General features: G+C 48.7%; 2 protein-coding genes and 1 non-coding gene across 4 annotated transcripts; all 3 read right to left on the reverse strand.

Annotated features, from left to right (window-relative positions):
- Positions 1-1,238: 1,238 nt before the first annotated feature.
- On the reverse strand, positions 1,239-14,989 carry GCSH (glycine cleavage system protein H). Of its 2 annotated transcripts, none has more exons than XM_523434.8 (5): positions 14,692-14,989; positions 9,147-9,226; positions 6,136-6,199; positions 3,379-3,510; positions 1,239-1,879 (listed from the first exon to the last, which is right to left on the reverse strand). In XM_523434.8, the coding sequence occupies exons 1-5, from the start codon at positions 14,837-14,839 to the stop codon at positions 1,782-1,784; spliced, it is 522 nt and encodes a 173-aa protein (XP_523434.1). In that variant the 5' UTR covers positions 14,840-14,989; the 3' UTR covers positions 1,239-1,781. The 2 variants fall into 2 exon arrangements, with proteins under 2 accessions (XP_523434.1, XP_054524463.1); XM_054668488.2 differs by having other exon boundaries at positions 1,239-1,897; positions 14,692-14,944.
- Positions 14,990-19,447: 4,458 nt separating this feature from the next.
- On the reverse strand, positions 19,448-120,648 carry LOC454266 (polycystin-1-like protein 2). Its single transcript, XM_054668490.2, is given in 38 exon segments — positions 19,448-19,840; positions 27,218-27,349; positions 27,852-27,953; positions 30,842-31,052; positions 35,928-36,088; positions 40,136-40,263; positions 42,200-42,333; positions 46,332-46,659; positions 49,019-49,204; positions 52,118-52,255; positions 55,985-56,081; positions 58,051-58,260; positions 59,844-60,067; positions 65,844-66,060; positions 66,686-66,903; positions 68,234-68,433; positions 70,312-70,458; positions 72,525-72,703; positions 72,801-72,902; positions 75,469-75,699; positions 78,219-78,412; positions 79,276-79,498; positions 82,191-82,322; positions 83,238-83,364; positions 84,443-84,567; positions 86,525-86,707; positions 89,524-89,655; positions 93,302-93,496; positions 94,187-94,332; positions 96,369-96,545; positions 98,207-98,348; positions 99,724-99,844; positions 103,732-103,939; positions 107,059-107,176; positions 108,846-108,895; positions 112,786-112,863; positions 116,520-116,927; positions 120,365-120,648. Coding segments are annotated over 38 exon segments (6,519 nt in total). The 5' UTR covers positions 120,618-120,648; the 3' UTR covers positions 19,448-19,678.
- On the reverse strand, positions 25,084-25,190 carry LOC112206000 (U6 spliceosomal RNA). The gene has a single exon (XR_002940126.1). It is a non-coding gene; the product is annotated as a U6 spliceosomal RNA (small nuclear RNA).
- Positions 120,649-142,671: the final 22,023 nt, after the last annotated feature.

The following is a 142,671-nucleotide window of genomic DNA, read 5'->3' on the forward strand; positions in this document are numbered from 1 at the left end:
CCTTTCATACCTGTGAAATGATGGTAGTAATCAATGTGTCTAGAGAACTTTCAAAACTAAAGGGTAAATCTATGTAATTATTACTCATCCCCATCTATTTTCAAAGCAGACAGATCAATTAACCTGACTGACAGTTACACAATATAGACAATCATCCAGGATACCTTGGATACTTTTTTTTTTTTGAGACACGTTCTCACTGTCACCCAGGCTGGAGTACAGTGGTGTGATCTTGGTTCACTGCAGCCTTGACCTCCCAGACTCAAAGTGATTCTACCTGCCTCCCAAATAGCTGGGACCACAGGCACATGCCACCATGCCAGGCTAATTTTTATATTTGTGTAGAGACGGGGTTTCACCATGTTGCCCAGGCTGGTCTCAAACTCCTGGGCTCAAGAGATCTAGCCACCTTAGCCTCCCAAAGTGGTAGGATTACAGGTGTGGGCCACCACGCCTGGCCAATACTTAAGATTTAAGGGTACAAAGATATAGTTCAGCAGTGATATGGCTACTGGCAGAGGCTTGGAATGAACAGTTTCTTCAGCTGAGGAGCAGGAAAGATTTGTATGTTATTTACCTACCTACTTTCGCCAAGTCCTTATATTTGCTGTTTATTCACCACCAGAAGGTGGTACTATATGAATACTTCTCTTTTCCTCTAGTAACTGAGAAAATGATACAGGAGTTTATCTCCTCTTGCTCTGTGTGTATGTATATATATATTTGCATGTGCATATAGACCCCCCACCCCAATATTATCAGCATATTACAGTTGGTTAGCGTATGCTGTATATTAGCTACTTGGAAATAACTTTTGGCACTCTAAATATGCTTAAGCTGCAAAGAATACTATCAGAGTCCATTATGTGAGCTCATAAAGCTTCAATCTTTGTCCACTTTTATTCCTATGACTTAAGTGGAAACCTGAACGTGGTTTAACTTAAAAACACCATGTGCTATACTGATCAAAACTTCCACCTTCCTCTGTCTTTCCTCTTCTTTCTTCAGACCTCGCATGATAGAAAATCAAAGTTGGTGATTTATTTTTTATTATGTTAAAGGTGACAGATCTTGGCTTAAGAAAAACCAGATTTGTGACTAAAGAAAACATTTTCTTGGAGCTTTTCATTGTTCTGGCTTAAATTTCCTTTTAAAAAGTAACTTTCCATAAGTTAAAGTTAGCATTTTCACAAATACTAGCAGAGTCACTAAATGAAATATTAACATCAAAACAAACATGATTAACGAAGAAGTATTTTATTATTTTGCTGCAAAGCTGTTGCTTCACTGTATAAAAATAGCACCAGCAAATGCAGTGTATCGCAAAATTAAGATAGTGGTGTTCCTCATCTGACACTGTACAAGCAACAAAACCTCTTCACTTCCAGTTATTTCCAATGGAAAGATCATTAAGTATTTCATCCCAAATCCAGGTATGGATACATGCAAGTTACAATATATAAGGCTTAAGAATAACAATGTTATCTTTGAATTATGTAATTTTTATAACTAGTTTTTACCATGGATAATTTCATGAATTCTGAACACTAGAGCCTAGTCTAAAAATTATAGGATATTGTGAAAAAGACGCATATTATATTTATCTATAATCATTAGAAAGTTAAAGGGCATTTTCTTTCATTAGCAGTGTTAATAGTAGTTTTTTTTTCCCCCATCAGTAATACTAAAAGTTGCTATTCTAAGTCTTGTATCCACCACTAATTTAAGACAACTCCGGTGGCTTGCGTTATTTCATACTAGTTTACTTAGGAGTTCCATTTTCACTCCTCAATAGATTTTATGTATTTCTCATACGCTTCTTCACTCATAAGTTCATCTAGTTCTGAAGGGTTACTCAGTGTCATCTTGATCAGCCAACCTGCAACCAAAAGACAACCTTATATTCACATTAACTTTTTAAAAAGTCAAATTCATCCAAAACGTAAAATAAATTTCTGAGCGCCTCAATCTTGTATTCTTTACAAAAACCATACATTATTTGTTCATAGAACTTTAAATTTTAGCCTTAAGAATTAAAATACTTGTATATAACAAATGAAAATAATTATGGCTAGAATAGATTCCACCATAATAAATTAAGAACTCTTAGGTTGTAATAAGCATCAGAAAATGACATTTCAATCTTTAAGGGCTGGGCACGGTGGCTCATGCCTGTAATCCCAGCACTTTGGGAAGCGAAGGCAGGCAAATCACTTGAGGCTGGGAGCTCTAGACCAGCCTGGCCAACATAGTGGAACCCCATCTCTACCAAAACCACAAAAATTAGCTGGGCGTGGTGGCGGTTGCCCGCAATCCCAGCTACTGGGAAGCTGAGGCAGAAGAAGTGCTTGAACCCGAGAAGGGGAGGTTGCAGTGCGCCGAGATCACGCCACTGCACTCCAGCCTGGGCGACAGAGGGAGACTCTGTCTCAAAAAAATAATAAAAATAAGTCCTTAAATATATGATCCAAATACACAAGACCAGGTATGTCTTTAACAAATGGAACACTAACTACTGAGGTTAACGGGATTAGAAAGCAGTAGTAATTAGAAGGGCTACGTGACAGACAAAAGAGAACTACAACCTAATCCTAGCTTTGCCATTTATCAGCCATGAGACCCTGACAGATAAATCCTTTGGAGCCTCTATTCATCTACAAAATAGAGAAAATTACTGTTAGCTTACCTGATTAGATTATAAGGATGAAAATGTGAGAAAACCAAAAATTAATGCAAAATATATATTTTTTTACCTCCCATATCACACAATATGAGTGGCTGCTTTATGTCTGAAAAAGTAAATACTTTGCAGATGTTTACACCAAAACCAAAGAATCTACAACTGATATCAAAAACCTGCAAAATAAGGTAATGCTTTTATCATCAGAGGTTTTTTTTTCTTTTTTTGAGAAGGTCTCGCTCTGTCACTCAGGCTGGAGTGGAGTGGTGCGATCTTGGCTCACTATAGACTGCAGCCTTGACCTCCCAAGGTTCAAGCAATTCTCCCACCTCAGCCTCCCTAGTAACTGAGACTACAAGCACATTCCACCACAGCCAGCTAATTTTTGTATTTCTATAGAGACAGAGTTTCACCATGTTGCCCAGGCTGGTCTCCAACTCCTGGACTAAAGCAATCCACCCACCTTGGCCTCCCAAAGTGCTGGGATCACAGGCGCAAGCCACTGCTCCTAGCCAGAAATCTTAAACATAATTTTATGTATTCAACTAACCTCTGTTTTTCTTTTAAAGCAGAACATCTCTATTTAGTACCAAGAAGTAGAAAAAGATGAAGTCACAATCAGCTAAACTTGCTTTAAATTCTAGATAAAATATTTACTGTAGTAGTAATTCTTTGAGAAATTTCTAGCAACAGCTTACCATCTTCATAACAAGATTTGTTTACAAGTCCTGGATTTTCTGCAAGAGCTTCATTAATTTCAGTTACTTCTCCTGATAAAGGAGAATAGAGTTCACTAGCAGCTTTCACACTTTCCAAAGCACCAAACTCATCTAAGTGGAAAAAAAATTAAAGAAAACATGAAATGTTAAAAGTCAGTTACTTGAAAACATAAAATATGAAAAAGTAGATTCCTGTCATATAGCTATGATTTTAAAATTCCAAATTTCTTTTTTTTTTTTTGAGATGGAGTCTCGCTCTGTTGCCCAGGCTGGAGTGCAGTGGCGCAATCTCACCTCACTGCAAGCTCCACCTCCCAAGGGTTCACGCCATTCTCCTGCCTCAGCCTCCCGAGTAGCTGGGACTACAGGCGCCCGCCCACCACCACGCCCGTCTAATTTTTTGTATTTGTAGTAGAGACGGGGTTTCACCGTGTTAGCTAGGATGGTCTCAATCTCCTGATGTCGTGATCCGCCCGCCTCAGCCTCCCAAAGTGCTGGGATTATAGGCGTAAGCCACTGCTCCTGGCTCTTTTTTTTTTTTTTTTTTGAGACGGAGTCTCGCTCTGTCGCCAGGCTACAGTACAATGGCGTGTTCTAGGCTCACTACCACCTCTGCCTCCCGGGTTCAAGCCATTCTCCTGCCTCAGCCTCCCAAGTAGCTAGGATTACAGGTGCATGCCACCACACCCAGCTAATTTTTGTATTTTTAGTAGAGACAGCGTTTCACTGTGTTGGCCAGGCTGGTCTTGAACTCCTGACCTCGTGATCAACCCGCCTCAGCCTCCCAAAGTGATGGGATTATAACCGTGAGCCACCGTGCCTGGCCTAAATTTCTTTAATTAAAAATAAAACCATAAGTTTTGTCAGGCTATAATAACCACGAGAAGGGTATATATTGTCTCAATAAAGTGGACCTATCTGTGTGTCCTGGACACAGTGAATAACAAATGGTGATGTGCCTGAATGCCAGATGTGTGTAGGTTCAGTAAAACTCCATGTTCTTGCAACTTAGCTGTGGCTCAGAAAAAAACAAAACGAAAACTTTAGAATGTTCCAGTGACAGTGAAGTACCTTGTATCAGATAACAATTATAAGCTCTGGGCCGGGCGTGGTGGCTCATGCCTGTAATTCCAGCACTTTGGAAGACCAAGGCAGGAAGATCACCTGAGGTCAGTAGTTTGAAACCAGCCTAGCCAACATGGTCTCTACTAAAATACAAAAAAATTAGCCGGGTGTGGTCGTGGGCGCCTATAATCCCAGCTACTTGGGAGACTGAGGCAGGAGAATCGCTTGAACCCGGGAGGTGGAGGTTGCAGTGAGCCGAGACCATGCCATTGCACTCCAGCCTTGGTGACAGCGTGAGACTCCGTCTCAGAAACAAAAAAACACAATTATAAACTCTGAACTACTGGCCAGGAACGGTGGCTCACGCCTGTAATCCCAACACTTTGGGAAGCCAAGGCAGGTAGATCACTTGAGGTCAGGAGTTCAAGACCAGCCTGGCCAACATGGTGAAACCCTGCCTCTACCAAAAACTCAAAATAAATTAATTAATTAATTTAAAAAATTAGCCTGGTGTGGTGGTGCATGCCTGTAGTCCCGGCTACTTTGGTGGCTGTAAAAGGAGAATTGCTTGAACCTAGGGGGCGGAGGTTGCAGTGAGCCAATATCGCGCCATCGCATTCCAGCCTGGCCAACAGAGCAAGACTCCGTCTCAAAAAAATAAGAAGAAGAAAAAAAAAGAACAATTTTAAAAAGGCTGAAAAGTTAACAGTCCTAGGGACCCTATAGGACAATATCAAGTGATATGACGAACACGTCTCAAATCAGAGAAGGAAAAAGGAATGAAGTGGGAAGAGAAAGAAATCATGACTAAAATAAGAAGTCTCCAAATTTAATCGAAAAAAAATTCAATCTACAGATTCAAGAAGCTTGGTAAATCCCAAAAGCAGCCAAACGTAACACACACTGTGTGATTCCTTTCATATAAAGAATAGGCAAAATAAACCTATGGTGTAGAAACGAGAGAAGAGGTCATCTATTTGACTGGGAAGGTTTTGTACACTTCTGGTCCATGCATTTCACTGTATGTAGATTTTACATCAAGTTAAAAAACTACCTTTAGCAGAATGTCTTAAAAGGGTATTCATTAGTTTAAGGATATTATCTAACATATCGATATTAATAGACTTTCTTTCTCTTTTTTTTTTTTTTAAATGGAGTCTTGCTCTGTTGCCCAGGCTGGAGTACAGTGATGGGATCTCGGCTCACTGCAACCTCCGCCTCCCAAGTTCCAGCAATTCTCCTGTCTCAGCCTCTGAGTAGCAATTACTTTTGCACCAACCTAATACTTGGGTCAAAAGCACTCTAACGGGCTGGGCACGGTGGCTCACACTTGTAATCTCAGCATTTTGGGAGGCCAAGGCGGGGGGATCACTTGAGGTCAGGAGTTCGAGACCAGCCTGGCCAACATGGGGAAACTCTGTCTCTACAATACAAAAATTAGCTGGGCGTGGTGGCACGTGCCTGAGACACAAGAATCGCTTGAACTCAGGAGGCAGAGGTTACAGTGGGCCAAGATGGTGCCACTGCACTCCAGCCTGGGTGACAAAGCAAGACTGTCTCAAAAAAAAAAAAAAAAAAAGCACTCCAATTAATCCAGGGTACAAACAAATTACTATTCAATGTAAACAAAATTCATGGCATGGATCATTCTAAGATCCTAAGAACACTTACCTTGTTTGTTCAATTTTGTCCCAACTTCAGGCAGACTACAGTAAACAACATCTCCCAACGCTTCCTAAATAAAACAAGACAAAACCAAAAATCTCTAAGAAGTTATAACTAAACCCTCCAGTAAACAGAACAAGCCAAACACTGAATCCCCTATAATGAAGATTTAGTATATATTTTATACTGGAGGGGCTACATTCTTGAGTTTTCCTTAAAATCCTTTAAACATGTAAAAACTACTCTCAGTCAGGTGTGGTAATTCACGCCTGTAATCCCAGCACTTTGAAAGGCCCAAAGTGGGTGTTATCACATGAGGTCAGAAGTTCGAGACCAGCCTGGTTGACATGGTGAAACCCAGTCTCTAATAAAAATACAAAAATTAGCTGGGTGTGGTGGCAGGCACTTGCAATCCCAGCTACTCAGGAGGCTGAGGCAGGAGAATCACTTAAATCTGGGAGGCAGAGGTTGCAGTGAGTTGAGATTGCACCTGTATACTCCAGCCTTGGCGACAGAGCAAGACTCCATGTCAAGAATAAAAATAAATGGCTGGGTGCGGTGGCTCATGCCTGTAATCCCAGCTCTTAGGGAGGCAGAGGTGGGAGGATAGCTTGAGCCCAGGAGTTTGAGACCTGCCTTGGCAATATAGCAAGACCCTGTTCTCCAAAACTAAGTAAAATAAAATGATTTTTAAAAACTATTCTCAACTCAGGAGCTGCAAGAGACCAGCTGCCAGCCAGATCTGGCTCACAGGCTTTAGCAACCTAACACAAGCCTCCTGCCCCACACAAGACTGCTAGCTCTTTGTTTTATTTGGTTTTGAGACAGAGTTTCTCTCTTGTTGCCCAGGCTGGAGTGCAGTGGCCTGATCTCGGCTCACTGCAACCTCCGCCTCCCAGGTTCAAGCAATTCTCCTGCCTCAGCCTCCCAAGTAGCTGGGATTACAGGTGCCCACCACCATGCTTGGTTAATTTTTTAAATTTTTTTGCTAGAGATGCAGTTTCACCATGTTGTCCAGCTGGTCTTGAACTTTTGACCTCAGATAATCGACTTGCCTCGGCCTTCCAAAGTGCTAGGATTACAGGTGTGAGCCACTGCGCCCAGCAAACACTGCTAGCTCTTCTGGGCATGAACATATTTGGTGTTCTTCCACCTCCGTAGTTTTATGTACACCATTGCCCCCAAAGCATTTGCTGGAATCCTGCTCACTGATTCTACAAATCACAGTCCTCACACCTTGTACTCCCTGAAGTCCTTGACTCCAGAAAGAAGTGGTCTCTCCATCAGGTCAGTGAATTACAACCCCACCGTTCCGATGCCATCATGTAATGTTTGCAAGTCATTCTCATGTAGGTAATTCCCCTCACAAATAAACTCTAGGAGGTAAGGACGACATCTTACACAACATCTCAAAAACTATCCAACACTGGGCCTCATAGTAGGTATACAGAGATGCCAAGGAAGATATAATTGTCAGTGATTATCAACACACAAGAATCTTACGTGTCTGAGGAATTTTGTACAGTCACGTGCCGCCTAATGGCGTTTTGGTCAACAACAGACCACATACATGACAGTGGTCCCATGAAATTATAATATAGTTAGTATCACTTGTCCAAAATGCTTGGGAGCAGAAGTGTTTTGGATTTCAGATTTTGGAATACTCGCATTATACTTAATACATGAGCACTCCTCAGCCAAGATTCTGGAATCCAAAACGTTCCAATGAGCATTTTCTTTAAGAGTCACGTTGGTGCTCAAAAAGTTTCAGATTTTTGGAGTATTTCAGGGATTAGAGATGCTCAACCTATGCCATATTTTTACTGTACCTTTTCTGTGTTTTGATAGGCAATTGTGTTACGATTGCCTACAGTATTCAGTACAGTAACATGCTGTACAGGTTTGTAGCCCAGGAGCAAAGGCTGTACCATACAGCCAAGGTGTGTAATAGGCTGTACCATCTAGGTGTGTGTAAGGGCACCCTAGGAGGCTCACACAAGGACGCAATCCCCGAGGAGGCAGTTATCAGAGAACATAGCTCCATCATTAAGTGACACATGACTACATTCCCATCAGTTAACATCCCCCCTTCCCCACCTCACCCAATACATACATCCAGTTGAAAATCACTGAACACGCTAGTATTTGGCTTCTCATTTTCTCTTAAACAGTATCGCCATACGGAATTGAGGGGAATTTACAGAAAAAAGATGGGCTAAATAAAAGCTTTCCCTTTGTGTCATCTGTGCCTATTGAGGTTTTCTTTCTTCCCGTCCTCCTGGTCACGTGTGTATCACTGGACCCACAAAATGCTGGTAACACCCTGCTCTTCTTTTTCCTCTTTCCTTAATTGCCCAGTGCAAAACACACACATTTCCTTCTTGAATAGGACATGTTTCCTACTTTCAGTGTTAAGCTTGCAACATCTCTTAAAACACCACATAATGCCCTAACTAAATTATGTTTTACTTAATTCAACTCTGGTTGGTTTTCTTACTTTCTTTCTTTTTTTTTTTTTTTTTGGAGATGGAGTCTCACTCTGTCACCCAGGCTAGAGTGCAGTGGTGCAATCTCGGCTCACTGCAACTTCTGCCTCCCAGGTTCAAGTGATTCTTCTGTCTCAGCCTCCTGACGAGCTGGGATTACAGATGTGCACCACCAAGACCAGCTAATTTTTGTATTTTGCAGTGACATGATCATGGTTCACTGCAGCCTCAACCTCCTGGGCTCCAGCGATCCTCCTGCCTTAGCCTCCTGAGTAGCTGGGACCACAGGCATGAGCAACCATGCCGGGCTAATTTTTTTTTTTTTAACTTTTGGTAGAGACAGGGTCTCACTATGTTGACCAGGCTGGTCTTGAACTCCTGGCCTCAAGCAATCCTCCTGCCTCAGCCTCCCAAAGTGTTGGGATTACAGGCATGAGCCACCTCACGCAGCCTAAACACTTTTAAAAAGGTAGAGATAAAGCAAATCATGCAAGAGCACACTGGGACAAATATTTCAATATAATCCAATACCTGTGCAAAATTGCTGATTCCCACTGTTCCAATGCCATTTTCTGTTGTTACCCATTCGTGTTTCTCTGTGAATTTACGCACTAAAACAGAAGACCAACATTTCAGAAAAGCAGTAGCATTACTTCTTAAGAAGCACTTTTCATTACCATTGCTTTCAAAAGACTTTCCCAGAATTTCTGTTTGACCTGTTGACACTACCTTTAAATAGTGCATGGCTCAGGAAAGAATGAAGATCATGTATAGAGATGACGCATTTAAACAGCAGTACCATTTAAGCAAAGATGGCTTGATCTGAACACCTTGTGCATCTTTTGGAGATTGGATTATCTGCTTTAACATTACTTAGCCTAAATCACAAAAGAAAATTTTGGAGCATATTTCAAATGTATACTTAACTATTACTGGTCTGTCTTGCAGAAAAAAAAATCTGTGCCTCTGAAGACAGATTTGGGGTGATGAGGTTTAGGGAGGCAGCATAAAGATGGCTCATATAAGAAATGATTTAACCTAAAAAAAAAAAAATAACAGTAATAATTAGGTGCCTCTTTAGGCAGAGTTGACCTAAGAGAGCTTCAGTGCAGCTTGGGTTACAAAGTAAAATTTTACAGGAATGAAACTGACCTCCTGGAACAACTATAATTTGACTAAGTTCTTAAAATTCTACTTTAATCAAATTCAAGCCTAACCTTGAAGATAGTACTACCGTCGCTTAAAGAAGAAAATTAAGATCACAAGTCAACAGTCTTCTCAGAGCTAAGCCATGGGTTGGTGGAGAGTCAAGCTCTGCTCACCACTCACTGGACAGGTTCAGCCCTTGATTTACTGAGCACTTCTCTAAAGATACGGTCAAACGATTCAGGGAATCCTGAAAGAAGGACCAGCCAATGTTCAAGAGTAAAAAGAGTTATTTAGGATATAAAGTTAAAAGTACTTGCCTTAGAGAATAATATTTTTTAAAAAGCATATGCTATATTAAATATAGTTCATATTCTGACACCAAGTAGTTTTCTAAAAACAATGCAACGTGAGTTCATAGGAAAATGGTTAACTCAAATACTGTTTTAAAGAGGCCTCACTGGCTCATTTTACCCCTTACCCAAAGGATAGTAGTACTTAAAACAGCATTCAATTGCTTTGGTTACAGCTCTGATACGCAGCACAACGTAAGTAGAGTGTATAATTATTATTTTTATTTTTTATTTTTGTAGAGATGGGGGGTCTACGTTGTCCAGACTGGTCTCAAACTCCTGAGCTCAAGTGATCCTCCCACCTCAACCTCTCACAGTGCTGGGATAATAGTGTGTGAGCCACCGTGCCTAGCCAAGTATATAATTCAATATTGCTTTCTTTTCCCCTTAATTATGAAACTTTCTAAAGTTCATACCCCTTCAGTGGAAGAAGTCAAAAAATGTGTCACTAAGAAATTTATTTTGCTTCATTCCACTTCAAAGAACTGAATGTTTCAGGTCACTCTGACGTTCAGGTAAGAAAGTTTAAGATGTGGACACTGTGTTTTGACTGAAAGACTCTCCCTGCCACCTTTACTGACTACTTCCGGTCTAGATTTAGAAGTCCGTTCCTGCCCGAAGGCTTGTCTAACCAAGTCTAGGTTCCTGGGCCAGCCAACATGCTCTTACGGCACCCTGTACCACTATCCCCCAGCACACATATGGTGCTGAACATGCTAGAGTTCATCTGTCAGTCTCCCCAGAAGTAGGCTGTGTACCCACCAAGAAACAGCAAGGTTTATCTTATTTTCATTTGTTTTCCCAATTTTAAATACAGTGCTTGCCACATAGCAAGCACTCAAAAGCTGAAAGAATGAAATAATTTTTTTTTCCTTAAATTATCATGTCGCAGGCCAGGCACAGTGACTCATGCGTGTAATCCCAGCACTTTGGGAGGCCGAGGCGGGTGGATCACCTGAGGTCCGGGGTTTGAGACTAGCCTGGCCAGCATAGTGAAACCACGTCTCTACTAAAAAAATACAAAAATTAGCCAGATGTGGTGGCACACTCCTGTAATCCCAGCGACTTGGGAAGCTGAGGCATGAGAATTGCTTGAACCCAGGAGACAGAGGTTGCAGTGAGCTGAGATCACGCCACTGCACTCCAACCTGAGCAACAGAGCAAGACCCGGTCTCAAAAAAAAAAAAAAAAAATCCCTGGGTGTGGTGGCTCATGCCTTAATCCCAACACTTTGGGAGAAAAATATATATATTTTCCCCCTTAAATTGTCATGTTGCAGGCCGGGCACAGTGGCTCATGCCTGTAATCCCAGCACTTTGGGAGGCCAAGGCGGGCGGATCACCTGATGTAAGGAGTTCAAGACCAGCCTGGCCATCATGGTGAAACCAAGTCCCTACTAAAAATACAAAAATTAGCCGGGTGTAGTGGTGCACGCCTATAATCCTAGCTACTTGGGAGGCTGAGGCAGGAGAATCACTTGAACCTGGGAGGCGGAGGTTGCAGTGAGCCGAGATTGCACCATTGCCTGGGCGACTAGCGAAACTTCATCTCAAAAAAAAAAAAAAAAAGTTGCAGAATGACATGATTTTTTAAAGTTTATTAAGAGGATTCTGAGGAAAATAGATAGTATATAGTTATTTGTCTTTAACACTTAATTCTCTCACTCTGCTACAAATCGCCGGTTATATGCCAATTATGAGCAGTTTGAAGCTAAAACACCTTTTCAAAGTAAGCGCTGGACAACTATAAATACCACCTGAGACTACCTTCTTTGACCTTGCCATCTTGCCTACCTGTGAAGATAATTTTAGGAGTAAGGCTGCTGTGACAGTCATTTTAGCAACCGAGCAATTACTAATTGTAATTAGTACAATTCTCCTTAACAAGGAGCAGTTAGTGTCTCAAACATTTGGGTGTAAAGAAAATTGTTGGCCCCAAGTTTAGAGGGAGACGGCAACATTACAGGTAATGTTACCCCTCCGTCCTGGCCAACAGCAGTGGCTCTCGCCTGTAATCCCAGCACTTTGGGAGGCCGAGGCAGGCAGATCACCTGAGATCAGGAGTTCAAGACCAACCTGGCCAACATGGTGAAACCCCGTCTCTATTAAAATACAAAAAATTGGCTGGGTATGGTGGCGGGCACCTGTAATCCCAGCTACTAGGGAGGCTGAGGCAGGAGAATCACTTGAACCTGGGTGGCAGAGGTTGCAGTGATTCAAAGACCTAAGTCTTTATTTTACCAAGCATGCTGTTTAGGCTAAAGGCAATGATTAGTAAAATTCTCCTTTAACCCTTGGCCCGACAGGAAGAAGTGGATAGATTAGGTAAATAATTACTTTCTTTTTTTGAGACAGAGTCTCACTCTGTCGCCCAAGCTGGAGTGTAGTGGTGCAATCTAGGCTCACTGCAACCTCCGCCTCCCGGGTTCAAGTGATTCGGCCTCATCTTCCCAAGTAGCTGGGATTACAAGCACATGCCACCACGCCCGGCTAATTTTTTGTATTTTTGGTAGAGACAGGGTTTCACCATGTTGGCCAGGCTGGTCTTGAACTCCTGACCTCAGGTGATCCGCCCGCCTTAGCCTCCCAAAGTACTGGGATTAAAGGCATGAGCCACCACGCCTGGACAATAATTACTTTCTAACTGGGCCTTGAAAAAGGTGGTTTTTGGCCTCAGAAAATTAGGAGTTGTGAGCAATTTATGAAAATTTTGCATTTTCCTTTTTCAATGTCACTAGTCAGATAAAATATTTTATATTAGTATTAGTCAATTTTTCTTCTCTTTTTTTTTTTTTTGAGATGGAGTTGTGCTCTTGTCGTCCAGCTACTCGGCAGGCTGAGGCAGGAGAACTGCTTGAACCCGGGAGGTGGAGGTTGCAGTGAGCCAAGATCCTGCCACTGGATGCCAGCCGGGGCAACAGAGCGAGACTCCATCTCAAAAAAGAAGAAGAAAAAAAAAGGAACGAAAACCACAGACTTGAAATTAAATTCTTATCTGAGAAATGCTTTACCTTTGTATTCAAATTAGTGATGTATGGATCCCTATCAGAAACAGAGCGGACAGACTATTAGCAAGAGAGCGTAAGTAAATCTTTATGCTACAAATTTTGGAATAAATTTATCAACCATTCCAGCTCCAAACAGGTTTCTCAAACAATGAACTAATGAGACAAGAGCCATCACTGATCTACGCAATTGAAGCAGAGGAGCAGTCAGTGTCTCAAACATTTGGGCGTAAAGAAAATTGTTGGCCTGGCGCGGTGACGCACGACTGTAATCCTAGCACTTTGGGAGGCCGAGGCGGGTGGATCACTTGAGGTCAGGAGTTTGAGACCGGCCTAACGTGGCGAAACCCTGTCTCTACTAAAAATACAAAACTCAGCTGGAGGTGGTGACGTGCGCCAGTGAACCCAGCTACTCGGGAGGCTGAGGCAAGAGAATCTGGGAGGTGGAGCTTGCAGTGAGCCGAGATCGCGCCGCTGCACTCCAGCCTGGGCGACGGAGCCAGGCTCCGTCTCAATAAAAAGAAAAAAAAAAAAAAGAAAATTGTTTTTCCCCTGCAATAATTGTGCTGAAGTAGCACAAATGGCCGAAACATTCATGGGCAGGTCTCCCAGTTATTCCAAGACTGTTTGAGTTAGGGCTCATTTCAGCAAGCACACACATCAATGATCCAACACAAACTTTAGCAGAACTTCTGTTGAATCCAGAAGACTTTATCTTACTTGTTTTGGGGAAATAACTGAATCTTCAAAGTTATGATTGTTTTATCTAGTAAAAAAATCTAGATCTGGTGCCTTTTTTTTTTTTTTTTTTTTTTTGAGGTGGAGTTTTGCTCTGTCGCCCAGGCTGGAGTGCAATGGCGCGATCTCGGCTCACTGCAACCTCCGCCTCCCAGGATCAAGCGATTCTCCTGCCTCAGCCTCCCGAGTAGCTGGGATTACATGCGCATGCCGCCACGCCTGGCTAATTTTTTGTACTTTTAGTAGAGATTGGATTTCACCGTGTTAGCCAGGATAGTCTCGATCTCCTGACCTCGTGATCCGCCCTCCTCGGCCTCCCAAAGTGCTGAGATTACCGGCATGAGCCAACGCGCACTGCCTGGTGCTTTAATTTTAATAAGCGCTTCTGTTTTAATTTTACTTCGTAGTACTCAGTAACGGTCGATTTAGTAAACTAAAGGCCTCCCCATTTGGGGTCTCAACGATGCACGCAGATGGGAGATAAACTTAAGGCCAGCGAGACGCTTAAGCGACACGTGCCTGGCTTCTGCAGCAAGCGGCCGACCTGCCCGCCGGACCCGCCGGGCCACCCCCGCCTCGGTGTCCCGCAGGCCTCCCCTCCTGGCTGCATGCAATCCCTAGGGCAAAGGCTGCTCGCGGGTCCTCCCGCTACTTAAGGGGGAGAAGCGGCCGCAGAGCCAGGGATCCCAACAGAATTAAGAAGGGGGCAGGGTCCGCGCTCGCTCTGCCCCGGTGGCTCAGGAGCGGTGCCCCGGCGTCCTCCGAGTCCCGCTGGGCCCGGGACAAGCAGCCCAGGCGGGGAGGGAGCAGCCGCCCACGTGCCCGCCGCGCTTACCCGAGAGCAGAGCGGGTCCAGTGCGCAGCGTACGGACGGCGCCCACCCCCAGCTGCCAGGGCCTCGGCGGGCAGGGCGAGGCGGGTGACGGGACCCCGCGCAGGGTGCAGAGAAGGGCCCGCACGCTCCGCACCACTCGCAGCGCCATGTTCGCAGGGGTGCGGGGGTCGCAGCGCTACGCCTCGGCCACCCGCGCCTGGAGGCGGGGCGGGGAGGGGCAGTTCGCGGCCGGCGGGAGCCGGCTGGATGGAGGCGCGGAGGCGGTGCCGCGGGGGCGGGACAGAGCCTGACTGGGCACAGCGTGGAGGGCGGAGACTCCCAGGCGAGGGGGCGAGGCAGGGTCTGATTGGCCAGCACGCGGAGACTGGGGACTCCAGGGCCTGGTGCGACCTCGGATACGGCGACGCGAAAAAGGGGCGTGGGCATGGGGAAGAACCTGAGGCCCGGAAGAGGCAGCACCGAGAGGCGGAGACTAGCGCGGCGGGCCTGGGTATGATTGGGCTGCCCGGAGGAGGGGGGCGGGGCCTAGCCCCAGACTGGGTTCCTTTCCACGTGTGGATCTCTTTCACTGGCTCAGTCATAAATTTTCAAAGGTGGTTTCAGCACCTCACGAAGGAATTCAAGAACAAGTCGGAAAATCGTGAAAGTACAGAGATTTACTGCAAAGTACACACTGAAGAAAGGGCGGACTCAAAAGAGGGCCACACAATGGGGCTTGGGGTTTCCATCTTTATGGGTTTCTTTGAGAAATGGAATATGCACAAAGGTTTCTGGAATAAGGTGGAGACTTCTCAGAACTGTGGTGCCACCCATTTTTACACCAAATATGGGTGTTCCCGGAATTGTCGTGGTGCCGGTGGGTGTGTGACTTAGTATGTTAATGAGTCCCCGGGTGAAGCCACACCACGTTGGGTCCAGTTGGTTTTAGCCAGCTTGACCGACACCCTGGTTTTTCAGGGTCTTAGCCCATAGCTTGTGCAGCTATTTCAACAGTTGCCTTTTGTGAGACAGAACTGCAGCCTGGAAGTTTCTATTCTCCTTCAACTGCTCTGTATCGTTCCTGTCTCAAAGACTCCCAGGGACCCCAAACAGGACCGGCAGAATCCAGAAGCTTACTTAAAAAGGAATAAAGACTTGTCCAAGTGTCAGAAGTGGCTTCTTGGTGGAGACTGGACCCAAGCCAGTCACTAATGCAGAAATATTCAAAACGCAGAGAGCTGAGGCCCAGTGTGCACGATTCCTTGTTTCATCGGCCAGCGGTGTGACCAAGGCCTTCCGAGAAAAGCCGAAGTCATCATCCCAATCCAAGAAGTCAGAAAAAAATTAGGTTCTGGGAAAAACCTCACCTTTAACACAGATTTTATGGAGTGGCCATGAGTCAGCAAAGAAATACTGTTCTGAAAAACACCTTAAGCTACACACACACCTTTAGTACTGTTACCAGAAAGGGCTCCCAATCCAGACCCCAAGAGAGGGTTTTTGGACCTCATGCAAGAAAGAATTCGAGGCGAGTCTATAAAGTGAAAGCACGTTTACTAGAGAAGTAAAGAAAAAAAAGAATGGCTTCCTCGTAGACAGAGCAGCAGTATGGCTTCTCGACTGAGTGTACTTATAGTTATTTCTTGATTATATGCTAAACAAGGGGTGGATCATTCAAGAGTTCTCCAGAAAAGGGGCAGGGATTTCCTAGAACTAAGGGTTCCTCCGCTTTTTGGACTATAGGGTAACTTCTCTGGACGTTGCCATGGCATTTGTAAACTGTCATGACGCTGGTGGGAGTTTTTTTTTTTTAACATGCTAATGCATTATAATTAGCGTATAATGAGCAGTGAGACCTACCAGAGGTCGCCATCTTGGTTTTGGTGAGTTTTGGCCGGCTTCTTTACAGCATCCTATTCTATCAGCAGGGCCTTTGTGACCTGTATCTTGTGCCAACCCTAGCTCATCCTGTGACTAAGTGAGGCAGGTGAATCACTTGAGGTCGGGAGTTCGAGACCAACCTGGCCAACATGGAGAAACCCCGTCTCTACTACAAATCCAAAATTTAGCCAGGCATGGTGGCAGGTGCCTGTAATCCCAGCTACTCAGGAGGCTGAGGCACGAGAATCACTTGAGCCTGGGAGGCAGAGGTTGCAGTGAGCCGAGATCACGCCACTGCACTCCAGCCTGGGTGACAGAGGGAGACTCTGCTTCAGAAAAAAATAGAAATAAAAAGAATGCCTAACCTCCTGGGAATGCAGCCCACCAAGTCTCAGCCTCATTTCACCCAGCCCATATTCAAAATGGAGTTGTTCTTGTTCAAACACCTGAAACAGTACCATAGGGTGCACACCATGGAGTGTGTGTGTGTTTGGGGAGCCCATACGTTGTTGCACTGAGCTTCTGCCCTACTATGAACTTAGGGTTGCCACCACATCTGTGCAGTGGCTTGCAAGGGCCGTCATGCCCACTTTCTTTTGAGCAAATCATTCGCATCTATTGAGCCTTTGCTATGTGCCTGGCACTATGCACACATCTTTTTAATCCTCTCCAAACCTCTTTCTGGCAGGTGTTACACTCATTTCATAGATGAGGCTCAGAGGTTAAGGCGCTTCCGAGGAGTGGGATCGGGGAGGCGTTTTTGTGGCTTAAGTAGCTCCTAGGTGGCAGTAGTAGACCTTGGCCTCTACACTGATTGGAAAGCAACTGTTCTTTTTTTCTTTTTTTTTTTTTTGAGACGCAGTCTAGCTCTGTCGCCCAAGCTGGAGTGCAGTGGCGTGATCTTGGCTCACTGCAACCTCTGCCTCCCGGGTTCAAGCAATTCTCCTGCTTCAGCCTCCCGAGTGGCTGGGACTACAGGACCACGTGCCACCACGCCTGGCTAATTTTTGTATTTTTAGTAGAGATGGGGTTTCACTATGTTGGCCAAGTTGGTCTCGAACTCCTGACCTCGTAATCCGCCAACCTCGGCCTTCCAAAGTGCTGGGATTACAGGCATGAACCACCGAGCCTGGCTAGCAATTGCTCTTAAGCTCTGCTCCGCTTGCCTTCGTTTGGGATGCTGACTGGATCATGCTGGTCTACCCTGCACTACAGATCTTGGCTACCTTCTCTAATGTCAAGATTTTGTTTTCTGTTGTTGTTTCATTACAAGACAGTGCAGCATCGTGCCACTTACACCCTAACATATTTATTCTCAGCTTCACTAACTCATGTGATGGGAAGAAAAAGATCACACATCAACATCAACATATGGGCTAAAAAAAGGCCCATCCACCAAAAAATATGACATGTGCTTTTCTTTTGGTGAAAATCATTGAAGACAGTCAAAATTTTTTTTCTTTTTCTACCTAGTAATCTTTGTAACCTCCTGGTTTGAGATTTTAAAGGTCATCTCATTGCCCATTGAGTATAAGCTCTGGAAAATTCCAGGTGGTCATTTCTTCCAGGTGTTTTGAGAGGGGCCCATTCATCTCTTTGAGCTGATAGACATATTTTCCTCTTATAACAATACAGTAGACTGGGTGCAGTGGCTCATGCCTGTAATCCCAGCCCTGTGGGAGGCCTAGGTAGGCAGATCACTTGAGGCCAGGAGTTCAAGACCAGCCTGGCCAACGTGGTGAAACCCCGTCTCTACAAAAAAATACAAAAATTACCCAGGCATGCTCTTGTGTGCCTGTAGTCCCAGATACTGGGAAGCCTGAGACACAAGAATCATTTGATCCTGGAAGGCAGAGGTTTCAGTGAGCTGAAATCATGCCACTGCATTCCAGCCTGGGCAACAGAGCAAGACCCTGTCTCAAACAAACAAACAAACAAAAAAACTTTTATAAACCAGTATTCCCCATATTTATTTGACCCAGAAACATTTTTGGAGGAACGACACCTGTTCTGGTTTGAATTGTGGCTCCTAAAGAGATATGTCAAAGTCCTAAGTCCCAGTTCTTCAGATGTGACCATATTGGGAAACAGGATCCCTGCAGATGTATTATAATTAGTTCAGATGAGGTCACCCTGGACTAGGGTGGGCCCCTAATTCAATATGGCTGCTGTCCTGAGAAAAGGAGAAGGAACACAGGCTCCCAGCAAGCTTCTTCCCATCTGGGAGTGACGCATCTAGAAGCCGAGGGACACCAAGGCTCGCTGGCCAACACCTAAAGCTGGAAGAGGCAAGAAGGATTCTTCCCTAGAGCCCTCAGAGGGAGCATGGCACTGCCAACATCTTTTTTCTTTCTTTTCTTTTTTTTTTTTTTTTGTGAGACGGAGTCATGCTCTGTCACCCGGGCTGGAGTACAGTGGCACCACCTAGGCTCACTGCAACCTCCGCCTCCCGGGTTCAAGGGATTCTCCTGCCTCAGCCTCCTGAGTAGCTGGGACTACAGGCGCCCGCCACCACACCTGGTTAATTTTTGTATTTTTAGTAGAGACAAGGTTTCACCCTGTTGGCCAGGCTGGTCTCGAACTCCTGGCCTCAAGTGATCCGCACGCCTCGGCCTCCCAAAGTGCTGGGATTAGAGGCGTGAGCCACCATGCCCGGCCACTGCCAACATCTTGATTGCACACTTCCAGGCTCCAGAGCTGGGACAGAACGCATTTCTGTTGTTTTAAGCCACTTGGTTTGTGATACATTGTTCTGGGAAACTAATACAGCATCCATTAGCATCTCTCAGACAGTTTGAGAAGCCCTGAACTAGAATCATTCAAAAGCAACCCCCAACGGACTAAAAAGACGAAATAATTAGTCTGTGCAGGAAATTGTTTTTTCCAAACTCCATGTAATATTTGTTTTATTTATAATAAGAGGAAATACATTTGAACAAAGAAGCTCTCATAGTATTGGCAATTTTACATATATCTCTGTTATTCTAATTTTTTTTACTTGCTGGGCTTGGTAATTCTTCAATGGACACGAAAGCTATGACCTAGAGAGACTATAGAGTCGCTGGTAAGCGTAGGCCCGAGGCCCTGGGCGTCCCCACTGGTAGATGGTGGTGTGTGGACGAACAGCTTAGACCTTGGGCAAAGCTTGTGCTGGTTGAGAGTGGCGAGTCTGGGACAGGGACCCAGGCTGCTCCCTGCTGCTTCCAGGCTCCTTTCTCTTACACTTAATGCCCAGGAAACTGAGTATTTTCATCAGCAGCAAATCTACGATCTCCCCTTCCTCTGACAGCTGCAAGAGAAAGAACCAGGCAATGCACATAGAACCATCTTCTTTGGGGGCTTTTCTTTCTAAGGGGAAATCACAGTTTTTATTTTTATTTATTTTATTTTATTTTATTTTATTGTTTGAGATGGAGTCTCGCTCTGTCGCCCAGGCTGGAGTGCAGTCGCACAATCTTGGCTCACTGCAACTTCCGCCTCCCGAGTTCAAGCGATTCTCCTGCCTCAGCCTCCCGAGTAGCTGGGATTACAGGCACCCGCCACCATGCTCAGCTAATTTTTGTATTTTTAATAGATAGAGAGTTTTAGCATGTTGGCCAGGCAGGTATCAAACTCCTGGCATCTAGTGATCCACCTGCCTCGGCCTCCCAAAGTGCTGGGATGATTACAGGCTTGAGCCATCGCATCATCCCTGGCCGAAATCACAGTTTTACTGTCCAGTTTGGTCTCAACCTAGGTTACTTCACTGTTGAGAGCTGTTTTAGGGCAGAAAGGCCTCCCTCTGGGAATGCCAAGGGTGTGTGCTCCATCCTTTATCCTCAGCGGGCTCCCTCCACCTCTCTGATGAGGATGACTGAGTTTTCACTGCCACATTTCAAATTCCCAAGCCAGCGCAGAGTAAGCCTCGGCTGGGCAGCTGAGCCTGAAGTTAAAAGCACATGGGCCCCCTTCTGAGATGAGTGTCTCCCCTTTTCCTCTAGGTCAGAGTGTTGGTGGTGGCTCCTTCTTTCGTTCTTTTTTTTTTTTTTTGAGACAGAGTCTAGCTCTGTCACCAAGGCTGGAGTGCAGTGGCTCAATCTCGGCTCACTGCAGCCTCCGTCTCCTAGATTCCAGCTATTCTCCTGCCTCAGCCTCCCGAGTAGCTGGGATTATAGGCACACACCACCACGCCCAGCTAATTTTTGTATCTTTGGTAGAGACAGGGTTTCACCATGTTGGCGGGGCTGGTCTCGAACTCCTGACCTCAGGTGATTCACCCACCTCGGCCTCCCAAAGTGCTAGGATTAGAGGCGTGAGCCTCTGGGCCTGGCCTTGTAGTTCTTTATTATTATTCCTTCTGCTTGCTCTGTTTACCTCCTGGCCTAGCCTGGTACGGGAGGAAGTTCTGGGAATGAAAAACTAAATAGATGTTTCTCTCTGGCTTTCCCACACTTCTCAACCATATACACATATTTAAGAGTGACTTAAAGCAAAGAAAGAACAACTTCTAGGAAACAGGAATGGCAGACTATAGGTACCAACGAGGCACGTTCAGTAAACTCGTCAGAAAATGCTCTCTACCACCCCAACAGAGGCTGTTAAGAACTTATGTACAGGCTGAGCACAGGGGCTTATATTTATAATCCCAGGATTTTGGGAGGCCAAGGTGAGACGATTGCTTGATCCTAGGAGTTCGAGTCCATCCTGGACAACATAGTGAGACCCCATCTCTACAGATAATTTTAAAAATCACAGCTGGAAGTGGTGGCTCACACCTGTAATCCCAGCACTTTGGGAGGCCAAGGTAGGCAGATCACCTGAGGTCAGGAGTTTGAGACCAGCCTGACCAACATGGTGAAACCCCATCTCTACTAAAAATACAAAATTAGCTGGGCATGGTGGGCACATGCCTGTAATCCCAGCTACTTGGGAGGCTGAAGCAGGAGAATTGCATGAACTCAGGTGGCAGAGGTTGCAGTGAGCCGAGATCGTGCCATTGCACTCCAGCCTGGCAACAAGAGCAAAACTCCATCACAAAAAAAAAAAAAGAAGAGTGTTTAAAAATCAGGCCAGGTGTGATGGTTCACACCTATAATTCCAGCAATGTGGGAGGCTGAGGCAGGCAGGTCACTTGAGCCCAGAAATTTGAGACCAGCCCGGCCAAAATGGGGAAACCTCATCTCTACCAAAAATACAAAAAAATTAGCCAGGTGTGGTGCAGTCCCAGCTACTGGGTCTAAGGTGGGAGGATGGCTCCAGCCCAGGAGGCCGAGGCTCCAGTAAGCCGAGATTGCACCACTGCACTCCAGCCTGGGTGACAGAGCAAGCCCCTTTCTCAAAAGCAAGCAAGCAAACAAACAAACAGAAGAATTTATGTGCAAAGGTCCTGCACATTGCTGCTGGGGATCTAAAATGGTACAGCTGCTTCAGAAAACAGTGTGGCAGGTCTTCAAACAATTAAACAGTTACTGTGTAAACCAGAAATTTCACTTCCAGGTATATGCCCAAGAGAAGCGAAAACACATGTCTATATGAAATTCTGCCCACAGAATGGTCATAGCAGCATTGTTTGTTAAAGCCAAAATACAGAAACAACCCAAATACCCATCAGCTGGGGAACGGATAAGCACATCGTTGTTTTACCCACACAGTGAAATATGACTCAGCCGTAAAAAGGAATGACGTGGATACATGCTACTACATGGATGAATCTTGAAGACATGATGCTAAATGAAATAAGCCAGACACAAAAGACCACATGTTGTCCGAGCTTATTTATATGAATATGAATTTCCAGAATAGGCAAATGCAAAGAAATAGAATATAGATTAGTGGTTGCCAGGGGCTGGAGGCATGGATATGGGAGGTGATTATTAATAGGTAGAGGGCTTCTTTGTGGTATTGAAAATGTTCTGAGCCCAGGCACGGTGGCTCACATCTGTAATCCCAGCACTTTGGGAGGCTGGCAGATCACCTGAGATCAGGAGTTTGAGACCACCCTGGCCAACATGGTAAAACCCATCCCTACTAAAAATACAAAAATTAGCTGGCTGTGGTGGTGGGCACCTGTAATCACAGCTACTCAGGATGCTGAGGCAAAAGAATCACTTGAACTTGGGAGGCGGAGGTTGCAGTGAGCCAAGATCACGCCACTGCACTCCAGCCTGGGTGAGAGATCAAGACTCTAGCTCAAAACAAAACAAAACAAAAAACAAAACAAACAAACAAAAAACAGAAAAGAAAAGAAAAAATGAAAAAGAAAATGTTCTAGGGCTGGGTGTGGTGCCTCACACCTGTAATCCTAGCACTTCGGGAAGCCAAGGTGGGTGGATTGCTTGAGCCTAGGAGTTTGAGAACAACCTGGGCCACATAGCAAAACCCCGTCTCTATTTAAAAAAAAAAAGAAGGCCGGGTGTGGTGGCTAATACCTGTAATCCCAACACTTTGGAAAACCGAGGTGGGCAAATGACAAGGTCAGAAGTTCGAGACCAGCCTGGCTAACATGGTGAAACCCCACTTCTACTAAAAATACAAAAAATTAGCCAGGCATGGTGGCGTGCTCCTGTAGTCCCAGCTGCTTAAGAGGCTGAGGCAGAAGAATCACTTAAACCTGGGAGGTGGAGGTTGTAGTGAGCCGAGATCTGCCACTGCACTCCAGCCTGGGTGATGGAGTGAGACGCTCTCAAAAAAGAAAGAAAGAAAGAAAATATTCTGGAATTAGTGACGATGTTTGCACAACTCTGTGAATATACTAAAAAACGTTTAATTGTATGATTTAAAATGGTTAATTTTATGGCACATGAAATATATCTTCATTGTTAAAAAAATAATTTATTTACAATGGACAAGTTCAATCTTCTGATAGAAGGAACCCACTCGGAGAAAGTAACTTTAATTAAAGGGGGCTACTTAATTGCATCTCCAAATTAAGGTACAGTTGGAGTACCTGGGCATCAGACCTAGCAACGCTCTCTGCTTCCTTGCTAAAATGAAAACATTTCCCCAACACTACAAAATTGTTTTTAAAATATCAAATCTTTTTGCAGAACAAAGGCATTGTGGTATAATATGAACCATATTTGATCTTTGACCTCGGTTCCCATCACAGAGCTCCTGAAACCCTTAGAATTTACTAATAATAGGAGTGTCTTTTTTTTTTTTTTTTTTTTTTTTAGACAGAGTTTTGCTTTTGTTGCCCAGGCTGCAGTGCAATGGCGCGATCTTGGCTCACTGCAACCTCCGCCTCCTGCATTCAAGCGATTCTCCTGCCTCAGCCTCCCAAGTAGCTGAGATTACAGGCATGTGGCACCATGCCCAGCTAATTTTTTTGTATTTTTAGTAGAGACGGGGTTTCTCCATGTTGGTCAGGCTGGTCTCGAACTCCCGACCTCAGGTGATCCGCCCGCCTCGGCCTCCCAAAGTGCTGGGATTACAGGCGTGAGCCACCGCGCCCGGCAATAATAGGAGTGTCTTTTGCTATTCATGATGAGCCCCCTTTCATCACATCTGAGTTTTTGCTAATGAGTGACTTAGGGCAGGCCCCTAGATAGCTTCAGGATGAGGCAGGTCACCAGAAAATCCTCGGATGGTCAAGTCTCTGATAAAAAAAAAAAAAAAAAGCCATAATGTTTACATATAACCCACACACATTCTCCTGTATACTTTAAGTCATCATCTATAAGTACCTTTTTTTTTTTCTTTTTTTTTGAGATGGAGTTTCCGCTCTTGTTGCCCAGGCTGGAGTGCAATGGCACGATCTCAGCTCACCGCAACCTCCGCCTCCCAGGTTGAAGCAATTCTCCTGCCTCAGCCTCCCGAGTAGCTGAGATTACAGGCATGCACCACTACGCCGGGCTAATTTTGTATTTTTAGTAGAGACGGGGTTTCTCCATGTTGAGGCTGGGCTCGAACTCCTGACCTCAGGTGATCAGCCCGCCTCAGCCTCCCAAAGTGCTGGGATTACAGGCTTGAGCCGCCGCACCTGGCCTATAAGTACCATTAAGTACTTATAATACTTAACACAATGTAAATGCTATATAAATAGTTGTTATACAGGTTGAGTATCCCTCATCCGAAATGCTTGGGATGACAAGTGTTTTGTGTTTCAGATTTTTTCAGATTTTGGAGAATGAATAATGAGGTATCTTGGGAATGGGACCCAAGACTAAACAGGAAATTTATTTATATTTATATACACCTTATACACATAGCCTGGAGGTAATTTCATACAATGTGTGTTTTTAATTTTTATTTATGTTTTAGAGATAGCATCTTGCTCTGTCGTGCAGGCTAGAGAGCAGTGGTGCAATCATGGCTTACTGCATCCTGGGCTCAAGCTATCCTCCCAAGTAGCCAGAAGAAGAGGCACATGCCACCAGGCCCAGCTAATTTTTGTATTTTTTGCACAGATAGGGTCTTTCTATATTGCCCAGGCTGGTCTTTAACTCCTGGCCTCAAGTGATTCTCCTGTTTCAGCTTCCCAAAGTGCTGGGATTGCAGGCGTGAGCCACTGGGCCCAGCCCAGTATATATTTTTTTATTTTAAAATTTTATTAAAAATATGAAACACTTCGTGAATTTGCACAACCTCCTTGCATAGGGGTCATGCTGATCTTCTCTGTATCATTCCGATTTTAGCATATGTGCTGCTGAAGTGAACACTGGCTCAGTATTTTCAATAATTTTGTACATGAAACAAAGTTTGTATTAAGTAGTTATGTGTGGAATTTTCCATGTGCCACCTCAGGTGAGCATGCAAACAATTTTGGATTTTGGAGCATTCTGGATTTCTGATTTTTGGATTAGGGATGCCCAGTCGGTATAAGATACCCAGTTGGTGTCTGCTGGAGAATTGCTTGGTGTGTGGAGAAAATCTCCACACATTTGGTCACAGAAGTGTTCTGTGTTAAGTGAGAGTTTAGTAGAAATAAAAATTTGTATTTCCTTTCCAAACACAGATCTGGGACACACGTTACAAGTGTACCAGAGACCATTTAGCAACAGAAGAGGGGCAGCATTCTTAGCATTCTTGAATCCTGTGGGCAATAATTTCCTGGTTTCCAGGAAAAATAACTCTTTACAATGATCCTTCAACATGATGGAGTATGTCACCTTTATGAAATCTTTTGCAATTTAGAAAAACAACAATACCAAATTGCTGCTCTTGTATAGAAATGGAAAAATTCAAAGAAGAGTGTCTTAAGGGTTTCTTTGTTAGACGTGCAGATTTTTCTTTTTTTTCTTTAGAGACAGGATCTTGCTTTGTCACCCAGGCTGGAGTGCAGTGGCATGATCACAGCTCACTGCAGGCTTCGTCTCCTGGTCTCAGGTGATCCTCCCACCTCAGCCTCCTGTGTAGCTAGGACTACAGGTGTGTGCCACCACACCCGGCTTAGGCATACAGATTGAAAGAATCTTTCAACTGGGACAGGAAGGGTGAGCTGCATAATACGTCACCCTTCACACAGTCATACCTCCAGAAGGGCAGGAAAAGAAAACAAAACAAAAACCATACATCCAAGTCAGACAGATCCAGGTTGAAATCCCACCTTTCCTACTTTCTAGCTCTATGGTTCTAGGTAAATGATTTCATCTCTGTGAGCGTTGGTTCCCTTCTCTGTACGTTGTGAATAATTATACCTACTTCAGGGAGCTGTTTTGAAGATTAAATAAAATGTGCGAAGCCTTCAGCACAACTTCGGTTGTGAAGAGAGCGCTGTGTGGGTGGTGCTGGTGGCTGTTATTAACCTGCAGTCTGTGTGCTCATATCCCTCTTCCTGCAGGCAGCCCAGCACGCTGACTCTTCCATGGGTGGGAGGTCGATCACGAGTGCCTAGCTTGTTGCCCTCCGAGCCATGACGACGTGGGTTGAGGTTTTGGAGTGTAGTATGGGTTTTCAACCTTGGCTGTTCATTAACCTGAAAATTACCCAAAGAGATGGCTGGGCGTGGTAGCTCGTGTCTGTAACCCCAGCACTTTGGGAGGCCAAGATTGGTGGATCACCTGAGGTCAGGAGTTCAAGACCAGCCTGACCAACATGGTGAAACCCCGTCTCTACTAAATACAAAAAATTAGCCAGGTGTGGTGGTGCATGCCTGTAATCCCAGCTACTTGGGAGGCTGAGGCAGGAGAATCGCTTGAACCCAGGAGGTGGAGGTTACAGTGAGCCAAGATTGTGCCATTGCACTCCAGCCTGGGCAACAAGAGCAAAAACTCTGTCTCAAGAAAAAAAAAAGTTACCCAAAGAGATTTCAAACATACCAAGGGCTGGCTCATTTTCCCAGAGATTCTGCTGGTGTTGGTCTCTGTTGGTATTAGTCTCTGTTGGTGTTGGTCTCTGTTGGTGTTGGTCTCTGTTGGTGTTGGTCTCTGTTGGTATTGGTCTCTGGCTGGGCAGCCGTTGTTTCCAAAAGGCCCCAGGTGATTCTAAGATGCACTCAGGGTGCAGGTCACTGGTGTCGCGAACAGAGTCTCACATAGGGAATCAGGAGACCCAGCTCTGGTCCCAGCCCTGCCCCTCACTTGCTTGTGATTTTGGGGAATTAATGTCCTCTGTCTATGCCTCAGTTACCCCTCCTGTTAAATGAGGGCTCTGAGCTACAATGATCTCTCAAGTTCCCTAAAGTCTAACACCGCTCCAGCCTCTTCATAGTTCAATGACTGATGAGGAACAGGCCAAAGCGACTCACCTGATAGTATTTTTGCTCCTCACTGAAGGCCACCAGGATGACAGAGATAAACAGGTTCAGCACCACAAATGTCATAAAAACGATGCAGGACCCAATGAGGAAGGAGCCAAGCACTGGTCTATAGTCCAGGACCTGTCAGAAAGAAAGCCAGGGTCATCCAGTGTCCTAGGTCCCAGTAGCCACTTCCCCTACTGGGAACCCTCAGAGGAAAAATGGTCCTCAGAGTTAGGCAGAGCCTAGAGCCTGGAAGGTCCCCTCTTCCCGGGGCTGAGAGAGCTGGGAAAGGAGAGAACGGGCAGCCCCTCACTTTCCACGGCTGCCACCTCCAAAGACGGCTGCCCTTTCTGCCCAGGGTAGGGGGTGTTTCCTTTGGGAGACCCCTGTACAGCCCTCCCCTGAGTAGCCAGCACCCAATGTTCCTCTGTGAGCAGGGGTCCCCCAAGGGCAAGCTGTGGGCTCTAGCAGGGGTGTCCACCTAGAGGAGGGGGAACACTTCTCTTTGTCCAGACTTGCCCGGTGCTTGCCAGGCCATGGGCCCAAGGGATGGCACGGGGTGGGGTGGACAGGGAGTGCTTTTTCTAATCTTCCTAGAGGCTCAGTATAGATGGCAGCACCCGTGCCCTCACCCGGTTACCTCCTCGTAGTTGAAGATTCCCAGCTGAAGGCTGATCATCGTCTCCGCCGCATCAAAGAGGGTTTTGTAGGAACGGAGTTTCCAACCAAATATTAAGTTCGACTGTCATGGAAAGAATTCTCATGAACAGGGAAGGAGGCTGCCAAGGCCCAAACAGCCTGCTGTTTCACAGTGAGGTGGGTGGTCTGTGTCAGCCACTGCCCTGGCCGGGCTGGTCAAGCTACTGTACCTACAGGGGTGTGCAAGTAGGTGTGTGTACACAACAGGTTTTTGTTTGTTTTTTTGCGAGATGGAGTCTTGCTCTGTCACCCAGGCTGGAGTACAATGGTTCGATCTGGGCTCACTGCAGCCTCCGCCTCCTGGGTTCAAGCGATTCTCCTCCCTCAGCCTCACAAGTAGCTGGGACTACAGGCACACACCACCACGTCTGGCTAATTTTTCTATTTTTCATAGAGACAGGGTTTCACCATGTTGGTCAGGCTGGCCTCGAACTCCGGATCTCAGGTGATCCACCCACCTTGGCCTCCCAAGTGATAGGATTATGGGCGTGAGCCACCGCACCCGGTCCACAACTGGTTCTATGTGGCAAGCATGTGTTCCTCTCTGTGGGTCTGTGCATGCGAGGCCACAAGTGTGTCTGTGTGAGAGTGTACACGTGTATTCCTGTGGGCATCAATATCTGCACATATGCACTTTTGTGTATGTACGTGTATATATGTGTATGTGTGTATCTATGTGTAGTGTATTTGTGTGCACATGCATGTGTATATATGTGTGTGTGTGTATCCATGTGTAGTGTTTATGTGTGTGCATATGTGTGTGTGTATTTGTATGTGTGTACGTGTATGCACGTGCATGTGTGCATGTGTGTAGGTGTGCATGTGTGTGCATCCATGTGCATGTGTGTGTCAAGTTTCTGGAAGTGCTGCCTGGATGACCTTGTCCAGGACCTTTATTGTGTCCATGGCCTGTTGATGATGCCTATCTTTGTGCCCACCAGGATGAGGGAGTGCCCAGGGTGCCTCTGGGGCTCAGGCAGCCACCTGCTAAGCCACCGCAGTGTTCCCCAGATGCGGTGCAAATACCTGACAATGAGTCTGGGCACTCTGCGACTCCAAACTCTTCGCTCTGGGGAACTGGGATGAATGGATGATGGGCTTCTGCCTGGGTGAGGCCCTCCCCTCACTGCATTTTCCCTCACCACAACCCCTCACTCTCAAAACTTTCCCAAGGCTGCGGTGTCAGAGGGAGGCCCAGCAGCCCCTGGCTCTGTCTCTGAGTTGATGACTTTTGGTCCCATGGGACACTGCAATGTCCCTGCAGCCCAGACACTGCATGGAGGGCTGAAGAAATCCACATTAGGATTTAGACGGGACCTTTCACCAAAATCACAGACTCCAACTTTCCAGAACACACCCCCATCACTCCCTCAGTGCACCCCACCTGTTTCCAGGAGTGGGAAAGGAAGATCGGGTGGGGCTAGGGATGGAAGGGGTCAAGCCTGAGGTGACAGGGAGGCAGAGTGGGGTGAGGGTTGGGGTGGAGTGGGGACTAGGATGCGATGGGCTCGTGGATAGGATGATCAGGGAGGAGAGGAAGGCAAGAGACTGGATGGAGCCAGGGTGAGAATGGGGAAGGCCCTGGGGTAGGGAGTGGGCCAGGGTTGTGCTAAAGGCCAGAGATGAACGGAAGGCCAGGGCTCGCATGGGAACATGGTGGGCAGTAGGGGGTGTATTTAGAAGGACATCAGGATGTGGTGGGGGCCAGGATGTAAGAGGGGCTTTGTTTCTCACGTGATCATAAAAAAGAATTGAAAATTTAATGTTTTTGGCTGGGCGCGGTGGCTCACGCCTGTAATCCCAGCGCTTTGGGCGGCCAAGGTAGGCAGATTACCTGAGGTCAGGAGTTTGAGACCAACATGATGAAACACTGTTTTTACCAAAAATACAAAAATTGGCCGGGTGTCGTGGCACATGCCTGTAGTCCCAGCTAGTCAGGAGGCTGAAACAGGAGAATCGCTTGAACCTGGGAGGCAGAGGTTGCAGTGAGCCGAGATTGTGACACTGCACTCCAGCCTGGGCAACAGAGTGAGACTCTGTATCCAAAAAAAAAAAAAAAAAAAAAAAAGCCACGCACGGTCGCTCATGCCTGTAATCCCAGTACTTTGGGAGGCCGAGGTGGGTGGATCACCTGAAGTCAGGAGATCGAGACCAGCCTGACCAACATGGTGAAACCCTGTCTCTACTACAAATACAAAATTAGCCAGGCATGGTGGTGTGCACCAGCAATCCCAGCTACTCAGGAGAATGAGGCAAGAGAATCACTTGAACCTGGGAGGTGAAGGTTGCAGTGAGCCTAGATCGTGCCACTGCACTCCAACCTGGGCAGCAGAACAAGACTCCGTCTCAACAACAAAAAAGAAAATTTAATGTTTTCATTTATGTTTTTCTACACAGGGCCATGCTTGTCAATGTGCTCTTAAAGTGCTGAGTGAAGTGGCATTGGCCCTCCCAAGCTCATGAGTCATGTCTTGGACAACAAGCACTGGCATGGCCTGTGGATGTTTCTACCTTCACATCCCCACCTCTGCCCCAACTCAAGGACGCGGTGGCCCCATCCATCCCCCAGCACAGCAGCAGTGCTCTGTGTGTGTCTAGGAGTTAGCCCTGTGCCTTCTGACCAGTTGGGAAGCCAGGATAACTGGCATATCCAGGAGGGGTCTAGAGGCAGAAAGGAATTCTTCCCAAACCTGGACCCTTTCAGCACTAGAGCCTATGCCTCCTCACCCTATCCACCTGAGCTCTCCAGCCTTTGCCATTTGAGATGACTGGTGCATGAGCTCACAGCAAAGAGACCCTGTACTTACAAGAGCCACCACCTTCCTTGGGTTCCCAGGGTCTCCCTAACCCTAACTGTCCACTTTCCCACCACCAATTAGCCTTGGTTTCTGCAGAGACCCGCCCCGAACTTTTCCCAAAGCAGATACTTACCGCGATGGAGTAAGCCAGGAGCATGGTAAGGATGACAATGATAAAGCCTGAAATGTTGCCCCAGGCACGGCGTAGGGCTGCCGTAATCATGTTCATTTTGGGATTCAACCTGAGCAGATGCCAAAGCTTCACTGTGGACAGGAGTACCAGGAAGGCAATGATGTAGCCAAGGGCAGCATCGGCTGCTGCTGTCTCACTGAAGCTGATGCCTCTGTGGGACCAAAATGCAAAGGCTGGGTCTCAGAGACCTTGAGCAGTTCAGCCAGAACTCATCTGGGTGCAAGATTGAATTTATCGGCATTTTGGGCTGCGGGATTAGTTCTATCATCATCTCATAGGCCATCAGGTCCAGAAACAGGTCTGGGAAAGAGAGCCATCCCAGTTCCCCCAGGTAGGTGGTGATGATGATGAGGAGGAGGAGGAGGAGGATGCTGGGAATTGTGGTGTGAGAGTGGTAATGACAATGACAGTAATGATGATGGTGATGATGCTGAAGATGATGGTGATGGTGACAAAGATGATAATGGTAGTTGGACTTCATGGTGTGCACTGGTAATCCTAGCTACTCAAGAGGCTGAGGTGGGAGGATCACTTGAGTTCAGGGGTTTGAAGCTGTAGTGAGCTATGATCGTCATCAGTGAGACGGCAGCAGACCAATCACCATGTGGTTTTCTCTGGGATGTTGGACTCAAGACATTTTTTTTCCCTGATCTGTTTTTAAAAGTTTTATAGTCCAGGCGTGGTGGCTCACACCTGTAATCCCAGCACTTTGGGAGGCCAAGGCAGGCAGATCACCTGAGGTCAGGAGTTCGAGACCAGCCTGGCCAACATGGCAAATCCCTGTCTCTAGCAAAAATATAAAAATTGGCCAGGTGTGGTGGCGCATGCCTGTAATCCCAGTTACTTAGGAGGCTGAGGCAAGAGAATCTCTTGAACCCAGGAGGCAGAGGTTGCAGTGAGCTGACATCATGACACTGCACTCTAGCCTGGGTGACAAGAGCAAAACTCTGTCTCAAAAATAAAAAATAAATAAAAATAAATAAGTTTTATGAAGCCATATGGTATTTCTTGTTAACTGAAAAACTTTGCAGCCACAAAAAGGAACAAAACCACGTCCTCTGCAGTGGCACGGATGCGGCTGGAGGCCATCATCCTAAGCAAATTAACACAGGAACAGAAAATCAAATACTGCGTGTTCTCACTTGTAAGTGGGAGCTAAACATTAGCTAGTTATGGACATAAAGATGGAAACAACAGACACTGGGGACTGCAAGACTGGAGAGAGGCAGGCAAGGGTTGAGAAACTATCTACTGGGTACTGTGCTTACTACTTGGGTATCGAGGTCATTCGCACCCCAAACCTCAGCATCACGCAATATACTCATGTAACAAACCTGCACATGTACCCCCTGAACCTAAATAAAATTGGAGGCCAGGCACAGTGGCTCATGCCTGCAATCTCAGCACATTGGGAGGCTGAGGCGGGAGGATCACTTGAGGCCAGGAGTTCGAGATCAGCATGGGGAACAATGTGAGACTCCTGTCTCTATAAAAAAATAATAAAAATTGAAATTGCTTAAAAAAGAAAAACTTGTGAGGCCTCCCTTCTAGCTATTCTACAGAAGAAGCCTTTTCAAACAGGTTCAAGGTGACACTACCTTCCCGAAGCTCTGTGATCTGGAGAGCTTTCCCCGTGCTCTCCTCCAAGGTTGGACCCATTCAGGGCAGCTCTCTACAGGGCCACACCGAGGGACACAAAGCACAGACTGGGTTTGCCACCTTGGGTACTGGCCAGGCCTCAGTGAGAACCAACCTTTTACCCAAATCTCCTGCCTTCCAGAATCTTCCTTCCCTTTGAGCAGACTGGAGTTGCTGGTACAAACGGTTGCTTCCGCCTTTGACTCCAGCAGCTCCTTTCTCCTGTCTCTCTTAAAAGACCTAATGCTGGCTGGGCACGGTGGCTTGCACTTGTAATCCCAGCACTTCTGGAGGCCAAGGCCAGTGGATCACCTGAGGTCTGGAGTTCGCAACCAGCCTGGCCAACATGGTGAAACCCCATCTCTACTAAAAATACAAAAAATTATCCAGGCGTGGTGGCAGGCGCCTGTAGTCTCAGCTACTCGGGAGGCTAAGGCAGGAGAATCCCTTAAATCCGGGAGGCAGAGGTTGCAGTGAGCTGAGATCGCGCCATTACACTCCAGCCTGGGCAACAACAGCGAAACTCTGTCTCAAAACAAAAAAAAAGAAGACCTAACACCGTCTCACGCCATTTAATTGCTTATGTATGTGGAAAAAATAACAATACATAAGCCCTCTTTTATTTTTATTTTATTTTTTTCTTGAGATGGAGTCTGGCTCTGTCACCCAGGCTGGAGTGCAGTGGCACAATCTTGGCTTACTGCAACATCCTCCTCCTGGGTACAAGCAATTCTCCTGCCTCAAACTCCTGAGTAACTGGGACTGTAGGCACACTTCACCATGCCCAGCTAATTTTTGTATTTTTAGCAGAGACGGGGTTTCATCATGTTGGCCAGGCTGGTCTTGAACTCCTGACCTTGTGATCCGCCCACCTCAGCCTGCCAAAGTGCTGGGATTATAGGTATAAGCCACCGCACCCAGCCTGGCTTCAGTATTTTTACTGTCTCCTTGGAGTTATTCTCATATGTAGCCAAGGTTGAGACCCATGCTTTAATATGGCTAACTGCCTTCATAAAGAAGGGCTGGCTGGGCATGGAGGCTCATGCCTGTAATCCCATTGCTTTGGGAAGCCAAGGCAGGAGGAATGCTTGAGCCCAGGAGTTCAAAACCAACTTGGGCAACAGAGCAAGACCTCATCTCTACAGATAATTTAAAAATTACCTGAGCGGCCGGGCGCGGTGGCTCATGGCTGTAATCCCAGCACTTTGGGAGGCCAAGGTGGGAAGATCACAAGGTCAGGAGTTCGAGACCAGCCTGGCCAACATGGTGAAACCCCATCTCTACTAAAAATACAAAAGTTAGCTGTGCGTAGTGGCATGCACCTGCAATCCAGCTACACAGGAGACTGAGGGAGGAGAATTGCTTCAACCTGGGAGGCGGAGGTTGCGGTGACCCAAGATGGTGCCACTGCACTCCAGCCTGGGCGACAGAGTGAGACTCCGTCTCAAAAAAAAAGAAAATTACCTGAGCATGGTAGCGTGAGCCTGTGGTCCCAGCTACACAGGAGGCTGAGGTGAGAGGATCGCATGAGCCCTGGAGATCAAGGCTATCGTGAGCTGTGATCACGCCATTGCACTCCAGCCTGGGTGACAGAGCAAGACCCCGTCTCAAAACATAAATAAAAGAGGCCATAAGCCCTCTTTTATTAGGCATGAGCCACCATGCCCAGCCCGAAGCCTTCAATACTTAAAAGTGAAAAGCGGGCTAGAGAGGAAAGACGGAGGGTCTGGTGACACTATTGAATCCACATGTTGCCAGAGAAAAGGAGCAGGTAAGGGAATAGTCAATGATGTATTTGTCTCATGCTCAGTTAAGTGGGCACTTCACATAAGATAAGGTGAACATGGAGCTGCTACCTGCAGAGATCAACCTTTTAGCTGTAACTCTCTCTTCAGGAACAAAACGAAAGGCAGTTTCTTGCATGACTCAATTTTCAGCTTAATTTTTCTTTTTCCTTTTGGCAGAGTGGATTGGGGTCCCAAGATTTTATTTTCCTTTCATGCAGCTTAACCTCTCCAAGCCTCATTACATGTGATTTCCTCATTTGTAAAAAAAAGGATGATGAGGCTGCGCGCGGTGGCTCACGCCTGTAATCCCAGCACTTTGGGAAGTCAAGCGGCGGTGGATCATGAAGTCAGGAGTTCGAGATCAGCCTGGCCAACATGGTGAAACCCCGTCTCTATTAAAAATACAAAAATTAACCGGGTATGGTGGTGTGTACTTGTAATCCCAGCTACTGGGGAGGCTGAGGCAGGAGAATGACTTGAACCCAGGAGGGAGAGGTTGCAGTGAGCTGAGATCATGCAAGAGTCCGTCTCAAAAAACAAAACAAAAAAAGGGATGGTGATAATATCATCTCTTAGAGGTCTCAGGAGGATTCAGGTGTAGGTGAGATGAGACACTGCTTGTAATGTGGTGTTTTTATGAAAGTGTATGACATTTAGCAATAACTCAATACATGTTAGCTATATCTATAAAACGAATGAGTGAGTCAAGAAACCCAATGATTCCAAGCAACGGAGGGGACCCTGGAGCCACACAAGCTAGGCTTAAATTACTTGTCTGCCACATTTTAGCTGTGTGGCCTTGGGGAAGTCACGTGACCTCTCTGAGCCTCAATGTCTTTGTCTGTTTTTTTGAGACCCAGTCTCCCTCTGTCACCCAGGCTGGAGGGCAGTGGCGCAATCTCGGCTCACTGCAACTTTTGCTTCCCGGGTTCTAGCGATTCTCCCGCCTCCTGAGTAGCTGGGACTACAGGCGCCCAAGTAGCTGGGACTGCAGGTGCATGCCATCACGCCCAGCTAATTTTTGTATTTTTAGTAGGGATGGGGTTTTACCATATTGGCCAGGCTGGTCTCGAACTCCTGACCTCAAATGATCCACCCGCCTTGGCCTCCCAAAGTGCTGAGATTACAGGCATGAGCCACCACACCCTGCCCTCAATGTCTTTGTCAAATGGGGCGATGATAACACTGACCTTCATCAATTCTGATGATGATTCCCTAGGTGAAAACATCCTGCCTACCACATAGTGGACACTTAGTGTATGGTAGCAGAGGTGAGCTTACTGGAGCCATAATACTTGCAAAGAGCCTCCCCTTTGCAAGGTTTTGGAGAGCCTAAGCAGGATGCCCCATGGTCCTATGTTTTGGGAACATTTGCACAAGATGTTCTATTTTGTCTGAGTCCTCTCCAATCGTACTCACTTGTGGCTGGCCCCACACCTGAATCTAGGTGGCAGCTAGAGTTATGTCTACTAGGAGTGCCCCTTTATCCCCTGAGGGTTCACAGCATTCTAAAACCTCCTTCTGACCCCTGGGCCTCAAACGGAGCTGTAGGAAGAGGGGCCAGTGTGGGGAGCTGGGGGGCTGAGGAGACAGCCACTGACTCCTCCCTGTGGTTCCGGCAGCGCTGGAGGTCCCTTTCGGCCATGACAATCCTCTTCACAAACACCGCCAGGGCGCTCCAGCTGGCCAGGATGATGGCCAGCTCCAGAAGATTCCACTTGCTGCGGAAATGGCCCCACGTCTGCTTCCTCATGCGCTTGCCCTGGAAAAGGAGCGTGAAGTTGCGGCCGTGACTGCCCCCGCCCCACAGGGCTGCTCCCTCCCCATCCCGGAGGGCCCTCTGGCAGGAGGCTTCCCCAGCTCTGGCCCCCATGCACAGAGTGCCCGGGCCTCTCCCCAGCCTTGTGCACAGACCCACTGACGAGGGATAATAGGGCCTGGAGGCAGGGAACCTAAGAACTAAATCAAATGGAAACACTTCAGCTATGACAGGAAATATCCTCTTCATTCACATAGGGTGTACCCCGAGTAAATGACTTTGTAACTTCACTTTAACCTCTTCGTTTACATAGGACATACACCGATTAACCAATGGAAACCTCTAGAAGGTATTTAAACCCCAGGAAATTCTTTTTTTTTTTTTTTTGAGATGGAGTCTCCCTCTGTTGCTCAGGCTGGAGTGCAGCGGGCCCCATCTCAGCTCAATGCAACCTCCGCCTCCCGGGTTCAAGCAATTCTTCTCCTTCAGCTTCCTGAGTAGCTGGGATTACAGACGTCTGCCACCACACCCAGCTAATTTTTGTATTTTTAGTAGAGAAGGGGTTTCATTTTGTTGGCCAGGCTAGTCTCAAACTCCTGACCTCAGGTGATCTGCCCGCCTCTGCTTCCCAAAGTGCTGGGATTACAAGTGTGAGCCACCGAACCCAGCTGGCTGTAGTTTGCAACATGGAAAGAGTTCATCCTTCTGGAGATGGACGGTAGTGGCACTTGCACAATGATATGAGTGGACCTAATGCCACTAAACACTTAAAAGTGGTTAAAATGGTAAATGTTATGTTACGTATATTTCCCACAATTAAAAATAAATAATTTAGGCTGGGCACGGTGGCTCACGCCTGTAATCCCAGCACTTTGAGAGGCTGTGGCTGGCGGATCACAAGGTCAAGAGATCCAGACCATCCTGGCCAACATGGCGAAACCCTGTCTCTATTAAAAATATAAAAATTAGCTGGGCGTGGTGGCGGGTGCTTGCAGTCCCAGCTACTCAGGAGGCTGAGGCGGGAGAATTGCTTGAACCCTGGAGGCGGAGGTTAAAGTGAGCCAAGTTCGCACCATTGCCCTCCAACTTGGTGACAGAGAAAGAATCTGTCTCAAAAATAAATAAATAAATAATAAAATAAATAAATAAATAATTTTAAAAATTGCTGAGCGTGGCGACTCATACCTCTACAACACTTTGGGAGGCTGAGGCGTGACAATCACTTGAGCCCAGGAGTTAGAGAACAGCCTGGGCAAAATCACAAAAATGGGCTCACGCCTGTAATCTCAGTACTTTGGGAGGCCAAGGCAGACAAATCACTTGAGGTCAGGAGCTCGAGACCAGCCTGGCCAACATGGTGAAAACCCTGTCTGTACTACAAATATAAAAATAAGCTGGAAATCTCTTAAACCCAGGAGGCGGAGGATGCAGTGAGCACAGAAGTCACCACTGTACTCCAGCCTGGGCAACAGAGCAAGACTCCGTCTCAAAAAAAAAAAGAAAAAGACAAAGCCTCATCTCTACAAAAAGTACAAAAATTAGCTGGATGTGGTGACACATGCCTATAGTCTCAGCTACTCGGGAGGCTGAGGTAGGAGGATCACTCGACCCCGGGGAGGTTGAGGCTGCAGTAATCTGGGACTGCACTACTGCACTCCAGCACTCCAGCCAGGGCAACAGAGCCAGACCCTCTCTCTACATAGATAGACAAATAGATAGTTAGGTAGTTTTCTTTCTTTTCTGCCCTTGTGGAGAGGTTTTCTGGATAGGCAGGAGACTTAGTTTTAATTAAACTTCCCCAACAGGTGTCACAAGTTCATAAGAACGATCCTGCATGTGTTCTTCATCTTCCTCCCCATCTTTTCCCTTTCACTCAAGAGAATCTTCTATTTTTGTACCAGTTTCCCCTCCTGCCCATTCTTTTTTCCTCTTCTTTCTTCCTTTCTTTCCTTTCCTTCCTTTCCTTCCTTCCTTCCTTTTCTTTCTTTCTTTTTTTCGCCAGGGACAGAGTTTCGCTCTTGTTGCCTAGTCCTGGAGTGCAGTGGTGCAATCTCAGCTCACTGCAACCTCTGCCTCCAGTTCAAGCGATTCTCCTGCCTCAGCCTCCCGAGTAGCTGTAATTACAGGCATGCACCACCACACCCGGCTAATTTTATATTTTTAGTAGAGATGGGTTTTCACCATGTTGGCCAGGCTAGTCTTGAACTCCTGATCTCATGATCCACCTGCCTTGGCCTCCCAAAGTGCTGGGATTACAGGCGTGAGCCACCGCACCCAGCAATTTTGTTTTGTTTTTTTTGGAGACAGAGTCTTGCTCTGTCATCCAGGCTGGAGTGCTGTGGCAGGATCTCAGCTCACTGCAACCTCTGCCTCCCAGGTTCAAGTGATTCTACTGCATCAGTCTCCCAAGTAGCTGGGACTACAGGCGCCTGCCACCATGCCCGGCTAATTTTTGTATTTTTAGTAGAGATGAGGTTTTGCAACGTTGGCCAGGCTGGTCTCCAACTCCTGACCTCAAGTGATCTGCCCGTCTTGGCCTCCCAAAATGCTGGGATTATAGGCTTGAGCCACTGTGCCCCTCCTACCCACTCTTAAGAAAGAAGGACTTCCATTTGGCTGGTGGCAGGCTAAGTTCACTTTTACAACAAAGGGATGGAGAGTGGGGAGATTTTTAAAACTGCCCAAGCAGCATTTTGAGAGAGATTTGTAGGTTTTGGAGAGCAGCTTTCTGAAGCAGCTGCAGGCACAGTGTGGAGGCGGTTGGAGGAGGGCAGTGAACCGTGGAGGCGGGTGGTGAACAGATCTGCTGTGAGGTTCTTGGACAGGTGCATGGATTGAAGTTGCTGTCTGATGACTGTTGGCCATTGGGCTTGAACTGGTGATGCTCAAGACCAGGTGAGTGCGCTGCTTCATGAGGCTGATGCTGTGGATAGCGGTCGAGTGTGACGGTCAGGGGTCAGACTCCCTGTGTTCAAATTCTGACCTTGGATAAATGACTTAAAGTCTCTGGACTTTAGTTTCCTACTCTGAATTAGAGCCCATAGGACCTTTCTCCTGTTGTTGAAAGAGAAAACACATACGTTCTTAGCACAATGCCTGCTATGCAATAAGCACTCAAAAATATCATCCTTGCTTTAAACAGGGTGTTGGAGAAGACGATGGAGGGCCAAGATGCCCCCTTTCGGGAATCTGGTTTGCATTTTTGTCAGGAGGAGGGGAGTAGCTTCCGGTGTGTTCTCATGATCGTCCAGCCTTTAGCGTCATCAACATCTGCACGTTTGGATGCAACATGGCAATAAAGGTGGCAAAGGGGATGTTGCCTAACTCCCAGTGACCGTGGGTGGGAACAAAAGATGCTAAGAGGCCCCACAATCTAAGTTCAGAGGACTTCCACACCCAGCTGTAGGGTCACTTCCCCGTACCATCGCCCTACCCTGGCTCTTTGGAAGGTCTCAGTTCAGTAGAAACAGGACCCATGCTCCTCTCCCTTCCCCACCCATGAAGGACCCCACTTTGAGTTCTCAATTCCTGAGGAGTACCAACCTTGGGTCCTTCCCATGCCCTGATCTAGCAGCCTAGATCAGCCCTAGGACCAATGGAAGGACCAAAGGTTGCTCCCAGCAAACACCTAAGGCAAAGCCCTTTCCCGGCCGGGTGCGGTGGCTCACGCCTGTAATCCCAGCACTTTGGGAGGCTGAGGCAGGCGGTTCACGAGGTCAGGAGTTCGAGACAATCCTGGCCAACATGGTGAAACCCCATCTCTACTAAACACACAAAAATTAGCAGGGCTTGGTGGTGCATGCCTGTAGTCCCAGCTACTCAAGATGCCGAGGCAGGAGAATCATTTGAACCCAGGAGGTGGAGGCTGCAGTGAGCCGAGATTACACCACTGTATTCCAGCCTGGTGACAGAGTGAGACTCCATCTCAAAAAAAAAAAAGGAAAAAATCCCTTTCCCATCCCACTTACAAGGAAGAGGAGAGGTGTTGGTGAGGCACCAGGCACCCCTGCACCCCAAACCCTGCTCATGAGCTATGAGCATGCCCCTTACCTGCACCACCATGTAGTAGAGGAGGAAGAGGAAGTAGATGAGCTCTGCCGCTACCACGAAGGGGTGCCAGCCGTCGGTGAAGGGGTACAGGCGAAGGCTCTGCAGGGCCGGGTGCGTAAAGAAGGTGCCTGGGGAGCAAAGTGCGTTCTGCTCACTCTGGGCGACCTGGTTGCTCAGAGCCATGGCTTCTGACAGGAGCCATCAGGTCAGATGACTCAAGCTCAACCCCCCGAGGGCTGGCTGGGGCCAAGGAAAAGCCAAAGTTATTTCAGACCCGAAGGACTGAACGTGGACACGTGGTAGACACCGAAGACAGCGGATGCAACAGAAGGGGCGGAGGGGCTGCAGTGGAAGGTTCTCCCCTCCCCTCGGCATTTGATGTTGGCCTTTTGGGCACAGATACCTCCAGATAAAGCACATCCACCCATATAATGACAATTGACTCCCACTTGGCTCATTTAAAGCCATTTTGGGCCGGGCCCATGGGCTCACGCCTCTAATTCCAGCACTTTGGGAGGCTGAGGTGGGCAGATCATAAGGTCCGGAGATTGAGCCCATCCTGGCTAACATGGTAAAACCCCGTCTCTACTAAAAATACAAAAAGTTAGCCAGGCGTGGTGGCGGGCACCTGTAGTCCCAGCTACTCGGGAGGCTGAGGCAGGAGAATTGCTTGAACCCAGGAGGCAGAGGTTGCAGTGAGCCGAGATCACACCATTGCACTCCAGCCTGGGTGACAGAGAAGGACTGTGTCTCAAAAAAAAAAAAAAAAAAAAAAGATACACAGGTAAACCCAAAAAGGATTCAGAAGAAACTATCAGCAATGCAGAAGGACAATGGAAATTGAAAGCCCTTCAGTTTTCACAGTTCTGAATTTTGTTTTTAAAACACAAACATATATTCCTTTTTTTTTTTTTTTGAGATGGAGTCTTGCTCTTGTTGCCCAGGCTGGAGTGCAATGGCACAATCTCGGCTTACTGCAACCTCCACCTCCTGGGTTCAAGCGATTCTCCTGCCTCAGCCTCCTGAGTAGCTGGGATTACAGGTGCCCGCCACCACGCCCAGCTAATTTTTGTATGTTTAGTAGAGACGGGGTTTCGCCATGTTGGCCAGGCTAGTCTTGAACTCCTGACCTGGTGATTTGCACCCCCCCACCCCACCAATGGCCTCCCAAAGTGCTGGGATTACAGGTGTGAGCCACCACTCCCGGCCTATATTACTTTTATAATTAAAAACATAATCTAATATTTTCTAAAAGTTTGGTATTCACTGGAGAGGAGGTTGGCTTTTAGGTAAATTGACCATCAGCTGAATAGACTATAGATTGGTTTTTAGAAGACTGTGATCAGCATTTTAAAGGGGGAAGGAGGCATGAGGAAGAATAAATAGAATAGAACACAAAATATGAGAGCCCATCACATGTAGTTTTTTGTTTTTTAAATTTTATAGAGACCAGGTCTCACCATGATGCCCAGGCTGGTCTTGGACTCCTGGGCTCAAGGAGTCCTCCCACCTTGACCTCCCAAAGTGCTGGGATCATGGGGGCGAACCACCACGCCTGGCCTCATGGAGTTAAAGTACATGTTATTTGTGAACATTTCATCTTGGTTGCATGTGTGCTGGATTATGTTGTAAAACGTACTTTGTGCTGTGCACTGATGTATGGTGAAATATTATATTAGGTGATATGATCTGTTACGTCACATTCTCCCTCGCCGTCACTGCCAGGTCACCACCCCCAACCCCAGCAGACAGGGAAGCTCGGGATTAGGCAATGGATAAGCTGCCTTTGGACTCTGAATAGGCTGTTTTACGATAACTTGGGCGACTAGGCCAGAAAGATGGGAAGAATTAGGGTGGAGGGCCCTAATGCTTTGCCTTCGGGGGCCCAGGGACTCATGGCTGCAAGGATAACCAAGACCCACACCTAGATTCACTAAATAAGTATTTGCTCTGGAGCTCTGGCCCCGGGGTGGCTGCACCCAGGTAGGTCAGGAGCCCCAGCCCAGGGGAAGGAGTATATGTCTTCTGGAGCCCTGCAGAGGGTTCCCAGGCGAGGCTGCCCACCCAGAGCGCTGGTCTCTAGCGTCAGCGTGACAATGCAGAACAGGTTGACGTTGGCGTTGTAGACAGTGAACTCCACAAACACAGCTCTGGTCAAGGCGTCCAGCCAGGTGTTGTCAAAGAGATAGCGGAGAATTCTGCAGGAAAGAGTGGCATTGGGGCATTGCTATCCTGCAGGGGCTCCATGTCCCGGCAGCCCCTTGACTGAGGCCAGTACTTCCTGTCTCAACTTCTCCCTCTGTTTCTGCTCTGCTCCCTGGGCCACCAGGCCAACAGAGCTGCTGCTGGGAGTGGTCACATTTTGTAGCCCACGCTGTGATATGGTGGCACTCCTCATCTCCTGGCCATCAGAGCAGAGATTCTCAAAGTGTAGTGCCCACACCAGCAGCATCAGCATCACCTGGGAGCTTGTTGGAAATACAGATTTTCAGGCCCGCCCTAGACCTGCTGAGTCAGACACTCTCAGGGGAGCCCAGAATGCGTGTTTTGATGAGCCCGCCAGGATTTGGATTTTTTTTTTTTTTTTTTTTTTGAGACAGAGTCTTGAACTGTCGCCCAGACTGGAGTGCAGTGGTGCGATCTCGGCTCACTGTAAGCTCTGCCTCCTGGGTTCACGCCATTCTCCTGCCTCAGCCTCCCGAGTAGCTGGGACTACAGGTGCCTGCCACGGCACCCGGCTAATTTTTTGTATTTTTAGTAGAGGCGGGGTTTCACCGTGTTAGCCAGGATAGTCTCGATCTCCTGACTTCGTGATCCGCCCGCCTCGGCCTCCCAAAGTGCTGGGATTACAGGCGTGAGCCACCGCGCCCAGCCTTGGATGCTTTTTACGGTTTGAGAGCCATGGTGTTAGAAGAATCATAGTCCGGGTGCGGTGGCTCACATCTGTAATCCCAGCAGTTTGGGAGGCTGAGGCAGGTGGATCACCTGAGGTCAGGAGTTTGAAACCAGCCTGGCCAACATGGTGAAACCCCGTCTCCACTAAAAATACAAAAATACAAAAATTAGCCAGGCGTGACCGGGTGCGGTGGCTCACGCCTGTAATCTCAGCACTTTGGGAGGCTGAGGTGGGTGGATTATCTGAGGTCAGGACATCGAGACCAGCCTGAACAACATGGTGAAATTCCGTCTCTACTAAAAATACAAAAATTCGCTGGGCATGGTGGCGCATGCCTGTAATCCCAGCTTCTCAGGAGGCTGAGATGGGAATTGTTTGAACCAGGGTGGCAGAGGTTACAGTGAGCCGATATCATGCCACTGCACCTCAACCTGGGTGACAGAGCGAGACTCTGTCTCAAAAAAAAAAAAAAAAGAAAAAGAAAAAATTAGCTGTAGTGGTGTATGCCTGTAATCCCAGCTACTCAGGAGGCTGAGGCATGAAAATTGCTTGAGGCTGAGACAGGAGAATCATTTGAATCCAGGAGGCAGAGGTTGCCATGAGTCAAGATCATGCCACTACACTCCAGCCTGGGTGATAGTGTGAGACTGTCTCAAAAGAAGAAAAAAGGGCCGGGCATGGTGGCTCACACCTGTAATCTCATCACTTTGGGAGGCTGAGGCAGGCAGATCACCTGAGGTCAGGAGTTTGAGATCAACCTGGCTAACATGGTGAAACACTGTCTCTACTAAAAATACAAAAAATTTAGCCAGGCATGGTGGCACATGCCTGTATTCTCAGCTACTCAGGAGGCTGGGGCAGGAGAATTGCTTGAACCTGGGAGGTGGAGGTTGCAGTGAGCTGAGATCACATCAATGCACTCCAGCCCGGGCAACAGAGCAAGACTCTGTCTCCGAAAAAAAAAAAAAAAAAAAAAAGAAATAAAGAAAAAGAAAAAAAGGAGGCTGGGCTGATGGCTAATGCTTGTAATCCCAGCACTTTGGCATGCTGAGGTGGACGGATCACCTGAGGTCAGGAGTTCAAGACCAGCCTGGCCAACATGGTGAAACTCCACCTCTACTAAAAATACAAAAATTAGCTGGGTGTGGTGGCGTGCACCTGTAATTCCAGCTACTCAGGAGGTTGAGGCAGGAGAATCACTTGAGCCCAGAAGGAGAGGTGGCAGTGAGCTGAGATCACGCCATTGCACTCCAGCCTGGGCAACAAGAGCAAGACTCTGTCTCAAAAATAAATAAATAAATAAATAAATAAATAAATAAATAAATAAAAAAGAATCATATAAAACATCAGGGGCTTAGGCAAGCAGCTCCCATGAGCTCCCGGAGATCTGTCAGCCTGGTGTGGTGGAAAGAGCACATGCCCTGAAGGTGGTGGAGGGACCTGGGTTCAAATCTTGGCTGCCTCCTGGACAAGCTAATAACTTCTCCAGGCCTTGGTTTCCTCATCTGCCATGGTGTGGTTTTTTGTGTTTATGAGACAGGGTATTGCTCTGTTGCTCAGAATGGGGTGCAATGGCAATCATCTCTCACTGCATCCTCCACCTCCCAGGCTCATGTGATCCTCCCACCTCAGCCTCCCAAGCTGCTGGGACCACAGGTGCGTATCCCCATGCCCAGGTAATTTGTTATCTTTTTAAGAGGCAGAATCTCAGTATGTTGTCCAGGCTGGTCTCAAATTCCTGGGCTCAAGCAATCCCCCTGTGTCAGCCTCCCAAAGTGCTGGAATTATAGGTGTGAGCCACTGTGCCCGGCTCTACAACGGTGTTAACACCAGTGCCTTCAGATCATTTAGAGAACATGGAGGGATGTGTGTGCATGTGTGTGTGTGTGTTGTGTGTGTGTAGTAATGATAGTTGTTATTACTTCCAGTAATAATGATGGGCCTGTAATATGCTGTGTCCCCAGTGGGTCTGCATCCTGCTTGGTACATAGCAGCAGACAGAGAGAGAATATCTTTTTTTTTTTTTTTCCGAGACAGAGTTTCGCTCTTGTTGCCCAGGCTGGAGTGCAATGGCGCAACCTCGGTTCACTGCAACCTCTGCCTCCCGTATTCAAGCGATTCTCCTGCCTCAGCCTCCTGAGTAGCTGGGATTACAGGCACCCGCCACTAATTTTTTGTATTTTTAGTAGAGATGGGGTTTCTCCATGTTGGCCATACTGGTCTCGAACTCCTGACCTCAGGTGCTCCTTCTGCCTTGGCCTCTCAGAGAGCTGAGATTACAGGCATGATCACTGCACCCAGCCACCAGAGAGAGAATATCTGCAGTCATTCCAATTAGCAGGAAAAATGCCTCTTATTCTGAAATAGACTATTCCTGGCCTTTCCTTAACCCCAGGAGACCCTGTTTGTAGACAGAGTAACAGGCTGCACCATCATAAACCACCTTGGTGCAATGATCATACAAGGGAGGAAACTGAGGTTCACACGGGTCTGCTAATTTGCTTGGGCTACACAGCTAAAAGGAGCAGTGCCAGGGTTTCAAATCTAGGTCTCTTGTCTCAAGGGCATGTTGAGTCAGTCTTCACGGACCCTGAGCATCCCTGCACGTTCTTACTGGGTATTCTAGGAATGCAAGGCCGTGGCTGTGCTTTAGCCAAGTCACTTCTTAGGGCTGTATTTGCAGTGTGCAACCTTGTGGGATGAGGTGATGCCTTCCTTTGGACAAAGAGTAGGCTTCTTTCTGCTGTTGTAAAAGCATCAAATGCCCCCAGGCTCTGTATTGCAGGCACATGCAGGCATCTTTCATGGCCCTTTGTGGGCAACTGACTCAGACCAGTGTAATGTTCTGCTATGACTTTTGCCGTAACAAAATCCTTTGTCTCTGACCCAGGAATATTGCGTATTCTGCCAGCATCCATGAAACAGTTAACAGGCTAGCTTGTTGGCTTACAAGTAGGGTAAAACCTCAGATTTTGCGTAATTCTTGACAGATCCTTAACTAATTCCCTCTTGCCTAAGGGTGGACTGCTTTGAGTGGTAGTGAGCTCCCCATCTCTGGCCTGGCTCTAGCAGAAGCAACCAGGCTGTGAATGCTAGAGAGAGACTTTCCTTCCAATTCTGAGATGGCTTAGTTCCCAGGGACCTGAAAACACAACCTGCATGATTCTGCATCCTACAAGCCCTCCCACAAGGACCTGAATGAACTTGGCTCAGCCCTGTTTGGAAGACTACATTCCCCAAGCAGATGTGGACTCTAGCAAAAGACTTTACTCAGCTACAAATGAATCAAGTCAACCTTACCTTGACGTGCTTTGGCGATCAGTCCCCAAGGGGACCACGTAGCCTCCTCCCCGGTACACAGTGAGTTTGCCCCAGATGGGATACCCTTGACGTTGGTCCTGGCTCTGGTACTGCCAAGCCTGGGGAAAGCTACTGCCATTACTGAGGGCGGTGGCATTCCAGCCTTCCCCATAGTCTGCCAGGTCTTCAGCATCCAGGGAATATGGTGCACGGCATCCGTTGAGAGATGCCTGCAGCTGCTGGGCAAGAGGGCAAGAGCTTTCCCGGACACTCACTTGACGAATCTGGGCACTGCCAACCAGCTTGGAGTTCCCATCAGTGATAAAGCCTAAAAAGAAAAACAAGGTGGGTAAATCTAGCAGTCAAAATAATCTTAACACATTCCAAGCTCCCTGGCCTGAGGCTAATGTGAAATTCAGCATACCCATTATAGAGACAGCCCAGAGAAGTTTATCACCAACTATAGGCTACATTTATCCAAATAACCTCACCATCTCTCCTACTGGAATCTACTGTGCTTCCGCACAACTTCTCTTAGGGAATGGAACCTGCCACCCCGTCATCCACCTGGACGTGCCTGTGCCCTTTCTCCTCAATCCTCCATCCCACTGGTCACCACATCCTATCCATCCTACTTTTTCCATGTCTTATGTGCCCATCCCCTTCTCTCCATCACCACTGTCCCTGGTCCCTGCACCAGCCCTCATCCTGTGTCCTCAGCATCCTAACTTGCCACCTCCTCCACCTCTTTTTTTTTTTTTGAGACAGAGTTTTGCTCTTGTTGCCTAGGCTAGAGTGCAATGGCATGATCTTGGCTCACTGCAACCTTTGCCTCCTGATTCAAGCAACTGTCCTGCCTCCGCCTCCTGAGTAGCTGGGATTACAGGCACATGCCACCATGCCCAGCTAATTTTTTGTATTTTTATTAGAGATAGGGTTTCTCCATGTTGGCCAGGCTGGTCTCGGACTCCTGACCTTGGGTGATCCACTCACCTCGGCCTCCCAAAGTGCTGGGATTACAGGTGTGAGCCACCGCACCCGGCCAACTTGCCCACCCTTTACTCCAACTTCCACATGCTTCCAGAGTGATCCTTCTATACCACAGATTTATGCCATAGCCTCATGTAGAAATTCAATGGCACCTCATTTCCTCAAGGATGAGATACACGCTCCTGAGATCCTTCATGATCTGGCCCGTTCATCTCTCCTGCTTTGCTTCTCACTGATCCTTAACTCACATCCTACACGAGAGTCACACTCAACACACTGTGGTTCCAAGAACACGCATCCCATGGCAAGAGGCTGGGCTTTTCTTGTATTGTTCATTCTGCCTGGTGCACTGTTTTTGCCTAGCTGGTTCAAGCTCTGTTATCACTCACTTAGGAGGTTCTCCACTCTGCATCGGGGGAAGGGAAGGTGGAGAGTCCCCCCTTGGGCACACCCAGACTTCTGAGTCCCTCCTTCATAGCATCTGGTCCTGTGGTTATTGATTGGTTTTCTCTCTTCCTTCCTCCCTTCCTTCCTTCCCTCCTTCCTTCCTCTCTCTTTCTTTCCTTCCTTCCTTCCTTCCCTCCCTTCTTTCCTCCCTTCCTTCCCTTCCCTCCCTCCTTCCTTCCTTCTCTCTCTCTCTCTTTCTTTCTTGACAGTTTCACTCTTGTCACCCAGGCTGGAGTGCAAGGGCACAATCTCAACTCACTACAATCTCCGCTTCTCAGGTTCAAGCGATTCTCCTGCCTCAGCCTCCTGAGTAGCTGGGACTACAGGCACGTGCAAACACACTCAGCTAATTTTGTATTTTTAGTAGAGATGGGATTTCACCACGTTGGCCAGGCTGGTCTCAAACTCCTGACCTCACGTGATCCACCTGTCTTGGCCTCCCAAAGTGCTGGGATTACAGCTGCGAGCCACCACGCCTGGGGTTTTACTGGTTTTCTTTTCTTTTCCCTCCCTCCCTCCCTCCGTCCCTTCCTTCCTTCCTCTCTCTCTCTCTCTTTCTTTCTTTCATGGAGTCTCACTTCTTCACCCAGGCTGGAGTGCAATGGCGTGATCTTAGCTCACCGCAACCTCTGCCTCCCAGGTTCAAGCAATTCTCCTGCCCCAGCCTCCCAAGTAGCTGTGTTTACAGGCACGTGACAACACACCTAGCTAATTTTTGTAGTTTTAGTAGAGACGGGGTTTCACCAGGTTGGCCAGGCTGGTCTCAAACTCCTGACCTCAAGTGATCTGCCCGCCTCGGCCTCCCAAAGTGCTGGGATTATAGGCGTAAGCCACTGCACCTGGCCTCTTTTTTTTTTTTTTTTTTTTTTAAGACAGAGTCTTGCTCTGTCTCTCAGGCTGGAGTGCAGTGGTGCAATTTTGGCTCACTGCAGGCTCTGCCTCCTGGGCTTAAGCAATCCTCCCATCTCAGCCTCCTGAGTTGCAGGGACTATAGGCATGAGGCATCACATCCAGCTAATTTTTGTATTTTTCAAAGAGGCAGGGTCTTGCCATGTTGCCAGCCTGGTCTCGAATTCCTGGCCTCAAGCAATCCTCCCGCCTCAGCCTCCCAAAGTACTAGGATTACAGGTGTAAGCCACCACACTTGGCCTGGTTTTCTTATGAGGCTGATGCTGACAGTGCCCCACGTCTGTTCCTAGCCAGAAGAAGGCACAAGGAGGCTGACACAGCCCCAGGGCTGCAGGACTTACCTGGGGGGTGACCATACAGGTTGCTCACGAGGGTGGTGTTGGCTCACTCGAAGAACTCTCGGAAGCCGAGCACACCTGAAAAGCCCCTGGTGAAGCTGTGCTGGAGGTGTCTGTTGAGGTGGTAGGCGCTGGGGTCCCTCTGCCCATAGGCCACCAGCAGTAGCAACCACAGGAAGCCCAAGTATGCTGGGGAGGGAGGCACAGTCCCTGGTCAGGCAGGATCCACGACTCCCACCCAGTCCAAGTCAGGAAATGGAAAGGCCTCCTAGACCAGCCCCTTGCCCCTGTGGTGACAATGGAACCAATCTTTATAGAGGCGGCGGAGAGGAGTAAAGTCACAGACCATGGGATCTCCTGCCTGGGTCCAAATCCCAGCTCTGCCACATCTCATCCAGGCGCCCTTCACAGGTGAGTCTATCTTTCCATGCCTCTCTCTCCCCATCTATGAAATGGGAATAACCATTCTGTGATGAGGGGATCAGTTAATATTAGAAAGTACTGGCCGAGAGTGGTCGCTTATGCCTGTAATCCCAGCACTTTGGATCACTTGAGGCCAGGAGTTCAAGACCAGCCTGGCCAACGTAGTGAAACCCTGTTTCTACTAAAAATACAAAAATGAGCCGGGCATTGTGGTGCATGCCTGTAATCCCAGCTACTCAGGAGGCTGAGGCAGAAGAATCACTTGAACCTGGGAGACGGATGTTGCAGTGAGCTGAGATCATGCCACAGCACTTCAGCCTGGGTGACAGAACAAGACTCCATCTCACAAAAAAAAAAAAAAAAAAAAAATTAGAAATCACATAAAACAGTGTCTGCAGGCCGGGCATGGTGGCTCACACCTGTAATACCAGCACTTTGGGAGGCCAAGACGGGTAGATCGCCTGAGGTCAGAAGTTCGTGACCAGCCTGGCCAACATGGTGAAACCCCGCCTCTACTAAAAATGCAAAAATTAGCCGGGTATGGTGGTGCACGCCTGTAGTCCCAGCTACCTGGGAGGCTGAGGCAGGAGAATTGCTCGAACCCAGGAGGCAGAGGTTGCAGTGAGCTGAGATCGTGCCACTGCACTCCAGCCTGGGTGACAGAGCGAGACTCCATCTCACAAAAAAACATAGAAAAACAAAAAACAAAAAAAGAGTGTCTGCTACATTAAGCATTTCTTAAATAGAATTTTTAAAAATGGGGCATTTGCCACGTTGCATGGCTGAGGGTACGGTGGTGAAGACAAACACGTTCCTGCCCTCATGGTGCTCACCTGTCTTGTTGGAGACAGGTGAGTGTGACGTAGAGGATCCTTTAGGTGCAGATATTTAGTGTGGGAGGGTGGACATCACAATAACATGAGGGATCAGGTTCTTAGTGAACCAGAACCTCTGGTTCCTGGGCCTGGGAATCTGCATTCCAAGACGCTCCCCTCTCCCTGCAACCACCTCAGAAGACTTGAACAGACGCCAATGAGTAGGACACTTTGGGGGCATGCACTACATGCTCTCTCCAAGGTCCACAGTGGCACTGAATCCCAGTGGCCCACCTAAAACCCACCTGTCAGGTACCCTCTGTTGGCTTCCTTCCCTCTCTGCTGCCCTTTCTCCTCCAACCAGTGCTTTCCAGGACTACCTCCCAAATCAGCTACTTGCACCCAAATCTGCTCTGGGAAATCCAGACTCAGAGGCTCCCTGAGGTGTGAAGGCTTTTGACCAGCTGGGCCGGGGAAGCCACGCTGCAGACACAGTGTTTAGGCTGAGATTTAAAGAATACGAGGAATTAGGCCAGGCCCAGTGGCTCACGCATGTAATCCCAGCACTTTAGGAGGCCAAGGAGGGCAGATCACTTGAGGTCAGGAGTTCAAGATCTGCCTGACCATCATGGCAAAACCCTGTCTCTACCAAAAAAACAAAAATTATCTGGGCATGGTGGTGTGCGTTTCTGGTCCCAGCTGCTCCGGAGGCTGAGGCAGGAGAATCGCTTGAACCCAGGAGGCGGAGGTTGCAGTGAGCCGGGATTGTGCCACTGCACTCCAGTCTGAATGACAGAGTAAAATTGTATCTTAAAAAATAAAATAAAAAATTTAAAAATCTTAGGCCAGGCGTGGTGGCTTATGCCTGTAATCCCAGCACTTTGGGAGGCGGAGGCGAGTGGATCACCTGAGGTCGGGAGTTTGAGACCAGCCTGACCAACATGGAGAAATCCCATCTCTACCAAAAAAAATACAAAATTAGCTGGGCATGGTGGCGCATGCCTGTACTCCCAGCTACTTGGGAGGCTGAGGAAGGAGAATTGCCTGAACCCGGGAGGCGGAGGTTGCATTGAGGTGAGATCGTGCCATTGCACTCCAGCTCAGGCAACAAGAGCAAAACTCTGTCTCAAAAAAAAAAAAAAAAAATTAAAAATCTTTAAAAAGGCCGAGCATGGTGGCTCATGCCTGTAATTCCAGCATTTTGGGAGGTCAAAGCAGGCAGATCACCTGAGGCCAGGAGTTCGAGACCAGCCTGGCCAACATGGTAAAACCCTGTCTCTATTAAAAATACAAAATTTAGCCGGGTATCGTGGTGCACGCTTGTAATCCCAGCTGCTCAGGAGGCTGAGGCGAGAGAATGGCTTGAACCCCGGAGGCAGAGGTTGCAGTGAGCCGAGATCGTGCCACTGCACTCCAGCCTAGGTGACCGAGTGAGACTCTGTTTCCAAAAAAAAAATAAACAAATAAATAAATAAGAATAAGAGGAATTAGGCAGAAGAAAAGCTGGGGAGGAGGAGTGAGCAGACTCCAGGCCGATGAGATGGAACTGCCTGGGCAGAAGCCTGGGGTGGGGACAGGGTGCAGGTCGCAGGTGCTATAGAAGCCAATGTGAGGACAACGTGGGTCATGGGAGCCGGGAGCGGGCACTTGAAGCGGGTAGAGCCACAGGAGCCGGTTTGAGTTTTGTCGTAAGGGTCATGAGAGGCGACCGAAGGATTTTAATTGTAGGGGAGAAGCTGGAGTGTGCTGATACCCAGAGAAACTGAGGCCCAAAAGACAAGCGGGACTTATCAAAAATAGCACCGTAAGGGTGTCTGTCTGTTTCAGGCTGTGCTGAGAGCCAGCGAGTGGGAAGGATGCCTACCCAGGATTTCTCTGATGAGGGCAAATGCTTTCTGTTCCTTGAGGTGGGTGGTTTTCATCTTCTCAATGGCAGTGGTGAGAGGTGGCTGGTAGACATCCCTGCTGCTGTTTCTTCGTGCTCGGAACAAGGCATAGGGGTCTGTGGAGGGAAGGACACCAGGACAGCCCCCAGGTGGGCAGAGGAGGACAGGCTCTGCATTTGCAACCATAGGCCCCTCTCTCACCTGCTGCAATGGGCTCTGCGTTCCTCTTCCTTGGGAGTCGTTTCCCAACTCTACCCTCCACACCTCTGTCCATGTTCTCCCAGGGCCTAGAGTCCCACGCCTCCTCCATCTGGAGGACTCTCCATAGGGAAAGCACAGAGGTGTCTTCCCCTCCCTGAAATCTTTCTGGCCCCTGCACTGCCTTCCCCGACACTCCAAAACTGATGGATTCGAGGATGAGGGTGACAAATATCTCAGAGTCCTCTCATGTCTGTTACCTAGTATCTTCATTTTTTAAAATTTAGCTTTAATTTTAATTTTTTTTTTTGAGACACGTTTTCACTCTGTTGCCCAGGCTGGAGTGCAGTGGTACAATCTCGGGTCACTGCAACCTCCACCTCCCGGGTTCAAGCAATTCCCCTGCCCCAGCCTCCCGAGTAGCTGGGATTACAGGTACGTGCCATCATGCCTGGCTAATTTTTGTATTTTTAGTAGAGACAGGGTTTCGGCATGTTTGCCACTCTGGTCTCGAACTCCTGATCTCAAGTGATCTGCCTGCCTCGGCCTCCCAAAGTGCTGTGATTACAGGCATGAGTCATCGTGTCCAGCCTCATCAATTTAAATTAAATTTTTAAATTTTTATTTATTTTTCATTTTAAGGCCAGGCATGGCGGCTCAAGCCTGTAATCCCAGCACTTCGGGAGGCTGAGGCAGGCGGATCGCCTGAGGTCAGGAGTTCGAGACCATCCTGACCAACATGGTGAAACCCCATCTCTACTAAAAATACAAAAATTAGCCATACGTGGTGGTGCACGCCTGTAATCCCAGCTACTCAGGAGGCTGAGACAGGAGAATCACTTGAACCCAGGAGGTGGAGGTTGCAGGTGAGAGAAGAGAGACGGATCCTCTCATACTGCTTTATATTGTTTTATACTCAGAAAAGGAAAGAGAAGCGAAACTAAAGGCAGGTAGCCTGGCGCCTAAGAACTAGACCCGAAACCAAGGAACCAGACCCGAAACCAGGCCTGGGCCTGCCTGACCTAAGCCTGGTAGTTAAAGATCGACCCCTGACCTAACAGGTTATGTTATCTATAGATTCCAGACCTTATATGGAAAGGCATTGTAAAAATCCCTGTCCTGTTCTGTTTCGTTCTGATTACCGGTGCATGCAGCCCCCAGTCACGTACCCCGTTTGCTCAATCGATCAGGACCCTCTCACGCGGACCCCCTTAGAGTTGTAAGCCCTTAAAAGGGACAGGAATTGCTTACTTGGGGAGCACGGCTCTTGAGACAGGAGTCTTGCCGATGCTCCCGGCCGAATGAACCCCTTCCTTCTTTAACTCAGTGTCTGAGGAGTTTTGTCTGCGGCTCGTCCTGCTACACAGGGAGCCGAGACCATACCACTGCACTCCAGCCTGGGTGACAGAGCCAGGCTTTGTCTCAAAAAAAAAATTTTTTTAACAAAAAAAATTTAAAAAATAAAAATAAAATGTTTTTCATTTTACTTGTTTTGTAGAGATGCAGTCTTGCTGTGTTGCCCAGGCTGGAGTACAGAGGTGCAATCACAGCTCACTGAAGCCTTGACCTCCTCGGGCTCAGGCAGTCCTCCCACATCAGCCTCTCGAGTAGCTGGGTTTGCATGCATGCACCACCATGCCAGGCTATTTTTTTGTATTTTTGGTAGAGAAGGGATTTCCCCATGTTGCCCAGGCTAGTCTCAAACTCCTGAATTCAAGTAATCTGCCCACCTCAGTCTCCCAAAGTGCTGGGACTACAGGCATGAGCCACTGGGCCTCCTGTTCTTTCAAAACCGTCTGCGCACGGTGGCTCACGCCTGTCATCTTAGCACTTTAGGAGGCCAAGGCGGGCGGATCACTTGAGGTCAGAAGTTTGAGACCAGCCTGACCAACATGGCAAAACCCCGTCTTTACTAAAAATACAAAAAATAGCCGGGCGTGGTGGTGGGTGCCTGTAATCCCAGCTACTTGGGAGGCTGAGGCAGGAAAATCGCTTGAACCCGGGAAGTGGAGGTTGTAGTGAGCCGAGATCACGTCACTGCACTCCAGCCTGAGCAACAGAGCAAGACTCCATCTCTCTCTCACACACACACACAAATCATAAAACAGATCATCATTCTCATATGTAAAGCCCTTCCACATCCCAGCCTTCCCCAGCTCCTATAAGACCCTGACAACCTGTTGCCCACCCCCTCTACTCTTATCTCTAACCATTCTCCCCCACACCCAACTCACCATGCTCCAGACACACTGTCAATGGTTGCTATAAAATGGCTGCAATAAAACGACACCACTGTCCCACCTCGCGGCCTTTGCAGGTGCTGAGTGTGCAGTCCTTCCCTTCCCCCGTTCTCAGCAGAGAGGTTAGGCACCACCGCAGCAGAGAGGCCTGCCCTCTCTTGATCTTCCCCACCCCTATTTCTTACCATAATTCACACTTATATGTCTCCTTGTGCATTTACCTGGTTGATGCCATCTCCCCAGATGGGCTGTTCATTCCAAAGGCAGCAACCTGTACCCTGCAGTCGGTGCTGTGTTGGCAGGGACTGGGGTTGGAAGTGGGGATTGACTTTAAATGGGCAACAAAGAACCTTTTGGGGTGATGAAGCTCTTCTAAATGTGAATTGCAGTGATGGTTACATAACCCTATACATTTACTGAAATCAACAAATTGTGCACTTACAATGGGTGAATTTTATGTAAATTATATTCCCAAGCCATCACAAGGCCTGGCCTGCAGCCAGTGCTCCCTGAGGACTTGCCAAAGGGGTGACTGAATGAATATTTAATGGTCTGGAGGCTAGCATCTCTGTGGAGAATTGAGAAGATTTTAATGGACCTCTCAGATCTGCAAATCTAAAACGCTGTCCTGGAATGGAAGAATACAGGCCCTGAAGAGGTAGCCGCACTGCACTGTGAGGCCCGTGCATGGCATTTGGTTTGTTTGTTTCTATTTTATTTTCCCTGAAAGGCAAGACCATTGCCTCAATGATTCCACATTGATTCAGTTTTATTTGCATGTTTGTTTTGTCATTACTGTCACCACCCTTGGGAATTTTGGTTGGGAAGTGAGAAGTCAGGCTGGGAGGATGGGGACTGGCCAGTGGCCTCCTAGAGCAGGGGTGAGTGTGGCCGTATTCCAACAAACCTCTATTTACAAAAACAGGCAGCAGGAGACATGTGGCCCCCTAGCTGTAGTTTGCAGAGCTTTGTCCTAAAATTCTAATTTGCGGCCACTTTTTGTAGCCTCGTGTAAACTGATTCTTGTTTTAGTTTCTGTTCTAAAGCCCAGGGCCCTGAGTCTCGGAGAAGAAAGCTGCTTGCTTGGAATTACACAGAGAAGGACCGCCCATGTGGACAGCTATGTCCCTGAGGCAACTCTTCTAGCTGGCAGGTCATACTTGGGTGTCATGGAGAAATGCCAGGGAACGAACAAACACAGATACTCAGGAGACAATGGAGTCACTTTTTTCCTGGCTCTTTTGGGGATGGCTCACAAACTGGGGGTGAAAAGCTGATGAGGAACAAAGGTCTGGGGAGCTGGCCCAAGGCCCAGGACCCCGGACAGGCTGCACTCTGCAGGGCTCACTGAGCCTCATCAGGGCCACAGCTGGCCAGACCCTGCCTCCAGCCACCAAGGCACATTACCTGGGCCCAACAGATGTCCTGGCAGCGGGGCCACAGTATCCTCCTCATCGTCCACTCTCTTCAAGACCAGTGCAAAGAAAGCAGCAAATCCCAGCACCTGAAAAATACCCAGGGAGGTCCTCGAACCCACTCTGGTAACTCTCAACCCCTCATCTGCGAGCATGTGGGGCTTGGGGCCACGTTTGTATGTTGGGGAGGGCCCTATGTTTTGGGGGAATGCAGCTCCCTTCTGCAGAGATGGGAGGTGGTCATGAAGCTGGACCGCAAGGCCTTGGCTCGCAGACCAGACGGGGAACTGGCCAGTCCTAGAACTCCCCTGAGCCTTCCCACCTACTACCGCTCACCTGTCTGAGGGGTCTCTGATCTCTCTGCAAGGAGAATTGCTCTCCCCATGGGCTTTCAGCACAGGGATCCTGCCCCACCCTGCTCCTTCCCTTTCCTCCAGTATTAAGTAATGCGCTCAGGTGCAGGGTCTTAGCTGCAAGGCCTCAGCCACGTGATCTCTGCGCCTGCTCCGCACAAACACAGGAGGATCCTGTGGTTCACTTGGGGAGCAGAAAGGCTCAAGACGCAGCCCTGTTCTTAGTATCCTGCGAGCCTAGTGTTGAAGGGAGGTGTTGGATGTTTTTTGAGTCTTATGGTAAAGGCTGTTCAGGGAAGAACGGGGGACGAGAGGGGATTTGGCAAAGTCCCATAGGTGTAAAGATGAGCTTTGTTTTTTTTGAGATGGAGTCTTGCTCTATTGCCCCAGCAGGAATGCAATGGCATGATCTAGGCTCACTGCAACCTCTGCCTTCTGGGTTTAAGTGATTCTCCTGCCTTAGGCTCCCTAGTAGCTGGGATTATAGGCACCCAACACCACGCTTGACTAATTTTGTAATTTCTTTCTCTCTTTTTTTTTTGAGATGGAGTTTTGCTCTTGTTGCCCAGGCTGGAGTGCAATGGTGCAATCTCGGCTCACTGCAACCTCTGCCTCCCGGGTTCAAGTGATTCTCCTGCTTCAGCCTCCTGAGTAGCTGGGATTAGCTGCGATTACAGGCATGCACCACCACACCTGGCTAACTTTGTATTTTTAGTAGAGACAGGGTTTCTCCATGTTGGTTAGGCTGGTCTTGAACTCCTGACCTCAAGTGATCCACATACCTCAGCCTCCCAAAGTGCTGGGATTACAGGCGTGAGCCACCGCGCCCAACCAAGATTTGCTTTAAATATCTCCTCCTTTCTGTGGCTTCCCCTACACCCCAACCCAGTATCTCTTACCCTTAGGGGTTCCCCAGGGATTGCCCACTGCCCGACTCCTTCCAAGGGAAACTGTGCACCTTGCCTCCTCTGCTCTACGCCTGGATTTAGGATTTCTTTCTTTATTTTTTTCTTTCCACCATCCCAGGCTGACAGATCACCACGAGCTGGTCTCATGGGAGCTGCCTGACCAAGGATTTTTTTTTTTTTTTTTTTTTTTTTTGAGACAGGGTCTTGCTCTGTCGCCCAGGCTGGAGTTCAGTGGCGCAATCGCAACTCACTGCAGCCTCAAACTCCTGGACTCAAGCGATCCTACCACCTCAACCTCCCAAAATACTAGGATTACCGGCATTGAGCCACCATGCCGAGCCAGAATTTCTTTGACTCTTAACATGTTCTTTTGCGTAATTTTACATCTCAGGAATAGGAGTGTAGCTTCTAACTCAGGCACACATATAATGACTTGGTGTTTTTTCCAAAGGGAAAATTCCTTTAAATTGCTGTCTTTTCCCTTGCAAGCAGACTCAGAAAAAAAAAAATGAATAACAAGCTACATAAATTGTTGTCTTGTCTCAAGATCAAATGGATGTTAACAATGAGGAAATAGGGTCTTATTTATACATATATATGTATACCCTAGGGCAAGGGTAACCTCGGGTGATATGATAGGGCTATTTTTCCTGCCCTGGGCCTGCCCAGAGGGGGTGCTCCAGGTCCATTTCTTGAATAAATAAATAAAGGAATGAAAGCCCAGGGACTAGACTGCTGGCGGTAGGGAAGGGATGGGTGGAGGGGAGGAGGGCGGGTGCCTGAGGCAGGGTCCTGACCTTCAGGGGCTGGGTGACGAACACGCTCTCCACGAAGGAGACAGCCATGGAGATGAGCCACCTGAGGGAGCTGGCCCTCCCGTAGTGCAGGCCGTAGAGCATGGTGAAGAAGGCCGCCACGCCACTGGTGGCCGCTACCAGGAGCCAGCCCACCAGGATGCACCACCAGGGCAGGCCTTGTGGGGGTTTGTTCACCCAAAGAGCGCTGCAAAGGAGGTGGACAGACATAGTTAGGGTGGCCACACCCCCAGGCAATCTCAAGGTCAAACCCCACTCTACTCTGATCAGCATGACCTTGGCCAAGCTCCTGGACCTCTCAGATCCTCTGTTTCCTTCTCTGTAATCTATACCTATCTCAAAGGTCTATGCCATAGTCTGTGGAGTAAAAGCAGTTACACTTTTTCAGTGCTTAGTAGGGGCAAGTCCCCGCACTAAATGCTACACACAGATTTGCTCTGTTATTGCTCAGGGCAAGCCTAGAAGGCAGATACCATAGAATTTTGTTTTAAGTTTTCTCGGCCGGGCGCAGTGACTCATGCTGGTAATCCCAGTACTTTGGGAGGCCAAGGAGGGTGGACCACAAGGTCAGGAGTTCGAGACCAGCCTGGCCAACATGGCGAAACCCCGTCTTTACTAAAAATACAAAAATTAGCCGGGCGTGGTGGCGGGCACCTGTAATCCCAGCTACTTGGGAGGCTGAGGCAGGAGAATTGCTTGAACCCAGTAGGTGGAGGTTGCAGTGAGCCGAGATCGTGCCATTGCACTCCAGCCTGGGCAACAAGAGCAAGACTCTGTCTCAAAAAAAAGAAAGAAAATTCTCATCATACAAAAATTAGTAAGCACAGTGAACACCCAGGTGTTTATCAGCTGGCAACCACTATCACCCCTTGTCACACTTATTTCATCTGCCCCCCAGCCCTGTTTTGTTTTTGTTTTTGGCTGGAAAATTTCAACATAAATTCCAGACATAATACAAAATAATTCCTAGTCACTTCAGAAAGCATCTCAAAAGTGGCCATTTTTGCCAGGCGTGGTGGCTCACGCCTGTAATCCCAGCACTTTGGGAGGCTGAGGCAGGTGGATCACTTGAGGTCAGGAGTTCGAGACCAGCCTGGCCAACGTGGTGAAACCCCATCTCTACCACGAATACAAAATTTAGCTGGGTGTGGTGGTGGGCGCCTGTAATCTCAGCTATTCGGGTAAGGCTGAGGCAGGAGACTCACTTGAACCCGGGAGGCAGAGGTTGCAGTGAGCCGAGATCACGCCACTGCATTCCATCCTGGGTGACAGAGCAAGACTCTGTTTCAAAAAAAAAAAAAAAGGCAATTTTCTTACTGAATTACGATGCTGTTTTCACACAACAAAATTAACAGTAATTTTTAAATGTCATCTAGTAACCTGTCTATATTCAAAGTTCACTGGTTATCTTAAAAAATGCATTTTGTTTTAAGTTTGAATCAAGAGATAGGCATCATCATTCCCATTTTACAGATCAGGAAACTAAGCCTGAGAAGTTGAGGAGCCGGGCCAAGAGTGAAGTGCACAGATGGGAAACAGCCCACAGGAACACTGTTGTGAGTGTAACGTGCGGTACAAAGGGCCCTGAATGCCTTCCAGCAAAAAGACCTGTTCAAACCCGGCCTCCCTGAATGTGTGCAGGAATCCTGCATTGTTTCTGCCCGGTGAGGTCTGGGTGGACATCCTTCCAAGATTGTTCAGAATGCCCTTTCTAGAGGGCCCCAGGCTGGGGCAGCCAGGCACCCACTCAGCGCTGAGGGAAGTGGATTACCTGGCATTGCAGGGGCCCAGGTGCCCGGCTGTACCCCCAGGCCGCCCTTCAGGGTCTGCAGCTGCCTGAGGGCCCGGGCATGGCTGTGGGGCTGAGGGAAGCCTCGGGGCCCCACCAGCCGCAGCTTTTGCTCCACGTGTTCCAGCTGAAGGTACAGACACTGCCTGTAGGCGCTGTCCTTCCAGGGGCCACTCCGTGCCGCCTTGGGCTTGGGACACTGTGATTTCTCTGGAGGACAAAGGAGAAAGCGATCAGCTTGTGCTGAGTCACAGAGCAAACCAGCTGCAATACAAACAACAGCCAGGTGGGGCAGCATGTGCAGGTGGTCCCAGCTACTCGGGAGACTGAGGCAGGAGGATCGCTGGAGCCCAGGAGGGCGAGGCTGCAGTGAGCTATGATGGCGCCACTTCACTCCAGCCAGGGCAACAAAGCCAGATCCTGTCTCCAAACAAAACAAACAAACCTCCCCCCACAAAACACAACAGTAATAGTACCAGCTTCTGAGTACGAAATGCTTGCTATGTGCCAAGCCCTGAGAAATCTGAGGTTCAAAGAGACGGAGTAAGGTTTTAGGGTCACACAGCCAGTTAGGATTCGATGTTTCTCTTTTAGATTTTTATCAGAGTCATTCTTCAAATTTCCCTACACATGAAGAGAACAGAGGAGAATCCCATACTCATCACTCCAGCTACAACAATGACCAACATTTGGCCAATCTTGTCTCATCTCTTTTCTTCTCCTGGAGCTTTTTTTTTTTTTTTTTTTTTTTTTGCAGTGAAGTCTCACTCTGTCTCCCCAGCTGGAGTGCAGTGGTGTTATCTCAGCTCACTGCAACCTCCACTTCCTGGGTTCTAGAAGCAGTTCTCTTCCCTCAGCCTCCTGAGTAGCTGGGACTACAGGCGCACGCCACCACGCCCAGCTAATTTTTGTATTTTTAGTAGAGAGATGGGGTTTCACCATGTTGGCCAGGTTGGTTCTAAACTCCCGACCTCAGGTGATCCGCCCGCCCCGGCCTCCCAAAAGTGCTGGGATTACAGGCGTGAGCCACAGTGCCCGCCCTCACCCCCCTGACTCCCCCACCTCCTGGGCCCAGAGTATTTTAAAGCAAATACTTTAATATGGTAAGACTTGAATTTAAACCCTGTTTTGTCTAGTGCCAAATATAGTGTAATCCTGTCCCTTTTTTTTTTTTTTTTTTTTTTTTTGTTGAGACGGAGTTTTGCTCTTGTCGTCCAGGCTGGAGTGCAGTGGCGCAATCTCAGCTCACTACAACCTCCGCCTCCCAGGTTCCAGCGATTCTCCTGCCTCAGCCTCCTGAGTAACTGGGATTACAGGCACCCGCCACCATGCCCAGCTAATTTTTTTTTTTGTATTTTTAGTAGAGACGGATTTTTACCATGTTGGCCAGGCTGGTCTTGAACTCCTGACCTCAGGGGATCGGCCAGCCTCAGTCTCCCAAAGTGCTGGGATCACAGGCATGAGCCATCACGCCTGGCCAATATAGTGTAATCCTTAATCTTGTGTTTTTAGCTTTTTAAAAAATTATGAAACGTCTCAAACATATAAACTTAGAGCAAACGATGAGATGAAGCCACACAGCGACACAGCGTCAAAATGATCAAAATGACGGAGCAAGACTCCGTCTCAAAAAAAAAAAAAAAAAAAAAAAGAAGAAATGCAGTTATAATCTTGTATCTTCCCTTCACCTACAGGACAAGCTTCTCTAACTGTACTTAGCATCTCCAAGGCAGAACACTATCCCACCTGGAGGTTGCCTTGAGAGACAGCAGTCCATCTGCAACCCAAAGAACGCCTCCGACGAAACTGTCTCTCATCTTGAGAGTTTCAGCCACTTTTACAGGCTAGCCCTGCCCAGGAAGGTGCCAGCTGGACCTCCTGGTAGATAATTCTAATTCACTGAAGTGCATTACGCCGACCCCCACTGGCTTGCTTCCTCTCCTCCCTGCCATTCATGCCAAGTCTCCTTTTAAAATCCCTGCTTTCTGCCTCAGAGGTGTAGTGATATCCTTAAGTCAGGAAGCCTGTACTTCTTCCCCTAAGCTAGCTTTGGAATAAAAAGTTACTTCTCTCTCTCTCTCCACCCACCGACCTCAATCTCTTTTTGACACAGGGTCTAACTCCGTCCCACAGGCTGGAGTACAGTGGCGTGATCTTGGCTCACTGCAACCTCTGCCTCCTGGGCTCAAGTGATCTTCTCACCTCAGCTTCCCAAGTAGCTGGGGCTACAGGCACATGCCACCATGCCCAGCTAAAAAAGTCACTTTTTTTTTTTTTTTTGAGACAGAGTCTCACTCTGTCGCCCAGGCTGGAGTGCAGTGGTGCGATCTCAGCTCACTGCAAGCACCGCCTCCCAGGTTCACGCCATTCTCCTGGGACAGCCTCCCTAGTAGCTGGGTCTACAGGCACCCGCCACCACACCGGGGTAATTTTTTGTATTTTTAGTAGAGACGGGGATTCACCGTGTTAGTCAGGATGGTCTCGATCTCCTGACCTCGTGATCCGCCCGCCTTGGACTCCCAAAGTGCTGGGATTACAGGCGTGAGCCACCGCGCCCGGTCAAGAGTCACTTTTTAAATACCAGATCTCACTCTGATTAATTGGACTCTGCAAATGGCAAGCAACTAAACCTGCATTTTGGTTACAGCCAGGTATACGCATCTCCAGCCCTGACTCAGATAAGGTTAGGGTGTTGGGTAAATGGCTATGGTGAGGTCAACTCCTACCTTCCTCTGACTCACAGCCTCCTCCCTCACCCTCCTGACTGGGCTCCCTCACTGAAGCCTCAGCTGAAGATTCCAAGTCAACACTTTATTTTGCAAGGCTTCTGCTAATGTTTCTCAAAGATAACATCACTGCCAATCATAACACCACTTACTGTATACCTGCTTTGTGTCAGGCTGGGATCTAAATACTTTACATGTCTTACAATCTTATTCAGCCCTCACAATAAGCCAACGAGCTTGGTGGATCAATACCCCTATTTTATATTTTTTTTACTTTGAGACACGGTCTCACCCTGTCACCCAGGCTGGAATGCAGTGGTGCAACCTTGGCTCACCGCAACCTCTGCCTCCCAGGCTCAGGCAGTCCTCCTATCTCAGCCTCTCAAGTAGCTAGAATTACAGGTATGTGCCACCACGCCCAGCTAATTTTTAACACCCCCCCTTTTTTTTTTTTTGAGACAGGAGTCTTGCTCTGTCACCCAGGTTGGAGTGCAGTGGTGCAATCTCAGATCACTGCAACCTCCACCTCCCAGGTTCAAGTGATTCTCCTGCCTCACCTCCCAGGTTCAAGTGACTCTCCTGCCTCAGCCTCCCGAGTAGCTGGGACTACAGGCGTGTGCCACCACACGCAGCTAATTTTTTTATTTTTAGTAGAGATGGGGTTTTGTCATGTTGACCAGGCTGGTCTTGAACTCCTGACCCCAGGTGATCTGCCCACCTCGGCCTCCCAAAGTGTTGGGATTACAAGCGTGAGCCACCACGCCCAGCCAACACCTCTATTTTCTAAGGGAAGAAATGAAGTCTCAGAGAGGTTGAGCAACTTGTTTAAAGTTGCACTGCTGCTACTGCAGCTGGGAGATCCCAAGGTTCTGGCCGACTCCAGAGTTCATGTTCTTAAGGTCCAGTGTGTCCAGCTGTGAATGCTAAAACTCCCAAACTCAAAGTCAAGGATCTAGTGGAAGCAGGGATGACCTCCATAAGCAGCCCAAACCCAGCTCTCTGGGGCAAATTCTTTTTTTTTTTTTCTTTTTTTTTTGAGATGGAGTCTTGCTCTGTCACCCAGGCTGGGGTGGAGTGATGTGATCTCAGCTCACTGCTGACTACACCTCCCAGGTTTAAGCGATTCTCTGCCTCAGCCTCTTGAGTAGCTGGGACTACAGGGGCAAGTAACTCTATCAGGGGTGGGGCCAAGAATTATGAATTCAAATTGCTTATTCTATAAACCATACTTTCGTGTTCTAAACAAGGTTTAGATAGTGGCCACCCTTGTGTATTAAAAATGGTAGCATTCTAAACCCACATAACTGTCCACCATGTTCCACAGAATATTTCCGTCACTGTAGAAAGTTCTATTGGATGGCACTGCTCTAAATGGGAAGATGGACAGGAAAGGGGCATGAAGGGAACCAGGAGACTAGTTGAAACCGGAATAATATGCCATACATACATTTGTTTAATGAAAACAAAACATTGTTACTGGGTTCTAGCTGGATATTGTTGCAAAAACCTCTGAATTTGAGATCTTTTATCTCTGTCAAACAGATTAAGGAATGTTAGAGAGGCATTAAAGACATAGTCGCACCAAACTGAGACTTTCTCCCTTTTTTTTAGAGCTAGGGTCTTGCTCTGTCACCCAAGCTGGGGTGCAGTGGCACCTGTAACCTCAAACCAGTTTGCTGTAACCTCAAACTCAAAAAAAAGACTCAAGGGATCCTCCCACCTCAGCCTTCCAAATAGCTGGGACTACAGGTGCCCATTGAGAAGGAGTCTTGCTCTGTTGCCCAGGCTGGAGTGCAGTGGTGCGATCTTGGCTCACTGCAACCTCCACCTCCCGGGTTCAAGTGATTCTCCTGCCTCAGCCTCCCAAGTAACTGGGATTACAGATGTGCACCACCACGCCCAGCTAATTTTTGTATTTTTAGTAGAGATGAGGTTTCACCATGTTGGTCAGGCTGGTCTCGAACTCCTGACCTCAAGTGATCTGCCCACCTTGGTCTCCCAAAGTGCTGGGAATACAGGCATGAGCCACCGTGCTTGGCTAACACCTGGTTAATTTTTAAACTCTTTGTACAGACAGGGTCTCCCTATGTTGCCAACGCCGGTTTCGAACTCCTGGCCTCAAGCAATCCTCCCGCCTCAGCCTCTTAAAGTGCTGGGATTAGAGGCGTGAGCCAGTGCTCCCAGCCATTTGCTTAATTAGGAGGATTGAAAACGAATAGAGAAAGGAATAACTTTTCCAGTCTGCAATTCCATGTTCTTTAATGGTTTTTGCTGCCCTGACCGTGATCTTGCTTCCTGCCCCACATATTCAGGCACGGATCGAGTTCAGCTTTGCACCCCAGCACTCTACAGAAGAAGGCACCGAGGCATTGAGAATGGAGGTCACCTGTCCACGGTCACACAGCCGGCTAGTGGCAGAGCCAGGACCCAGACATGGTTCTTCCTAGTGGAGATGAGACAAAAGACAGATGGACGGCTCCCACCTCACGGAGTTTACATTCCAGGAAGGATGGTGCAGGCTTTAAACAATTTTCACCTGATTCATTACTTGGCCACAAACAGGTTGAATGCAAGAAGCTTAGGGAGTTGGCCGGGCACGGTGGCTCACGCCTGTAATCCCAGCACTTTGGGAGGCCGAGGCAGGTGGATCACGAGGTCAGGAGATTGAGACCATCCTGGCTAACACGGTGAAACCCCGTCTCTACTAAAAATACAAAAAATTAGCCGGGCGTGGTGGCAGGTGCCTGTAGTCCCAGCTATTCGGGAGGCTGAGGCAGGAGAATGGCATGAACCTGGGAGGCAGAGCTTGCAGTGAGCTGACATTGTGCCATTGCACTCCAGCCTGGGCGACACAGCGAGACTCCATCTCAAAAAAAAAAAAAAAAAAAAAAACTTAGGGAGCTAAAGAGCGTGTGGTCAGAGGCCCTAGTGTAGGTTAGAGGCTTGGGTTGCTCCCCTGAAGAAGGAATGCTTAAGCCAAAACTAAAATTTCAGTAGGTATTGGCCTGGCGAAGAGAGAAGAAAGAACATTCTAGACTAAAGGACTAGCCTGTGTGAAGGCTGTTAGTGGGAAGGCAGCTTGGCATTGTAGGGACAGTAGGTGCCTGAGGTATACAGAGGGAGGGGATGGCCAGTGGTTCAAGCAGAGGCTGGTGAGGGAGACCTCTTGGTCCCCTAGTGATGCTGATGTACCCCTTTGCTGTGTCTCCACCCGGCCCCAAAATGCGGCTTCTCTTGGCACAGACATGTCCAGGGCTTACCTTTCATTTCTGATGACCCCAAAGTGAGTGTTACAGGGTCCTCTCTCTTTTTGGCTTCCTCCCAGAACACCTGCCCTGATGTGTTCTGTGGACAAATGACATCTTCCACCAAGGCGAGGAGACTGTTGATGTCCATCAAGTTCACTGAGTCCCAGCCCAAGGCGGGGGATGGCACCTTGAGAGCTTTGAAGAGGGAGCTGACGATTCTTGACACATCCTGGTGGGGAAAGGGGCCATAAGCCAAGGTGAGGGGTGCAGCACAGGGGTCAAGAGCACACGCCCTGGGCCTGGCAACCTGTGTAGGGACCCCTGCTCTGCCCACTGAGATGTGATAGTGACCTCCCTGAGCTTCCATTTGTCAGCTCTTGAATCCCTCTTCTAGGGTTTGAACTCATTCCAGGCTGTACTCCTCAAAGCGTGGCACACAGGAGGTGCTCAATGAAAGCTTACTGAATGCATCAACGCAGAGCGGGGAGTCTCGTCCATGGGCTTCTAGCCTGGGAGTCTACCATGAAGGCATAATTCTTTGCACATAGTAGATACTCAAAAAGTATGTGGGTGTATGCGTGTGTGCACATGTGCATGTGTATGTACGTGTCTGTGTGTCTCTCTGTGTATGTGTGTGCATGTATGCATATGTGCACCTGTGTGTTTGTGTGTGCATGTGTGTACAGATGCATGGGTGCATGCATGTTGCATGTGTATGTGTGTCTTCAGTTGATGAATTTTGGCACCTCATGCTGCCAGGCAACACAGGGCTGCTGGGCCTCAAGCCCCAGGCCTCACCCCCACTTCTGCTTAGGCTACGGCACCCCCCAGGCTAGCTGAGGTTGAGGACCTGCCTTGGTCACTGCCTCAGGTGTCAGAAGGCCGTCCTCCATGGGCTGTGGGGAGGGAGTCAGGTTGGGGGACCCCCGGTCCCATTTCCCAGTGTTCTTCTCCTTCGCGACCCGGGGACGAGTGTTCCGAAAGATCTGAACAATCAGGAGGTTGATGGGGAACATGAGGATGGAGCTCTCCAGGCCAATCATCACCTCCTGCCAGGTGAATTCAATTTTACCTGGGGAAAGGGAAGGAAGGGATCAAAGGGAGAGGCCACCGCCCGGAGCTCAGTCCCGTCTGCCCCTTGTGGAAGGTGGCTATGCAGTGAAGGGTTAACCCTGCCCAACGCCTGGGAGGTCACCGCTCAGCCCTTGGAAGTTCCCGACTGCCAAGAATGTCTTTGTTTCCCTGGGGTCTTGGGTCACACCGGATGGTCTGGGCTAATGATGAGATTTAGGTGGGGGCCTAGACCATATGATGTCAGCTTGACCTCTAGAGGGGCTGGAGGCGAAGGGCAGCCAAGTGGGTGTCAGCCATGCCTATATGTTGGAGCCCCAGTAAAAGCTCCGAATAGTGGCTGGGCATGGTGGCTCATGCCTGTAATCCCAGCACTTTGGAAGGTCAAGGTGGGTGGATTACCTGAGGTCAGGAGTTGGAGACCAGCTTGGCCAACATGGTGAAACCCCTTCTCTACTAAAAATACAAAAATTAGCTGGGCATAGTGGCGGGTGCCTGTAATTCCAGCTACTCGGGAGGCTGAGGCAGGAGAATTGCTTGAATCCGGGAGGCAGAGGTTGCAGTAAGCCGAGATCGTACCACTGCATTTCAGCTTGGATGACAAGAGCAAAACTCTGTCTCAAAAAAAAAAAAAAAAAATTGTGAATTGCAAGGCTGGAGTGAGTCCCCCTGGTTGGCAATACTCCATGTGCACTGTCACACATCGTCAGGAGAAGTCAGCACCATCCACAACTCCACTGGGAGAGGATGCTGGAAGCTATGTGCCTGGTCTCTTCTGGCCCCTGCTCCATGTGTCTCTTCCCTTTGCTGGTTTTAATCTGTATCCTTTCTGTGTTTTTTGTTCTTTTGGTTTTTTGTTTTTTTTTTTTTGAGATGGAATTTTGCATGTTTTTACCCAGGCTGGAGTGCAATGGTGAGATCTCAGGTCACTGCAATCTCTGCCTCCTGGGTTTAAGTGATTTTCCCGCCCCAGCCTCCTGAATAGATGGAACGACAGGTGTGTACCACCACACCCGGCTAATTTTGTATTTTTAGTAGAGATGGGTTTTCACCATGTTAGCCAGGCTTGTCTCAAATTCCTGACCTCAGGTGATCCACCTGCCTTCGCCTCCCAGAGTGCTGGGATTACAGGCGTGAGCCACTGCGCCAGCTGTATCCTTTCACTGCAGTAAACCATAACTATGAGTACAATGGGTTCTGTAAGTCCTGCTAGTGGATCACTGAACTGGAGGGCGGTCTTGGGGACTCTGGAATGGCAGTGGCATTGCTGGAGCAGTGAAGGCTCAGGTCCACCAGCCACTAGCCCTGACCTCCTTGACACTGGGAATTACCCAAGTCCATCTTTTGCTCAGCTGGGTCCTTGGGGACCCCCCAGAACATGATGCTGGTCAGCATGGTGCACAGCAGCAGGGAGAAGCAGCAGGACACCCTCTGGACGCGGGTGAAGCTGCTGCGAGCGCAGCGGCTGAAGATCGAATACCAGATGTGTCCATCCTGGAAGCCCGCGGAAGTCTTCATGAAAAACAGGTGGCTGCAGGCAGGCAGGGAGAGAGGGACAGGCATTTAGGGAGACAGGAATGGGGGAAACTGGTCTCTGTGGGTCGTTCTTGGGATGAGAAGCAGGAAGAGAGGCAGAGATTTGTTTCTAAGATTGTTCACACTTTTTTTTTTTTTTTTTTTTTCAGATAGTGTCTTGTGTCTTGCTCTGTCACCCAGGTTGGAGTGCAATGGCATGATCTTGGCTCACTGCAACCTCTGCCTCCCAGATTCAAGCAATTATCCTGCCTCAGACTCCCAGGTAGCTGGGATTACAGGTGCCCACAACCATGGCTGGCTAATTTTTTGTATTTTTAGTAGAGACATGGTTTCACCACATTGGCCAGGCTGGTTTCACACTCCTGATCTCAAGTGATCTGGCTGCCTTGGCCTCCCAAAGCGCTGGGATTACAGGTGTGAGCCACTGCGCCTGGCCACATTTTTTTTTCAGATGGAGTCTTGCCCTGTTGCCAGGCAGGAGTGCAGTGGCATGATCTTGGCTCACTGCAACCTCTGCCTCTGGGGTTCAAGTGATTCTCCTGCCTCAGCCTCCCAAGTATCTGGGACTACAGGCGTGAGCTATTTTTTTTTTTTTTTTGTATTTTTAGTAAAGATGGGGTATCACCATGTTGGCCAGGATGGTCTCGATTTCTTGACCCCTTGATCCACCCGCCTCAGCCTCCCAAAGTGCTGGTATTACAGGCATGAGCCACCGTGCCCGGCTCCCCCCACAGTTTTGTTTTTTTTTAAATAGAAGAAACACAGCATCATAGCAGCATCACTTAGAGTTAGCAATGAAGGCTCTGGAAGTTAAATTAGAATTATAGACGGCCCTCTTCCCAGCTGTGTGACCTCGGGCAAGTTACTTTGTTCTTTGTACCTTAGATGACTTGTCTGTAAATTGGGGCAAGTAATAATAACAGAACCTACCTCACTGGATTGTTGAAAGGAATAAAAGTGATGATTTCGTAAAGCATTTGGGGCAGTAGCTGGCATATAGGTCAATATTCAATCAGTGTCAGCATTGTTGTTTTTGCTGTAATTTTAATATAATAATATAGCTAAAATACTATGTTTTGTTACAGTTAGATCATTGGAGTACAGTGGTTAAAAATCCCAGGCATGACGGAGTGCAGTGGCTCATTCCTGTAATCCCAGGACTTTAGCAGGGCAAGGAGAGAGGGTTGCTTGTGGTCAGGAGTTCAAGACCAGCCTGGCCAATGTGGTGAAACCCCGTCTCTAATAAAAGTACAAAAATTAGCCAGGCATGGTAGCATGCACCTGTAATCTCAGCTATTTGAGTGGCTGAAGCAGGAGAATTGCTTGAACTCAGGAGGCAGAGGTCACAGTGAGCCAATATCGTGCCACCATACTCCAACCTGGGTGACAGAGACTCTGTTCAAAAAAAAAAAAAAAAAAAAAAAATCCCAGGCATGGCCAAGCACAGTGGCTCACACCTGTAACCCCAAAACTTTGGGAGGCTGATACGGAGGATCCCTTGAGCCCAGGAGTTTGAGACCAGTCTGGGCAATATGGTGAAACCCCAACTCTACAAAAACAGTTGGACATGGTGGTGTATGTCTATAGTTTCAGCTACTCAGGAGGCTGAGGTAGGAGGATCTCTTGAGAAGGTCGAGACCATCCTAGGCAACATAGAAAGATTCGTCTCTACTTAAAAAAAAAGAAAAAGAAAAAGAAAGTGAGGCATCGTGGTGCGTGCCTGCAGTCCCAGCTGCTCAAGAGGCTGAGGTGAGAGGATTGCTTGACCCAGGGGGGTCGAGGTGGCAGTGAGCTGTGATCGTGCCACTGCACTCCAGCCTGGGTGGCGGAACAAGACCTTATCTTAAAAATAAAGAAAACAAAAATAAAGTACCTGAATTGTTTTCTGTCCTGCTCCGTGGCCACAGGAAACACCTTGTTGAGGACACAATCTCCAACATTGACGGATAGCCAGGAGTTGCACAGGAAATACCACTTCCGGTCCATCGCCAGGTCATAGACCAGCACCCGGCTGACATACCTGGAGAAGGGACCCAGAGTTTTGAGGATAAGGTGGAGCAGGGGAGGAGGCTTCACTGGACATCACCAAGGTAACAGCTTTGCAAACATGAACCCAAAGAACAAGAGCTCCTCAGAAAAAGAAACCAAATTTTTCTTTGTTCTTGGTGCCTTAATTAAAATTGGCATCACATAAGGAGGTCAGCTACTGTAGAGAGCCACCTCTGGGAAGCTGCCATGTTTCCACAAAGATGCTGCAAAAGGATGCATTCGGAGACCATTAACCTGTACACATGGCACCAAGCTCAGGGCCAGCGTCCAGGCATGAGCAAGTAAAGCCAAATTGTCTAAAGTGTGCATGTTCAGGCAGGTGCAGGCTGGGGTACGCAGAACATGGTCCTCTCTTGCGTTTCTTTCTTTCTTTTTTTAAATTTTAGACAGAATCTTGCTCTGTCACCCAGGCTGGAGTGCGATGGAGTGATCTTGGCTCACTGTAACTTCCGCCTCCCAGGTTCAAGCGATTCTCCTGCCTCAGCCTCCCGAGTAGCTGGGATTACAGGCATGCACCACCACACCCGGCTAATTTTGTATTTTTAGTAGAGACAGGGTTTCTCCATGTTGGTCAGGCTGGTGTTGAACTCCTGACCTCAGGTGATCCACCCACCTCGGCCTCCCAAAGTGCTGGGATTACAGGCATGAGCCACGGCGCCCGGCCTCCTCTCTTGCATTTCTAACCAAAGAATCACCATCTATCTTGGGCTGAGGACTTCGTGGGTATCTTCTAACCTGATTTAGGTCTTTGAGGTATGGGGAAGAATTGAAATTATCTTGCCTATCCTGTGATGTCAGATCGAGCAGCAGTTTTCCCTGTTGCTATATAGCCAACAAGAACAGCAATGATGGCTGGGCGTAGTGGCTCACGTCTGTAATCCCAGCACTTTGGGAGGCCAAGGTGGGCACATCACTTGAGGTCAGGAGTTTGAAACCAGCCTGGCCAACATGGTAAAACCTCATCTCTACTAAAAATACAAATAAATAAATAAATAAATAAATAAATAAACAAATAAATAAGCTGGGCATGGTGGCGTATGCCTGTAATACCAGCTACTCAAGAGGCCGAGGCAGGAGAATCACTTAAACCCAGGAAGCAGAGGTTGCGGTGAGCCGAGATTGGGCCATCACTCCAGCCTGCGTGACAGAGTGAGACTCTGTCTCAAAAAAAAAAAAAAGAAAAGAAAAGTAGTGATAGCAATAGCCGCTCTTCACTGAGAATTTACTACATAGCGGGGGCTATGCTAAGATGCTCTTGACATGCATTTTCTCATTTCAGGAAGGGCAGCCCTGTAGGAATGCAAAAGCCACCTATGTCAAGGTCACAGGCTTTTCTGGGGCAGCTGACATCCAGTGATGCGGTACCCACAGGGATCAAGACCTGGGTATTTCAACCCAACTTGGGACAGCTCCAGAGCTCCCCAATGGTGGACCGCACTGTTGCTGGGCTGCATCACAGCTTGACTTTTCTGCCATCCTGCCTCCTTCCCTCCCTTCCCAGGTGCTGGTCCCAGTGCCCTGTAATAAACACCGTGCATATGCAACTCCATCTGAGAGCCTGCTTCCCGGGAGCAACCTACAGCGGCCACACTTAAAATATTAATGCTTAATCCCATAGGTGAATTAAAGTGCTATTGTTTTTCTAAAGCCGCCAGCTACTGATGGGTGGTCATACTGGACACCACTCATCTGGGTCACTCATTTTGGCCTCAGAATGCAGAGAACCTTGCTCCAAACTTGCCAGCTGTGTGACCTTGGGCAAGTCATAGGTTGATGCTGCAAAAGGGCCAAGGGTGGGGCTAGCACTGAAGATGGGGCTAGCTGTAGCTTCCAGTCCTTTTCCTAGCTACCGATCCAGTTTGTGTGGACCATGAACCAGTGGGCTTTTCTGACCCTCAGTTTCCTCATCTGTGAAACAGAGATCATTCTATGTGTCTTGCGGAGGCTTGCGAAGATCAGGAAGGAGGCAAATGTACAGTGCCCAGCCCTGGGCCTGTCACTCTGTAGATTCTCAAGGTTTGTCTGCCCCCAACTCACCACGATGGCCGGTCCCCTGAGTTGTCATGCCACAGCCGGAGGCTCCGCAGTTCTCCCAGGGGGAACAGGGTGGAGAGGAGGAAGGCATCCACTGCTCCTCGCTCAAAAACCAGAGTGTCGGGATCAGCCAGGTGGTGGGGCTCACTCTCTCCATCCAGGCCATACAGGGTGACAGTCACCTGAAATCCAGAGACCAGAAGTGGCCAACTCCACAGTGGCATAGCAGGGCTGGGTGGGATGTGCTGATTAATCAGTGGATCTTGCATAGGCAGGTACCTTTGAGGACGTGGCTGCCCCTCGTCGGTGTCCTGTGTAGACTGTCACCAGGTAGTGGTATTGAGCAAAGGGATCATTGTCTTCCAGCACTGTGACCTTCACCTGAAGAGAAGGACAGCATTAGGAAGGCCTTGCTCAGTGGGTTCCTGCATCACCTACCAGCCAAGAAGGAGCTGATGATTTGTGATAATCATGAATTGGGCAAAGCAAAATTACATGTGCCATTTATTCATCCCCTCGGGTGAGAACTGTTCTTTATAAAAGCAGGGTTTCAAGTGCAAAACACTGGGAAAATAAAAAAACACAAAGTACATTTTTTTCTTCTTCCTTTTTTTTTTTTGTTTTCAGACAGGGTCTCGCTCTGCTGCCTAGGCTCAAGTACAGTGCCGTGATCTTAGCTCACTGCCATCTCTGCCTCCCGGGTTCAAGTGATTCTCCTGCCTCAGCCTCCAGAGTAGCTGGGACTACAGGCGTGTGCCACCATGCCTGGCTAATTTTTGTATTTTTAGTAAGAGACGAGGTTTCACCATGTTGGTCAGGCTGGTCTCAAACTCCTGACCTCAAGTGATCTGCTCACCTCGGCCTCCCAAAGTGCTGGGATTACAGGCGTGAGCCACGACGCCCGGCCCCAAAGTACATTCTTTATGAGATATGACCCCCATGTAGTCAAATTGGAAATGAACTTGATAAGCTGAGAACATTGAATGTTTGACCTGGTGAACCATACATACTGTGTACATGTATAATTTCTCATAACATTTGGAACCAGGTGGTGTTTCTGAGGGAATTTAAAAGAAATGAAACGTTAAGATAGTTTAGCGACAAATGAACTCATGGAGATAGGAAGTAGAATGATGGTCAGCAGAGGCTGGGAAAGGTAGTGGGGGCGGGAATGGTGGGGAAGACAAGGTGGTTAATGGGTACAAAATTAGAAAGAATGAGTAAAATGTAGGCCGGGCGCGGTGGCTTACACCTGTAATCCCAGCACTTTGGGAGGCCAAGGCGGGTGGATCCCTTGAGGTTAGGAGTTACAGACCAGCCTGACCAATGTGGTGAAACCCTGTCTCTACTAAAAACACAAAAATTAGCTGGGCATGGTGGCTGGCACCTGCAATCCTAGCTACTCGGGAGGCTGAGGCAGGAGAATTGCTTGAACCCAGGAGGTGGAAGTTGCGTGAGCTGAGATCACGTCACTGCACTCTAGGCTGTGTGACAGAGCAAGACTCCATGTCAAAAAAAAAAAAAAAAAAAAAAAAGAATGAATAAGATGAATAAGATCTAGTATTTTATATCACAACAGGGTGACTACAGTCAATAATAATTGTACATTTAAAAATAATTAAAAGAGTATAATTGGATTGTTTGTGATAATAAACAATGATAAATTGTGATAATAAACAATGATAAATTGTTGTGATAATAAAAGGATAAATGCTCGAGGAGATGGATACCCCAATTATCCCAATGTGATTATTACACCCTGCATGCCTGTATCAAAATGTCCCATATACCTCATATGTATATATACCTACCAAGTGCCCATAAGAATTAACAAAAATTTTTAAAGAGTTTGGCAAAAAGAAAAGAAAAAGAAATTAGCCAGAGTTGGCCAGAGGCTATAGTCGACTCTGAATGCGCTGCCCAGATCCCCCTCCCACGGAGGGTTCGTTGCCTCAGTTAATGGGGTAAAAAATGCAACACCTACCTCTGTTGAGATTGTGCCCCCTTGGGGCAGCCAGCACCCAATGACCAATAGGCGGAGTGTCTGGGTGTGGTCAAGACCTGGGCATCTCAACCCGACTTGGGACAGCTCTGGTGCTCCCCAGGGTCTGGGCCGGGCTGTCACTGGGCTACATCACAGCTCAGCTTCTCTCTCTGCGCATGCTGCCTCCTTCCCTCCCTTCCCAGGTGCAGGTCCCAGGCCCCCTTAATAAACACCCTGCACACTCTGCATGCTCAACTTTGCATCGGAGTCTGCTTCCTGGGAACCAACCTACAGCAGAGGCACTTCAAGTATTAATGCTTAATCTCTTGGGTGAATCAAAGACAGCAGTATCAACGCTGAAACATTATCTTATTAAATTTAACCCACATGAAATCCTGAGTGATGTTGCTTCGGGGGAAGGGGTAGGAACGGATAGAGTTTCACAGCTCTGTGACAATGCAACCTTGCATTCATTCATTACCTCTTCTTCAGATAGCCATAAATATTGGCTGAAGGCCTACTATGTATGTGTCAGGCATACTGCATACATTGGAAAACAATTTTTTTTTTTGAGATGAAGTCTTGTTCTGTTGTCCAGGCTGGAGTGCAGTGGCATAATCTTAGCTCACTGCAACCTCCACCTCCCAGGTTCAAGTGATTCTCCTGCTTCAGCCTCCTGAGTAGCTGGGATTACAGGTGCATGCCACCACGCCCGACTAATTTTTGTATTTTTAGTAGAGATGGGGTTTCACCATGTTGGCCAGGCTGGTCAACTCCTGACCGCAGGTGATCCGTCCACCTTGGCCTTCCAAAGTGCTGGGATTACAGGCGTGAGCCACCGCACCCGGTTGGAAAAAATCTTAAGTAGACAAATACCCTCTTCTCGTGAAGCCTAATATTATTTGAAAACAATGGAGTTTTCTCCAGGACGGTGTACCCAGCGCCAATGGTTCTCAGCCTCACCTTGGCCTGATCCTGAGCGTCCTTCCTCCTCGCCCAGATCACCACCAGCACGTAGACCACACACAGGCAGCCCACGGTGGTCACGACCACAGGGTTGTCCTCAAAGGTGGCAAAGAGCTCAGCAGTCTGGTGGATGTCGATGGCATTGGGCATCACCAGGAACGTGCTTCCGAAGAAAGTGAGGTGGTTGCAGAGGCAGTGTGTCTGGTAGAGGCTGGTCCGAGGCCCCACCTACAACCCACAAAGGGGCTGTCAGTGGAGACGCTCGGGAAGCTCAACCCCGGCTTGCTCGAGCCCAGGGGAGGAGAACGGTGTTCGGTTTGAAGGGTGCACACTCTGCTGGGGTGTGCGGTGGGAAGACCGCTGGGAGACCAGCTTCAAAAGCCCCTTTTGATCTTTTTTTTTTTTTTTTTTTTTTTTGAGATGGAGTCTCACCTGTTGCCAGGCTGGAGTGTAGCGGCGAGATCTCGGATCAATGCAATCTCCACCTCCTGGGTTCAAGCAATTCTCCTGCCTCAGCCTCCCGAGTAGCTGGGACTACAGGCACGCACCACCACACCCAGCTATTTTTTTTTGTATTTTTAGTGGAGACGGGGTTTCACCATGTTGGCCAGGATGGTCTCAATCTGCTGACCTCGTGATCCGCCCGCCTCAGCCTCCTAAAGTGCTGGGATTACAGGAGTGAGCCACCGTGTTTGGCCAATATTTTTTATTTAATTAAAATATGGAGATAATATTATTTATCTTTTTGTGTCCATCATTCTCAGTGGACAACTGTGTATATGTTGCCAGTCTGCTTTCCTTTTTTTTTCTTTTTCTTCTTCTGAGACGGGATCTCACTCTGTCGGCCAGGCTGGAGTGCAGTGACACAATCTTGGCTCACTGCTGCAACCTCTGCGTCCTGGGTTGAAGCAATTCTCATGCCTCTGTCCCCCAAGAAGCTGAGATTACAGGCATGCGCCACCACACCCGGTTAATTTGGGTATTTTCAGTAGAGACGGGGTTTCGCCATGTTGGCCAGGCAGGTCTCAAACAGGCTGATCTCAAGTGATCTGCTTGCATCAGCCTCCTAAAGTGCTGGGATTGCAGGCGTGTACCACAGTGTGATTCGCGTCTGCAATCTGAGCTTCTTGGGAGGCTGAAGCACAAGAATTGCTTGAACCCCAGAGGCAGAGGTTGTAGTGAGCTGAGATCACGCCACTGTACTCCAGCATGGGCGACAGAGACCCTGTCTCAAAAAAATACATATATATGGCAAGTAAATTTGAGATCTCCTTTAGTCCCTCTTCCCCTATAGGCAACCAGGATCACACATTTGGCATTCACCCCCGTGGTGCACCTGGTGCTCATTCACAGGACAAATATTTGTGGGGTGCTAATTCTACATCCAGCAACAGGCTAGGTGCTGAGAGGACACTGGTGTGACTAACTCATCCCAGTTTGCCAGGGCCTTTCCTGCTTTTCAAACAGAAAGTCCTGAGTCCCAGGAGCTCCTTCAGTCCTGGGCAACCCGAGACAGTTGGTCAGCTTATGCTGAAAAGCAAAATAACCTGGGGGAACCACAGGAAGAAAAAGAGAAGGACACAGGTTTGAGTCCTAAGCTGGCATTTTGGCACAAAGAAGGTGTGATGGCACTTACACAGGTGGTGCCTTGTGGTGCAGGACAACATGGCCGGGCAGGAAGGGGACCGGAGTGAACCAGGGCAGGGGCTGCCATCTGTGCCTGTGCTTCACACCCACATGGCCACCCCCAATCCCTCGCGAGCTCACAGTCACCCCCTAGGGCCATCTGGTGGGTAAAGAAGATGGTTTGTTTGTTTGAGACAGAGTCTTGCTCTGTCGCCCAGGCTGGAGTGCAGTGGCATCATCTCGGCTCACCGCAACCTCCACCTCCCAGGTTCAAGCGATTCTCCTGCCTCAGCCTCCTGAGTAGCTGGGACTACAGGTGCCCACCACCACACCCGGTTAATTTTTGTATCTTTAGTAGAAATGGGGTTTCACCATGTTGGCCAGGCTGCTCTTGAACTCCTGACCTCAAGTGATCCACCTGCCTCAGCCTCCCAAAGTGCTGGGATTACAGGCTTGAGCCACCGTGCCTGGCCCTACATGTAAGATTTGGGACAAGTCAGTTGAGTTTCCTGAGCCTTTGTTCTGTCCCCTGTAAAATGAGAGTCACAGCTGTCTTGGAGATGATTGTGCAGATTTGATGAGCCGATGTAAGCAAAGCATGGAGCTCTGCACCTGGCACAGAACTAAGGGCTGAGCTATGAGTTCATTCTCTTGGAAATGACACCCTGGCCTCCTAGAGGCAGAAGGCCTTCCTGAGTCATTCGTCGCCTGGGTCAATGACCATTTGTTCTCAGTGATGAACAAAGCACATTGTTCCTGTCGCACTGGGGGCTCCCAGTGCATGGAGGGAGACAGACGTCATTTAAATGATCTCATGCGTACAGGTGAAATGACCCCTCTGCTTAGCGCTATGGATGAGGAGCACTGGGGTTGGATGCTCTGGATGTGTGTGCTCTGGTGGTTCACAATAGGAAATCTGACTTAGTGAGTTAAGAACCGTTTTCTCGAGGAAGCAATGCTTAGGCTGAAGCGAGGATGAGGCGGGTATCCTAGGCACCAGGAACAGCAAAGACCCCATGGAGAGGCTCAAGATGCTGTGCCAGAGGCACCAAAAGGGAACCCTACATGAGCTGGGCACAGCCCACCAAGCTGCCTCATCTCCTTCACTTCGCTCTCCTTACCTGGCACCCTGAGTCGTCCCAAGTCTCCTGGACCTCATCCCAGAGCACACAGTGAGACAGGAAGGTGGTGATGCCAACTGTGAGGTCCCTGCCGGGGGCTGGCTCCAAGTCAGACTCAGGGACCACAGTCAAATAGTAGACCCCTTCTCCAAAACGCAGGTCCTGTGGGCTCAGGATCCACGTGGGCAGCTCATCTGTAGGAAAGGGGGTTCCAGGTCAGCCTGAAGCCTCCTTGAGATGGGCGTTAAGATCATAGGAGAGGGTGACTGAGGCCACTTGGCAGGGAAGCAGACCCTGCCGGTTTTCCCCCACCCCTGATGTCCTAGGAGCACTCTCTCCTCCTGAGACCAGGAGCATAGAAGAAGGGGCACTCCCCAGTCAGGGTGCACAGCTGACTCAGACAGACAAGGGCTCAAACACAGATTCTGCTCCTTATTGGCTGTATGAGCTCAGACCAGTTCTTTTTCCTTAACCTCTTTGTTCTTATCTGGAAAGTAGAGATTTTTTTTTTTTTGAGACAGAGTCTCGCTTTGTCATCCAGGGTGGAGTGCAGTGGTGTGATCTCAGCTCACTGCAACCTCTGCCTCCTGGGTTCAAGCTATTCTTGTGCCTCAGCCTCCTGAGTACCTGGGATTACAGGTGTGCACCACCTCGCCCAGCTACTTTTTGTATTTTCAGTAGATATGGGGTTTCGCCATGTTGGCCAGGCTGGTCTTGAACTCCTGACCTCAAGTGATCTTCCCGGCTTGGCCTCCCAAAATGCTAGGATTACAGGCGTGAGCCACCACACTTGGCTGAAAGTGGAAATTTCAATAGTTCCCCCTGCCAAGGGTTGTCATGAGGATTGCAATGAGGTCAGTCCTATATGAGCTTGTAAACTTCTTCGGGGCATATAGTAAGTGCTCACCTAATGTTGGCAAATAGTAACACCAATAAAAAATAAGCCACTGAATGTGTGGGGTGGTTTTTTTCTTTGCTTTTCTTCCTATGGCTTCTGATTTCCAAGTGAAGCTGATCATACCCCAGGCAGCAGCTCAGGAAATGGTCACAGGCCTACCTGGAGCCACCATTGGTACGAGGCGAGTTTGGGCATCGTAACTGCTCTTGTTGGGGTGGTAGCCATAGCCCAGGCTAAGCGTGAGTGCAATGTCCGGTCTCCAGTGCAGCTGGATCCCCAAGGTTGCCTCCCCTGAAGTCACGTTCACCCACAAAGCTTCAGGACTGGTCAGGTTCAACACGGTCGGCTGGCTGTGTCTTTGTGAATGCCGGGGCAGCAGGATCTGTGATCAGAAACAATCCTATTGAAGGTGTGCCAGGAAGGCAATGCCAGCCCGTGGGCATCAGGACTGCTGTGTAGAGCTGTGTGGCCTGAGCACCTGGGAACAGAAATCCAGGCCGGGCTTTGCTCATTGTATTAGTTTCCTAAGGCTTCTATCACAAAAGACCACTGTGGGAAGCTTAAGACAATATACAGTTGTTATCTTTTAGTTCTAAAGGCTGGAAGTGCAAAATCAGTTTCCCAGGGCTAGGGGAGAACATACTTCCCTGCCTTTTTCAGCTTCTGGTGGCCGCCTGCATTCCTTGGCTCATGGCCCCTTCCTCGCATTACTCCAGCCTCTTGCTTCTGGCATCAAGTCACCTTTTTGTCTTCTGGAGTCACCTCCCTTTCTGCCTCCCTTTTATAAGGACCCCTGGGAAGACGCGGAGCCCACCAGATAACCCAGGATAATCTCCCCAGCTCAAGATGGGCAAGACTCAAGCACATCTGCAAAATCCCTTTTGCAGTTTTGTTGGGTTTTTGTTTTTAGACAGGGCCTGGGTCTGTTACCCAGGCTGGAGTGCAATGGCATGACCAAAGGTCACTATAACCTTGAAGTCTCGGGCTCATGTGATCCTCCCACTTTAGCCTCCCAAAGTGATGGGATTACAGGTGTGAGCTACCACACCTGACCTCCCTTTTGCATTTAAGGTGACATATTCACAGGCTCCAGGGATGAGAACACAGACATCACTAAAATTGTTATTGAATTAGGCATTGATGAGAAAATTGTAGAAGACTAGAATAGAATCATTAAAATTTTGAAAAAATGAATTTAGATTGCACCATGGTATGTTTACGTTTTTCTTTAAAGAAAATCTAACTGGACATTTTATTTTTTATTTATTTTTTTGAGATGGAGTCTTGCTCTGTTGCCCAGGCTGGAGTGCAACGGTGCGATCATGGCTCACTGCAAACTCTGCCTCCCAAGTTCAAGTGATTCTCCAGCCTCAGCCTTCTGAGTAGCTGGGACTACAGGTGCCCGCCATCACGCCCAGCCAGTTTTGTGTTTTTAGTAGAGACGGAGTTTTACTGAACACAAATGAGCAAATGCACGAGAAAGTGCTATGCAAACTGTTTTACTGTTGGCCAGGCTGGTCTCAAACTCCTGATCTCAGGTGATCGACTCGCCTTAGCCTCCCAAAGTGTTGGGATTGCAGGTGTAAGCCCTTGTGCCCAGCCTAACTGGACATTTTAGAGGCTATGTAGTGGGAATGGTTTATGTAACAAAGATAACTAAAATTCCAAACAATAGATTTATATAACCAGGAAAACTCTGGTTATATACCCAAGGATTGGTGAATGAACATGCATTTGTAGTTTTAAGTTAAGTACAATGATTAAGCTAGGGTAAGGACCTTTTTTTGTTTGCTGTTCTTTTGTTTTTTGTTTTTGAGATGGATTCTCACTCTGTCGACAGGCTGGAGTGCAGTGGCACGATCTTGGCTCACTGTAATCTCTGCCTCCCGGGTTCCGGCCATTCTCCTGCCTTAGCCTCCCAAGTAGCTGGGATTACAGGCCCGCACCACCACACTCAGCTAATTTTTGTATTTTTTTTTAGTATAGACAGTGTTTCGCCACGGTGGCCGGGATGGTCTTGATCTCCTGACCTTGTGATCCACTCGCCTCAGCCTCCCAAAGTGCTGGGATTACAGGCATGCGCCAGTGCGCCCAGCCTGTTGCTGTTATTTTTAAAACTAATCTTGGTTCACTGCAGCCTCGACCTCCTGGGCTTAAGCAATCCTTCTGCCTCAGCCTCCTGAGTAGCTAGGACCACAGGTGCATGCCATCACACCTGACTAATTTTTGTATTTTTTGTACAGATGGTGTTGCACATTGTTGCCGAGGCTGGTCTTGAACTCCTGGTCTCTAGTGATCCTCCCACCTTGATCTCTCAAAGTGCTGGGACTACCAGTCCCAAAGTGTGAACTACCAGGACCAGCTGGTAAGGATCATTTTGGAAAATTCTCTTCTTTAACCATTTAAAAAAAAAATTAATTGGCCAACTTTCAATTTCAACCAAGTTGAAAAAGAAGACAGAGGCTAGGCGTGGTGGCTCACGCCTGTAATCCCAGCACTCTGGGAGGCCGAGGCAGGTGGATCACCTGAAGTCGAGAGTTCAAGACCAGCCTGACCAACATGGTGAAACCCCGTCTCTAATAAAAATACAAAAAATTAGCCGGGCATGGTGGCGCATGCTTGTAATCCAGCTACTCGGGAGGCTGAGGCAGGAGAATCACTCGAACCCAGGAGACAGAGGTTGCAGTGAGCCGAGATCTCGCCATCACACTCTAATCTGGGCAACAAGAGCAAAACTCCATCTCAAAAAAAAAAAAAAAAATACAGAAATGTGGCCAGGTGCAGTGGCTCACGCCTATAATCCTGGCACTTTGGGAGGCCGAGGTGGGAGGACTGCTTGAGCCCAGGAGTTTAAGACCAGCCTGGGCAATATAGTGAGAACTTGTTGCTACCAAAACTTAAAAAAAAAAAAATCAACTGGGTGTGGTGGCTTGCACCTGTTGCCCCAGCTACTTGGGAGGCTAAGGTGGGAGGATCGCTTGAGCCCGGGAGGCAGAAGTTGCAGTGAGCTGAGATCATGCCACTGAACTCCAGCCTGGGCCCACCTGACTTTTGACGACACCCCAAACTTCTACCTCGATATTCTCCGACAGATTCTTCACAGGTATGAGTTGACCACTAGGGCTGGTCACACGGAGGCCACCGACAGTCCCGCTGACATCAAAGTGGCTTCGGGCTGGAAAGGGGCTCTTTGGGAAACTCATCATCTGAAACCAAGAGCAAGGAGTGTTGGCCAAGGCCCCTGAGAAGCTGGAGGGTGAAAGACAAGGTCCTAAGACTCAAGGAGAAGTAGCCCTGGCGTGTGGGGCGGGTGGGGCCTGCCTTCCGCTGCTGCTGCTTCCCCCGGCATGTGTCCAGCCTCAGGGCTGAGGCCGCAGAGAACCTGCCGTAGAGGACCCATATCAGACTTGCTTTGGCTGAGCAATGACTGGAATGTAAAACCATCCAAGCCTTTTTTTTTTTTTTTTTTTTTGACACAGTCTCGCTCTGTCACTCAGGCTGGAGTGTAATGGCACAATCTCGGCTCACTGCAACCTCTGCCTTCCGGGTTCAAGCCATTCCCCTGCCTCAGCCTCCTGAGTAGCTGGGATTACAGGTGTGCACCACCATGCCCGGCTAATTTTCTATTTTTAGTAGAAATAGGGTTTCACCATGTTGGCCAGGCTGGTCTCGAACTCCTGGCCTCGGGTGATCTGCTGTCCTCAGCCTCCCCATCCAAGTCTTTCTTCCCCAAAAGCCAGTAAGTCTTTAAGAGAAAGATGTTTGCTTTCACTAGAGCTCAGGGAGTACACAGTCAGACGTGCTTTAATTTGCGGATGGAAGAGAGCCTGGGTTGGCCATTTCCAAGTTATGACACTAAGCTGGAAGAGCTTTATTACCAGTGACTACCTGAATCAAGGCTGTTGGAGAAATTTTGTAGCACAGTGGAAAGAGGGTAAATCTGGGAGCCCAGAGGTGTAGGTCTGAAGGCCGGCAGAACCACTTACTTGTGCCTTTGGGAAAATCATTGAACCTCACTGGTACAGCGGGCATCATCATACTAAACACAAATGAGCAAATGCACGTGAAAGTGCTCTGCAAACTGTAAAGGCTGTCCCCAAGGACGCTACTACCATTATTACCTTTATATCCACAGGCTCCTGGCCGCCCTCCAGAGAGCCGAGGGAGGAGGCAGCGGGCAGCGTGAAGGTTGCAGAGTCTGCGGCATCAGTGCGCAGGGAGGAGCCTTGCCAACTCCAGGGTTGTATTCTGGCCACAAGGTGAGGACAGAGGTGGCAGGGGAGGGAGGAGAAAGTCAGTGTTCGAGGGAGACCCCACACCTCCTGCACTACTGGGAGCCCAGCTTCACCATCAGAGTGGGGGTGTGTTTTGATCCCCATAGGTGGTTCAGCATGTTTGTTTCAGCAGAAGCAGCACAAGAGGCAGCTAGACTGGAGGCTCCATGAGGGTGGGGCTTTGCCAGCCTGGTTTACTGCTGTACCCCCAATGTCTACAGCAGCGCCTGGCATATAACAGGTAGTCCATCAGTATTTTCGTTGAATGAATAAATGAGCTTGGATGCGGGTTTTTCTCCAGGATTATCTCCCCTTCCTACCTGGACCTCTAACGTCATGTCTTAACCCCGCCCCATCTTTTCTGGTCTTTGACCTTGCCCCTTTCTGATCTTGTTGGGGACCCCACTTCAGATCGTTCCTCTAATCAGGATACTGCTTTGGGAAACTGTCTGTGAGATCTAAGAGGGAAACCCTGGCAGGAGGAACTGAGGCTTGGGGCAGAGGGTCCCAGTGTTGCCAGCAGCATTATCCAGCTCCTGCTTGTCAGGTGGAGGAATGGAAGGTGTGGAGCATCCCAGGTATGGCATCAGTGCTCACTGAGAGATGAGCCCTCTGTGTGTGTGTGTGTGTGTGTGTGTGTATGTGTGCGCGCGCACGCCAAAAGTAAGAGGATCTTGAGTCCCTGCAGGCCCAAGGAGCAGTGGCTGGCCAGACACATGCACAGCATGGTTAACAGCAGGCTAGTCCCATTCATTCAGCCCCCTTGCCTGCACAGCTGCCATGTGACCGTCTCTCAGGACTCCTTCAGGTGGATCTAACACTGGGCTTAGCACTCCATGCCTCCTTTCCTGTGCTGTGCAAACACTCAACATGGTGACAAGGGGGCCTTCTCTTGGTGGGAAGCCCTTCCCAGCTCTAGGTCCCATCACTTCTCTAGCTCCAAGGCTGGTCTCCTGAGCTCTGCCTAGCACAAGGCTTTGGAGTGCCGGTGTGGAATGAACCAGGTTAGGGGATGAGCTTTCTTGGGGACCCGTAATGCAGCTGGTTTGTACCTGTTTGTGTACACAGAGATGGAGGGGGTGGCCAGCATGGCTGGAAGGCCCCCTGGCAGTTTTCCCAGCAGGAGGGCGGTCTGCACATGCTCCACGACTCCAAGCAGCTGCGGCACTGTGGCAAACTGGAAAAGGAGGCAGGAAGATGTTGCTATGGACCTGCTGCCATACACCATCTTTGGTTACTGTCACCAGGCCAATGTGGGACCTTCAGGAGGGATCGGGAGAGTACAGAGAGGAGGGAGTAAGACTGCCTCGGAGGTGGCCCAAGAACAGTACTCATAAAGCTTCCAGACTGGCTTCTGCGAGCCCATTCCATCCTCACAGTAACTCGGTGTGGCAGGGGCTTCACTAGCCCCACTGGACAGATGGGGGATGGAGGCACAGAGAGGGTAGGAGGCTGTGGGAGGTCACAAATTGATAAGGGGAAGAGCCAGGACTCACGGCAAAGCATATGGCTACAGAGCCCGTGTGCTGGGCTGTCAGACAATGTGGCTGTCTGGGCTGCTGACATCTGCCAGCACCCTAAGGCTTGTTCCAGGGGAAATGGACAGCTGAGAGCGAGGCCATTTCACCAGGTCACCTGGGCTTCGAATCTGCTCCCCACCCGTCCCAACCCCCAGATGAGATGCATCCTGACACCACGGCTGGTGCGGGGACCCAGGAAGGGCTGGATGTTTGCACATAATTCCTGTTGGGGCACAGATCATGTGGGTGTGAGTGTGTGTGTGAGAGTGTATATGTGCACGTGCGCACACACGTGAACACACAGTGTGAGGGTGACGTCACTGCATGTGAATGTGAGTGTTTGAGCGTGTGTATATGTGAGCGAATGTGAGTGTGGTCCTGAGCGTGTGTGTGGGTACAGTGTTTGAGTGTGTGAGTGTGCATAGGTGACTTCATGATTATGGAGTGTGCAACCATATGTGAGGGTCTGTGAGTATGTGAGTGCATGTGACTGCATGGCCCTGTGTGAAGATGCGTGTGTGTAAATGCGCATCTGTGTGCAAAAGTGTGTGCTTGAGGCCGTGTGAGTATGAGGGCCTCTCAGTGTGTGTGTGAGCTTGCACATGAGTGTGAGTGTGGCCATGTGTTTTTGTGTGTGTTTGTGGAGATTGAGTGTGTCTGAGCATGTGCATGTGTGCATCCACGCATCTTTGCGTGTTGTGTGTCTTTCAGTTCTTCCTGAATAGAGGTGATGGCCCCATGTGATAAAGAACCTTGCAACAGCAAGAAATGGGTTTTGTGGCTCTGTCATGATGCCATCTAGGAGGCTATGTCCCCACCAGGATGCTGGGGCCACGTGAGACAGTGCTACACCTATTCTTACTCTGGGCAGCTGCCTCTCTTCTGTGTTCTTGGTAAAATGAACCACAAGTTTACCCAGACCTGCTAGTGGGTCCATATGATCTCTCCAGTTGGCAGCTTATTTGGGACGAGGCAGAGTGCCTTGATTTACACATAAGGAAATGAGTCTTAGGTAAGCTCTGTAACTTGCCCAGGTCACAAGCCTCCTAAGCGACAGAGGCAGGATTCAAACTCAGACCGTCTCATTCCAGAGCCTGTGATTTGCCCACCACTCCACACTGCCTCCCGGAAGCCCTGCTCTCTGGAAATTTTCTTTTTTTTTTCTTTTTTTTTTTTGAGAAGGAGTTTCACTCTTGTTGCCCAGGCTGGAGTGCAATGGCATGATCTCGGCTCACTGCAACCTCCGCCTCCCAGGTTCAAGCAATTCTCCTGCCTCAGCCTCCCGAGTAGCTGGGATTACAGGCACCAGCCATCACGCCCAGCTAATTTTGTATTTTTAGTAGACATGGGGTTTCTCCATGTTGAGGCTGGTCTTGAACTCCTGACCTCAGGTGATCCTCCTGCCTCGGCCTCCCAAAGTGCTGGGATTACAGGCTTGAGCCACCGCGCCCGGCATGCTCTCTGGAAATTTTCTTCCACCTCCCAGGGCAACACCTTAACCTCTGTGCCTCAGTTTTCCTCATCTGCAAGATGGGGGGAAAAGTTCCACCTAGAAAAGCTGATGTGACTAAGCATTCAGTGTGTGTGAGGTCTGCATCTGGCCTGGACACCCACCTGGCTGCTGCTGGCCTCCGCAGGCTCTTCTGGTCTGTTGCTCAGGGAAGCTTCCAGCACACTGCCCACAGCCTGAAACAGGTCCCTGGTGGCTGCCTGGCACCTCTGGTCCTCAGGGCGGGCCTTGGCACTCACTGTCAACAGGGCCTCACTGGCATGCTGTAGAGCCAAGCTGGCCTCCCACTGGGTTCACCCAAATAAGGAAAAGCGGTGTGAGCCTCTGCTTAAGATAGACCATTCCTGTGTCATTCAAGGGACAAGGGAAGCAAGGAGGGGAACAAGCCAGGAAAGAGCTGGGCTAGACCTGGCACACAAGCTCCCTGTATCTCCGGCTTGAGACCAGGTCCTCCCACCTTACAGTCCTCTGAGATCCTCCAGGAGAGTAGCCTGGTCTGCCTCTGAATCCTTCCCAGAACGCCCTGCACAGTGCCCAGCACATAGCAGGTTTTCAGGAACATTCAATGACTAGGGGACGGATGGATGGATGCATGGATGGATGGAAGGATAAATGAAGGGTGGATAGGCAGTTGGATAAATGGATGTATGGATGACAGGTGGATGGGTGGAAAATGGATGATGGAGGATGAATGAATGAATGGGTGGATGGAGGATGAATGGGTGATGAATGGATGGATGGATGGGTGGGTGGATGGATGGTAGATGGATGGATGGGTGGATGGTGGGTGGATGGATGAATGGTGGGGGGGTGGATGGATGGAGAATGAAGGATGGATAAGTGGGTGGATGGATGGATGACAGGTGGATGGATGAATGGGTGGAAGATGAATGGATGGAGGATGGATGAATGATGGATGAATAGATGGGTGGATGGTAGATGAATGAATAGGTGGATGGTTGCGTGGGTGGGTGGGTGGGTGGATTCAGTACATATTCAAATTTTGTAGTTTTATATGTATTTTTGAAATTATTTGTCTAATGTCTGGCTGTCTCAGTAGTCTGAAAGGACCATAATGGCAGATGCCATGTCTACATGATTTGCTGCTGAATTCTCAATGCGTTGCATGTTACCTGGCACATACTTGACATTCAGGAAGCATTTGTTAAATGAATGATGAAATTAATGCATGCATGAATGGATAGAAGGATAGAGTGGAGGATGTGTACAGGTCCATGTATATACAGTGTATATGCATGTAAATAGATGGATTAGCAAATGGATGTGTAAATGGGAAGTGTCATATCAAGAATTAGCCCCAGAATCAAGACCAGCCTTGCTGGCTTCAGGCTGGAAGATTTTAGGGGCACAACCTCCTACCAGAGTAGGTGGGGCAAAGCCAGGACAGATCTCTTCTCTTCTGTTTTTTTGTTTGTTTTTGAGACAGATCCTTACTGTTGTCCAGGCTGGAGTGCAGTAGCACAAGCATGGCTTGCTGTAACCTCGAACTCCTGGGCTCAAGTGTCCCTTATGCCTCAGCCTCCTGAGTAGCTGGGACTACAGGTATAAGCCAGTATTTAGGTGTTTTTTTTTTTTTTTTGTAAAGATGTGGTTTCCCTATGTTTCACAGACTGGGCTTGAACTCTAGGGATCAAGTGATCCTACTGCCTCAGGCTCCTGAAGTGCTGGGATTACAGGCATGAGCCACTGTGCTGGCCCACTTTCCCTGTTTTTAGGGCTTCTTTTTATTGTTATTTTTTTTCATAGGGTTTGATCTGTCTGCCATGCTGGAGTGTAGTGGCACAATCATGGCTCACTGCAGCCACGACCTTCTGGGCTCAATTGATCCTCCCACCTCAATCTCCCAAGTAGCTAGGACTACAGGTGTGTATCATGATGCCCAACCAATTTTGTTTCGCTTTGTTTTTGTTTGTTTGTTTGTTTTTTGAGATGGAGTCTCTATCACCCAGGCTGGAGTGCAGTGGCACGATCTCGGCTCACTGCAACCCCCACCTCCTGGGTTGAAGCAATTCTCCTGCCTCAGCCTCCCGAGTAGCTGGGACTACAGGCACACACCACCACGCCCAGCTAATGTTTGTATTTTTAGTAGAATTGGGGTTTCACTATGTTGGCCAGGCTGGTCTCAAACTCCTGACCTCAGGCAGTCCACCTGCCTCGGCCTCCCAAAGTGCTGGGATTACAGGCATGAGCCACTGTGCCGGGCCTTTGTTTTGTTTTTGAAGGGATGAGGTCTCACTATGTTGCCCAGGCTGGTCTCAAACTCCTGGCCTCAAGCGATCCTCCTGCCTCTGCCTCCCAAAATACTGGGATTACAGACGTCAGCCACCGCGCCTTGCCCATGGCTTCTTTTTTAACCCTTGGCTGTCAGAACCCTGGGAACACGGTGTTTTAATTTGAGTTCTCCAAGAAGCAGATCCCAGAGCAAGAATTTGAGAGCAAGTCATTTATTTGGACATGATCCCAAGAAACACTTGTGGGGAGTAGGGGGTGTGAGACAGGGAAGGGTGGAAGCCAGTACAGGAGTGTGATCAAGCCCATTACCTGGGATTCACTCCTGCTTGGGATTATCCATCAAGATGGGTGAGGTAGCTGGGGTGTTTATACGCCAGCTTCATTAGTCACTGAACACTGCATGAATTCACAGTCATATGGGCAGGTAGAGTAGGCTCTGAGGATCAGAGAAAACCCCCAGAAGGATAAGGAAGCACAGGAGCTGGCAGCCGGATGTCAGGCTGGCATGTACTGAAGTGGAGAACATGGGCAGTCAGTAGCAGTGTCTGGACTCACATTTGGCCACCCAAATATTAATGAGATTCAGTTACTCCCTCAACTTGCTCACCAGCAGATGCAGGAGTGAGAGTCTGGGCAAACAGGCCCTCTCACCCAGCATGAGATACATGGGCTGCAGGAGGGGCACCTTCCCATGAATGACCCATGCAGGACCCCTGGAAAGAAGACGGCAGAGGTCTTGGCAGCCCCAAAATAGCCCTGTGACCAAGGGACCCCTTCAACCTATGCTGATCACCCACCTGCTGTGAAGGAGCGTGTCCCATGTTAGCCTCCGTAGATGGGAGCTACTCACCTGGGCCAAGGGTGTGAGTTCCTTACTCCGGCAGGTCACCTCTCTCAGCACCTCGGCCAGCTCCTGCACCCTCTGCACGTCCTCCAAGCCGGTGGTGACTGCAGACAGTGATCCCAGCACATGCTCTCTGACCTTGGCACGGGGGAGAAAGGCAGGGAGAGGAAATGTAATTCCATGGCTCCATGAAGTAGTGTCAGGAAGATGCAGGGTCAGGAGTGACCAGGGTTATTAGGGGGTTCTTTTTCTTTTCTTTTCTTTTCTTTTTTTTTGAGTCAGAGTCTCGCTCTGTCACCCAGGCTGGAGTACAGTGGCATGATCTCGACTCATTGCAATCTCTGCCTCCTGGGTTCGGGCCTCAGCCTCCTGAGTAGCTGGGATTACAGGTGTGCACCACCATCACCAGCTAATTTTTTGTATTTTTAGTAGAGACAGGGTTTTGCCATGTTGGCCAGGCTGGTCTTGAACTTCTGACCTCAAGTGATCCACCTGCCTCAGCCTTCCAAAGTGCAGGTATTACAGGTGTGAGCCACCGCACCTGGCCTCACTGGTGGTTTCTAAAGCCCTGCAGACCTCTGTCTGCCTTGTATGATGTGTGATTAGGCAGATAACAGCCCCCTGAAGATGCCCACATTCACATCCCTGAAACCTGTGAATATGTTACTGAATGTGGCAAAAGGCACTTTGATTAAGTCATTTTGGAGAAGCAATTAAGTTAAAAATTCTGAGATGGAGAGATTATCCGAACAGGTGGGACCAACGTCATCATACGACCCTTCTAAGAGGGAGGTAGGAACGTTAATCAGAACAGGAGATGGGTGATGGAGGCAGGGGTAGGGGGAAGAGAAAGAGAGGGAAAGAGGATGAGGTAAGGGTGGGGAGAGAGAGGGAGAGGAGAGGACTTTGGAGATGCTGCGTGGCTGGCTTTGAAGAGAGGAGTCAAGGAGCGCAGGCGGCCTCTAGAACCCGGAAAAGGCAAGGAATGGCTTCTCCCCTGGAGCCTCCAGGTTTGCAGCTCTGCCAACACCTTAATTTTGGCCCAGTGGACCCCATTTTAAACTTCTGGCCTCCAGAACTATAAAGTGAATAAATGCGTGTTGCGTTAAGCCACGATCTTTGTGGTCATTTGTAACAGCAGCCCTAGCAAACATATATAGGATGTCTCAAGCTTTCTCCAAATCTTCAAATTGAATCTGTAGAATTTGGCACTATTTGAAAATAAATTGTGTCTCAGCGTGGCACCTGTGACCAGAATGGCATGAAATTCAGAAACTGGATGACTGTTGGTCTGGCATGGATGGGAGGTCTCACCGGAGGCTTGGGGTCCCTGTGTGCCTTTGCAGCAGTGGGGACAAGGACCCCCCTACCCAGCCCTCCACTCCTGTCTTGGGCCAGGCCACGGGCTTCAGGGTCAAGTGCTTTCTACACTACAAAGCACTAATGAGGGGCTGGTGAGGGGCTTTGGTAGGAGCAGAGAAAAACTAAGAACATCATTTCAGCACTGCCCAGTAGAACTGTCATTTGTAACTTCATTTAATTTTAATAATGACTTAGATTTAAGCAGCAGCCACTTTTGATGGGGCAGAGACACCGTGGCCTGTTGCTCACACCTGGCTCAGCCTGACAGGCTTTCCCGAAGCTTCCAAGTATGAGTGCATCTGCCATCCATTCCAGGGACAGCCAGGCCTCCATCCCGGCTGTGTCTTGGGTTGAGGAAAGAATAGGTCAGTGTGGCAGGAGACTCTTTGCAGAATATTCCAGAAGGGAAACTCAGATAATGGGTAATCTCACATTTGCTTCTGCAGGCCCTAACCCCATCGTTTGTCACCTACCCTGGGTAAGGATGTCACCGGCTCTGGACCCTCCGGCAAATGGACTCATCCAGCAGGAGCCCAGCAGGGGACGAGATGGCAGGAGGAGAGAGAGCTGGGAGGGGTCATTCTCCTGATGCCCCCGGCCAGGTCACCGGGGGCTGGCCGCCTCATTCTTCAAAAGCCACAGCTCCTACCAGAGAGTCCCTCTGTGGGCAGCCGCCCCCTGGATCCTGCTCATGGCAGGCCGGGCCCCTGGCGTCCTCCACGCTGTCTAGTTTGTTCCCTAAGCGCTGCACACACCTGTCTCAACAGAGCCCTTGTTAACATCTTCTCAGCTGCCCAGTGAGAGTTTGACATCTGTCTTGTGCCAGGCCCCGGGCATTTCATGGGGAGACCTTGGGTTAGGCCGTGTGGTCTGTGTGCTTGGGGACCACAGGATGTCCAGGGGACGCTTCCCATTGGTACTTCTCGGAGTGAATGTGACCAAGAATGAGAGCTGTGCGTGTGTGAAAGTGTGTGAGTGTGTATGTATGTGTGTGTATGTGTGAAAGCATAATCGTGTGTGGGAGTATGTGTGTGTGTGAGAGCGTGTCAGTGTATGTGTGTGAGCATGTGTGTGAGTTTGTGTGTGCATGTGTATGTGTGTATATGTGAGTGTGTGTGTGTGTGAGCATCTGTCAGTGTGTGTATGTGTGTGAGTATGAGTCATATGAGTGAGTGTGTGAGCATGTATGTATATGTGTATAAGTGTGTGAGTATGTGTGTGGGAGTATGTGAATGTGTTTGTGAGTGTGTGTGTGAACATGTTTGAGTGTGTGTGTGTGTGCATAAGAGTGCGTGTGAAAGTGTGTATGTATGTGTGAGAGCTAATGTGTATGTATGTGGCAGGGGGTCTGGGGTAAGAGGGCTGGAGGTGGAGGGGGAACCCCTAAACTGGGTTTGAACCCAGGCTTCACCACTTACCAGACACAGGGACCCAGGCAGGCACCTCTGATTCTCTTACCCTCTGTTTCCTCAGCTGTAACATAGATGGAGGCCTCACCATTTACCTTCCAGGGTTGTAGTGGGGATTACAGATTCATGAAGCCCTAATTCAGGGCCTGGCAGCTCATAGCAGGTGCTTGATACATGTTAGTTTCTCTCGGTAAGCGACCACAATGACAATCCGGCTTCCTGTATTAAGTACCTACCAGGCCTCTAGCACCACACTCAGTACCTTCCTGCAAACCTTTCAGGGAGCCAAGAGAAGTCTTTCTTCTCTTCTCCGTGCCCACAGGGGTGTGTGTGTGGGTGTGTGCATGCACACACACGAACACAAACTCATGTGGCACACGCTGGGAGTGGACACAATCATACGTTCTGCAATAGTTTATCATACTAGGTTGTAACACATGGAACGGCCATTTTTGTAGATTAAAACTGATTGAATGTTGGCGGTCTTATCTAGTTTTTTAGTTGCAGTGATCGTAATTCTTATTTAACTCTTACTACAATTGTATGACGAGACTAGTATTCTTCTATATGGGGAAACTGAGGCTTAGAGAGGTTTGGTCCCTGGCCTGTGACAATGCGAATGGTAAGTGACAAAGCCGGGACGCCATCTGTGGTCCAACTCCAAACCGCTACCCATGTGACCGAGGACAGTCCCCTTTCTGCTCTGGGGCTCTGCCTGGTCATCTGAAACATGAAAGGCAGGGGGTGATGTGTTCTAAACTCCCCCCATCCCAGAGGCCTGTGCCTCCATGAGGGCCAGCCGAGAAAGCAGGTTACCAAGGAAGAAGGCATTTTCTTCACTTTATGTCACTCACCCAAAAGACCAGAGAGGGAGGTGGTGTCAGCCGCTTGGGAGACACCACAGGTTTCTCCCCTGATCCATGAACCTTGATCCACAGCCCAAATGGCCGCATGCAGACCCTGGGGCCCCAGAGGAAGGGAATGAAAGGAGCCCCCCAGCTTCCCACGGGTACCTTCTGTCTGACGTCTATGCTCAGTGACTGTCCTGAGCCCTGGCTTTCATGCTCTTGGTTCGGCACAGAGGACACAGCCTTGGCCAGCTGGAGGAGCTGCTCGGGGCCACCCTCGCCTTGCAGAGCTGTGGGGATTTTCTCTGACACGGCAGCCTGGAATGCTACATCCTCAACACATGTGTCTCCGAGTGCCACCTGTTAGGAAATCAGAAATATGCTCAGAACCTGCTAGGAAGAACCTGGCCTCTGAAGTCAGGGGTCTTCATGTGGGGTCAGAGAGGCTTGGATGCCTTTGGCCTGGCCTGTGGGCTCTCGAGCACTTCCTGAGGCTGGAGGGCACCCAGACCTGTTCGCACCAGGCAGCTGACAGCCACCCAAACCAAGCCTTGGTCGGCTCCAGCCTGGCGCAAGTCATTGCTCTACCACTGGCCGCCCTCCTCTCTTGGTCTCAACCTCTTCCACCTCCACCTGGCCTCTGACGCTTGAAATCTTCTTGGGATCTTATCCAGGCTCTTCCTTGAGTCCTTGTTGGCTAATCTTGGTCCTACTTCTTCTGAGCTCTCTGAAGGTGCTGGCCTAACTCATGCCAGAGTCATTCTCCAACCCCCCTCACCCACCCACCAGCTCCCAGGACCCTCCCCCTATTCTGGCCACTAAATCATAACATCTACAAAGGTAGAGACCATGTCTGTTGTGTCCCTGGCTATACCCCCAGGACGTGGCCCAGGGTAGATGCTCTGTAAATATTTGTGGAAGGAATGGATGAATCACTGACTTATCTGGCTATGCCCCTGGCTATCTTCCATCCGGCCATCCTTTTAGTGAGGTTCATATGGGTGGAGAATTTTTCTCAGTAAAGAAACAGTGGCCACTGCCACCACCCACCTTAGCCATGGCCTGGGTCTGCTGTGTGTCCCCTGCATGATTGGTGGCAGAAATAACTACTGTCAGCACAAAGTCATTGTTCTCCTTTCCAAGTGGCAGATACACTGATGGGAGGGCAGGTTCAGGGCCACAGTGTAGGCAGGAACCTGGCAAAACCAGAAATTGACCGATGAGGGGGCATCGCTAAGCCCCAGGTAGACTGCAACCCACTCAGGTAGAGGCTGGCGACAGGGACACAAAAGCCACAGCTCTTGAAGGCATGGTAGGCTCTCGGGATTCCACACTTTCAAGTATGAGACAGTCACATATGCTGATTCACTGTCTTCTCTAAGCAACTGCAGGTTGCTGTAACTTTGGAAAAATTTTACTAAAATCCATAAAAAATTGCAGGAAAAACATCCCATTTACAGTTTTTTTTTTAAAAAGTCAAGGTGGTAAACCAAATTATAAGAGGAAGAAAAAGAAGGAGGAGGAGGAGGAGGAGCAACAATGACAACTTAAAAATTAGCTCAGGGGCGAGGAGTTCAAGACCAGCCTGGGCAAATTAGGAAGACGTTGTTTCTACAAAAAAAAAGTAAAAATTAGGTCTCGAACTCCTGACCTCAGGTGATCCACCCACCTTAGCCTCCCAAAGTTCCTGGGATTACTGACATGAGCCACCACGCCCAGCCTGGGACTCGTTTTTATGTAGCCACACTTTCCTGCCTCCGTGCTCACTTGGATGATGGGGGAGAGGTACTAAAGAGGAATAGCCCATTGGAATTAGGGCAGCTGTCCTGGCCTTTCCCTCTGGCGGGACGCAGTTTGAAATAACATCCACTTACCTTGCTTGAACTTTTTCCTTTCAGACTCAGCCCCATTCACAGCCCTCTTAATGGCGATGCACTTCCACATCTATTAGACAGGGAGCTCGTGAAAACTACACTCCCTTAGGTATTACAATAGCTGACGTGCACTTTCCCTAATCAAGGTGTAGTGTTTATGCCGTTGTGATGTTTGATGCTGGATTTGGGGGACCATCCTGGCAACACTCCTGGTGCCTGACTTTGGAGGAAATTTACAATCTGATTAGAGCATTTTCAGAGCACAGAATGCCAAAGCCCTCCTGGGCGTGTGGCTTACATCTGTAATCCCAGCACTTTGGGAGGCCGAGGCAGGCAGATCACCTGAGGTCAGGAGTTTGAGACTAGCCTGGCTAACATAGTGAAACCCCATCTCTACTAAAAATACAAAAATTAGCCGGGTGTGGTGGCGGGCACCTGTAATCTCAGCTACTCGGGAAGCTGAGGCAAGAGAATCGCTTGAATCCGGGAGGCTGAGGTTGCAGTGGGCCGAGATCGTGCCACCGCACTCCAGCCTCGGCAACAAGGCGAAACTCTGTCTCAAAAAAAAAAAAAAAAAAAAAAAAAGAAGAAGCCAAAGCCCACTGGGTGGAGATCAGGGCTCAGATGAGCCCTCCAAGGACCAATCACTCCCCAAATGGAAGAATAAATGCAATGTGAGTGGCTCCCTCATCTCTCCTGCTAATGCCCTGTGGCTGTCCTGGGGTGTGAGTGGTTAGGGTGACAGCAGGGAGACTGTGTAGGGTTTTATGCATTGTGGATGGGGTCTTCCATGTTTGTCACCTGTACACCTTTGCAAAAATGTTCTTTCAGCTCAGCTAGTCCTGCAATTATCACCCATTCCCTGGGGCTGCTTGCAAAGCAGCGTCAATGAAATTGTTGAAGATTCTGTTAACCAGACCCATCTCTGTCTTCCTGAATAGCTCCAGGCTTCTGGGAGTCCCAGCTACTACAAGTGTGTGTGTGTGTGTGTGTGTGTGTTTGTGTGTGTGTGTGTGGTGAGCAGGGGTTGGGGGATGGTGTCTTGGTGTGGCCCCACATGGTCATACTTTTGGGTATCCTCATTCATTTCACTCCATCAGTGTCCCCCATGCCAGGGCAATGGATTTTGGCTTCCAGTTGTGGAAGAGCTAATGATGAGACCTTCTTCTCATGTCTCTGTGGAGTGATGGCTGAGTCAGTGTCTTGGGGCTAGGGGTTGAGGTTTAGGGGAGCCCTCATCCTGCCAACCTCTCTCGCACACGGAACATATTCTTTGCAGCTCCCAGAGAGAACAGGCCCCTGTTCTGCAAGAAGATGAGCCCAGGAGCTAAGGGAAGAGCAGAGTCTTCAGCCGGTACCTGATTCCAGACAGAAGCAGAACTCCAGGGGTCCCAGGGCTGTGGAGGCGTTGCAGAAGATGGCAAAGCTCGTCAGAACGGTGCCCTCCTCTGGGGCAATAGTGCAGGCAGGCACCTCAGGGGGAGGCAGAGTGCTGATCACATAGGTGTCCTCCCCATAGGCATGCCTGGTCAGTGCTGGGAGTAAAGACAGATCATGTTCAGGGGGCCACGTGGGGCCCACAAACTCCATCCTGCTGTTAGATTGCCCCCTGAGCTCGTTAAACACAAAGATTCTTGGGCTCTACTTCAAACACAGAACCTCAGATGTCTCTGGATCTGGGAAGAGCCCAGAAACGTACATATCTAACAATTAAACAATGAAACCCCAAAACAACTCTCCCTGATGCAAGGGATCCCAGGGCCTCACTTTGAGAAACTGGGCAGAGGTAGGGGAAGATAATCAGACAGACCTGAGCTTGAATTTTAGTTCTGCCATTTGTTAACCAAGTGACTTCAGACTTGACCTTTTCTTTTCCAATTTTGTTTTCCTAATTTTTTTTCTGTTTAGAGATAGGGTCTTGCACTGTCACCTAGGCTAGAGTCCAGTGGTGCAATCATAGCTTACTGTAGCCTTGAACTCCTACGCTTAAGTGATTCCACTGCCTTGGCCTCTCAAGTCAGCTAGCACCACAGGAGTACACCATTACGGCTGGCTAATTTTCTAATTTTTGTAGAGACAGGGTCTCGCTCTGTTGCCAGGGCTGGTCTGGAACTCCTGGCCTCAAGGGATCCTCCCGCCTCAGCCTCCCAAAGTGCTGGGATTACAGGCATGAGCCACTGGACCCGGGCTGAGAACGTGACCTTTTCCAGAGTCAGTTCCTCATCTGTAGAATGCGGCTGATGATAATAGCTTCCCCACAGAGATCTCGTGAGCTGGGAGTATGCTGGGAAAATGCTCAAGATCACAGAGCCAGGAAAGACCAAAACCAGGATCCGGAAACAGGCTGAGCCCACCCCGAAGCCCACACTCTTCCCAGGCCCCGAGATCACTGTTAAGAGCCACGAGTGGACCTGCAGTCACATCCCACATCACCTGGAGTAGCCACCTACGTTTTCAGAGAGCGCATGCCTGGAAGAGCTGGGCATAAAGAGAATTTGAGCCCATAAAAACTCATTCCTTGGCCTAGACCTAATTCGAAAAGTTTGGGGTGGACCCAAGAGTGTGCATGTTTAACTAATTCCTTGTTTATCCTGATGTGCATGGTCTGTGGGCCACTTCGGGAAATATGGAAGCAAAGCAATCCTTCCTAAAAAGAATCATCACCTCCATTGTTGGTGTGTTTGAGAATCTATGTTTCTCACACAGAGCTTGTTTTAAACGAGAAGCCCTGAACAATCCTGGCAGGGTGTACAGGTTGCACGACCCCAGAATGACCTGCTTGTAACACTGGGGTTATGTCATTCATCCTGCAAAATAACCATTCTGAGGCAGGCATTTCAATTATCCCAGTTTACATGTCAGGAAACTGAGGCATAGAGAGGCGAAATCCTCTGCCTAGAGTCTCCCACGTAGAAAGTGGCAATGGAGCGATTTACACCAGAGCCTGCGCTGTGGCCTCTGCACTAAGCTGATGCCCTGACTGGGTGTGGTGACTCACAGCTGCCATCCCAGCACTTTAGGAGGCTGAGACAGGAGGATCGTTTGGCTCCAGGAGTTCAGGACCAGACTGGGCAACATAGTGAGATCCCATCTCTCTATTTCAATATTTAAAAGAAAAATAAACTGACGCCCAATATCTGAGTGTTTCTGGGTTTATCTGGGTTCCCTGAGAGGAGATAAAAGGGAGGTTTCGCACCTGTGGCTCTGATTCGGATGACCTCTCCCCGGGACTGCAGAAACGAGCTGTTCAGCAGCAACGTGGAGGTGTTGCTCTGGAGGAGGGTTAAGGACCTTGGCCAAAATCCTCTGAGTCTGCAGGCATCCGGGAGGGGCTCGGCCTGAAAGAGAGGATGGCCCAGGGCTGCTGACGCTACAGCCAGGCCACAGGACAGCAGCAGGACAGTGGCTTCTGGGTGCTAGACAGCCTTTCAGATTTATTACTGATGAACGGAGGACAGGCAGCCACAGCTCCCCAAGAAGTCACCCGGAATATACACTTTCCAGCCTCATTGCGGTGTCTGTCTTAGATTGGGCTCCCCAGAAGCAGAGCCTGAGATGGGGATTTGTGTGCAGGTTATTTATTTGTTTATTTTTGAGCCAGGCACAGTGGCTCACACCTCTAATCCCAGCACTTTGGAAGGCTGAGGTGGGCGGATCATCTGAGCTCAGGAGTTCAAGACCAGCCTGGCCAACATGGTGAAACTCTATCTCTACTAAAAGTATGAAAATCAGCCGGGCATGGTGTTACGTGCCTGTAATCCTGGCTACTTGGGAGGCTAAGGCAGGAGAATTGCTTGAACCCAGGAGGCAGAGGTTGCAGTGAGCTGAGATTGTGTCACTGTACTCCAGCCTGGGTGACAGAGTGAGACTCTGTCTCAAAAAACAAAACAAACAAAAAAAAAATTAAAAAGAAAATATTTTTGAGATGGAGTCTCACTCTGCTTCCCAGGCTAGAGTGCAGTGTATGATCTCTGTGCACTGCAACCTCTGCCTCCCAGGTTCAAGTGATTCTCCTGCCTTGGCCTCCCAAGTAGATAGAATTATAGGCACGCATCACCATACCCCGCTAATGTTTTTGTATTTTTAGCAGAGATGGGGTTTCACCATGTTGGCCAGGCTGGTCTCAAACCCCTGACCTCAGGTGATCTGCCTGCCTTGGCCTCCCAAAGTGTTGGGATTATGGGCATGAGCCACCATATCCAGCCTTGTGTGCAGCTTATTTATTGAAGGAGGATTGACAGGGAAAAGCAGTGGAGAGAGAGAAACTGCAGAGAACAAAACAAGGCAAAAAACAGTTACTGGAAGCATCCAGCCTCAGCCTGGTCACACGGAGAGCCCTGAAGTGTAAGTTGCACAACTGAAATCACCCTACCTGGGGACAGAGAAGCTGGGCTATTAGACCCTCCACCCATCAGTCGTTGGCCAATGGTCAGTCCACGAAAGCTGGAGTTAGGATTGTCCGCCTGGGAAGCAGGACTTTTGCTGAGATGGCAAGAGCACCCGCTGCAAAGTTTCTCCAGAGCTTATGCTCCTTTGTGCCCATCTGCCCTGCTGTCAATTCCCTGATTTTCTCCCCAGCCCAATACCCTGAGTCCCACACCACAGGCTCTGAATGTAATTGACCCAACCCTGGCCCAGTACCGGGCATGCGACACGGGTGTGCTGAAAGCGCAAGGGAGATTTCCATTCTTGAGTGGTTGTCACTGTGCTCACCTGCTCTGTTGGGGTGTTGTCCAAATACCAGCTGAACATAGCCACTGGGGAGTCCTCCCCCATGGTGACCCTGAGCAGAATGTCTTCGCTGGCATTAACTGGCCTGCAGTTCCTCTCACAGCTGAAAGGCAGACAGAGGACAGAGTGAGGAAGCTCCCCCAGGCATTGCTATCATCTGGATGTTTGTCCCCTGAAACCTCATGTTGAAATATGATCCCCAATGTTGGAGGCGGGGCTTCATGGGAGGTGTTTGCGTCATGGGGGCAGATTCCTCATGAATGGATGAATGCCTCCCTTGGGAGCGGAGCGAGTTCTTGCTCTATTAGTCACCACCGGAGCTGGTTGTTAAAAAGATGGCCGGGCGCGGTGGCTCACGTCTGTAATCCCAGCACTTTGAGAGGCCCAGGCAGGCAGATCATCTGAGGTTAGGAGTTTGAGACCAGACTGGCCAACACGGTGAAACCCTGTCTCTACTAAAAATACAAAAATTAGCTGGGCATGGTGGCAGGTGCCTGTAGTCCCAGCTACTCAGGGGTCTGAGGCAGGAGAATCACTTGAACCAGGGAGATAGAGGTTGCACTGAGCCAAGATCACAGCACTGCACTCCAACCTGGCAACCTGGGTGACAGAGTGATACTCCATCTCCCAAAAAAAAAAAAAAGAGCCTGGCACCTCCCTCCCTTCTCTGCACACACCAGGTCCCCTTCATCTTCCACTATAAGTGGAAGCAGCCTGAGGCCCTTATCAGATACAGATGTCCAGTCTTGGATTTTCCAACCATAAGAATCATGAGCCAAATAAATCTTTTTTCTTCTTTCTTTTCTTTTTTTTTTTTTTTGAGACAGAGTCTGGATCTGTTGCCCAGGCTGGAGTGCAGTGGCGCGATCTTGGCTCACTGCAACCTCTGCCTCCCAGATTCAAGCAATTCTGCCTCAGCCTCCTGAATAGCTGAGATTACAGACATGCACCACCATACCCAACTAATTTGTATTTTCAGTAGAGACAGCATTTTGCTATGTTGGCCTGGCTGGTCTCGAACTCTTGGCCTCAAGTGATCCACCTGCCTCAACCTCCCAAAGTGCTGGGATTACAGGCATGAGCCACTGCGCCCGGCCAACCATTTTTCTTTATAAAGTACCTAGCCTCAGATATTCCTTTATAACAATGCAAAATGGACTCAGACAGGCATCGTGACCACTGGCCTGGTCTTTTTTCCAGTCCTTCTCAAGTCCTTTGAGAGGGTAGGAAATGGCCCTTTTTCAAATTAAAGATGGAATAAAAGCCGCCCCTGCCCCAACCAACACTGGGACATAGCCTCGGTTGTGAAGATGGACTGAGTCATGGCCTGACTGAATTCCCATGTCATTCACTGCACAGTGTAATGATACGGAAGGTGAATGAGGCTGAGACAGGACCTGGGTTCTAATCCTGTCCTTGTCACTTATGAATGGTCACCTTGTGTGCATCACTTAAACTTTTTTTTTTTGAGACTGAGTCTCACTCTATCGCCCAGGCTAGAGCGCAGTGGCGCGATCTCGGCTCACTACAACCTCCACGTCCTGGTTCAAGAGATTCTCCTGCCTCAGCCTCCCGAGTAGCTGGGATGACAGGTGCTCACCACCATGCCCAGCTAACGTTTGTATTTTTTTAGTAGAGACAGGGTTTCACTATGTTGGCCAGGCTGGTCTCAAACTCCTGACCTCAGGTGATCCGCCCGCCTCGGCCTCCCAAAGTGCTGGGATTACAGGTATGAGCCACCATGCCCAGCCCAATCACTTAAACTCTCTAAGCCTCAGTTTCCTCACCTGCAAAATGAGGGGATAGCCTAGATAATTTCTGTGATTCTTTTTATTTAGTTCAGATAATAGTAAACTAATGCTGTGGTTCAACAGCACGCCCGCCATGCACACATTACTTCCATTGTCTCTAGCTTGTCAAATGCTCACAATAGCCCTATGAGTGACATATTAGCATCCCCACATCACAGGTGAGGAAACCAGGCCCCGAGAGCTTATGTGATTTGTCCTAAGTGATGTAACTTCTAAGTGGGCAGATAGAATGTGAACCATCGTGTCTGGATCCAAACTCTTGGCCTTCTCTATAATGTCTCTGTGAAGGCCAAAGCAACTCCATTTCGGATGCTAATCTGCCACGTTGACTACTGATTAACCCCAATTCCAAGAATGCATCTAAGATTTCTATTCTCTCTACAGTTCTTTGTGTAAGAGCATGTACTTACTATGAGTGCTGCCCTTAAAGAGATTCACATAGTATTCTTACCTTTCCCTACGACTGTCCTACACATTCCTTTCCTATGGTATATAAGCCCTGGTTCTGGGGGGTAATGGCGCTGGCTTTCACCATCTTGTCTTGCAGCTGCCCTAGACATCATGGTTCCTGTTCACAAGTCTCAATTAAATGTTTCTTTCTGAGAAACTAAATTTGTCAGCTTCTTTCTCTGGCCTCTCTGCTTCCTCGAACTTTGGGAGAAGGTTTGCATAGACCTGTCCTCCACAGGACAGTCCCCCAGTTTCCCCTTTGGTCTGAACTTGACGATAGCTCTTGAACTTCCTACTTCTCTCCTCATGTCTGTCCTAGTCCAAGTGTGCGGGACGTTCTCTATCTGCCTCTCCAATCCAGTCTCCTCCCACTTGCGGCTCTGACCTGGGAGACTGAGCTCTATACACTGCATCACCCAACCTGCCACACCCTCCAGCTTCTAACTGGGTCCAGCCAATGGGAACCATTGATAGAGGATTGGAGGGTGAGAGGAGAGAGTTTGGGGAATTTATTCACGGCTTTCCCTGCTCTTTTCCCTGATGGGCTGCAGGTGGGAGAGGCTGTGCTTCTCCAACCAAGGCCACAGCTCCCTATGTATGTAGTGCTGCCTAATCTTACCTCTGCATTGCTGGGGGTGATAATGGCTTCCCTTGGTTGTAGTCCTGCCTTGTCGCCCCTGGTTCATTGCATTATACCTGCCCTCACCTGTAAATGGTCCCTTCATCAGCTCTCTTCCATTCATTCCTGGTTTGGCTGAGCCATCAGCTTCCTGCAGGGACTGGCTGATAGTCCAAGCAACCTTGACCTCCTACCTTGACTCCTGCAAGAGCCTGGGCAATCTCCCTGGGTCTTCTCTTGCCCTCTTCCAAGTCATTCTCCACTGAGCCACCAGAGCATATTGAAGTAACATGCTTAGAACTCTTGGATGCTTGGCTTGGCGTGGTGGCTCATTCCTGTAATCCCAGCAATTTGGGAGGCCGAGGCAGGTGGGTCACCTGAGGTGAGGAGTTTGAGACTAGCCTATCCAACATGGTGAAACCCTGCCTCTACAAAAAATACAAAAATTAGCTGCGCGTGGTGGCATGCGTGCCTGTAATCCCAGATACTCAGGAGTCTGAGGCACGAGAAATGTTTGAACCTGGGAGGCGGAGGCTGCAGTGAGCTGCGATGGTGCCACTGCACTCCAGCCTGGGTGACAGAGTGAGACTCCATTTCAAAAAAATAAAAATAAAAATAAAGAACTCTTGGGTGGTTTCTCTGTATCACTCTTAGGAAAAAGGCTAAAATCTTGATATGATCGGCAAGGCCCCACTTGAGCCAGGCCCTGCCTACACTACCAGCTCCTTCCCACCCTTCTCTTCTCCATCCTCAGGACATTGGCCTCTTTCGCTCCCTGATGATTCTCTGCTCCCTCCCTTTGCCCGCTCTGTTCCTGCTCCAGCTGCCCCTTCCCTGCCCTGTGAATTTCTCCTGAACACCTCTGCTGAGCTGCAGTTCCTGAGAGAAGTCTCTCTAACCCCTAGTCAGGGCAGTTTTCATAGAAGTGCGCTCTCTCCCTTCTTCATTCGTGTCCAGAAGTGCTGATCACCAGGTGGTAGTAACCCCTATGACAACAGAGACCACCACAGCAAGCCTTGCCCCAAGGCAGCCCCAGCCTCAGTGGGTCCTCAGTAAGTGTTGGCTGAACGAATGAATCAGGACCCTGGAGGAACTGCCCACGTGCCCCACCTGACTCGAGGCCTGAGTTCCCAGGGCGCAGACACGTAGAGGCACTGCTCTGCCCTGTTCTCCAGCTCTTGGCCTCTCAGAACAGCCAGGTGCAGGGTGACAGCAGAGTCAGGCGGCGGCAGGCAGGATGCTGGAACCACCAGCTCCCTCTGGTCTGTGTGAAGCAGCTGCCTCTCAACACAGCTGCTCCACAGAGCCCAGCAAGACCCTGAGAGAAATGGACAGACACTGTTATCCAACAGGAGCCCTGAACGTGGCACACACTGCTAGCTTCTGGTTTTGAAAGGGGTCATGAATAATAACATCAGCTCTAAATAGACATTTTAATTTTTTAATGCCACTTTTATTATTTATTTATTTTGAGATGGAGTTTCCCCCCTTATTGCCAAGGCCGGAGTGCAATGGCGCCATCTTGCCTCACTGCAACCTCCGCCTCCTGGGTTCAAATGATTCTCCTGCCTCAGCCTCCAGAGTAGCTAGGATTACAGGCATGCACCACCACACCTGGCTAATTTTTGTATTTTTAGTGGAGATGGGGTTTCAACACGTTGGCCAGGCTGGTCTCAAACTTCCGACCTCAGGTGACCCACCCGCCTCGGCTTTCCAAAATGCTGGGATTACAGGCCTGAGCCACCACGCCTGGCCAAAATGTCACCTTTAATGCAGGTTGCAGAAATGGTGCTGTGGAAGGATGCTTTTGGGAAAAAGAACCATGCTTCACCCAAACTCTGAGCAAATCTGCAGGAAGTGGTTGGCTTGTGTTGCACTGGTGCTCAGGAAGGTGTGTAGCAGGAGGGGGGCCAGGAGGATCTATGGCCCTGGGAGAAGGTCCAGGGCAGCTTCTTATCCCGGTATATTTGTCATTCCATGTGGATGAGGCTGTCCACAGCGCCAAGTTCCTGTGGGCTACTACGGCGGCCTGGGAGGCTGTACTGCCATCTGGGAGGCTGCTGTGTCACCTCCTGCTTTATGTTAGCAGCTTCCAAACTTTCTGTATCCTCTGCCCTTCAACTCTATTGACTGATGTCTACTCATCAATACCTCACTTCCCACCATCTCCAATATGGTGACAGGCATATAGCAGGAGAGAGGCCAGGAAGATCTAAAGCCCCAGGAGAATATTCCCAAGATTCCTGGGACTATTCCAAGAATTCCAAGATTCCCTAGATCTACAGCCCTGGGAGAATAGTCCCAAGATATGTTCCCTGAGCATATTTCCAAAATATGTTCAGGGTTCAGGCTCATCAGCTCAGTCGCCTAAACTCTGTACTTGCATGCTCTGTATTCAGATAAGGAGAATGAATATTCAGAGGGATGTCATGACCACGTAACAATTAACATCAAAAGCCTTAAAATGTTGCATGACTTTTGACCCAGTTATTCCATTTCTACAAATTTATTTATGAAAGTAACCACAGTTGTAAATAGAGATTGAACTGTATAAGAGCAAACAATGTGAAACAATCTAAATGTCCAAAAAGAGGGTAAAGAAATGATCACACATCAGCCGGGCACTGCGGCTCACGCCTGTAATCCCAGCAGTTTGGGAGGCCGAGGCAGGTGGATCACCTGAGGTCAGGAGTTCGAGACCAGCCTGGCCAACACAGTGAAACCTCATCTCTACTAAAAGTACAACAATTAGTTGCGCATGGTGGCACGTGTCTGTAATCCCAGCCACTCGGGACCTGAGGCAGGAGAATCACTTGAACCTGGGAGGCGGAGTTTGCAGTGAGCCGAGATTGCGCCACTGCACTCCAACCTGGGCGACAGAGCGAGACTCCGTCTCAAAAAAAAAAAAAAAAAAAAATCACACATCAACATTATGGTCTATTGTGCAGCTATTAAGAAAATCAAGATAGAGACGATACCACGACATTATAATATGCAAATATGCAGGTTATACTGTTCAATGAAAAGAGGGTAAAGAAAACAGTATGCAGGCTGGAGTGTAGTGGCACAATTTCAGCTCACTGCAACCTCCACCTCCAACGTTCAAGCGATTCTCCTGCCTCAGCCTCTTGAGTAGCTGGGATTACAGGCACCCGCCACCATACCTGGCTAATTTTTATATTTTTAGTAGAGACGGAGTTTCACCACATTGGCCAGGCTGGTCTCCAACTCCTGTCCTCAAGTCATCCTCTCACCTCAACCTCCCAAAGTGCTCGGATTACAGGCGTGAGCCACTGTGACTGGCCCATTTATTTTATTTCTAAAAGCTAAAAGAATGTGTATGTAGCTAGGCTATATTCCTATAAAAAGGATACCACTTCTACAATGTGAGCGCTAGTGCTGCCATCTTGGTTTGTTGGAAAATGCCTGACTCACTTCCCCCTTCTAGATTCTCTCCCTAGGGATATACCAAAGGGCTGGGGAAAGGGGAGGAGTCCACACCAGAGAGGAGGAACACTTTATCACTTTTGTTTGGAATTGTCAGCGTGTGGACAAGCTTTTCAGGTTTCATTATTGTTTTAAAATTCTCTAGATCCCCTTGCTGCCTGCATTCAGGGCCACCCTTGGTCTGTCACTGCTTTCTCCCACCTTCTATTTTTTTTTTTTTTTTTTGAGACGCAGTCTTGCTCTGTTGCCCAGGCCAGAGTGCAATGGCACAATCTCAGCTCCCTGCAACCTCCACCTCCCAGGTGCAAACAATTCTCCTGACTCAGCTTCCTGAGTAGCTGGAATTACAGGTGTGCGCCACCATGCCTGGCTAATTTTTGTATTTTTAGTAGAGACGGGGTTTTGCCAAGTTGACCAGGCTGGTCTCAAACTCCTGACCTCCAGTGATCCACCTGCCTCGGCCTCCCAAAGTGCTGGGATTACAGGTGTGAGCCACCACGCCCGGCCCCACCTCCTATTTCCATGGAATTTGCAAGCTCTGGCATGTACAAGTTATACAAAATGTAGGCCATAGGGAAAGCTGGTGTGAAGATTAAGAAAAAGAACAGCAAAATCTGACCACTGCTCACCACTTCTTAGTGAAACAGGACAATTCAAGAACTCTATCACTGGCCAGGTGTGGTGGCTCACACCTGTAATCCCAGCACTTTGAGAGGCCAAGGCGGGTGTATCGCTTGAGGTCAGGAGTTCGAGACTAACCTGGCCAACATAGTGAAACCCCGTCTCTACTAAAAATACAAAAATTAGCGGGGCGTGGTGGCAGGCACCTGTAATCCCAGCTACTTGGGAGGCTGAGGCAGGAGAATGGCTTGAACCCAGGAAGTGGAGGTTGCAGTGAGCCAAGATCACACCGTTGCACACCAGCCTGGGCAACAAGAGTGAAACTCCATCTCAAAAAAAAAAAAAAAAAAGAACTCTATTGTCACCTACCACATGACCATTGGAAGCGTAACTCCTTGTCATTGTCTGGCCAGTCCAGGGTCACTGTCGTGAAAGGATCCACATATGGACCAGGTTGGATATACACCTCCATATCGCCTTTACCTTTCTGCAAAAAAAAGCAGCCAGGTGGTGAGACTCCAACTACAGTTAGCTCAGGCTCACTGTGGGGTGCTGTTGGCATTCCCCTTTCACCCCAGAGCAGTCTGCACCAAGAGCAGCTGCAGTGTAAGGCGTGGGGTGGAGACAGACCCTGGCCAATCCCCCTGGCTTCCTTCCCCTCATGGGGCATGGAGTCAGTTGCTCAGGATCCCTGGGCAAGTCTCGTTATTCTGAGTGTTGGCTCGGGGTACACGGGGTGTTCCTGGAGTAAGTTCTGGTGGGACTTGTTAAACAGCTTGGGCTGTGGAGCTTCTTGCTCAAGCCCCGAAGTCCTGACCTGAAATAACACAGGGCTTCAGGGGAACTCAAGCCCCAGTGGCCTCCCGTGGCCTGAGAATAAAATCCAAATTTCTTGCCTTGGCACCTAAGGCTCCGCGTGATCTGGCCTCTGTCCACGTGTCCATAATCTCCTATATCCCTCCCTCCACCAGGCTCCAGCCACGCTGGCTTTAGGCCATCGCCTACCTCTCAGATCTGCCCACTCAGAAAGCTCTTGTTCTGCTTTCCGGCATGCCTGGCTGGCTTATCTTCATGTGTCCACTTACGTGTCACCTCTGGAGAGGCCACGTCTGACTACATCAGCCAGACCACCCTGTTCGTTGCTATCGTTGCACTCTATTGGTTCTTATTAGATACTTATCACAATTCCTAATTCTATGATAATTTGTTTGTTGGAGTTTTTTTTTTTTTTGAGACAGAGTCTTACTCTGTTACCCAGGCTGGAGTGCAGTGGCACAGCCATTGCTCACTGCAGCCTCAACCTCTCAGGCCCAAACTATCCTCCCACCTCAGCCTCCCAAGTAGCTGGGACCATAGGCATGTACCTTAATGCCTGGCTAATTTTTAATTTTGTTTTTTTTTTTTTGAGATGAGGGTCTCACTTTCTTGCTCGAACTCCTGGGCTCAAGTGATCCTCCCACCTTGGCCTCCCAAAGTGCTGAGATTACAGGCGTGAGCCACTGTACCGGGCCGATATGTTCGTTAGTATCACTCAGTAAGCTTCCTGAAGGCGGGGACCGTATGTGCTTGTTCACTATTGCATTCCCAGCCCGATACCGAGCCTTGAATGTTGTAGATGCACAGTAAGTCTTTGTTGTAGCATAAGTGCACGCACGAACAACGTCAACAGCAAGGAGCTGAACTCAGTCTTGTTATAAAAACTGAAGAGCTTGGTCTGTTTTCTTTTCTTCCTGCTTTCTAATATAAGCATTAAAAGCGATAAATTTCTCTCTGAGCACTGCTTTAGCTGCGTTCCACAAATTTGCATAGGTTGTATTGTCATTATCATGCAGTTAGAAATTTTTTCTAATTTCCCTTGTGATTTCTTCTTGACCTATTGATTTTTTTACAAGTGTGCTGTTTAATTGCCAAGATATCTAACAGATATCTACATATCCTAGATAGCTCATTATAGATTTACAACATAACTCTGTTGTGATTAGACAACTTGCTTTGTTTGAATTCAGTCATTTTGGGCCTCTTCTCAAATGGAAGAAGCCTCAGGGATTCCTAGTGCTCTGGCTATTAGTACCAAAAAACCAAAACTCAAAACTAAAACAGAGCGCTTGGACATCTTTTCCTTGTGAGGTTAAATGTTTTTTAAAGACAATACTCACACTCTTTCCTTCAGCATTCATCCCGGATGGTTCTTGGAGACCGGAAGGGGCTGTGAACACAGTGGGAATGGGTATCAAGCTTTGGTTGGAAACCTTACAAAAGGCTGTCAAAATATAGAGTCAGAGAGTCATGTGGAAAATGCCACCAGGGGCATCAGCCTGTCTTTGAAAATGGTTTAAGGGAACATAGCAAACATTCAGGTCCTAGGGAAATGGATTAAAAGTGAGCCATCTTGTCCACCACTGGACTAAAGACACCCCTTTGGTAGTTGAGAAAGAGGCAGCTGCCAGTGCAGATAAAACACAAGATTTAGAGTCAGATGCAGCTATGCACCGCTAATGTGTGTTTTTGTTTTGTTTTGTTTGTTGTTTTTGTTTTTTGAGACACAGTCTTGCTCTGTCTCTCAGGCCGGAGTGCAGTGGGGCAATCTTGGCTCAATGCAACCTCTGTCTCCCAGTTCAAGCGCTTCTCCTGCCTCAGCCTCCTGAGTAGCTGGGATTACAGGCGCCCACCACCACACCCAGATAATTTTTTGTATTTTTAGTAGAGATGGCATTTCACCATGTTGGCCAGGCTGGTCTTAAACTCTTGACCTCAGGTGATCCGCCCATCTCAACCTCCCAAAGTGTAGGGATTAGAGGCATGACCCACTGCACCCAGCCTGCACTGCTAATGTTTAATTACCAGTAAAGGAGGTGGGAGTGAGGAGCCCTGATTTGTAGCGTTTGTCAATTTCCATGGTATAAATGTTCCCACCAATCTATAAGCCTGATGCTACTGAATATAGAGTGAGGAGAGATCGGCATGCTCACCGCTGGCAAGTGGGTGGAGTTGGCACCACACACTAAGCTGTTGTCAGATCCTCTTACTGGCCTCCCATTGGCTATGTGAACTGGGCTGGTGAGTTATCCTCTCTGAGTCTTGGTTTCCTCATTTGTAAAAATGGCTGGAGTCCATCCCCATTTCTCAGGGCTCCAGGAAGACTGAATGTGGTGCTGTTTATAGAATTGCTTTGTAAACTATACATCTAGAAAGAATCATTCTGGCTAACACAGTGAAACCCCATCTCTACTAAAAATACAAAAAAATTAGCTGGGCTTGGTGGTGGGCGCCTGAAGTCCCAGCTAATCGGGAGGCTGAGGCAGGAGGATCGCTTGAACCTGGGAGGTGGAGCTTGCAGTGAGCCAAGATGGCGCCACTGCACTCCAGCCTGAACGTCAGAGCAAGACCCTGTCTCAAAAAAAAAAAAAAAAAAAGAAAGAAAGAAAGAATGCTAGTGGGTCAAGTTTAAACAGTGGAAAAACATACAATCAATTGATGTCTCTGAAAATACATATATTTTTGAGATGGAGTCTAGCTCTGTTGCCCAGCCTGTAGTGCAGTGGCGTGATCTCGGTTCACTGCAATCTGCCCCTCCCGGGTTCAAGTGATTCTCCTGCCTCAGCCTGCTGAGTGGCTGGGATTATAGGTGTGCACCACCACACCCAGCTAATTTTTGTATTTTTAGTAGAGACAGGGTTTCACCATGTTGGCCAGGCTGGTCTCGAACCTCTGACCTCCAGTGATCCACCCGCTTCGACCTCCCAAAGTGCTGGGATTACAGGCGTGAGCCACTGTGCCTGGCCTACTGAAAATATTGAAATATTAATGATTAATATCTAATTAAAGTGTAGTGATTAAAATAGGAACTTAAGAGTTATTTCATATGATTCACTAAGGCCCTGGATATATTAAGGTCTGAGTACCACTGATCTTTAAAAAATTCTCTCCCAGTGAATTCTCATTCACACAACTATAATTCCAAAGGCATGTAAAACTATACAAATCAAGGCTAAGATGCCAGAGAAAGGGTACTTTCTTAACCTTAAGAAGGAAGGCAGTCCAATCACCCTGAATGAAAAAATTAGGAGAAATATTTGCTGCCTTTGATCCTGCATGAATCAGCCATGTGACTTCTGCAAAGTCAATTAAAATTTCTGGGTCTCAAATCCCACATCTGGCTGTCGAATTTCCAGGCATCTATGACCCCCTCCCTTGGTAGCAGCATCTACGGATGATATTTTCCCTAAGAACCATCCCTCCCCAACTCTCAGGCCTTGGTTTGGGTGAAGCTGACCCTACATTGTACTCCAGCGTGGGCGTGAGACCCTGACCTGCCAAACTGACTGCTGCTTCCCCTGGTCTCAGCAGCTGGTCCAGGAGAAACCATGAACTGAGCTTCAGCCAGCAAGAGGCAGCCTCAGGACTTCTACTAGAAATATCCATCAAGACGTACTCTTTCTCCTCTGGGGTTAAGGATCAAAGCCTGGGGCCATCTTGCTACTGCCGGGAAGAGAGAATCCAAAAGAAGTCAACACAGAACCAGAGGAGGAAAGAGGCAGGTTTCTGAAGACACTGTCTGAGCGACGCATCCAGCTGTGTTTAAGAACAGGTCTACTCCCTGGGCTTTTCATTTTCATTTTCTTTTTTTCTTTTTTTTTTGGTGGGGGGGTGGGGACACCATCTCACTTTGTCACCCAGGCTGGAGTGCAGTGGCATGATCTTGGCTAAATGCAACCTCTGCCTCCCAGATTGAAGCAATTCTGGCCTCAGCCTCCCCAGTAGCTGGGACTACAGGTGTGTGCCACCACGCCCAGCTAATTATTGTATTTTTAGTAGAGACAGGCTTTCGCCATGTTGGCCAGGCTGGTCTCAAACTCCTGACCTCAAGTGATCCACCACCTCGGCCTCCCAAAGTGCTGGGATTGTAGGCATGAGCCATGGTGCCCAGCTGGCTTTTCATTTTCTGAGCTGATAAAATTTCCTTTTGACCCAAGCCAGTTTGAGCTTCGTTTTGGTCCCTTGCTACTTGAATTGTCCTAGCAAACACATTCAAGTGAACCCTACCTCTGTGATGGCTACTGTCAGCTAGTTCCCCAACAGCCATTACCCCAGCCTTCCTCCTGGCAGCCAGAATCCACCTTCTCCCACAGAAACTGAAAATGCTGGGTATCTGCTTTTCCAGTGCACTTTATAGCAGCGGACATGACCCTACTTTGGTCATGGTATCTGAGGTGATGATTGCTTAGAGTGAGTGGGAAAGATTTTTCCCCTAATAAAAAGAGGTGCACAGGAGGAAACCCCTGCTCCCGCTGCTGGTACGCTGCGTTGACATGTAATATCCGGAACTGCAGCAGTCACTTTGATTCCTTGAGCAACAAGCCTAAGGCAGCCCCAAAGCTCTAAGGATGGCAGACGAGAAAGATAGACTGAGCCTGGTTTCTCGCTGGCATCACTGAGCCACCGAACCAACCCTGGAAGTGCTTTCCTCCTAACTTCTTATGTGAGACAAGAAAGCCCTGAATCTGAAGCTACTTAGGTTGGACCTTCTGTTACTTGCAGCTTAAAGCATCATAATGAATGCAAACTCTTGTTTTAGAATTCTGTGTCAGTGGTTGACCGGGCGCGGTGGTTCACGCCTGTAATGCCAGCACTTTGGGAGGCTGAGACGGGCGGATCACGAGGTCAGGAGATCGAGACCATCCTGGCTAACATGGTGAAACCCGGTCTCTACTAAAAATACAAAAAAATTAGCTAGGCGTAGTAGTGGGCACCTGTAGTCCCAGCAACTCAGGAGGCTGAGGCAGGAGAATGGTGTAAACCCAGGAGGCAGAGCTTGCAGCGAGCCGAGATCATGCCACTGCACTCCAGCCTGGGTGACAGAGCGAGACTCCATCTCAAAAAAAAAAAAAAAAAAAAAAAGAATTCTGTGTCAGTGGTGAAATGTTTTACTGTAAACATCATTGCCTCCTTAGAATAACTGGAAAAATTCTAATCATCTGTAGAACAAGATACATATTCAGAGCCGTATTTGGAAATGCCCCTCACTGGAGCCCAAGCAGGTGCAATGCTCTGGACTCTTGGTAAAAGGTCTTATGCTCCCTTGCAGAAACACCTTGCCTGTGATAGTGATGTTCCCGATTTCCAAACTCAGGTTGGAGAAGGCATTTCTCACCAGCATGGTGACCAGAAAGGTGCCTGCAATACAAAGGACCCAGAGTCACAGCCATTGTCATGAATTTGACCAAGAAAACTCTCCCAGCTTGCTTCTCTAGTCCACTGATGCCTCCAACGAAATCTTTCACCTCTGAGCATTTAATGAATCCCTGCTGTATGTCAGGCATGGTGCAAGGCTCTGGGGACACAGAGATGAAGGAGCTTGGTTCTTGTCCTCAAGGGCCTTATCATGTAGTAGACACATAGGACAGTGAACGCCAAACCACGGGAGGAATCGGCATGGGGCACCGTGGGCATTGGGTGGGGCTGCTTCAACCTCAGGACAGAAAGAAATGGTTCACAGGATAGAGCCAGGGCTGGAGCTAAATTCCAAAGGAGAAGTAGGTTCTCCATAGATAAGACTGCAGATTCCCAAGAGGGAGACACATAGCAGGATTGTCGGAAGCGTGGAGACAGTGGAAAAGGATATTTTATTTTATTTTATTTTACTTTACTTTATTTTATTTTTGAGACAGGATCTTACTCTGTCATCCAGACTAGAGTGCAGTGGCACGATCTCAGCTCACCACAACCTCCACCTCCCAGGCTCAAGCAATTCTCCTGCCTCAGCCTCCCGAGTACCTGAGATTACAGGCTCATGTCACCACGCCAGGCTAATTTTTGTATTTTTAGTAGAGACAGGGTTTCACCGTGTTGGCCAGGCTTGGAGAAGGATTTGTAAGATTTATTTAGATACATGTGTGTCCCATCCCTTCTCCCTCATGGGGAAGGGGATGTGGGTAGGGGCTACCTTCTGTCTTCTCAAGCCCAGAGAGAAGTGCTTGAGAGAGGAGCCTTCCTTGGAAAGCCTGGTATGTGTCTGTTTGGGGTCCGCATGGACAGGCTTCATACTCATGCCCTTGAAGGAACTGTCTGTGACGGGAAGACGTGCGGGTGGGAAGGGGACGGGAGGAAGGGGCTGCATTTCTGCGTCTGGGAAATAATTGCATTTGGCTGGGAGTCGGCCAAGACATGGGTCAGAATGTTCTGTGGACCAGATGTGTGCCTTGGGGAGACGGATGCTGACGAGGGGAGGGAGAATGAGGAGAGTCCAACAGAGAGGGGAGGTGGCCAGGGAGAAGCAGCCAGGGCGTGTGGCCAGCTAAAGGGGAGGCATCCCCCACCACCCCAGGAACAAAGGCCTGTAAGGCCCAGCTGGGGGACCCAAGAACCCAGAGAAGCTCCTACAAGAAAGAGGCAGCTTGAAACATCTGCTAGCCCTCAAGAGCCAGGCCAGCTAGGACTCGGCCAGCACCACCAAGTGCAAATGTCCCTGCCCTGTCCCGTTCCCTTTCCATCCTTCCACTCCCGCCACCCCTGGAGTCATCCAAATCTGTTGGCCTTAGGGGCAGGAACAGTCTGTTAATCATCTAATAGTGAGCAAAAGTCACAAAGCACATGGATATTTTATCAGAGAGGGATCATCTTCCCCTGTGGAGTGACCTTTATAGCAGCGACTTTCATGGCAGGAGTAATTTTTTGGGGTGACAAAGCAAAATCTGCATCTGGCTTATAACCCATGCGTGGTGTGATTTTCCAGCTGCAGCATCCTCTAGACTTTCCCTCTTCCAAGCTGGACCCTTGGTATCTGGCAAAGCCCGGGTGGTTTTCTTCTCAAACCTATTGCCCTTCTGCTATCTGGTTTGTGGAGCTGCTTGCAGAGGGCGCGGTAACCCCACACCTGCACAGTATCACCCATTTTCTAACGCACTTCTGAGATCCAGGGGGAGCTACGGGCAGGTCCTGGATGGGCTGGAGACTCTGCCATTCTCATCACATTTCTGCCTGCTGATCTCATCCGGGTCCTCAAGAACTCTCTGTTCCTTACAGATTAAATGCAAATGGGCGCTGTGGCCACCTCCCCTGGCTGGTGCCTGCCAGTCTGTCCTCCCGTCAGCATCAATGCAAATACTTCTGAGATAGACCAGAGATGGGACTTGGAGCCCTGCCCTGCCTCATCGAGGACTCTACTACAAGCTGGTTGGGGAGGGTGGCCCATGGCAGGCACAGACTCCAGTCAGATCATCCAGACGTTGCACCACAAATCTTGCTCAAGGTGCCATGCCCACTGAGTGCAGACCTTGAGGAAACGAAAACAAACAGCTCCCACCTTAAATCTTACTCAAGGGAGTTAACCCTATAGCCCGCACACACGAAGACCAGAAAAATGACCATCTTTACCCTTTGCCTCATTATAATACTAAAAATCATGCCCGAGGGTGGAGCTTTAACATGCTAATGAGACATACCACACATCAAGAAGCATGTGACCAGACTGCACAGGCGCTGAACATTCCCCACCTCCACATGCTTAAACATCGCCCTTTTCCCATCCTACCTCCTTTCAGAATGCCGGGCGTGGTGGCTCATGCTTATAAACCCAGCACTTTGGGAGGTCGAGGTGGGCAGATCATATGAGGTCAGGAGTTCAAGACCAGCCTGGCCAACATGGTTAAACCCCGTTTCCACTAAAAATAAAATAGTCAGGCATGGTGGTACATGCCTGTAGTCTCAGTGACTCAGGAGGCTGAGGCAGGAGAATCTCTTGAACAGGGAGGTGAAGGTTGCAGTGAGCTGAGATCGCGCCACTGCACTGCAGCCTGGGTGACAGAGTGGGACTCCATCTCAAAAAAAACAAAAAAAACAAAACAAACAAACAAAAAAACAGGCCGGGCACGAGGGCTCACGCCTGTAATGCCAGCACTTCGGGAGGCCAAGGTGGGTGGATCACCTGAGGTTGGGAGTTCAAGAGCAGCCTGGCCAACATGGTGAAACCCCTCTCTATTAAAAATACCAAAAAAATTCTCCGGGCGTGGTGGCGCATGTCTGTAATCCCAGCTGCTTGGGAGGCTGAGGCACGAGAATTGCTTGAACCCAGGAGGCAAAGGTTGCAGTGAGTCAAGATCACGCCACTGACTGCACTCCAGCCTAGAAGACAGAGCAAGACTCCACCTCAAAAAAAAAAAAAAAAAAAAAAGAACGCCTTCTGGACTTTTTGGGGAGTCAGCCCCTGAACCTCCACTCCAGTGCTGCCTTCTTTATGTTTGAACATAAGCCTCTAATAAAAGCCTCATCCAGGAAAGTTTGAGTACATCAGAGCCTAAGACCCCATGGTCGGCAACACTTCCTCTCTCCATCCCCGTCTCTGCCATTCTTGGTTTTTACCTCTTTCCCGCTGGGGCATCACCTGCAGTTCCCCAAACCACACTCTTCTCTAGAGATGTCTGAAGAAATCTGAATATGCCCGGTCTCTTACAGGGGCCCTAAATGGGGGTGATTTTGCCCCCCAGGGGACATTTGGCAATGTCTGACATTTTTATCATCATGACTTGGGGTGCTGGTGCTACTAGCATCTAGTGAATAAAAGCCAGGGATGCTGCTAAAACTCCTTCAGTACCAGCCCCCAACTGTAACGAGGAATGATCCAGCTCCAAATGTCAGAAGTGCCGAAGCGGAGAGCTGATAACTCAATGATGGCAGATTACATCTGGCTGTTCCTTATCTTATGACCCAGGCAGGATGCTGTGAACCAAATCTATGTCCCGGACACACTGGAAAACTGGCTGGCAGGACCCTGGGCACCAAGTCACAAAGGGAAGAGGAGGGGCATCAGAAGGGGAGCCACTAACCCCATGTACCTTCAACTGGAACAGCCAGGCGGTAAATCCCAAATGGCTCTCCAAAGCTCACTTGCTCGTGGGAGAAGGTTGCATCGAGTCCAGCCACCTCAAAGGTCAGCTCTTCCGGGATGCCCTGAGCCAATGAGATGTTGATCAATAGGTCCTGTCCAAGCTCCAAATGGTCAGAAGCCCAGGAGGCCTGCAGCCCTGACAGCAGCTCCACCAAGTGGACTGTGATGTTCCTGGAGATTGTAGAGGTGTTGGTGTTGCCGGTGGCTTGGATCTCCAGGCGGTGCCTCCCAGGGCCCATCAGTTTCTGGGTTTCTCTGTCCAGGGTCATCAGATTGTACGGTAGCGAGCCCTTTTGGGTGGTGGACTCGGCCAGGGTTATGTCACCCAAAAGCACAGTGTAAGTCACTCCTGTTCCTAAGTGGGGTAAGAAAAATTTAAGAATGTTGGTAACAACCATGCGGTTGATAATACTATGGCAGCTCAGACTCAGTCTCTGAAGCCTGATCCTGGATACAAACTTGGATACAGATACAGACATAAAGAATTATGTAAGGATACGCCCCCTTCTCAAATATTAATGGTGGTTATCCCTGAGTATTAGGTTAATGACTGATTTCGTCTTTCTTTTGAGACAGAGTCTGGCGCTGTCGCCCAGGCTGGAGTGCAGTGGTGCGATCTCAGCTCACTGCAACCTCTGCCTCCCTGGTTTAAGTGATTCTCCTGCCTCAGCCTCTGGAGTAGCTGGGATTACAGGCGCCTGCTACCACACCCAGCTAATTTTTTGTATTTTTAGTAGAGACGGGGTTTCACCGTGTTAGCCAGGATGGTCTCGAACTCCTGACCTTGGATTTGCCCGCCTCAGCCTCCCAAAGTGCTGGGATGACAGGCGTAAGCCACCGCGCCCGGCCGTGATTTTGTCATCTGGGGGTCCGCTCTGTTCATTTGCATATTCTAACTTATTTATACTATGCATGTCTTACCCGAGAACCTAAATATTTGTAATTAAAAAATTACCACATTTAGTTGCCAGGGATGTCCTGGTCGGGGGGAGGAGGAGGAGGACTACAAGGGAGCATTTCTTAAGGGTGGGGGCTGATTTTTATGCATGAGAATTAGCTTTGGGTCTTGTTTTAAGCAGGAGCAAGTAAAGCTATTCCTTCAACCTACACTGGTGACCGCCCAGAACCCTGCAAACTAACATGAGAACTCAGCCCGTTCACGGGAAGATGGGGGCTCCCTTGCAGGTTGCAGATGGTTGTTCTTACTGGATGATAAATATTGCGGTTGACTCTTAAAATCTGACTTAAATCAACAAATTAGGATTCTTTCCGATAAAAACCAAGCTAGCATAGTTCTTGTCTGGATGATGATGATGATGATAACTACGATATAAGCCCCACGAGAATGGGAACCCTGACTTTCATATTTACTGCTGCCTCGCCCACACCCGGCAGAGTAGTAGGCACTCAATTATATTAGTAGGATGAGTAAATAAATGAAGGATTATTTTGTTTCCTCAGGGGAACATATGAGCCCTCTTCATCCAACAAGCATGCAAGACCAGAAGGGGTTTCCTGAGGGCTGTGTTAAAGCCCCATTATGGCTTCCACAGCTATTGCTATGAGAGGGATCCAGGTGGGATGTGAGGTCAAACCAAGCCACCTGCTCATTGCACTAGCTCTGTGCTGCCCTGTTTACATCAACAGGCCTCTATTCTAATCTCAAACTGGTCCTGGGCTTCAGGAAAAACGCTGCCCTGGGTGAGGATGAGTCTTAGCCAGGAGGGTCTCTACTGAGAGAAAGGATGATAATTTAAAATATTTAACAACCAGCACAGCATGGGCGCCAACCAATTAGAATGGATGCTCTGATAAATCAGAATAGACACTGCGACCAACAAATAGATACCATGACCAATCAGAATAGACACTGTGACCAATCAGATGGACACCCTGACCCATCAAAATAGACATGACAACCAATCAGAGCAGTCTCTGTGACCAGTTAGAAAACACAGGCTGGGCGCGGTGGCTCATGCCTGTAATCCCAGCACTTTGGGAGGCCGAGGCGGGTGGATCATGAGGTCAGGAGTTCAAGACCAGCCTGGCCAATATGGTGAAACCCTGTCTCTACTAAAAATACAAAAATTAGCTGGGTGTGGTGGTGGGCGCCTGTAATCCCAGCTACTTGGGAGGCTGAGGCAGGAGAATCGCTTGAATCCAGGAGGCGGAGGTTGCACTGAGCTAAGATCATGCCATTGCACTCCATCCTGGGACACAGCGAGACTCCATCTCAAAAAAAAAAAAAAAAAGAAAACACACTGTGGCCAGGCACAGTGGCTCATGCCTGTAATCCCAACATTTTGGGAGGCCGAGGTGGGCAGGTTACCTGATGTCAGGAGTTCGAGACCAGCCTGGCCAACATGGCGAAATCCCATCCCTACTAAAATAGAAAAAAATAAAAAATTAACCTGGCATGGTGGCACGCGCCTGTAGTCCCAGCTACCCGGGAGGCTGAGGCATGAGAATCACTGGAACCCGGGTGGTGGAAGTTGCAGTGAGCTGAGATCGCACCACTGCACTCCAGCCTGGATGACAGAGCAAGACTCTGTCTCAAAAAAAAAAGAATAGACACTGTGACCGATCAGAATGGACATGACAATCAATCAGAGCAGTCTCTGTGACCAATCAGAAAACACACTGTGACCAATGAGAATGGCCCCAGCCATAACAGTTGGCACAGCTATACCAGTGGGTGCAGCTGAATACTGGCCTTGGCCAGGGGCAACTTGATCGTGCCAAGCTAGTCGATGCTGGCTGTACTGAGATGGGCTCAGGCCCAGTTGGTAGCAGTCCCAGTGCCACCTCATCCTAGTTAAATTCCCAAAAGGAAGTGACTCGGAAGTTCGGTTCTACAGGGAAGCAAAGAAGGGCCTTTGGAAGGCCAGGAGCACTCACTACCTTACTAGCCTTCTGACTCTGGGCAAATGTTTTAACCTTTCTGTGTCTTCATTTCTTCATCTGTAACATGAAGATAATACTAGTATGTAATGAGTACGCAAGTTTATGCAAAGCACTTAGAACAGTGCCTGGCACACACTAGGTGCTAAATAAATGAATAAATGATAGTTTAAAAATGAACTCGGTCAGGTGTGGTGGCTCACACTTATAATCCCAGCACTTTGGGAGGCCAAGCTGGGTGGATCATCTGAGGTCAGGAGTTTGAGACCAGCCTGACCAACATGGTGAAACCCTGTCTCTACTAAATACAAAAAATTAGCCAGGTGTGGTGGTGCATGCTTGTAATCCCAGCTACTTGGGAGGCTGAGGCAGGGGAATCACTTGAACCCAGGCGGTATAGGTTGCAGTGAGCTGAGATTGTGCCGTTGCACTCCACCTGGGCAACAAGAGCAAAACTCCATCTCAAAAAAAAAAGAACTCAGTAGGTGATCCTTGTTACTATTTATTTACTTTTTTTTGAAACAGGGTCTCACTCTGTTGTCCTGGCTGGCATGCAGTGGCATGATCTCAGCTCACTGCAGCCTCGACCTCCCGGGTTCAAGCCATACTCCCACCTCAGCCACCCAAGTAGCTGCAACTACACGCATGTGCAACCATACCTGACTAATTTTTGTACTTTTTGTAGAAATGGGGTCTCACCCTGTTGCCCAGGCTTGTCCCGAACTTCTGGGCTCAAGCAATGTGCCCGCCTCAGCCTCCCAAAGTGTTGGAATTGCAGGCTCAAGCCACTGCACCCAGCCCACTATTTATTAAGGTCTGGGAGTTGGATAGATTTGGAGGAAATCAGTGATTTTATAGCTTGCCTTGATGTGCCCAATTCTGCAGACTCACCTCCATCAAGCTCCACCTGAATCCACAGAGGATCCCCAAAGACAGCCTGGCAGAGAGGGCTGGCTCCTGACTGGGACAGGCAGGAGCATGCAGTCACACTGAGCGTCTCCATCTTGTCTCGCACGGTCACCTGCCTCTGAGCTGTCACATGCCACTCACTGGTTGTGCATTCAGCAAACACGGTGAATTCCCCAGGAGATGTGAACTGGTGGGTCACATTGCTGGACACATTGCCGGCCACAGTCAGGGACATGACCAGTGTTGGGGAAACACAAAGACACACATTTACACATGCACTGACAGGGTTTGGATCTGCGCTCCTGCCCAAATCTCATGTTGAATTATAATCCCCAATGTTGGAGGTGGGGCATGGTGGAAGGTGATTGGCTCATAGGGGCGTTTTCTCGTGAATGGCTTGGCACCATCGCCCTGATGCTGTTCTCTTGGTAGTGAGTGGGTTCTCACAAGATCTGGTTGTTTAAAAGTGTATGGCTGGCCAGGCTTGGTGGCTCATGCCTGTAATTCCAGCACTTCGGGAGGCGGAGGCGGGCAGATCGCTTGAGGTCAGGAGATAGAGACCAGCCTGGCCAACATGGCGAAACCCCATCTCTACTAAAAACACAAAAGTTAGCTGGGCATGGTGGTGCACACCTGTAATCCCAGGTACTAGGGAGGCTGAGGCAGGAGGATCGCTTGAACCCAGAAGGCGGAGGTTGCAGTGAGCTGAGATCGCACCACTGCATTCCAGGCTGGGCGACAGAGTAAGAGCCTGTCTCAAAAAAAAAAAAAGAAAAGAAAAAAAATCCAGCGAGTACTAGTAACACTAGCAATAATAGTAACAACTTAGACTATGTCGTTCCTGGCCTGAAAACCCTATTATCCTCTGTAGTGGGTGCTACAGGGAATCCCCCAGATTCCACCCTTCAAGCCTGAGGCATGCATTCCCCCAGTACACCTGTGAGCTGTGGCTGAGGGCTTACAGCTGAATCCATGTCCAGGAGTCCCTTTTAGCCAAAGGGAGTTGCCTCGCTCAAACCTACCTCCCCTCCCATGGACATCTGCACCCCACGAGTGCTCAATGCCGGGGTATAATGGTCTGGCTCTCTGGCCTCAACTGGAAGCAACTCTGAGGGCCATCTCTGCTCAGAGGTTTCTGCAGGATCGGCAGGGTCTCTGTGGGCCCTGCATCCCAGTTCAACTCTCCTCTTGCCCCATCTTACTACTCCCTTCCCATGCTCCACAACAGAGTCTGTTTCCTGGTTCCTGTGAGACAAAGTAGCAAACTCAAGGAGATAGGTGTGCTCATTTCTGTTAGCCAGCATAATCACAGGAAACCCCTGACTGCAGTGACAGGCAGCCCTCCAGAACACTTTGAAGACAAAACAGAATAGAGTGCTCGGCTTCCACGTCTCTAGCCTGAGTCACTATATCCCTAAAAAGATAAATGACTGGTCCTTTTCTTACATATAAGATAATGTCTGGCTGGGTGCAGTGACTCACGCCTGTAATCCCAGCACTTTGGGAGGCCGAGGTGGGCGGATCACGAGGTCAGGAGATTGAGACCATCCTGGCTAACACGGTGAAACCCCGTCTCTACTAAAAATACAAAAAAAAAAATTTAGCCAGGCGTGGTGGCGGGCGCCTGTAGTCCCAACTACTTGGGAGGCTGAGGCAGGAGAATGGCGTGAACCCGGGAGGAGGAGCTTGCAGTGGGCTGAGATCGCGCCACTGCACTCCAGCCTGGGTGACAGAGCAAGACTCCGTCTTAAAGAAAAAAAAAAAAAAAGATAACGTCTGAGATGGCTGGTGATTATGCTTCTGCAATCTACAACAAGATTTTTTTTTTTTTTTTTTTTTTTTTTTTTTTTTTTTGAGACAGAGTCTTTCTCTGTTGCTCAGGCTGGAGAGCAGTAGCAGGATCTCCGCTCACTGAAACCTCCGCCTGCCAGGTTCAAGCGATTCTCCTCCATCAGCCTCCTGTGGAGGAGAATACAGGCATGCACCACCACGTCCAGCTAATTTTTTTTTTTTTTTTTTTAGTAGAGATGGAGTTTCACCATGTTGACCGGGCTGGTCTTGAGCTCCTGACCCCAAGCGATCTGCCCACCTTGGCCTCCCAAAGTGCTGGGATTACAGGCATGAGCCACCGAAGCCGGCCAACAAGATATACTTTAGTCATCTAGAGGCAGATGCACTCTTGCACCCAAACTTTGATGTGATTTTACGTGGACTGAACCTCCACAACCCCTATAGAAGCTGTGAGCTGAAACACTTTTTGGAGCAGTCTGGCAGAACCTCTTTGAAAGACTTCTCCCAGGCTGTAGTTCTCAGTCTATGGTCCTGAACAAAACTAACTTTAATTATTTAAAAAGCTTGATTTTTCTTTAGTTGACAGACCCCACCTACGTTAGACTGGCTAGCATCAACAGCTCTTCAGGACCAGGCTCCTGCTGAGTTTTTCAGCATCTTTCATTCTTCCACAGAGTCCTGAACTCCAGGCATGGCGAGGTCCTTGCAGTTATTCGAATACGCCACATGCTTTCGGGTCCATGCTACTCTCTTTTCTCTAGATCCATTGCTCTTGCCTTATAATTCTGGTTCCCCGAGAGAGGACTTTAGCTCTAGGTCACTCTAAGGCTCGTGTTGTTTTGTGGATTATTGGTTTCAGACAAGTCTCTGCACTCCCAACATCAGCTGTGCGCAGAAGCAGCCGATTAACGGAAGAACAATGTCAATCCCTAGATTTGCCAGAAGGTGGCGCTTAGCTAACCAACGCTGGATTCACACAGATTTCACCCAAAGCAAATTGTTCTGTAAGGCCCGTAATACAATTTCAGAAATGTGGAAAATTTTCCATGACAAACACAGAAAAAAAAAAAGGCCCTCCATGCAAATGAATATAAGGCAAGGTAAAAAGGAGCTTCTAACAGAGAAGTCTTCTGACTTCTATGCAATGCAATTCTTCCCAGGAGCTCGTATTATTTATCTACAATGGATACGAAGGGTTTGATTTAAAAATCTCACCTCTTAGACTAATGAGGAGTTAAGAAAAAGTAGGAGGCTGCACCAACACACAAGAGAAAAGCACCGTGATATTTACACAAAAAAATGTGGCTTCTGTACATTCAAAAATCAAAATTCATGCTATTTTCCCTATCATAACCTGAGTTCTGTGGCTGCTAGTATTGATAAGAAGGCATCAGAAGGGCATTTCCCAGTGTTTATAAAAATGATTTTTAAAAGGTGGGTGGTGACCAGGCACAATGGCTCACGCCTATAATCCCAGCACTTTGAAAAGCCGAGGTGGGCAGATCATCTGAGGTCAGGAGTTCAAGACCAGCCTGGACAACATGGCAAAACACCATCTCTACTAAAAATACAAAAATTAGCTGGGCGTGGTGGAGCATGCCTGTAGTCCCAGCTACTCGGGAGACTGAGGCAGGAGAATCACTTGAACCTGGGATACGGAGGTTGCGGTGAGCCGAGATCATGCCACTGCACTCCAGCCTGGGTGACAGAGCAAGACTCCACCAACCCTCCACTCCCCCCAAAAAAAAGGTGGGTGGGTAGTTTCAAGGTCCAACTAATCTTTAATGTAAAGGAAGATGGACTATTTGGGTGGGGCAATGGTGGAGGAGGTGCCACCATCTATTTCCTTTGAAAGAGAAAAAAATGTCAGTGATCGTTGCTTAGAGCTAATGCCCAGAGAGACTGCAAATGTCAAACAGTGCTCACTGTGTCTTAGATTTTAATCGCACAAAAACTTCCAGAGAGTAATACAACAAACACCCTTGGATTCGCCATCCAGACTTAACAAACATTAACATTTGGTCCCATTTGCTTCTGTTCTAAACCACTGTTTATCACTGAAAAGTCCTGTGTAGCTGCGGGTCATAGCGGGGCGACATTTAGGCAATTTTGACTTATGCCAAACTCAAGTTCTACAAGATTTGGGGGCTGAAAGATTGTGTAACTTACAATCTGTCGTTTTCTTTATAAACTCATAGCAGTCAGGAGGAAACCCACAGAACAGTGGCATAGGTATTTGTATCACCCAGATATTTGCCCCCAAAGCATCACTGCATATAGTTTCTCATTTGACACCACGAAACATTCAAGGCAGCCGCGAACATAAATGTGACAGGGGGCCGTGTGCTGTGGCTCATGCCTGTACTACCAGCACTTTGGGAGGCTGAGGGGGTAGATCACCTGGGGTTAGAGGTTCGACACCAACCTAGCCAACATGGTGAAACCCCGTCCCTACTAAAAATACAAATATTAGCCAGGCATGGCGGCACGTGCTTGTAGTTCTAGCTACTTGGGAGGCTGAGGCAGGAGAATCGCTTGAACCCAGGAGGTGGAGGTTGCAGTGAGCCGAGATCGAGCCACTGCTCTCCAGCCTGGGCGATGGAGAAAGACCCTGTCTCAAAAAAAAAAAAAAAAAAAAAAAAAAAAAGAAAGAAAGAAAAGAAAAGAAAACCTATGAGGTAGAGTGTTTGCAAAAGTAACAGCAACAGTTCCTCCCATCCCATATGGGAGCACCTCGCAGTGTGGCTCCACGCTCCTTCTATCAGTAGGTGGGGTCTACTCCTCCACCTCTTGAATCTGGTCTTGGCCATGGAACTTGCTTTGGCCAACGGTCTCTTAGAAAATGTAACACAAGCAGAGATTTGAAAAAATGTTTGCGCATCAGGCTCTGCTCCTAGGAACACTGTGTGAATGAGCCTAGGCTAACCGGTTGGGTGATGAGCAGCATAGGCTTCTAGCTGACATCCAGCTGACCACTAGGCATGTGAGTGAGTGAGGTCTTCCAGGACAGCCCACCCCAGCCAACTCCACTCAGACAAGAAAAGCCGCCCAGCTCTCCAAAGAACCGTAAGAAATGGTAACTATAGTTTTAAGCCACCAAGTTTTGGGTTGGTTTGTTATGTGGCAAAAAAAACTGATGATACAATCTGGCTCAAGGCTCAGAGATTTCTTTTACCTTGGCGGGTTGTAGGGATCAAAAGTGTGGCTGTCTCCTGTACTAATTATACAGGACAGGTTTCCTATGTAGGGTGAGAGGAGCCACGTCAGGAAGATGGTGACATTGTCAAAGATGAAACTCTCACTGGACACCATCAGCTGCAGGGCTGTGGATTAAAACATAAAATGCAGCATGCACTTGTGAAGCAAAATTGCACAATTCTGTTTATAACCGACTCTCTTCTGGCTACCTGTCCAGTATTTTTATGTGGGTCTTTTTTTTTTTTTTTCTCACAGGGTCTTGCTCTTTCACCCAGGCTGGAGTACAGTGGTGCGATCATGGCTCACTGCAGCCTCGATCTTTCCAGGCTCAGGTGATCTTCCCACCTCAGTAGAGACTGAGCAGCTGGGACTACATGTATGTGTTACCACACCCACTAATATTTATTTATATTTTTTGAGACAGGGTTTCACTCTGTCGCCCAGGCTGGAGGGCAATAGCATGATCTCTGCTCACTGCAACCTCTGCCTGCTAGGTTCAAGTGATTCTCCCACCTCAGCCTCCCAAGTAGCTGGGACTACAGGTGCATGCCACTACGGCTGGCTAATTTTTGTATTTTTTGGTAGAGACAGGGTTTCATCATGTTGGCCACTGGTCTCGAACTACTGACTTCAAGTGATCTACTCCCCTCAGCCTCCCAAAGTCCTGGGATTACAGGCATGAGCCACCACACCCAGCCTAATTTTTATATTTTTTGTAGAGACGGGGTTTCTCCATGTTGCCCAGGCTTGTCTCCAACTCGTGGGCTCAGACTATCCTCCTGCCTCCCAAAGTGCGGGATTACAGGCGTGAGCCACCGCGCCCAGCCAAGGGGAGCAACTTTGAATGAGGGAGTCTCTTAGCACACAGAGATCAGCCCATGTGGGTGGCTGCAGTCTCTGTTTTCAAGGGAAGCTGGACATGCCATGAAATCAGAGGGAAATTTCTATTCTCAAGCAAGTTGAGGACTCACCTTCCTGGCACTGGTACTGCACCCACAGGTAACTGCCCTGAGTCGGACACAGGTTTCCAAAGTAGGTTTCATCTGCTGCCACCTGGCATGCCTGTAGCCCCTGGCACTGGCCTGGGAAGCACGCACATCCCAGCAGAAGCAGGAATGGTGTGCAAGACAAAAGCGGATACATTCAACAGAGCTGTACAGAGATGAATGGCCTCTCACCCACTCATTCATTTACCCACCATCTGCCCAACAAATAGCTTTTGATATCTCCTGAAGACCAGGCACTGGGCTAGGTACTCAGGGGAGGGAGAAGTAGGATTTCTGTCCTCAAGTAGTTCAGGGTCTCAAACTTCAGCTTGCACCAGATCCTCCTGTGGGTCTTGTGAAGATACCATATTCCAGACCCTACCCTCAGCGATTCTGATTCAGTAGGTACGGAGTGCAAATGGAGAATATGCATTTCTAACCAGTTCCTATGGGATGCTGATCATGACATCGCTGGCCCAGGTCGACCCCACTTCAAGAACCACTGGTCCAGCAGCATCTAGACAGATGGCCCAAAATAGAAATCTACACCCAGAGAACCGGCAGAGGGGGCAAGATTAGGAATCCTGCGTCTATCAGGGTACCACATGCCCACAGAAGGGAGGAGCAGGGACAGCCCATTCCAGAAGCTTCAGGGTCATCCAGCACCTCTCCCTCCTGCCCAGCGAGATGTGTTAGATGCCCGCAAGGAAGGCTGGGAGAAAGAAACAGGTCCAGAACACCCACCTGTGCTTCTCCCAGTTACCTGCTAGGTCCCACTTCTTCTGGGCAGTTGGCCCTGGGCCCACAGAGCCACCCTCACCCTGCCCTGCTTGTATCACAGAGAACTACATTTTCCATACTCCCTTGGCCACTGGCTCCCAGGTAGGCTTGGCCAATGGCCGGCAGTGGTGAAAGACTGGAGGGTGGTGTATTCATTTCCAATCACTGTTGTAACAACTTACCACTAACTTAACGACTTAAATCAACATAGATTTGGCTGGGAGTGGTGGCTCACACCTATAATCACAGCACTTTGGGAGGCAGAGGTGGGCGGATTACCTGAGGTCAGGAGCTCGAGACCAGCCTGGCCAACATGGCAAAACCCTGTCTCTACTAAAAATACAAAAATTAGCTGGGTGTGGTGGCACATGCCTGTAATCCCAGCTACTCAGGAGGCTGAGGCAGGAGAATAGCTTGAGCCTGGGAGGTGAAGCTTGCAGTGAGCAGAGATCGCGCCATTGCACCCCATCCTGGGTTACAGAATGAGACCCTGTCTCAAAACAAACAAAACAAACAGAAACGCAGATTTTTGTCCAGGTATGGTGGCTCATGCCTGTAATCCCAGCAATTTGGGAGGCTAAGTCAGGTGGATCACTTGAGGTCAGAAGTCTAAGGCCAGCCTGGCCAACATGATGAAACTCCATCTCTACCAAAAATACAAAAATTAGCTGGGTGTGGTGGCACGCGCCTGTAGTCCCAGCTACTTAGGAGGGTGAGGCAGGAGAATCACTTGAACCAGGGAGGTGGAGGTTGCAGTGAGCTGAGATTGCACCACTGCACTCCAGCCAGGGCAACAGAGTGAGACTTTGTCTCAAAAATAAAATAAATAAAAATAAAACAGCACAGATTTTTTAAATCTCACAATTCTGTATGGTGGTCAGAAGTCTGGGTGGGCTCAGCTGGCCTCTGCTCATATCACAGGGCTGACACCAAGGTGTCAGGACTGTGTTTCTTTTCTTTTTTTTCTTTCTTTTTTTTTTTTTTTTTTTTGAGATGGAGTTTTGCTCTTGTTGCCCAGGCTGGAGTGTAGTGGTGCGATCTCGGCTCACCGCAATCTCTGCCTCCCAGGTTCAAGCGATTCTCCTGCCTCAGCCTACTGAGTAGCTGGGATTACAGGCATGTGCCACCACAACCAGCTCATTTTGTATTTTTAGTAGAGAAGGGGTTTCTCCATGTTGGTCCGCCTGGTCTTGAACTCCCAACCTCAGGTGATCCACCTGCCTCGGCCTCCCAAAGTACTGGGTTTACAGGTGTGAGTCACTGCCCCTGGCCATTTTTTTTTTTTTTTTTTTTTTTGATACGGAGTCTCGCCATGTCACCCAGGCTGGAGTGCAGTGGTGCCATCTTGGCTCACTGCAACCTCTGCCTCTCAGATTCAAGCAATTCTCCTGCCTCAGCCTCCTGAATAGCTGGGGCTCCAGATGTACACCACCATACCTGGCTAATTTTTGTATTTTTAGTAGAGACGGGGTTTCACCATGTTGGACAGGCTGGTCTCGAACTCCTGACCTCAGATGATCCACCCACCTCAGCCTCCCAAAGGGCTGGGATTACAGGTGTGAGCCACCGTACCCAGCCTCTTGCTTTTTTAAAGCATCTCTTCTCCCTTGCCACAGCAGTTCCCCCAATGGAAGCTCCAATTAACTGGCAGCTGTCAGCATTTAACTAGACTCAGACCCTACCCCCCAGGATTCTGATTCAGTAAGTATGGGGTGCAGCTGGAGAATGTGCATGTCTAACAAGCTCCCAGGGGATGCTGATCCCGATACTGCTGGCCCAGAGCATGCAGCAATTTCAACCCCATTTGCAGAGTGCTTACAAGGTGCTACACTCTTCCCCCAGGTTCTCCTGACCCTCACAGGAGCCCCATGAAACTTAGATTCTGCAACTTGCCTGGATCACCCAGGCAGCAGGGGCTGAGCTGGGATTTGAACCCCAACCTGCCGCCCTTTTGCCATGAACCCTGCTGCCCACATCCCAGGGGGTTCTGCCCCATCCTTGGACTTGGTCTAAGCAGTTTGCTTAGACAAACTGGGGGTGGCAGCAAGGCTCACCTTCCAGCTCACAAATGAAACCACAAAAAAATATTCAACATCCCCTTGTAATGGATAAACTGCCTCAAGATGCAGAGTCCACGTCCCTGCTGAGGTTTTTTTCTAATACTGTTGTTACCCAGCGAGACCATCCTGGGCTCTCTCTCCACCATCACGGTTCATACTGCAGTCCACACCTGAGCCTGCCACTTCATGTCCTCACCACCTTGTCCCCCAGTCTTTCTCCTGGCTGGATCCTGCACTTCCTTCACAGCCAGGCTCCTGATGCCGCCCCCGTAAAGCTTTCCTGAGCCCCACCTCCACCCCATGATCTGGGGGGCCCCTCTGATCAAACGGGAACACAAGCCACCACGACATCTCTGTTCTCAGATTAAATAGACTCAAAGAGAGGTCTAATTCCAGAACCTGAGGACAGAGTTTTTTCTATGACTCTTCGTAGCCACATATAATCCACTTAAAAAAAAAAGTAAACTAAATCTGATCTAATTCCAGGATTTAACACGCCTTGCAGACAAACTTTAAAATCCCTTCAGGTCCCCAGATGCCTTGAGGCTCAGAATGTGGCCCAAAGACATTTGGGATCCTAAGTGGCATCACTTGGGAGTGAGTTGGAAATCAAGTCGGAGGTTTTTAAAAATTTTTGGTTCACTGCAACATCTCCAGGACATAGAAAAGTCCCTGGCACATAGTAGGTACAAAATAAGTTTTGCATGACTAAATAGATAGTGTTTGCGCTTCTGGGTTGCAGCATTTATCACAGCATTAGTTAATTGCCTGTATATCACTGTCTCCCCACTGCGCCGCGAGCTCTTTGAAAAACAGAGTTTGGGCCAGGTGCGGTGGCTCATGCCGGTAATTCCAGCACTTTGAGAGGCCAAGGTGGGTGGATCACTGGAGGCCAGGAGGTACAGACCAGCCCGGGCAACATGGTGAAACCCTTTCTCTACAAAAAATACAAAAATTAGCTGGGTGTGAGGGTGCTCGCCTCTAATTACAGCTACTTGGGTGGCTGAGGCAGGAGAATCGTTTGAGCCCGGGAGGCGGAGGTTGCAGTGAGCCACGACTGTGCCACTGCACTCCAGCCTGGGCAACAGAGCAAGACTCCGTCTCAAAAAAAAAAAAAAAAAAAAAAAAAAAAAAAAGCACCACCAAAAAAACCCAAGTGTTTATTGGCTAACTGAATGAATGAGGGACCAGGGTGCTTAGATACAGACCCCGCGGGATCCTCTCTGCGCTCCTCCTCCGACTCCCACAACAGGGCGCAGGGCTCCCCTCTAACGTGCTCTCTGAGCTGTGGGTGCCACATTTCAGGAACTTGCAGCTGAGCCTTTGAGGAAACAGCCCACCAAGCCCCAGCAGTGCCTTGGTGAGGGAGGTACATCCATTCTCCCGTCCGGGGCCCTTTCTCCTTGCAGGGGCCACAGCCTCAGGAACGCTGGAGTAAGAAGAGTCAGTGAAAACCAGCCAGCTGATTTTAGCATTTCCTTTCCCCGTGCCTGCTCCAAAATGCAGGAGGACAGAGGAGCCATTCTGAGTTCCCTGAGGCAGGAGGAAGTTCTGGGAGTATTGGCGTCCCTCCCTGAATCTTCAAAGGGTCTTTGGGCAGAAGCAGAGGTTCAGAGGAGAGTGCCAAGAGGCACAACTGGGGAGGCTGGCTCTCAGGACCTGAGGCTTGCAGCCTGGCCACACGGGGCTGTGTCCTCACTTAGCCAAGAAGCAGCAGACCACTTGCCTTCCTGGACCCTCCAGCGGGGACCGTGGTGACTGCAGCAGAAAGAAGAGGGTTCCCCGGATGTCCTGGACCAGGAGAGTCTCCGAGGAGTTTTTACCTCCCAGCAGGGTGCAAGAAACCCCCGTAATCCCGGAAATTGAATCCTAGTCACTGGGCAAGCGCAACTCAGAAGTAGATTTAATCTGATTTAGAAAAACAAAGCCCTAGAGTAACTCTCCCACGTGAACAAGATACCATCTATCAGGAGCTTGGCTTCAGCGTTATTCACAGTCACAGAGATTAAGAACCAACCTTTCTCAACAGGAGAAGAGACAAATGACGGCACAGTTACACAACAGATGAAACAAATAAACCAGCACAACATGTATCAAGATGGATAATACATCTCAAAAACAAGATGTTGAACAAAACACAAGAACCAAAATGAAAAGAAAAACGCATTCTGTAGAACGACACACAATATGATACCATTTATATAAACATTAAAACCCTGCAAATATGATACCATTTATATAAACATTAAAACCCTGCAAATATGATACCATTTATATAAACATTAAAACCCTGCAAAGTGGCCAGGCACAGTGGCTCGCACTTGTAATCCCAGGAAGGCCAAGGTGGGCAGATCACCTGAGGTCAGGAGTTAGAGACCAGCCTGGCAAACATGGTGAAACCCCGTCTCTACTAAAAATATAAAAAATTAACCTGGTGTGGTGGCGCACGCCTGTAGTCCCAGCTACTCGGGAGGCTGAGGCACAAGAATCGCTTGAACCCAGGAGGCAGAGGTTGCAGTGAAAAGAAATTGTGCCACTGCATTCCAGCCTGGGTGACAGAGATTCCATGTCAAAAATAAATAAATAATAAATTTAAAAAATAAATTTTTAAAAAAGCCCTGCAAAAGCACAGTCTGTAGTGTTTAGGAATACGTGCCTAGAAGGTGAAAATAAAGCAGGCGCAGTGGCTCACGCCCGTAATCCCAGCATTTGGGGAGGCCGAGGCAGGCGGATTGCCTAAGCTCCGGAGTTCGAGATCAGCCTGGTCAACATGGTGAAACCCCATCTCTTCTAAGAATACAAAAATTAGCCGGGAGTGGTGGCACCTGCCTGTGATCCCAGCTACTCGGGAGGCTGAGGCATTAGAATCGCTTGAACCCAGGAAGCAGAGATTGCAGTGAGCTAAGATCGGGCCACTGCACTCTAGCCTGGGCAAGAGAGAGACTCTGTCTCAAAATAAAGAAAGGGAGAAAGAGAGAGAGAAAGAAAGAAGATAGAGAAGCATGAAGCATGCATGCAATTAAGAAACACTGAGTTCGTAAAGGGAACAGGACTGTGGAGGGATCCACAGGAGTCTCCTAGTGTTGTATTCATTTTTCTTTTTCCTTTTTCTTTTCTTTTTTTCTTTTTTGAGACAGAGTCTTGTTCCATCGCCCAGGCTGGAGTGCGATGACCTGATTTCGGCTCACTGCAACTTCCGCCTCCAGGGCTCAAGCGATTCTCCTGCCTCAGCCTCCCAAATACCTGGGATTACAGGCGTGTGCCACCAGCCCGGCTAATTTTTGTATTTTTAGTAGAGATGGGGTTTCACCATGTTGGCCAGGCTGGTCTGGAACTCCTGACCTCAGGTGATCCACCCGCCTTGGCCTCCCAAGTGCTGAGATTACAGGCATGAGCCACCACGCCCGACTGTATTGATTTTTCTAATGAGGGAATCTTAAGCAAATGAGGCATGGTGTTCAGATCTGATGAAGGTGGGTAGTAGATCTGTGGGAGTTCATTACAGTATTTTCTATTCTTGTCTATACGTTTGGAGTATTTCAAAAATTTAAAAATAAGTTAAAAAAGTGATGTTTCCTGCATCCAGCAGGGGTCGAGGCACGCCATGCCCACCAGATCCATGGCTGGGTTTGATGTCGGGGAGGGTGGACCACAGCCCCCTGCTTCCCTGCTCCGTGCCATGGGCAGGGACTGGCCAGTTTTCCCCCATGTTGGAGGCCCATGGTCAGAGATGAAGATTATCAGAGGCTTCTGGAACCCTTTGCTGAGCACAGAATACCAGCAACTGCCCTCTGCTGGCCGCCAGAGCTGCAGAGCCCTTGGGCCCTACCTGCCACCTCATCCTTGACGTTGGCCCAGCTGCATCCCTGCTCCAGATCTGAAGGACGCCCGGCATCCTGGGTGCAGAAATGGGGGTTCTGGCGCCCGTAGACGGCATCCTGGACCTGGATGACCTGCCCCGAGCCACAGTGCATGGTGGCATTGAGTCCCTCGCAGGCCAGGCTCTGGCCAACCCCTGAGGCAAAGTGAAGGCAAGACATTAGGGGGACTCATGGTTACAGACAAGTGAGTGCCAGTTCACGGGAAAAGGAGGGTCCCGGGGGTTGGAATGAGATGCAAGAACCCGATAGGAGCCGCTTGGCAGGGGTGAGAAATAGAATATGATTGTCGGCAGCATTGTGCTGAGCAAGGTTCCCTGGGATCAGATCCAGCCCAGCCACACACTGCTGCTGTGTGACCTTCAGCAAGTTAGTTAGCTTCTCTGTGCCCCCACTGTAATACTAAACCTCATGCAGGCAGGGCTCCGTGGCTCACCCCTGTAATCTCAGCACTTTGGGAGGCCGAGACGGGCAGACCACTTGAGGTCAGGAGTTCGAGACCAGCCTGGCCAACATGGTGAAACCCCGTCTCTATTAAAAAAAATACAAAAATTATCTGGGGATGGTGGCTCGCACCTGTAATCCCAGCTACTCGGGAGGTTGAGACAGAAGAATCACTTGAACCTGGGAAGCGGAGGTTGCAGTGAGCCAAGATCACACCACTGCACTCCAGCCTCGGTGACAGAGCAAGACTCCATCTCAGAAAAAAAAAAAAAAAAAAGACAGACAGCGGGAAAGACAGAAACAGAGATGAGACAGGTGGGCAGGCAGGAAGGTGGGCAGGTGGATGGGGACAGGGCAGGGATGAGTGACGGAGCATCACGTGGGCAGAGAGAGATGCATAGAGACAGGGAGAGAAAGCTGCAGACAGAGGTAAGGTCAGAAAAACACACACAGGTCAGCTCTTCAGCAGGGAGATGGGGACAGACACCGGCAGGCCCTGAAGAGCGAGAGGGAGACAGAGAGACCACAGAGGCAGGAAGAGAGTCAGAGACCAAGGGAGAGAAACAGAAAGAGTTAGAGAAAAAGAGAAGGGGAAGAAAGACCCAGAGAAAACTGAGACAGGGGAGGCGGCAAGAGAAAGAGAGGGTCAGAGAGATGGAGGCAGGAACAGGAGGGAGAGGCGAGCCTGGAGAGAGGCCCGCAGGCAGGCAGGGAGACAGGGTGGGAGATGGGAACTCAGGGGCACGGGCCACTCACGGAACTCGCACACGAAGGCGAAGGTCTGGGCGCAGTCCGAGGCCACCCACTCAGAGGAAGGGCCTCTCCCGATGTGGCCGTAGGTGTCAGGGGCAGCGGTGGCCTGCCCTCCATGCCAGTTGCTGTAGGTCACATTGGAGGTGTCCAACCAAGTCCCCGGCCCTGGAAGGGCAACACGACCACCAGGACTCAGCAACTGTCTTCAAACTCCATTTATACAAATGCAGGGCTCACGCCTGCTCTGCCGCTGGTGGGCAGCAGGTCAGCAATTAATGTTGATGGGATGGAGACCTCTCTCTCCAGGACCAATAAAGTTCTCTTCCTCACTGTCATCTTCAAACACTCAATGTAAGAACTGGAACAGCAAATTGGAGAGCTTGCAAAAGGTGCTTTGATTAAATAAATGAGGCTGCCAGCTCTGTCTAACCACAATCAATAATTTATTTATTTTGAGATGGGGTCTTGCTCTGTCACCCAGTTTGGAGTGCAGTGGTGCCATTTCAGCTCGCTACAAGCTCCACCTCCCAGGCTCAAGTGATCCTCCCAACTTAGCCTCCTGAGTAGCTGAGACCACAGGTGCAAGCCACTGTGGCTGGCTGATTTTTTTGTGTTTCTGGTAGAGACAGGGATTTTGTCATGTTGCCCAGGCTGGCCTCCAACTCCTGAGCTCAAACTCCACCCGCCTCAGTCTCCAAAGTTCTGGGATTACAGGCATGAGCCACCACACCTGGCCCTGAGCACAGTCTAAGGAAGAGCCAGGGGCCAGGCCCAGTGGTTCATGCTTGTGATCCTAACATTCTGGAGGTGGGAGGATCACTTGCACCCAGGAGTTTAAGACCAGCCTGGGCAATCTAGAGAGACCTTGTCTCTATTAAAAAAAAAAAAAAAAAAAAAAATTTAGTCAGGCATGCTGCCTGTGGTCCCAGCTACTCGGGAGGCTGAGTTGGGAGGATTGCTTGAGCTGAGGTTGGGGCTACAGTGAGCCATGATCGTGCCCCTATATTCTGGCCTGGAAGACAGAGCAAGACCCTGTCTCAAATTAATAATAATAATAATAATAATAATAATAATAATAAAAGTCCAGAAGTGGGCCAAGGGAAGTTTTAACATATCATCTTCTTCATAAGCTGTGTCCCTTGCCAAGTACACCTGGGCAGTGCTGAGTTAAAACATAAGCAGTTATTGTTACTTTGGGCCTCTTCAGACCCTTGAAAATACTGATGTAACTCTTTAAGAGGAGTGTGTGTGTGTTTGTGTGTGTGTGTGTGTGTGTGTAAAACAGAACCATGTTGAGGACACCAGAGAGCTAGAAAACACTAAATATAAAAATTTACTATGGGTTGGGCATGGTGGCTCACGCCTGGAATCCCAGCACTTTGGGAGGCCAAGGTGGATGGATCGCTTGAGGCCAGGAGTTCAAGACCAGACTGGCCAACATGGTGAAACTCTGTCTGTATTAGAATTACAAAAATTAGCCATAATTCCAGCTACTAGGGAGGCCAAGGCAGGGGAATCGCTTGAACCCGGGAGGCAGAGGTTGCAATGAGCCAAGATGGTGCCGCCACTGCCCTCCAGCCTGGGAGACAGAGTGAGATTGTCTCAAAAAACAAAAATTTATTATGGGTACTCAGAAACATAATTATTAATTTATTGAAAGAGACTCATGCAAATGAAATGGTTTTAAAAAATCCAAAGGGTCTAAAATGAAAATATCTTCCCTCTCCAAGCTATGGGCTTCTCCATCATTGTTATGTTTCTCATAAATGATTCCAGGATGAATTGAATTGTATCCACACATCAGCATCTATGAGTGCCTGAAATCTATTTACATAAATGTCATGTGATTGCACACAGTATCTGGCCCTTGCTTCTTACATGACATTAAATATTGGAGGTTGTTGCCTATCGGCCTAGTTAGAACTACCTCATTTTCTGCAACAGCCACACAGTATCCCTGGAGAGGTGTTAATAGGCACACCTCCTCTAGCTGGATGTGAGTGGATGTTCAATACACAGAAATCGGCAATTGTTGCATCTACATCTCAAGAAACCATTCAGGAGACATTGCCTGCAGGGGCGTCTTAAGAATTCAAATTCCCTTGGCTGTGGGTTTTCTTAAATGATCTTCCCAGTAGCTCATTTATTAAAACACTTCCATCCACGCTGGTGTTGTTCTGTGGCTGTTCGGCACAGGCTGTGTCTCATTTCTCAAACCCAGTAACTTCTACAGGGGCAAAGAGAACCTCTGGGTACCAAGGTGCCCAGTAGGAAAGTCAGGCTTAGCATTGCTCTGACTGGTAGAGACCCCACTGTGCACCACCAGCTGTGTCATGTTGAGCATGTCTTTTCTCTCTCGACTTCATTTTCCTCCTCTGTGAAAGGACAGTAGCCACGCTTACCTCATGGGATCCGTGTGAGGCTTAAATGCAAATGTTTTCTTGTCCATTCTCTCTCTCTCTCTCTCTCTTTTTTTTTTTGAGACAGTGTCTCTCTGTGTTGCCCAGGCTGGAGTGCAATGGCACAATCTTGGCTCACTAGAACCTCTGTCTCCTGGGTTGAAGGGATTCTCCTGCCTCAGCCTCCTGAGTAGCTGGGATTACAGGTGCATGCTACCATGACAAGCTAATTTTTCTATGTTTAGTAGAGATGAGGTTTCACCATGTTGGCCAGTCTGATCTCGAACTCCTGACCTTGAGTGATCCACCTGCCTCGGCCTCCCAAAGTGCTTGGATTACAAGCGTGACCCATCACGCCCAGCCTCCTTGTCCATTCTCAATTGTGTCTAGGCACTGGGAAAACAAAAATGGCCAGGGTATGGTTCTTTCCTCGAAGGGCTTGTAGTCTAGGAGGGAGACAGACAACTAAGCTGTTTAAGCCACACCAAAAGCACTGCCTTGGAAGTGTGAACAGGGCCCTGCAGGCTCCTAGAGAACGACTCACCTGACTGCACTGGGTAGGGGAAGGAGCCTTCAGGGAATAAAGGAGGACTAAGACTTTCAGGACCATTAAAATTAGACTGTGAATGGAACTATGCTAAGCACTTGGTCTGCTTTAATCTCAGAGCAAGTGGGGAAAGACAAGTGGGACACTTAAAAAAATAGCTTAGTCATTATTTTCTGAGACTCAGTTTTCTCATCTGTAAAATGGGGACATAAGGCTGGGCGCAGTGGCTCCCACCTGTAATCCCAGCACTTTGGGAGGCCAAGGCAGGCGGATCACAAGGTCAGGAGATCGAGGCCATCTTGGCTAACACGGTGAAACCCCGTCTCTATTAAAAATACAAAAAATTAGCCCAGCATAGTGGCATCTGCCTGTAATCCCAGCTACTTGGGAGGCTGAGGCAGAAGAATCACTTGAACCAGGGAGGCGGAGGTTGCAGTGAGCTGCGATCTTGCCACTGCACTCCAGCCTGGGCAACAGAGAGAGACTCTGTCTCAAAAATAAATAAATAAATAAATAAATAAATAATGGGGACATAATTTTTCTCGTTGTTATTGTAAGAATTCAACATGATAGTGACAACGAAGCACTCAGGATAGTGCCTGGCACTATCCTAGCAAGAATCAAAGCAGTCAGAGTATTACTATTAGGAACAGGCAAAGAAGTGAACATTTCTAGAGGGTCAGAATTTGATGTGCCAGATTCTGTGCTAGGCATTAGACGTGAATTATTTTATTTAATCCACAACACAACCAAAGGGAAGGGTATCCATACCATGAGAATTAGGTCGTGTTAATTTGTTCCATGTTTCTTTGGGTGAGAAGTGATGGCAAGAATTGCAAGCACAAGTTTCTCATAAAACAGCGATCACGGCACCTACCCTCCGTGGTTCCATTCCGTGCCAAGTTCCACATGAGTCCAATCCACCATTTCCTGTCCTGGGAGACGTGCTTCTGCAGAAACCGCTGGGTGCCTTCGTCCTGAATGAAGACCAAATGGCCTCCTTGCCCCTCGCACCAGCTCTGGGCATCACGGAAGGTGCGTCCAAGTGGCACAAATTCATAGCAAGCATCTCTGAAGGCCACCTGGCTGTTAGAGCAAAAGCTGCCTTCCTCTGGCTTAGCAGTGGTGGCCCTAAGCCTCAGAGCAAGCACCAGGAGTACCAAGCCCACTGCACTCATGCTTGAACCACTGCTGGGGCCTCTGGATGGAGCTCGCTCTTGGGACTTTCATATGCGGGTGCCCTCACATCCACCCGTCATCCGTCTTCCCTTCTGTCTTTGCATCACATAATGGCAGCTACCTTTTGTTGAAGAAACAAAAGGCTCAGCTTGACAGTGTCTGCGTTTTTGCGTCACCCAGCTCTTTGTTCCACGCCTGCTCCAAAGCCTATTAATTTGTCAAATGGTCTTCTCGGGAAAGATAAAGTTGCTATATCACCTGTCTGCTTATCTTTCAGTCAACTGTTAGCGGTGGATAAAAAGTCCTTGCTATTGGTTTTATGTCATTACCCTGAGGGCTGTATGTTTCATGCAAAGCCATCAGCATGTGGGAAGTGTGTGATAGAAGAAAAATGGGAGGAAGGTTGGAGAATGGCAGGGAGGCAGGAAGACGGTAAAGAAACCAAGTTGCTTTTATATCTAAGCCCATTGTGCCGAGCGGCAGCTGTGCCCAAATGATACCCATTCTCTCCCCAGCGTGGCTGAAATCCTAATGGATATTTGGTCCTCTCTCTGATTCACCACGTTATTCATCACGCATACCTGCTGGAGAATAAAAATCCCCTAAAAAATTTATTGGATGTCATAAGCTCAGAACTGACCATCCTTATCCACTACTTACACCTTCCCGTGGGTTTCCATGGTCCATGGATCAAGTTCAAATTTCCTAGCTTTGTATACAAGGCTTTGTATGGTCTGGCCTCCGAGAGTATTTCCAAACACATCCTCCCAAATGTGGAGAAACAGGCTGCCTCTCTGCTTGCCGGTGGTAAATTGGTGCAACCTCTATTGTGGGCAATGTGATAATATCTATAAACATTTTAAAAGCACAAACTCTATAATGTAGCAATTACACGTCTAGGAATTACACCAACAGGTGAATTCATACATGTGTGAAATGCCATATGAATAAGGTTATTCTTGGCAGAATTTGTTAAGAAGGAAAAATTGGAAACAACCTAAATGTCCATTGATAGGAAACGGGTTCACAAAACATGGTCTATCATATATAACCACTTTCAAAATGAACAAATTCTTCCTCTGCAAATTTGGGAGGATCCCTAAGGTTTTTGTTTTTTATTTGTTTGTTTTGAGACACAGAGTCTCGCTCTGTCGCCCAGGCTGGAGTACAGTGGCGCAATCTCAGCTCACTGCAGCCTCCACCTCCTGGGTTCAAGCAATTCTCGCGTCTCAGCCTCCCAGGTAGCTGAGACTACAGGCAGGCACCACCACGCCCTGCTAATTTTTTGTATTTTAGTAGAGATGGGGTTTCACCAAGTTGCCCAGGATGGCCTTGAACTCCTGAACTAAGGCAATCCACCCACCTCAGCCTCCCAAAGTGCTAGGATTACAGATGTGAGCCAATGTACCTGGTGAGATTTTTGTTAATATTAAAAGCTAAGTATGAGATATTGTATATAATTCAATCCCATTTGCATAAAAACATATCTAAATATTTATTTGTATGTGTATAATATAGCTCATAAGAAACATACAAGAGGCCGGGCGCGTTGGCTCACGCCTGCGATCCCAGCACTTTGGGAGGCCGAGGCCGGTGGATCGCTTGAGCTCAGGAGTTCAAAACCAGCTTGGCCAACATGGTGAAACCTGGTCTCTACTCAAAACAGAAAAAAATTAGCCAGGCATGGTTGTGTATGCCTGTAATGCCAGCTACTTGGGAAGCTGAGGCAGGAGAATTATTTGAACCTGGGAGGCAGAGGTTGCAGTGAGCTGAGATCATGCCATTGCACTCCAGCCTGGGCAACAAGAGTGAAACTCCGTCTCAAAAAAAGAAAAACAAAAACAAAAACAAAACAACAACAACAAAACACATACAAGAGCTGGACGAGATGACTCACACCTATAATCCCAAAACGTTGGGAGGCCAAGGCGGGCGGATCACCCTGAGGTCAGGAGTTGGAGACCAGCTTGGCCAACGTGGCAAAACCCCATCTCTACTAAAAATACAAAAAATTAACCAGGCGTGGTTGCATGTGCCTGTGATCCCAGCTACTCAGGAGGCTGAGGCAGGAGAATCACTTGAACTTGGGAGGCGGAGGTTGCAGTGAGCCGAGATCACACCACTGCACTCCAACCTGGGCGACAGAATGAGACTCTGTCTCAAAAAAATAAAAATAAAAGCCCATAGTTGGATGATGTGGTCTGCATAAGAAATTAGTAATCTGAGGTTACAGAGGGAGACTTGCAATGTGGTGAGACCCTGGACTGTTCAGAAAAGGTGTAAGGTATATAATTCCTCCAGCCAGAGACATTAGAGAATGCAGTTGTCTAATATTTGGCTTTAAGCCGTTAACTTGCTCTGACATAAGTCACTCTTTCTTTCTCCCCATTGCCCCTCCTCTATCACGTGGCAATCTCTAATCTTTTTTTGTTTTTGTTTTTGTTTTTGTTTTTTTTGAGGCAGAGTCGTGCTCTGTCATCCAGGCTGGAGTGCAGTGGCTCGATCTCGGTTCACTGCAACCTCCACCTCCTGGGTTCAAGTGATTCTCGAGCCTCAGCCTCCCGAGTAGCTGAGATTACAGGCACGTGCCACCACGCCCAGCTGATTTTTGTATCTCTAATCTATTTTCTGACTCTATGGATTTGCCTATTCTGGATGTTTCACCTAAATGGAGTCATACAATACGTGGACTTTTGTGTTTGGCTACTTTCACTTAGCATCATGTTTTCAAGGTTCATCCACGTTGTAGCATGTACTTCACTCCCTTTTATGGCTGAATTATATCCCATCCTATGGATAAACCACATTTTATCTATCATCAGTTGATAGACATTTGGGTTGTTTTACTGTGTGAATTTCTTAGGGAAGGGACATCTCTTAATCTCTGTCTACCCCATGTCTGGGTCATAATAAGACTCAAGGAATATTTGCCAGCCTGGCCCCATCTCCCAGTTCCCTGGAGATTACCCTGTTGCCTCTGTCATTTTCCTAAAAACCACTGCAATCCTTCTGGAGTGACCCTACCAGACAGAGAATGGGGAAGGGCTAGAGCCCAGGATGGGATGCAGGATCGTTGCTGACTCAGGCTAGGACACAGGCTGAGCAGAACAGGCCTGTTATCTCTAGAGGTCAACCTTCTAATAACTTTCCTTCGAAAACTCTGTGGAAAGTCACACGCAGTGATAATGTAAAGGGTAAAGGCTTAATTTATGTCCCTAATGGAACTTGCTTGGGGACATTTGATAACAAATGCAAATCTGCAGGCTAAATTCCATGTTCACATTCTTTACATTCTGATAAATTGCAGACTCCTGGGCACAGTGTTCTTCTTGTTGACATCAGCTCCCAATGTCCCTTAACCTCTGTGTGCATGAAGCTCCACTGAAAGTAGTCAGGACATGGCTGGACCCTGTGAGCATTATTTCCAGTGATCTGATCCAGCTGTCTGAGCCTCCAAGTGGGATCAGCAACATGAAAACAGAAAGACAGCAAGTTTGGTTTAAATAAGGCATTGAGGCCAGGCACAGAGGCTCACGCCTGTAATCCCAGCACTTTGGGAGGCTGAGACAGGTAGATCACCTGAGGGCAGGAGTTCGAGACTCAGCCTGACCAACGTAAAGAAACCCCATCTCTGCTAAAAATACAAAATTAGCCAGGCATGGTGGCAGATGTCTGAAATCCCAGCTACTGGGGAGGCTGAGGCAGAATTGCTTGAACCAGGGAAGCAGAGGTTGGGGTGAGCCAAGATCGCACCATTGCACTCCAGCCTGGGCAACAAGAGCGAAACTCCATCTCAAAAGATAAAAAATAAAAATAAGGCATTGAGTCCATAAAAAGAACCGTAAAGATAGTTATGCCCTGTTATTCCAGTTATTCCAGTCTGGGGAATATTCCCATCTTACTTTGAGTCCCCCAGAAGCCAACTGAGACCAAGATTAAGAGCAAGGAGTCTATTTGCTTTTTGTTTTCGGGTTTTGTTTTTTTTTTTTTTGAGACAGTCTCACTCTGTCACCCAGGCTGGATTGCAGTGTCGCCGTCTCGGCTCATTACAGCCTCCGTCTCCCGGGTTCAAGCAGTTATCCTACCTCAACCTCCTGAGTAGCTGGAATTACAGGCACACGCCATCATATCCGGCTAATTTTTGTATTTTTAGTAGAGATGGAGTTTCACCATGTTAGCCAGGCTGGTCTTGAACTCCTGGCCTCAAATGATCCGCCCTCCTCGGTCTCCCAAAGTGCTGGGATTACAGGTGTGAGCCATCGCACCTGGCCTCA

The sequence above is a fragment of the Pan troglodytes genome, chromosome 18 (assembly GCF_028858775.2).
Source record: "Pan troglodytes isolate AG18354 chromosome 18, NHGRI_mPanTro3-v2.0_pri, whole genome shotgun sequence".
Classification (NCBI taxonomy): Eukaryota; Metazoa; Chordata; class Mammalia; order Primates; family Hominidae; genus Pan; species Pan troglodytes.

Excerpts from the sequence above, each read along its gene's own strand:
- GCSH (XM_054668488.2), bottom strand. The coding sequence starts at position 14,839 with ATGGCGCTGCGAGTGGTGCGGAGCGTGCGGGCCCTTCTCTGCACCCTG. Across the intron at positions 6,200-9,146 it reads GAATCAGCAATTTTGCACAG|GAAGCGTTGGGAGATGTTGT; the intron begins GTATTGGATTAT and ends TGTTTTATTTAG. Across the intron at positions 3,511-6,135 it reads GACAAAATTGAACAAACAAG|ATGAGTTTGGTGCTTTGGAA; the intron begins GTAAGTGTTCTT and ends TTTTCCACTTAG.